General features: G+C 38.8%; 1 protein-coding gene across 1 annotated transcript; it reads right to left on the bottom strand.

Moving 5' to 3' along the window:
* Positions 1-3,340: 3,340 nt before the first annotated feature.
* On the bottom strand, positions 3,341-104,410 carry LOC140235252 (uncharacterized). The gene is made up of 15 exons (XM_072315286.1): positions 104,346-104,410; positions 93,624-94,399; positions 32,460-32,552; positions 20,419-20,535; positions 13,455-13,574; positions 11,499-11,633; positions 10,590-10,721; positions 9,868-10,035; positions 9,122-9,616; positions 8,439-8,570; positions 7,682-7,804; positions 6,529-6,708; positions 5,652-5,838; positions 4,543-4,787; positions 3,341-3,831 (listed from the first exon to the last, which is right to left on the bottom strand). The coding sequence occupies exons 1-15, from the start codon at positions 104,408-104,410 to the stop codon at positions 3,515-3,517; spliced, it is 3,285 nt and encodes a 1,094-aa protein (XP_072171387.1). The 3' UTR covers positions 3,341-3,514.
* Between the last annotated feature and the right edge of the window lie 9,559 nt (positions 104,411-113,969).

Here is a 113,969-nt window from a genome sequence, read left to right as displayed (position 1 = left end):
ATCGCGTACAGTTGTTGCTTTTGTTTTGTTTTCTTTAAGCACAAAACCAGACCAGGAAGTAAATTCACATTGCACAAAATGCATGCTTCGCGGACAAGTTGTGAACCGAAAACAGCAAGACACGTGTTGAACCTCAGGGAAAAGGGCGAAACATAATACAGTGTACAGATTAATTTTCACACAAACCCATTTTTTACACATCACCAAAATCGTGCTGTTATTTGTTTTGTGATGTTTGCCCATTCTGCTGTCACTGGCGATACTGCTGATATGTAGTACATCGTACCTAAATCATTATGTGTGTATTCATGCATTTTTTATTGAATCTCACTGAAAGCTACCCTTGTGGATGTAAGAGCTGATGCTTCGTAGAATTTGTTCTTTTCTCCGAGAGACAAAAATTAATCATCAGCAACTCTTTTTGGCCCCGAAGCAGGAAGGAATGCGGTCAGTGGATCTCTTTTAAACTGATAAAAGTGTCCATGCTGGAAGCAACTGGGAAATATGGCACACTGATTAGAATGATTATCATTGTCATTAGGAGTGATCTAATCGCTAAAGAAATGTATCCTTTTTGTAGGAGAAAAGTTCAGTCGTAGATGGCCACGCTGTGCAGCTGCAAGCTACAATACTGCTTCTTGACAAGATATTACGCACAGATTGATCAGTCAATAACAAAAAGAAAACATGATTTGTTTTTAAATCGTAAAAGTTATTTTATTTCCACGAATTCGATAAAATATGAATGATACACTGCTTTCCATTAAAAAAAAATGTCATTGGCACTGCTACGTCATGAACAATTTCCTAAAAGTTCTCCAGCTTGACATAACTCGACAAACAAGAGTAGACAAGTTATATTGCAAGTTACAAATAATATCATTCACCTTCCGAATAGAAATCCTTTCGACAAGAAAGTTAAGTTTATCATAAACGTCTAAACGTAAATAATTTGAGACCCGTCGCCATCTTATGAAAATTTGCCGAAGTACTAACATTTCATTTATTGGTTAATATTTATGATTTTACCACAACTCTCAGATTCCGAACTGTCGTATTATTTGAAATGTCCTGTGTTAATTTTGCGAAAACCTGACCTACGACACAATATGGTAAGGAGCTGGCGATTAGAAAAACACAGTTTGGGGAACCGGTTTTATAGTCTTTAATGCAGTCAACAGATAGGGGACTATGGATTCAGTTACTTTTTTTTTTTAAAGTGTCAAAAAAAAAAAGACCCACATCATGATAGCAACACATTCAAGAATCCCGTCCCTCCCCGGCACACTGTAATTATACATATTTGTGTATAATATCGCCGTTCTTTCGGGCACACGACGTTGATAATACTAACAAAAAATTATAAATGCAAAAACAGTTGAATCCATAAGTATGAAATTAACATATTTGAGATATAGGCTGCCGAGGAAAGGAAATGATAAAGATGGAGGTGATGATTTTAATCTCTTCAAAAATATCCCGTGTTTTGTAAGGAAAGCAGTTTATATGAAAAGACTTCATTTTCATTACTAGATAATAACCCCACTTTAAAAGTGAAAATCTGTTTTTGCAGATAAAATCTCCATACATAAATATTATATATATAATATAAAGGCCTATATAATCATTCTTGAACATGAATTAAGATTGATGTTAGTTAACATTTTCGATTTCTGATATTAATATACACAGTCATTCGGTTCTTTTCTTTTTCTCCAATTTCTCGGCTCTTGATATTTGCAACTTTATCACAGTAACGTAGTTGAGGGTCCTATTAATTATGAAAAACAATGGAAAGATCTCAAAACTGGGAACTTTTCATGATTTTCACTCCTATAAGCTAAGATAGTTTTAGATCTGTTTCATAAAGTGGTCCATAAAAAGAAAAATGAATTTGGTTTTTGTTTGAGATAAGGCCCTCAAGGTTATTTAGCAAAAGTGTTTAAAACGTAATGATTTTTAAGTGATCTGAAATATCTGATGCTCTAATTTCAACACTCCATAACTGTTGTTCCTGAATATAATCAATAAAGAACAACTGCTCGAAGTGTTGATAAGACATTACATGTTTGCTAAAATTCAATATTTACAAAATATTCATAAATGAGTATATATGCTGCAAGTTTCAAAAAATTCACAATCATTTAGAATTCTGCATCGCTCCAATCATCCATTCAACGTCATAAATCATTGTTGGATTTCCAAAATTTCATTGAGTTATAGCGTACAATATTTTGAAAATGGACAACTTCTTTTTTTTTATATGAAGTATCATGAAATAATAATTCATTATGCATCTTTCTTTTTTCACGCAATGTCTGAAATCTTACAATGTCCACAAACATTCTTATGGGCAATTCGTTAATGGCATTTCATAGGTTTGTACAGCACCATGATGAATAATCATAATAATATGCATGTAAAACAACGATAACACCAACAAAAATTATCTCCTTTTTAAAATCTTACTATACAGACTGAAGAGAGACACAGAACATTGTGTCAACAGATTCACCACATCGAAAGCAGTTCATTTTCACCACAAGCTGCAGCTGTTTAGGAAAATAATGCACCCTGGCATAAAGAAAAGAGGTGTCCACAGTGTAAACTTGGCGGAACATGGTGCAACAATCTTAATTCTCCCCGTAGATGGCGCCATCACTATTCACACAATTATAATAGAGGTACATACATCATTTTTGTCAGTTGGTGAATTCCCTTGCATGGCGTTCCTGCACGTTATGTGAAGATGCAATCACCAACAAATGGCACAGCTGTAGATTTGTGATTATTAAGAAGATAATTCAGGTAGTAATAAAAACATAGAATTCACTTCGTTACATATAGTTTATCATTTTTCGTCTTTAGTCCGTGTTACACAAGATGTCATCTTGAAGTCCATGCGTAGTATTGTGCCCTCTTCGCGCTCTTCATCTGGTGGTCCGAGACACGCTCTGCCGGCTACACGAACACGAGAGAATCATTCAAACGTCTCAACAATGTCTCGTCAAGGTACGAGAAGATGAATTCTGACTTTAGATGATGCAACATTATGTTAACCTTCCTGAGGATTATTATTCATACATGATTCTTGAAAGCAAAAATAACATCAGCTGAGACCGCATTTCATGACCAGCAGTGTTACATGATCTGATTAATAAAGAAGTCAGCCATGGTTTCTTGTAACATTCGTCACTGCGAAGGGCGAAGTCGGACGCGTGACATCCGATTCGTCGCGAACATACTGGCGTCTCTCTGAGCATCTGTGTGAAGCTCCCGGCGACTGAGTTGACTTTCAGCTGAGTGTTTCAAATTCAACAGGCTCTCCAAGTTCATGGCTGTGAATAAACTGTCTCCGTCTTTGTGAATGACGACATACTTATGTCATTTCAGATTTTAATCGAGGCCCGTATAGTACAAGGTCCGTCTACATTATGATTTGCCGCCTAGGCAGACGACGCGAAATAAATAAACACGACATGAAAAACACCAAACGTCTGCAATACTAGGAGGATCATACGGATGGGCGGGAATAATAAATACTGCTACTGCTGCTTCCTCGATTTCGAATAAACACACTGCTGGCGACCCCTCTCGACGGGTCATAGTTCGTGCTAATAACCTCGTACGTGTATTCCGCTGTTGGTCGTCTGCAAACCGGCTTACTACCGCTCCATCTCCCACAGGGCAAGCACGCCCTCTTTCGTTCTCCGACCAATTTGTAGCCTTCGGTACATTGGAATGACACTGTTCCTCCTATGCGGTAATCTGAAGAATTCAGCTCGGCATGTTTAGGAATTTCTGGCTCGTCACAGTGAGTGGTTCTCACGTCTGAATTACAAAGTAGTGTTGAATTAAAGATAAATAGATAGATAGATAGATAGATAGATAGATAGATAGATAGATAGATAGATAGATAGATTGATAGATATAGATAGATAGATAGATAGATAGATAGATAGATAGATAGACAGATAGAAAGAAAGAAAGATAGATAGATAGATAGATAGATAGATAGATGGATAGATAGATAGGCAGAGAGGTAGGTATAAAGTTAGATATATAGGATCAAGAGAGAAAGAGAGAAAATATTTAGTCGTTCACATCAACATTAAAGGTGGCAACAAACATAACTCAATGCTGTTACAACAATTATTAATTCCTCCATTTTGCTGTCGCTATTTTATTTCAAGGTTCCAACCATTTACAGTTCTAAAGTAGTAAAGGGCCCGTATTATCCTAATAGATGGCAGGTGTGTGTGTGTGTGTGTGTTTGTGTGTATTTCTCCCTCTCTATGGAAATACTCGTGGCTAATTCCACAGACTGCGTAGTGAAGCAACATTTACACATGCATAATGATGAAGACAACTTCAAAGGTGCAAATCTAAAGTTCACGCGTACTTCAAAAAGAGCTAAATGAATATCATCAATGAGATGTCTCATTTAAATTCTCCAAAGGGGCCTACCCTGACGAAAGAATATTTTGATATATATGGTAATTAGTTGGTGAGATTAGAGAGCTACAAGTTGAAAGAACTTACCCCTAACCACGATGACCACCTCTTCACACGGTACCGTCTCACCGGGATCGCTTGGTCGCACGATTTGTGTGTCGTAGCCGGCAGGGCAGTAAGACGGCCCGCCGGGCACGCCCTGCCGGAATTTCGGCTTCTTCGAGCAGGGTGACGAAATGCGAACCTGACCTTGCAACTTAAATTGGACACACGTGCTGCCGGTTTCGCCCGTGGTGCTCGTCGACGAATACGAGAAGTCGATGCCGTTCACCCTTATCGAAGAAAGCAGAATTTTGTTCGTTTTGCTTACAATGGTGCACGCGTTATCCATTTATTTCTTACTGGCTTTTACAGGTTCCATCTGCCAAATGAAATTAAATTCACTCTGCATCTATTCGTCTTTCTGAAAAATTAAAGGTAAAACAGCATACCAACACAGGTTTTTCTTGCAAGGAAGGTCTCACATTGCAGTTTGGCCTTTTCCATTCTTTTCACATAACAGCACTAATGGGATGAAAGTTGTAGCTGTCAAAACCTCTTTTGATGCTTTGTAACAGAGGCGCCCGCCGTGAACTCTGTCACTTCCTGTGAATGACCACAAGATGGCGCAATTCTTTTTTTTTTTTTCTGAAAAGCAACATGTACATGACATGTACCATCATTTCCGCAGGGCTCCCTCAGGGGAGTCTGTCTAGCTCGATCTGTCCCATGACTTTTAAAACTGCAGCTATAGTATTGATTGAAATAAATAAAATAAAAAAAAAAAATCAGATGTGGAAAACTGCTTTTATCGGTTAGGGAAAGATAATCATGGAATATGATGTATCACAACAAAATTAAGTCTTTAACCATTCCTTCTTTTTTGACTTGGGAGACTAATCCTGTATTGAATAATCATTCTGGTAACACATTGTTACCGATTTATTATTGCAGTGATCTCAGAGTACAGGCGGCAAGGGTGTGACAATGAATCATTCGGTTTGAAAAAGTCCAAGGTAATGGACGGAAGCCAGACAGCCAATTATATAAAAGTTGGTTGACGCTTTATTTTATCGTGATACATCCAAAAGTTTTGGGATATACCCGAAAACCTGACGCTGTAGAGGTTTATCAAAGGCAAAGTGGGGTATACTCACTCTACGGGGACGTAGCTAGCAACCCGATTACACTTCTTGTCGTAGCAGGTCCGTACAATGACGCACGAGGTCTCCGGCCATGGTTTCATGGCACTCCACCAGGTAAAATGGCGGGCCTGGAAACTCCACACGTAATCTCCAGTCCGAGTCTTCTTCACTCTGCCCACACCGTTCTGCTTCCAAACCCCTTTACACCAATGAGACACAAATCAATGAAAATTATCAGTGTGATCAAATCCGAGGGACGTTCCTTGTCACGCCGGTTTTACAACCATTTCAAGTACATAGTTTAAAAGACACATTTGTACGAAAACCTACAACTTTGAAGAGACATGATTATTACATAGCAAAAACAACAACAACAACATCAAAAAAAAAACAACAAAGAAAAACAAAACAAAAAACTAACAAACATTGTCTTATTAATATCTTCCATGATGGAATATGACATCATCTTACTGAACCACGATCCTATTCAAGCCCAGTTTTTAACCCGTTCTGTACGGGAACCTGGATCGCTGTGTATTAAGTCTATGGGCATTTCAGAATTCAGTATGGAACAGGTTAACTTGCTTAATGGTTCCCCGATTCCCCGTAATTTGTAGTAGTGTGTTTTTTTTTTTGTTTTTTTTTTGTTTTGTTGCTTTACGACGTATAGATAAATCCATCGTGAAATGGAACCCTTTTCGTAGTTCATTAACACACCACGTATCGTTTAGCGCTATTGGTTAGGGGGTTATTACATGGATTGTGCTTACAATTACTATTCAAAGCACATGTATAGACTGCTATCCGTAAGCTAGCTTGCTTATGATAGCGATATATATAAAGTCATATTGTTGACGAGATGTATGAGGGACGGAGTATAATTACGCACCGGTTTCTCTATCGAAGTACCAAGCTCCGAGTCGACTACCATGGCGAACTCCGGGAGGTCTCCTGTTGAGAGGGAACTCGGCCTCGAATGGGAGCATGACGTCGACGAGGTCGTGGTTTTCAGTATCGACCACGGTTACCTCGGCCATCGAGAACGCTTCGAGACCCGTTAGCTTCACCTCTGAAGTCGGAAAGAAAACATGAATTTTTAATGATCTCACCGTCGTGCCATAGGCAAGTAAATGTTATATATTTTATGGACCAACAACAGCGTTCGGCCTGATTGACTTACTCGTTATAACTCACAGCTCACAACTCTAGCAAATACTCATGAAGAGTTTGTTTGCAAAAACCGATAAGTCCATATTTGTCAAATGGAGATATTTGCGATTAAAGGTCAAGAAAAATAAAGAGAATAATAAGAAAATCTTTGCTTCTTTTGACCATAACTTAAAAAATATACCTGTATAGGTAGTGAGCAATATATCATTTAAAAGGTATTATTTTGTACTTTATGACAGAGATCGTACTTCAAAATCTTCAAAAATGGACTTATCGGTTTTTGCAAACAAACCCTTCTCATGCTTCATCGTTTATACATGTATTTATGAGCGTGTTCATTTCCCGCACGAAAGTCTAGAAAGACGAAACAGTAGCATACAATCAACAACTTAACGCTATCTACACTCTGAAGGATGGCATTTTGGTTAAAGTTCGTTATTCCGAAGGTTCGCCATTCCAAAGGTTCGTTATTCCGAAGGTTTGTTAATCCAAAAACGAAATAAGGTTCGTAATTTCGAAGGTTCTCGAGTATGCACCTTCTTTTCATTTTCGGATTGAAGAACCTTATTTTGTTTTTGGATCAAGAAACCTTCAAAATAATGAACATCACCCGCCATTTGAATGCAGCAGTCAACAGCATTCCGCTATTAGCAGTTTTAGTCAGCACAGTCACCTGACAGTAAGCAGGTAAGACAATAATAACCATTTTAAACATTCCGAAATCTACTATTACTCCCGAGGATTCTGTGATTAGTCAAGGAGTCTCTGCACTACGTCTCTATGGTGAGGTTCTAATCTAAAGATACGATTAAATCACAGAAGTCGGACATCAGCGGTTATGTTACCATGATTGCCACGGTTACCATGGTTACCTGAATTAGGGCCTTCTACTGCTCCGATGAGTTCCGGTACTTTACGTAGTTCTATTGGGTTACTCGTATTGACCCCGGTGAACTTAACCTCGAACATACTTTCTTCTGGTAGGTCCAACCCACCTGTAAGGAACCAGATGATGAAGGGTAGTGCAAGTGAAAACTTTTATTTTCCTTAATAGCGAGCTTTAGATCTGTATACCACGCGAACGCTAAAGCAACGCTAATTAAGCCAAAAATGGTGTTCTGCACATGCTCGGAGACCGCTGTTTTCATTGTCCAACCAGGGAGCCTGCGTCGGCTAAAGGTTCGCGTCGCAGATCTAAAGCTCGCTGATATAATTTTTGCAACCCTTAAACGGGGTACGTGTCAAAACTCTCATGATTGTAAAGCTTTCATGATCGCATGTGGTAGGAGAAAAAACAAAACAATAAGGAACAATACAACAACATTAAACCGTACTATCGGATTTCATGAAAAGTAGCTACTAGATACTACTGATGACTTTTAAGTGTTATGTTTTATGTTCACAATGAACAGTCGATGTTCTCGACATGTACCTCCACCTGCATTGATGATATACTGCAAAAGACTTTTTACACGACTTCGTTTCAGTAGTACTCTTGTGTTAACCACATCTCTATAAACGTACCTCTATATTGGATACAGGAGGAGTTGGTGTATGAGAGAGAGGTGTAGATATCTAAGCTTAGAATGGTATGCATTGAAAGCCGTTAATTTTGGTAAGAAGTCCTACCCGCTGGGATCTCGACGCTGTAAGGAAGACTACGTTCACCGGGCCAAAACTCGACCAGCCGATCCATACCAGACATCCAGGGAAATTCTTTTCTCAACGGGTGCTTGTTGACAGTAATCGGCAGGACGTTTTCTGTAAAGTGACCATGAAAACAAAAAATAGATATCATAATTAACGACTTCATTCATAATTATAAAGCGCAACAGTTCTTCAAACACGATTTATCTAGGTATAATGATGATTTGTTGGCTTGGTTTATTTTCTTAGATTTATCGTGTTTAGACATTCCGCATCAACAATTTAAAAAAAAAGAACGCATGCGCAAGCTTTGAGTGACAGTTTAAAACAGAATTTTGAAGAAACGGTGAGAAAACAAAAGCTATAAATATTCTCATATCATCCATTGTTTAATTGACAAACTGTAACTATAAACAATTCGCATAATCAAACAGGAAAAAAAAAAACGACGTAAAACCAATTATAGTTAAACCCATAACTATAGCAGATGCAGAACATACTGAATCCTGAATCTGATCTTGCATATTCTACTAATATTCTATCAAATCTTGACTACGTTGGATATTTACAGCAATCTGCGTGACATGATCTTCGTTTCGGTATCATTGCGTATGCAATCGGGTATCAAGGAAAGGCAATGTTGGCATGCCACACCCAAATCTTACTTTCTCCAGGCTGGAATCTGTACGAGGACGATGTCTCCAGATATCCCTTCTTACTGGCGACCACGATCACGGGCTCCTCCTCGGGGATGTTCAGCCAGACCTGACCGTCCGAGGTCGTCGTCGAGTTCATCTCCATGACCGGCCAGTCTGCGACGGTTGGTCTGATGACTCGTACTTGGACATCGGGCAGCAGGGCTTGCTGGGCCGAACCATCGAGGGTCAACACCGTCAGACCAGTTGGAACAGGAGTGGTGGGAGGTGAGGTGGGAATGGTAGTGGTCGGTATCGGCGTTGTGGTAGGTTCCGGTGTTGTGGTTGGCTCGGGTGTTGTGGTCGGTTCAGGTGTTGTTGTTGGTTCCGGCGTTGTTGTTGGTTCTGGTGTTGTTGTAGCCTCTTCCGTTGTTGTTGGGGCAGGCGTGGTTGTTGTCTGTGGCGTAGTTGTAGGTGGTGCGGTTGTCTCTATTGTAGTTGTTGGTGGCGGCGACGTTGGGTAAGCTGTAATATTTAATTGAGATAAAAGTCAATCTTTTGTGACAAAATATTGATTACTCCTGAAAGCAAACGCGTCGATAGCAAAATATTTAGCTTGCTGCTTTTTATATTCTACTTATTGTTTTAGAAAACATTTCCTTTAGTCTACATAAACCGAAAGCTTACTCAGTCTTGTCTTATAAAGGAAAACAATACAAAAACAGAGGAGACAATTAAGCTTGAGAATGTTGTAATGTATGTCGCAGAAAACTCACGCGTGCAGGTTCTGCCGTCACCAAAGTGATTCGGCGGGCAGGCTCCGCACTCGAACCGGTAGAGGACGCCACTCTGAGGAAAGATCATTGGCTGTGATCCGGGCAGGATGTTGAGGTCCGTGCACTCCACGCCTTCAAAACAAGGACTATCATCACAGGTGTGCGGATCTGAAGAAATGAACAAATCAGATAAGATCCTCTACATCTTTGTACTTTTACACAAAAGACCTAAACTTTATGAACAATTATGAATTCAGGTCAGGCAATTATTGTGATTCGTATTTGTTTACTAAAGAATCTGTCTGCAAGGAAATTTGTTAAGATTTCAGTATTCGTACGAGAAAGAGTCATTCTTCGTTATGACGTAACGGAGGCACATTTTATTTTCTTAGCACATTGTGTTGAACGATATTCTATAGAGATTCAGTTTATTGTAATGCGATATGGGTTGCCATAGTGGAGTTCATCGAAAATATGACATCTACCATAAACACGAAGTCACAAAAATATATGTCCTTGTTCTTAATTCAGGGACTTTAATTTATCATGTATATGTGGAAAGTGCTACGCATTATTACAGGTGTAAACCTATCTACCGTTGGTGCTTGCTCGGGTCCAACATAACCGTAAGTATTCTCTGTTATCAAACGGTTATTTTTAAACTATCACTGTAACCGTACAACAAAAGAATACAAAAACATGGATGACATTGATTATCTTACGTAGCCGAATGCACTGATTGCCATCCCCGATGAATCCCATGTTACAGGTACACTCGTAGTTTCCATTTCCAGTCAGCGAGCATGTGGCATGTCGGTGGCAGTCGTGGTGGCCGCTACTGCACACGTCTTCGGCTGAGATTGATGAAGATTCGATTCGACTCGATTCAATTCAATTCAATTCAATTCAATTCAATTCAATTCAATTCAATTCAATCCAATTCAATCCAATTCAATCCAATTCAATTCAATCCAGTTCAATTCAATTCAATTCAATCCAATTCAATTCAACTCAGTCCAATTCAATTCAATTCAATTCAATTCAATTCAATTCAATCCAATCCAATCCAATTCAATTCTAATCAATTCAATTCAATTCAATTCAATTCAATTCAATTCAATCCAATGTCGGTTTTATAGTAAAGACATCGAATAAGAGTCCAAAGACTAACTGATCAAATTGTCAAATGCAGACGTAGAAGGCGTGATTACTTTTTTTTTTGAAATTCAATGTTGTGTACCTATCAGCAATAGATTACTAGTGAGATCACATTTACGGTCATGCGCGTAATATCTGTCTACATTGAATATTCATCAGTTGTTGTTGTTATAAACATGAGAAAGACCTTGACAGGTGTAGGTTTTTTAGGGGAAAAAAGATTTGCAATGCGCTAGTCTATTATCAGTATTTTGGAAATTTGTCTACATAGTTTTCGTAATAATACAAATATGGAAGAACACAAGAAATGCTGATTATTTAATCAAATCAATAAATAGCCTTTCTATAACGAATGTCTTTTATTCAATGAAATTTTAAGTGATTTTATAAGAGACAGTGTGAACAGTACAGAATGATGTAATCAGTCACAAAACACTGCAGCCTGCATAGATTGGTTTGGCTAGGATACTCACGAACACACGTCAGTTTGCCGTTCACGTAGTTGAATCGGTAACCATGGTGACAGATACACATGAAATCTCCATACGTGTTCTTGCATCGTCTGCCTCGGCCACAAGATACCAAGCCTTCCTCGCATTCATTGATATCTGGAGGGAATATAAAACCGTGAACAGTGTAGGTCTAAAGTATCATTCTTCGGATCTTGTCGAATTTTTGGCGAAAACGACACTAGGAATCCATAATATACAGTGTACGCCGACTTCGTCATTGCCATTATACAGTGCACTCCCATTATAATGAACACGGTTATAACGAAATTCCGGTTTATACAACAAAGTAAAAATTCAGATCGCAACATTATCCGCTCTTTGTTTTTCATTGTTCATTTGTTCGTTATAACGAAATTTCGATATAAATAACGAAAGAAAACTGCCGGTCCCGAGGACTTCGTTATAACTGTAATCATTTTCCTCATCCTCCTCCTCCTTCTCCTTCTCCTCCTCTTCCTCCTCCTCCCGCACCTCCTCCTCTTCCTCCTCCTCCTCCTCCTCCTAATCCTAATCCTCACCATCATCAGTAACCTGTTAGGTTGCAATTTGAATTCATTGTTAAATCTCTCGGCAGCGCACATTCAGAAATGGTTTTTGTGATTTCTGCAATTTTTTTAGCCATTCTAGCATAAATTTTCGTTTGTTTTTCAAGTTTAACTGACATCTCCAATGTCTGCACCTGTGCAACTGCGAAGAACAAAAGCCGGGTCCAAAATAGTCTGGGCTGCATAGAATGAGAGGTTGTATAAACAGACCAGAGCTTGGCATATAAATCACCGACTTTGGGAGGTCAACAGCTGGTTCAAGCATGGGTAGGGTCCATGGTTCAAGCATGCTCAAAAAGTGAGATAAAACATGTCTCACCATCGAGAAAAAATGTTCCGTGGAACAGATCGTTCAGCTGACATTTTTGAAAAGAAATATGCAGAGGGCAAAATATGTTTGTTCCAGTTGTTTGTTGTTTTGGGGACGTTTGGAGTTCATCTATGTTTTCTTCCCTTCCAAATCCAAACTTTCTGACAAACAATGCACGTACTGTTCCATGTTGTCATGGAATAAGGTTCTGACACTAGAACATGACTTTGACGCTCAGAAGAAAAGGCAAGTGCGCCAACTATTAATCACAACATTAGGAGGGGGCTTACTATGGAAGAAAATGGATGGTCTATCCAAGGATGTTCTAGGCGGATTAATACCTCCTTGGTTTATCTGAATGTGTCGCTTGGGAACAATATAGATGATTGGAATGCTTAATCAGACATGGCCTTGTTCATCAACGCAGATGACGTTTATCACTGTCATACTTCCAAAAAAAAAAAGAAGAAGAAGAAGAAGAAGAAGACATTTCAAACACCGGAAAATATCGAAAACTAAAAAAAAAAAAAAAAAACCTAAAAAGAAATAATTAAAAAAAACTTAAAAAAAGTTCTTGTGACATTGAAGGTTTGCATTCTTTCTTATCTCTCCATCTCTTTCTCTATTTCTCTCTCTCTCTTTCTCTCTATCTCTTTCAAGACTATGGAAATAACTTGGCCCTTTTTGATGAAGAATGACATGGCCAATTGAAGCATTATCAAACCGTGGACATCAAACTAAACCGTATTAAGATATCTAGATAGCTTAGAATACCCTTCATCAAACAAAACGTTATCAGTTAAAACACTATTTAGGCCTACCTGTAATCTATGCCAACTGCATGTTAAGAATCCTTAGAATAGATGACATCATGTTGTCGGCATTAACTCATGATATCTCTCTGTATTGAATCTGCTGCAGTACATGGTACATACAACATCTTGAACGCAAAACGTTAATGGAAAGCAACGGTAGTATGTCAAGGGTGTGACAAAATAACTGCTAATCCCCCGTTCGACCTGTTCTCATCGTCACATGACTGGGTTTTCGAGATGTACGTACCCTCGCAGTTGTAACCATCGGCAGCAACTCGCATCCCTGCTGGACACAGACACCGTGTGTGGTAGTAATTGTGTCTCTGACAGCCATACACACACCTACTCCTGCTGCAGCGATGATCAGCTGTGTTAGAGGGTAAGAGAAAAAAAATCATCTTGGTCAGAATGTTATGTATCAGCCCTACAGGAAATGACACTTACTCGGAAGCGAGTGATTTAAGTGATAACGTATGCATTAAAAAGATGTCTTTACATTATTTTTGTCTGTGCATGTTGCGTGTATAATTTGATCCATTGTATTAATGGCTGATAGTTTATAACGTGAGTACATCAATCAGAGAAGATGTCATACAACCAAGCCTTTGGACGTTGAGTTCATCACCAAATCAATCATTGCAGAATAACTTGGGGCCTAACTTTGAGGTAGGCCCTAACTGATGATGATAACAAGGTGAATACTAGAGATTGTAATTTGTCATCACTGACAAATTAAGGTGATCCGATTTCTTTTTTAATCAATGATTCGAGTCGTGATAGTGCAAAGTCTCAGCTACAACATACTAAAATCTGAGAGAAATTCACCGAAGCATAAGTAAGATAGTGCTCGATAAAGAGAGTCATGTCAATTTTCACATCTAAAAAATTCCCTCCCATAGAGATAACACGTCATAGCGAAAATAGAAAATATGACCTTTGACCCCACTTTGCACAGACAAGATGGCATCTGAGCAAAAAGTGGTTATTTTATGAAATGATCCCTGTAACATGGTCTTTACGTGTGCAAAATATGGGAAAGATAGGACATGACTTATTCACCAAGATACAGGATGAAACATCTATGACCTTTGACCCTAATTTACATACCCAAGATGGCGTCTGATCAAGTCGTTGTTATTTTATGAAATAATGTTTGTGACATGAACTAAACATGTGCAAAATATGGTGGTGATAGGGTATGTTTTTCTTGAGTTATTGCACATAACGTTGCAAAAAGAAAGAAATATTTCAATACATCGAAGATAAACTTTAAATTCAAGTAACTTTTTTGACGTGATCCCGACATCGTATGAAAAAACGAAGGGCACATTTACGATAGCCCAAAGTCTCAGCTACAACATATTAAAATCTGGGAAAAATTCACCGAAGCATAAGTGAGCTAGTGCTCGAAAAAGATAGTCATGTCAATTTTCACTTCCAGAAAAACTGCTCTCCCATAGAGATAACACGTAAACTGGTCAAATTTTACAAGGATACTTTCAATCCATTTTTACGAGGTGATGACGTCATCCAATCAAAATCTTGTAATTATAAATATGAAAGAACATTAAATAAGCTACAACATACTGAAAGTTAGGTGAAACTCGGCAAAGGATAAGTGAGATACGCTCGAGTGAACTTGAATTTTGATGACGTCATTTTGAAAATTTACTTTTTTTACTTTTTTAAGAAATTTGATATCTTTTAATCATTTTTTCAGTATCGCCAACCCATGAAATGATATGTACAACTCATCAGCTTTCAAAATATGTAAAGAAAATGGGGGGTCACCGTCCATCCTGACGAGTAAAATCGGATTTAAATTTGGCGGTTTTTTGGCATTGTTGCACTGTATATCGCCATTGACGCGCGCGCGGAATTTCAACTTTGACGGGCCCGTATGACGTCATATTGAGTCGGATTGACTTGAAACTTGGTAGAAACATTCTTTGACATTTCAGACATCCGATACGGGTGAAAAGACGGGAAATTTCTATTGCATATGAGCTGTGCGTGCGTATATGCGCGCGCGCGTACGCGTCCGTCGATTTTTTCTGAAATACTCCAAATGACCTGAAACGTGTGCAAAACAATTTTGAGCTCGATTGGAGCATGTTAAAATTTCAACGCGCGCATACGCGCTCGTTTACTATGAACGTGACTAAATTTGATGAAATATATCAATAGAGCTTGACTTGAACTATATGATATGTAAATTTCATTGAGAAAATCCATTCCATTAATGAGATACGAATGTGAACGTGTTTTCAGATAATGACGTCATAGTGACGTCATGGTTGACTGATCACAGTGATACATTAGATCTGTCGTCCTTATGACGTGATACATATATGGTATCAGTTTAGAAGTGATAGGTGAATGACTTTTAGAGTTAACCGCTGCACAACATTTGAGGAGAAAGAAATAAAGAAGAAGAAGAAGAAGAAAGAATCCGTACAGATACAATAGGTGATCCGAGAGGATACTCGGATCACCTAATTAAGTATGACGACGCCACTTTGGATAAGATATTCAGTTCTAGGTGTCAAATGTAAGTTCAGATACAGCATGAATAGCGACAAGTTTTGACGATACACTCTAGGACTCGTAAGCAGAATATTGTCTAGTTTGATGAAAACCAATTTCCCGCATCCGGCTATTTTCAGTTCCAGCACGTGTGTCGTCTTCAGACACAGTCTTGTTATTAGGTGATCCGAGTATCCTCTCGGATCACCTATTGTATCTGTACGGATTCTTTCTTCTTCTTCTTCTTCTTTATTTCTTTCTCCTCAAATGTTGTGCAGAGGTTAACTCAAAAAGTCATTCACCTATCACTTCTAAACTGATACCATATATGTATCACGTCATAAGGACGACAGATCTAATGTATCACTGTGATCAGTCAACCATGACGTCACTATGACGTCATTATCTGAAAACACGTTCACATTCGTATCTCATTAATGAAATGGATTTTCTCAATGAAATTTACATATCATATAGTTCAAGTCAAGCTCTATTGATATATTTCATAAAATTTAGTCACGTTCATAGTAAACGAGCGCGTACGCGCGCGTTGAAATTTTAACATGCTCCAATCGAGCTCAAAATTGTTTTGCACCCGTTTCAGGTCATTTGGAGTATTTCAGAAAAAATCGACGGACGCGTACGCGCGCGCGCATATACGCACGCACAGCTCATATGCAATAGAAATTTCCCGTTTTTTCACACGTATCGGATGTCTGAAATGTCAAAGAATGTTTCTACCAAGTTTCAAGTCAATCCGACTCAATATGACGTCATACGGGCCCGTCAAAGTTGAAATTCCGCGCGCGCGTCAATGGCGATATACAGTGCAACAATGCCAAAAAACCGCCAATTTTAAATCCGATTTTACTCGTCAGGATAGACGGTGACCCCCCATTTTCTTTACATATTTTGAAAGCTGATGAGTTGTACATATCATTTCATGGGTTGGCGATACTGAAAAAATGATTAAAAGATATCAGATTTCTTAAAAAAGTAAAAAAAGTAAATTTTCAAAATGACGTCATCAAAATTCAAGTTCACTCGAGCGTATCTCACTTATCCTTTGCCGATTTTCACCTAACTTTCAGTATGTTGTAGCTTATCTAATGTTCTTTCATATTTATTATTACAAACTTTTGATTGGATGACGTCATCACCTCGTAAAAATGGATTGAAAGTATCCTTGTAAAATTTGACCAGTTTACGTGTTATCTCTATGGGAGAGCAGTTTTTCTGGAAGTGAAAATTGACATGACTATCTTTTTCGAGCACTAGCTCACTTATGCTTCGGTGAATTTTTCCCAGATTTTAATATGTTGTAGCTGAGACTTTGGGCTATCGTGAGTGTGCCCTTCGTTTTTTCATACGATGTCGGGATCACGTCAAAAAACTTACTTGAAATTAAAGTTTATCTTCGATGTATTGAAATATTTCTTTCTTTTTGCAACGTTATGTGCAATAACTCAAGAAAAACATACCCTATCACCACCATATTTTGCACATATTTAGTTCATGTCACGAACATTATTTCATAAAATAACAACGACTTGATCAGACGCCATCTTGGGTATGTAAATTAGGGTCAAAGGTCATAGATGTTTAATCCTGTATCTTGGTGAATACATGTCCTATCTTTCCCATATTTTGCACACGTAAAGACCATGTTACAGGGATCATTTCATAAAATAACCACTTTTTGCTCAGATGCCATCTTGTCTGTGCAAAGTGGGGTCAAAGGTCATATTTTCTATTTTCGCTATGACGTGTTATCTCTATGGGAGGGATTTTTTTTTTTTAGATGTGAAAATTGACATGACTCTCTTTATCGAGTACTATCTTACTTATGCTTCGGTGAATTTCTCTCAGATTTTAGTATGTTGTAGCTGAGACTTTGCACTATCACGATTCGAATCATTGATTAAAAAAGAAATCGGATCACCTTAATTTGTCAGTGATGACAAATTACAATCTCTAGTTTGATTTGCAAGTGATTGTCTACCCATCCCACGTGCCAGTGAGTAATCGCTGAGTTCATCGTGTCTATGCAAGGTTAAAGGTTATCTAAAGGTCTTCTATGCAGTTATTTACTTTTTATTTGATTGACCAGCATGTACTGTCACCGTTAACTTTTGGCAAGGGACCAGCGCGGAACGCGGAACATTTTGAACAGCGTTCCACCCGTCTCTCTGGTGCAGTGATCTCGCTGTCGCCATAAATCCCCGTAAACTCGCAGTCTTTCATCTGTCTTGCATTTGAGCAATTAGTAGTGAATAATCGTTTCATAGTTTGGATTCTTCTGTGAATGTTTTGAAAGAGCTTCACGTGATTATAGATGTTTTTAGCCATGTCAGAATGTTGGTATAATTGACACTCCATGGCGTACTAGTTGTCAAATGACGTCACTTTTTATGACGACATTTTCCAAATAGTATCTACTTTGTTTGTGAAAATGAAGTCACAACCCTACTTCTTACAGCCATGCTATGAAATGTTACACTTTTAACAAAGCAATTTTGACATCACATAGCAATTATTGTGACATCGCACCCTACTTGGTACGGTCGCTGTACGGTCGCTGTACGATCCCTCCACAACATAGCATCCACTCCATGTCTTCTTCCCTCACATTTCTTTTCTTTCGTTTAAATTTTTGATCCCAAATATACAAATATATATACTGTATACTCTGCCTAATTTCGAGTTTCTGGTTAAAATCCTCAGGGCGGTCTCGCCTCCCAAGTACCACTTCGGGGCTTCGCCCTTCTGTGAATATTACTATTTCGGAGACACCCCTGCCCATAGTTTTAACTAGAAACTCTCAAGGCTACCTATATTTTGTATGATAATTTGGAGTCGACAGAAATGGATTTCCTTGTACAAAAATGTATTCTATATTTCGCATCTGTCCAGCCTTTCTTCACAAGACATGGTAGATGACATTCAGATCATACCCTTCTGATTTCCCATTGCCTGGTCCGGTACAGCTGTTAGAAAGGATTAAGAGGAAAGGGAAATAAAGGGGGCTCGATTTCACGCCACATTAGAATGGACTGACCGAACCTGTATGAACCCCTCGGTGACTACCTCCGGCGCACCACGACCTTCCTGATCCCGCCTCGATGAATCAAACTACCATCGTGTGGAAACGACCACGATCTGAGGGAAATCTTGTGTCTGATTTTCATGCCATCACTTATTCCGCATCCTTAATACAGGGTGAATATTAAGTCGACTGCTCTATTTATCCCACTTGAAATAGAACCATTTAACCTCGTGGATGAATGGACAGTAAAAAGAGGGTGATCACCGGTGGTTGATACTATCATGGCAACCTTCCTTTAAATTGACATCAAGTTGACGAGAGCTCTCATAGAGTGCCCCTTCCCCGCCCTTTAACCAACGACGAGGGACGTTTGGCCTTACAAGCTGCGTGAGCAAATTGAGCAAGTAATTGTTTGTAACATCAAGGTTTTTACTTTTCTGGTGGAACATTACAGAATGGGATTGTAAAGAGAAATTTTACCCTTGTTCAGATTGATATCAAAATGTTTATGATATATGCATGCATCGTAATAGAAGTCAAAGCATTAACGTTTTGTTATTTTTTTAAAATACGGTGAATCACACATGGAATTATGATTTCAAATGCTTGTACGAAACAAAACCCCACGTCATTATGCAAATTGGAGGGGCAATGATGATTTCACTATATTATTCATAAAATTGAATTGAATTGAATTGAATAGAAATTTGTTGATTTTTTTTTTTTATAAATGCAAGTCGGTGTGAGACGTGTGAGGCCTTCAACGTTTACTTGATGGCATCTTTCACTTTCAACCTTTACGTTCTATATCTGCCTTTGCTTTTGACTAAAAATTCTAATGAAACATTCTCGCTCATCTTTGTCATTGTCTGTTTAGGTCTAGATATTTTAAAAAGACAAACTGGAGATTCATCTTGAAAGAAATGATGCTGGCACACGTACTGTGGTAATGCTACGATATTGTGGTGATGCTAAAATATTTGAATAGAAATCTTCTGACATCTGCTGTACCCTGTATCAACCTTCCTTGTCATGGACGTATCAACACGTAAATGGGTCGATTAAAACGTGCGTTCGTAATGCAAAGCAGATATCAACCAAGACACTTGTCAGGGCAGATTTTGGCGCACTTCCGCTCAATCGAGTTCAACCTTTCCGGGATAAAGCAGCCCTCAAATTTGACAGAAACTCGGAATCTGTGCCTTTATTTCCAGAAGGAAAGTACGAGAGTGAAATAAAGGCTAAGACTCATATGGAAAGTCTAAGAATAGAAGTATCCTTGCAAACCTGTCTGATAAAATCGTGCCGTAAACTTGCGGATTACATCGATCTATTTTAAAGTCCATTCAAACACCTAGATTAATCAAAATGTCGCTTTTTATAAATTAGCCGATACGACGTCATTGAAAATTCATACTGATCACATGATATTCTTCTGGGATAGTCATGAAGTATCGATGAATAAAAAAGGAGGAATTGGCATGTGCAAAGCATCCAATCAAAATTTGTCACAAAGGTGGTCCAAGCATAAATCTCCAGACAGCTTTCGAAAAAGAATTGACGACTGGTATCACTTTCCATATTTCGCACGGTGAAATGTATGCAAGGCAGACGAGTACGCCGTTGTTTCTATACGTACCTACACACGTTCTGTTGTTTTCTAGCAAAGTATATCCACTCTCGCAGTAACACCTGTAGCTGCCTGGTGTGTTCATACAGCGATGTTCGCACGGACGGAGGGCACACTCATTGACGTCTAAGGGCAGAGAATAAAACAAAACACATTGGGTGATAGCATAACAAAGGTACATTGTACAATCAATTACTGGGAACCAAACCATACAAAGAAAAAAAAAAGGACAACCTTTAAAATGAAATAATTATAACAATCAAAATAACTGTCACAGTAAAATAACATTAATGATAGTTACTGGGAATGATGACAATCTTAGTATTTCTTTTGTTGATAATGATGATGATAGTAATTCTGATGATCATGATAATAATGATGACGATGATGATGACAATAATGATAATAATAATAATGGTAACAATAATAATAATAATAATAATGATAATAATAATAATAATAATAATAATAATAATAATAATAATAATAATAATAATAATAATTAATATAATGTTTATTATATAACTGTAGTAATAATGTTAAGGTCAATAAAAAAATACAATAAATAAAAAATAATGATAAATAAAACTGAAAAAGTACTGTCGTTTTACAATGTCGGTTAATACTATAATTATTATGAGATTGTGGTTTCTACATTGTCTCATATTCTATTTCAATAAGATTGTGTTTGCCAAACAATTACATGAAACTGACAGGGCGGCTGTTAATGACAAAATAGCAAAACAAAATGAAACTTTGCATATGACCATAGATTGTGTAATCAAAATGAAGAAATTGACATTGTTGCATCCAAAGCCGTTTGCCGCTATCTCTAGAGTCTGGGTAAGTTCTGGCACGTTGCATGAAACTGAATTATGGGCCATGACTGGTTTGGTTAGGATAATGGCTACACATAAATCATCACCGGTGGAAGATGGGGGCCATCGCACGATGACGATCATGTACCAATGTGCCTCTTTTGTAAGCAAACATGATTCCAAACAGAGTCAAGATCAGACACCGGATAGTTCCCACGTCCTCCTTTCTTTCTTCTCCCAATAAACTCTGCTCTAGTAACGACTATTGAAAGGAAAAGAGAGAGCCTTATTGCCCACTCTGCTCTCTTCGATTCGAAAGAACTTGATACCACCGTAAACATTACTGTTAAAACTTTACATCTATCTTTTTCTTCTCTTTAAAGACACCATACCAAACCTGTAAGTTTAACTTGCATAGACACACATGTTGAAAATACATTGCATAAACCATAACCAACATGAAATCTATGCAGACAATTTTATTGTCTATCCATCTTTAAAATCAAGCGTGTCCAGTTTAAAATTGAGGCGTACTTTTCTTTAAACAAGGATTCATTCCAATCGAGCACACTTCCTTTAATAGTCATGTTAGTATAGGGCTGTTTGGTGTTATTTTTCAACGTTTTGTTTGGAAATCCTCCGTACGACAAATTGATGGGACTTGTGCTGGTCCATATTAATCACGGGTGGGAGACCTTTGAGGTCCTATAGTAAGCTTCGTCCTCTACCCATTCTTTCTTCACTACTGTATTTTTGATGACCGCAGTATAATACTGAGATATGAAAATGCTATATTATTGAAACACAGATCACAATAGCACCCTTTACGGGTTCCTTTTTTTTTCTGATGACAATGACAAAAGTCCGACAAATTTCCTGTTATGTTTCTGTGAGGGATACATCTGGGGGATATGCGTGACTGAAGGACATACATAGCTTAAAGGGGAAGGCTAGTAACTGATCAGTGGGAATCAGTGGAAATGCTGGGAGATGATTGTTCCAATCCTTATGGGATTCATTCAAGAGTTCATTGTATATCTATTGTTGTGTGAAAATGATTTGCTTCAGAATGGTCTCATATTCAAGTAATGTGCAGTTTAATGCTTCCAGGTAAGCGTCCCTGGTCAGTGACGGAGCATTAATCTGCACATTACTTGAATATGAGACCGTTCTGAAGCAAATCATTTTCACACAACAATAGATATACAATGAACTCTTGAATGAATCCCATAAGGATTGGAACAATCATCTCCCAGCATTTCCACTGATTCCCACTGATCAGTTACTAGCCTTCCCCTTTAACTACAAGCTGTGGATTTGAGAAACAAAATTCAGGGCCAAAATCTTGTTTGACACATCAATAACAGTGTGTTTGTCTTAATGTCACAGTCTTGAGACTATTTTTTCTCTCTATATTTGTATATAATTATATACAAATACGAGATTTTGAATGTCCCACATGTGCAAAAAGTATGTTCATTTTTTCTTCAATTTCATTCATTACGATATTTCTCAATGATAAAAAGAATACATCAATATGTTAATATAACAAACTAAAGAATACATAATATCTAGCTAAGATGCACAATACATTATTGCAGACATATACAACATGTTAGTTAATCTATGAAAATTTGGATCTGAGCATAAATACTAAAGAAATATAACGGAACCTACTTTAAAGGAAACTTTTTAGTCGTAGATCCCAGTATTGAACTGAGTAAAAAGATCGACATAAGGAACACGGATACAACATAGGACCAAAATATCGAAAACAGAAAAAGAAAGTTCCTGGATATAGCAGGTTCTTCTCAAATACAGATAATGAAAAAAAAAAAAAAAAACATACCGCAGAAGGATTAACAAACACTATAGCAATGTTGGCAATATAATGTAATAATTCAATGCGATTTGAACAATTAGAAAAAACTATACACCTGGGTTCTCAGAAAAGACGGAGAAGTCATAAACTGCATCAGATTATATGAGCACATGACATTTCCCAGCTTAATTCGATTCTGTGAACAATAATTCATAGGTGTCATATTTATGCCCTCGTAATGACACGTACCAGGGAGGTGGAGAAAGACCTCCCTGTACGTCACCGCTGCACCCGGGTGTCAGTCATGAAGAGGCAAGGGATCAATTAACTGTCATGAGGGGATCAAGGGTAAGCAACTGTCCTCCGTTACCATCAATAATGTTGATAGCAATGATGCTGAAAGTAGGTATAACAATTACAATCATTATCATCATCATTACTGGCGTTTTTCATCCATCATAAAAAAAGGAAACCGATTCCTCCTTCATGATTCCCATTAGAATGATAAATCCCTGCGTTTGATTTTAGGGTTTAAAAAAAACAAAAACAAAAAAAAACTTCACTGTAAACTAGTATGTAACCATCATTTACTAAATTGGATGTCTTGAAGTCATAGAAGCCGTCTTGTGTTTGAAAGTATTGGAAAGTAATTTGAAAATTAGGAAATCAGACCCCCCCCCCAAAAAAAAAAAAAGTGTTGAGTATCGTTTTGAAAAGGACCCCTCGAGAAACATGAACTTTTAATGTTTTCACCATAAAAAAACATGTAAAATAAAACATAGAATAGGATAACATTATACATTATTAATTTTGCGTCCTTCATTATGAAATCAACAGACGGTTTGATTTTGATATACTCATCTAGAGCTGCCTCCAATGAACAGGTGATTTTATTACGGAAGCTAGGTGACAACTAATGGGGAGCTACAGACTTTAATGCACACATAATGCAGACTTCCCCCTGTAATCGTACAGGCCATCTCCCTATAGATGACTCAAAAAAAATGCAAAAAAGAGGGTGTCTGTCAGGTTCATTAAGCAATTTATTTGATGTCTCTTATTTTGACGCCATCAAAGCTGTCAGCAGTCATTATATTCCTCTAACTGTCATAAAAATCAGAGTGGTCGTGTTCCATACTCTGACGTCATGCATTGTTATCGGCAAAAAGACTTCATTCTGCAAAAATTCTAGATGATCAAATTTCGTGGTAATAGGATAATGAGCCATAACCTGATTAAAAAAAAGTAACAATGATCTGCGGGCGGTTTTTTTTTTTTTTTTTTTTTTCATTCGTTGTACCCGCCGACTTGTACTTAACAATATTGTGTCTTCATTTTTTTTTTTCTAAGTAAGTTATTGAGACAGCTCAGTGACGACTCCATGACAGGTTAGAAGTGGGAAGAAAATTTAATCAGGAATAATAGACCACCAAATAATTATGTTTTTACCCTCCATACCGATATAATAATGCTCATATTTCTACAAAGGACACTGAAGGAACATTTAAGTAAACCGTGCATAGCGCGAATTCGCTGGTTTCCGTCGCTCTTTTTTATTTCATTTCATTTCATTTATTTCCACTTTCATAATTGGTTTACAAACTTTGCATTAAAAACAAACAGGCAGACAAGCAAACAAACAAAAATACATGGTGTCAAATATGATAGTGGCGGAATCATGGGAAGCACAAAGTAGGCTTATTGAAAATGATCCCTTAAGAAATATTGTGATGTAAATATATGTAATCATTTATAATCATTGGTTTGTAACTGAGTTGAAACAAACATGAATACAAAATACGATAAGATTTACAACTTGAATCAATAAAAAAAAAAACAGATACGTGAAGTTATGAAAATAGAGAAGAAAAGAAGAAAACTCCATATTTAACTATTCGTCAGCTTGTAACTTAATTGCATCAAAGAGATGTTGTTTATATAATCTTTTAAATTGTCTTACGGTCTTACTGATCCTGAAAATTATATTCAAATTATTCCATAAAATAGTACCTTTGTAAAATATTGATGACTGCGTACATGATGTGCGATTTAATGGGGGATGAATACTCTGAGCATTTCTGGTATTATAATCATGAATTGAACTATTGAGGGTAAAATAATCTGAGAATACATCAGGGAGAAAACTATTATTAAGTTTAAACATAAATATTGCAGACTCTAATGAAATTAGATCTTGAATGGGTAATATTTGAGTTTCTAAAAACAGAGGTAAACTGGGGGAAGCATATGTTGAATTGGTTATTAAACGCACTCCCCGTTTTTGTAATTTATGAATTCGATCAATATTCTTATTAAAAGTGAATCCCCATACAATATTGCAGTAATTAATATGTGGTGAAATCAATACATGGTATAACATTTTAAGGACATTCCTAGGAAGATACTGTAATTTATACAAAACCCCTATGTTTCTTGATATAATACTGGCTATGTAATCAATATGACAACTCCAAGATAATCTTTCATCTATAATTACTCCTAAAAATTTTGTGCTTACAACTCTATCTATTTTCATATTCTTAAAATACAATTGCAAATTGTGGTCTGTTATAATTCGCATACCAAATGAAATATAATGAGTTTTATCTATGTTCAAAATCAACTTATTGGCTTCCATCCAGTCACTAATATTACGCAATTGTCTATTAACAGTATCAAATAATTTAAATGGATCTGAGCCTTTACAAAATACACTGGTATCATCTGCAAATAAAACATATCTTAGATATTGAGTTGATAAAGGTAAATCATTAATATATATAAGAAAAAGAAGAGGGCCTAAAATCGATCCTTGTGGAACACCACAATTAATTGTTCTGATATCAGATTCAATTTTATTAACTACAGTTAACTGTTGACGATCTTTAAGATAACTACTTAAAAGTTTGAATTGGGGGCCACGTATACCATAGTAATATAATTTTTGTAATAAAATAGAATGATCTATAACATCAAAAGCCTTAGTAAGGTCAATAAATATTGTTACAGCATATTCTTTATTATCAATAGCATCATTTATTTTTTTCACAAGATCTAATATTGCTGTGGCTGTTGTATGACCCCTTCTAAATCCAAACTGACTTTTTATCAAAATACTTTGTTTATCTATAAACTCAATCAGTCTATTGAATATACATTTCTCTAATATCTTTGAAAATATAGTTAACACCGATATTGGTCTGTAATTATTAATGACATTACGGTTACCCTTTTTATGAATAGGCGTTACACGTGCAATTTTCATTTTTGATGGAAAAAAACCAACAGACATACAGTCATTGAAAAGAAAACTTAATGGTTCACATATAACAGAAACTGCAAACTTTATAACTTTTATATCTATACCATCTACACCTGAACATTTTAGTACTACAAACCTATTTAATTACTTTGGTTTCAACTTTTGATACGAGGAAACATTATTTGTACTTTCTGTGGATGCTTTAACAGTTTTGACTGGTGTGACATTTTCGACACAATTTTCAAACTTTTGGCTACCCCCCCCCCCACACACACACACACACAACTTTTAGAGTTAACATGATGAAACTTAATCGACCAATTTCAGGTGTCTTCACAATGCGACCTTGCAGAATTACCTCATGCCGGTGCATTCAGAAATTACCCATCTATTTTTGAATATCATAATTGATGTTACGTAATCAATCATACAGTGCTCATCAGTTTATGATATTAAGCTATGTAGCTCTTTATAGACTGTGCCCATGTCGGGGTATTATTTTGGGTCATTCGTAGAAATATTGCAGGCAATTAAGATAACTATTTAGTTTGCCCCCGAGATGAAGCAGTGAAAGAAGTGACTTACTTCTTGCGTCTTGTGTAATGATATTCCTTTTTTTTTTGGGGGGGGGGGGAGGAAGGGGGTGATTATTAGAATAATAAGACCACAGAAAAAAGTACAAGATATAGAGGAGTTAAACGTTCATTACGTCACTTTAAGCCGCTAGCTTCAGCTCAGGCAGTGGCTAGGCTAAGGACTGAACTTATAGAGTTTAAATCCCAGGCTAGTTCCTTCTTTTTTTCAGTCCGTAGAACAAGAGATCTTGCCTATATAGGGATGGGTGCTGTTCGTTATTCCGAAGGTTCGCTATTCCGAAGGGTCATTATTCCGAAGGGTCGTTAATCCGAAACACGCAATTCCCTATACCTAGAGGTTCGTTAATCCGAAAATGAAAAAGGGTTCGTTAATCCGAAAATTTGTGGCGTTATTCCGAAGGTTCGTTATTCCGAAGATTGGTTAATCCGAAAATGAAATTCGGAACAATGAACCTTCGGAATAACGAATCTTAGGAATAAAGAGCCTTCGGAATAACGAACCTTCGGAATAACGAGCTGTAACCATAGGGATAGTTGCAGCAAAAACATTTAAACTATACATTTGTCGTTGAGCAGCCATCTATTTGGCCTACCACTTATACACGCATCACAAGGAATTTTTTTAAAGAGAACAATTCGATATTAGCTGATATGACAATCCCACAAAAGTATGCTATAGGCCTACATGTAAATAGGTCTCACAGCATTTTAATTTCATGTGAGGCAAATCACTGACTTTTGCCAAAATTCAGTAATGCGTAAGGCTGAATAGAAGTAATGTCAATGCCCCATCAATCATAGATAAAGTTCTCACGAACCTTTCCCACTGAAATAATCTTCACCTTGTGAAAGGCCATGAATCACATTATGACCAATACAAACAAAAAGTCTAGATGGACTTGAATCTTTTTGAATGAGTTGCCTTGAACAAGGTAGATTCACCGACAAGAGAGAAGTGAGAGTTCGAACGATATTGAAGAGTTGGAGCTACTTACTACCTCGAGATTCCAGGGTAAAGCTTACATAATACCGTATTTCAATACGTCACGTGAAAGTATCATGATATGCATTTATTATATTGATGTGTTCTCTATGTACCAACGATGTAAGCATGAACATTTTCACGACAGGAGGTTTTTGACGTTTTATCTGATAAGAAGAAGGATCGCCTTGTTTTTTTTTTTTCCCCTTGAGAGTTTAATTTGTCGCTTGTGACAGTTCAGGAGATATCTCCTTTTTTTCACTTCACAAGTTATTATTAGGTCTATCATGACATTGCAAAATTTCTGTCTAGCTGGTCTTTATTTTTCAGGATTTGGTTTTTTAAAAAATGAAGAAAAAAAAAACAGACACGGAATAGGCGGGCGATGCTACGAGCCCCCTGTCTTATAACGTCTATTTTAAAAGTTGATCATGCCAGCCATGAGGCGTCAGAGCATGGCATCGGAATTCCGTCTCTCGAGGCATGCCAAACGTGAACTCTCCAAACCGGAAAGACCATGAAAATTAAGATCAGGTTTATGGCTAGGAATTATATCAAAGAGACGGCGAGAAAACTAAATCCTTGGCGAACACAGGACCCACCCAAGCTATGATCTTGAGAGTTTAGAGCCCCCATTCCCACCCCAACCCAAAGAAAAAAACAATCGGAAATACAAATCTCAAAGAGTAGAAAACAACTCTTATGGAGAGTTATGGAGACTCGGAGATCCTCAAGCATAATGTGGTAGAAAATTATAGTGAGACCCTGGAAGAAAAATATAATAGAAGTACTCAACTGTTGTTACTGTAGTTAATCATAATATTGATAATTACGACTTCTCGTTTTTGACCGTCAGTTGCAGCTGCCGCTGTCTGCGTCATAATGTAGGAGAGTTCTTCAGATAGACATAGGTTTTAATGTTTTATCAGTATCTTGATTTGTCGTTTCAATGCTAACCTTTCACACGCCTTTAAAAGCATTTCGAAAGTTGTACTTCTTTAAATGAGTAGCTCAGTTTTTGTGGATGTAAAAATACATAGTTTTCATCTCTCTGTAGAACGTATTGAATCAAACGTTGTTGTTATGTTTGAAACAACCGTGAGTCGATGTAGAAAACAGGATATAGACACATTCAAGAGGTGAACTAAGATCCATTGTTGACTGGAAACAATTTAATGCATTGAAGGATTCAATAGATTCCACGTAATGCTAAAGTGATGCGTGACAAGGCAGAAGGCCAGATAGGTTCCTATGTTTTTTCTTGTGATTCACATGACGCGTTAAGACGCAAAAATAAAGCGACAATCAATCACAGAAACACTCGGTTGCTGTTTGGCAACCACCTACACAAGTTTTTAGAAAAGAACCCAAGTTTAAGACGGAGTTATGAATGACAGCTTCTTAAGAAGAGAACATTCCATCACGCAGAGTTCCATATGGACGAGTTTCGCTCCACCATCATCGCATGAACTTCGGAAGATTACGATCCAAATCCATGGCCAATCCAGGTGCATTAATAAAGAATTGTATCTATTATCTCAGGTATCAAATGGCTGGTGTCAAGACTTGCCACCTACGAATATTTAAGGCTATAAGTGTCAGGCGTACGTGTTTGTTTGAGTGACTATCCAATGCATGAATTATTCCTGTTTATGCGATGATTTCTGAAAGGAAGAAGCCTGGTTTTTCGATGGGACCACGGCTATGAAATAAACCAAACCGTTTCATCGGACCTATATCCATTCGTAGCAGTAGTATAAAGGTGGCAATGATTATAATGATAAAAAGATCAATGATAACAATAATCGTTCTGATGATAATGTACTTAAAATAGTAATAACAGTAAATAATGGGGATTATATTAATACGCTCAATTATCAATAATTAATAAAATCAAGTTGTAATACAAAACTGCATTTTCCTGAGCTTTTTAGGCGTGTTCCTGCTCACGCCATCAGCAACAACAGCAACAATATTATCTAAAGTGCCTGAAAGGACAACAAAGTAACTGGGCCCAAAAAAGGGGGTCGGTTTCATTTATGGCACAATTATAATATCTTTGATTCGTGCGGTAGAAGAGCAGCACCCCACCTACGTTCAAACAGCTGTCCTGGCCGGGCGCGTGGCAGAGACATACTGCAGTAGAATAAAGTAATTTTCATCTATACATGTATAACCGATAACTTTGCTCAGGTGGCTATTGTAAATGATCGTGTGTCAGAAAGTTTTGTTCCACAATGGCATGCTCAAACCATAAATAACAACAAGGCTAATGTTAACTTTCTTTGTTCGTTTTATGAATATAAAAAGAAATCTCATAAAAACGATGGAATTCCATTATAGCAGTGCAACTGAAGCATAGGCAGTAGTTAGTGTAGTCATGTTTCAGCTGTCGTTTCTTTGACTGAAAAATCTCCTCACACAGTTAAATAGACTCACTCTGTGAGATATAAAGTTTTTAGTTCATAACCACGATGACAATTGACAGAAGAAAAATATTCATTTATTCATTGTTTCCATTATTTTCCAACAGAAACATATGAATGTATTAATGAATGTAGAAATTGAGTACATAGATTTCATCATAATACAAAATATAGGATAAGTTTACAGAAAAATTGTAAGTATACGAAAATGTTGGATATAAAGTGTCATACAAAATGATAAGAACAATGAAGCCAATACTCCGTACTGATGGAAATAAGAATAACACAAATGATACCTTAACATTTCAATTATTAATATAAAATAAGAAAGAAATACAAAAAGACTATGGCTAGGCGTCATTGTCCCATGTGAAAAAGGTTACAGCTCGTTATTCCGAAGGTTCGTTATTCCGAAGGCTCTTTACTCCGAAGATTCGTTATTCCGAAGGTTCATTGTTCCGAATTTCATTTTCGGATTAACGAATCTTCGGAATTACGAACCTTCGGAATAACGCCACAAATGTTCGGATTAACGAACCCTTTTTCATTTTCGGATTAACGAACCTCTAGGTATAGGGAATTTGCGTGTTTCGGATCAACGAACCTTCGGAATAACAAACCTTCGGAATAGCGAACCTTCGGAATAACGAACAGCACCCGTGAAAACAGTAGCAGGCATAGACATGATAGTAAGGCAAGTGAGCAAAGCCAATATGATACAGCCAACGGGTCAGTCAGGGTACATACAGATTTGCACAGATATAGGATTGTTTGTGTATGAAAAAAAAAAAGAATGGCTTATGTTATAGAAAAAAGGAAGATTTATATCGATAGGGTTTCATAAGTAAAGGAAAGTTGAGAGGCAATGATAAACTAAATCTCTGAATCCCTGATATATAAAATGCACTTGAGAGAGACGCAAAGTATTCTGGGAATGCAATTATCTGTCTCAGCTTGTAGAATCAGAAGTGAGCCAGGTCATGCCCACCGCACACCACCCCTTCACAAATCTCTAATGCCCATTTTGAAGAAAAGAAAGGGGAAATTGTTTAAAATGGCTGTGTTTTTGTACCCGGACTCACGATTTATGACAGCTCGCAGAAACGCCGAAGGATCCTAAACTTGGCACTTTATCATCCCCCTGGATTTGTAGTACTCACTTTTAGCAGTTAAGTATGGTCATGATGACTGACAAACAATGGGGCATTTATAAACATTGACTCAAGACTATCCGAATATCTGATTTTCGGTGATGACAGAGCTAAGAAAACGGGGCTTGCAGTCCGAGTTTGCAGGAATAAAAATGGATTTTAAGCAGAACAGGCAACTTCACAAACACTGGGATGCATGATTCCCACAATAAAGATTACACTATTTCTAAAATCAATGATGGTAAACGTAATGAAAATGGTGATCTGATAATGATGATAACAATAATAAGGATGAAAACAGTAGTTCTGATTAGTTAACGGATGTTGAAAATTATAGTATTGGAAATGCTAAAAATTAAGATGATTACTTTAACTAGTCCTGCTATACTACAATGCTGAACTGATATATTGCTAAAGGTGCAAATCACCATGATCATCATTATCATAAATGTTACGAAACTGTAAAATGTTATATACGGGATATATGGGTAGTACCGAGGACGTCATAGCCATTCATTGCCATGGGGATTGGTTCTAAACAACTTCAAGTAGCCCGAATCTGTAAACACAACGGTTGCTAATCATGCTCGAACAAGATTGTGACATAATCATCATTAAGTTCGGTAACTCTATTCTTAGACCTGAGTTTGCCAGGATTTTTTTTTGTGTTTAAAAACAAACAAACGACAGCAGCAACATCAATAAGAACAAATCCTGTCAAACATATGTGCTGAAGTCTGTCAATAACGGATTGATATTTTGGACAATGGAGCGCCCTCGCTCGGAATCATATCACTTGAAACATACTAGATGAATTAAACTCACGAGAGCATCGGAACAAAATGTGCTTTGATCATGGTTAAAATGGTGATTTTGCATGATTGTGTCAGTACTACAGTTACATAGTGCACTAATCAACAGTAGTTAAGTGTTTTATTTTGAGTGTTAGAGATTAACAAACGAATGAATAGATATATAAAACAAATAACTTACCTTTATCACAATAGCTTCCTCGATACCCTTTGGTGCACTGACAAGTGTTGGGGGCGATGCACTTTCCGTGTTTGCACGGCCGCTTACAAAGTGCTGTTGATAAAGATAAAAATATGTATTCTTGTCAGAATTTGGTGTAAGAGTAACAGAAACTACGAAATATACATAACAGTCATATTGTATGAAGTCATCAAAAAGTAATAAATCGGAAGGCATTTAAAAAAAAAAACAGCAAGTAAACAACAAAACGACTATTGAATAATGATTCTTTCGGGAAAAAAAGATCAGTCAGATTAAACGACATATCCATGTACATAATTATCAATAGAAGTTTTATTCACATGTCATAGTGTAATATTAAAAAAGAAGTCGTTTGGAAGTGGGGGGTGGGGCAGGGTGACATTTGTTACCCTATACTCATAGGCTTACTTCGATAGGAAGGAGCATCAGAATGAGTGGTAAATAAATGGCGCGTCTGTGCTTACACAAATTATGACATTTTTCCGATCAAACGTATACTGGTTGATCGACATACTTTCCTAAGAGTTATTTCGATTTCTGTTTCTGAGATCACGTGTCATTTTCCCACATTTCTGTTGAAAGTATTTTAGTTACATGGATGTAAGAATACAAACATGTAATGAATGCACTGCAGGGGTTGCCGCTGGAACAGCGTATGCTGATTATCAACACATCAAGAACCCTGGAAAACGTCCATCGAATACCATCTACGCAGAAACATTTTGGATCTTTTCAGAGCAGATCTTCACCCCCGGAATGATTCCGACAGCTTAATAATAAGTGTCTGCAAACTGTGCCGAAACAGGACGGTCTTACCAAAAGGAGCTTGTCAGTTTTGGTTAAAGGGGAAGAAACTGTGCAAACTCTCAAGGTGTGGGTGTCCAATCGGAGATCCCGAGACGCGATAAGCGCAATTGAGTCACGGCGCGCATCCGCGAATTCGTCTCGGCATCGTGCGTGGCGCCCTTCACCGACCTGTCACGGATGGTACCATGTTGCCACCGCCTACTCATGGACTCATGTTTCTCGCTTTGCGGTGACCGTCTCTAACCGCAGCAAAATACGCCATTGAGGTGATGACAACTCCAGAACATTATTTAAATCCTGCTTTCATCTCCACAGATGGAACCTTTCAACATAAACTGCTCTCAATCTGCTGTGTTACCAAAATATATTTGCTACTTATCAAAGAATTAAAGACGATGTGAACAGTTAATAGAGTTTTGGATATGATGAAAATAATATCTAGAGCATATAAATATGAGAATACCATTCGATAGAACAAACATGGACTGCAGCTAGAGAAAGAAAAAGATAGATAAATACACACAAAAAATAAGCAAACAAAACTTAATTCCAAGAATCATTATATTTTGTGTAATTGCATTCCCACCTGGGATGGTTTACAACGGTTAAACTGTCAGCTCAATTTGTAGTTTGCCTAAGAATTGCAAAACAAACAAACTGTAAAGTTAATGGTTTGTTCACGAGACTTGAATCACACGTGCTTTCATTATCTCGGGGCAATGACCTCTGGGACTCCAGCGAGCCATCAAAAAGTGTAGAAATCGAGAAGAGGAGAAACGATAAGGAAAACAATAACCAACATCACCTTGGAGATATGTCTACCTGGAATGAAAAGCGCCGAAGGAAATGTGAAATAGATTGGTAGTGACGGGGTCTAGAACACGAACCAACCTTTTGGGAAGATCTATAATCCAAGTTATGAGTCTGGTAACCGAACCCTAACCACTACCCTCAGCCACTCGACCCTTCTATTACAACAGGGTCACTCCCTCGTGAATTCACTGCCACATCTGATATATTCAACGAGCCAGACTACCTCACATGTGTGCTTCTCAAGATGAATTCAACAGCACGAATTTGATGAGGTCCCGTCACGAATGATGATTTTAGAAGAATAAAGGTTATACCCCCCCCCCCCTGCTTGGTGATCAGTACAGCAGGATTCAGAGGTTGTTATCACGGTTAGAGAGAGGTATCCAGTTTGACAATTATTCCCTTCACGACAGCAGCAGGGTGGCAGAAATAGAAAGGGCAAGAATAAAGTGTATCATGTAACCTCACAATATCAACCCTCTCACAAGCACCGTTTTGAAATCCTCATGACATTCTATGTAACCATGTTGTCGACGAGACTGAGATAGTTAATTTAACTCAGCACATTTCAAGCTCACGCCTTGCCAGTCAATAAAGGATAATACCGTAGCCGAATGTGTCAATTGCAGTTCGTTATTTGGAAGGTTCGTTACTCTGAAAGGAAATAAAGTTCATTATTCGGAGGGTTCGTTTATCCGAAGGTTCATTCCCAATCCGAAAATAAAGTTTATTATTCCGAAGGTTCGTTTTTCCGAAAGTTCAATCCGAAAATCCGAAAATGAAAAAGGGTCCGTTATTCCAAAGATTCGTTTGCACCCATCTTCTTTTGAATTTCAGATTAACGAAATCGTTTTTCATTTTTGGATTAAACGAACATCAAGGTGCAGGAAATGTGTGTGTTTCGGAATAACTAACCTTCGGAAAAACGAACCTTATTTCATTTTCGGGTTAACGGAAGCTTCAAAATAACGAACATCAGAAGTCTTATTTCATTGACTAAGATAGCATTTGATTATTTGGGCACAGATATCATGGACAAAGAAAAGAAACGTTCCTCAGAAAACTGAAGTGAGGTTATGGTGATTTGGAAGGGATCTGTAATCATTACGGTCCCAGATATCTTGTACTCGAACACGCAGCTAGAGTGAAGTTTTTCTTTTTCAAATTTGGCGTTATGTCACGTAAAGTCGGACACACGAATTTGCGTTTTTGCCCGTGCTTGAATAATATAGGCTTGAAAGACCTTCTTTCGTGATTTATCTGCTTATTACTTCAATCCAGTTGGTTCCATAAACGAAAAAGATGAATACATAAATGACATATCACGATCAGGTAATAATTATCAAATCCTGATCCTCCTTGAAGTTTGCCTGTTATTTTTTCGTACGTTCACAAAACTTCAAGAACATACTTTCAGATTGGTAACTATGGTAATGTGTGTTTCCCAAGTTGACTTAGGAGTGTGTATCCGTCACGCATTCACAGAATTTCGGCAGAACATCCCGAAACAATCAGAATTTATCATCAAACAAAAAGAATGATTCGATTTACGGCGTCCGATCATGGTTACGGCAGGGTCGAGGGTCAAAGTTCATCAGTCATTGCCATTAGTTGGCTCTAATTCATCTCAAAACCGCAAGTCACATTGCACACATTAAAAATAGCGACACACATGTTAGCCATATTTCTCACGATGTCTAGAGAACGTAATCCAAGCGAAGAAGAAGAAAAAAAGGGAAAAAAAAGGCAGGACAAGCTTCGTGCAAGGACAGACGGTATGTGTACATTACTGTGAGCTGAACTTCGCTGGGTCGGACCGTTCGTGGACGAAAAAAAAACAAAAAAAAACAACAACAACAACAACAACCAGATAAGCAGACTTACAGTCCTATGACTTTTATTTATCCCTGTCAGATAATGAAATAGAAGAGTGGCAACAACATCGAACATCATCTTTCCTAACTCTAAGGAAGTTCATATAGTTATTATCCTCTGTCTCAAACGCGTAATATAATGTTTTATTCGAGGGAGAGGACAGGTGTATTTTTCTTTTTCATTGGAAATAGGTTAAAGGTACTGTTTACCATCGGGAGCAGTGATTTAAATAATGATCGAGATATCATATTTGATGCATATACGTAGGTCAGTTGTATCACAAAACATCCTACCATGTAAAAATTTTGCAATAAAGCCTAAAATATTAGGAGATATCACTATTTTTTGCAATAAACCATAACTGTAGACAGTTTAGTCTAGAGACAGTTTTATTATACTGTTGTTTACTTTGTTGAATATACAAAATTTTTGTACATCTAACAACACTTAACATTAATCATACTGATTCAAATTCTTATATTGGTTTTTTCTATCCCTCACGAACATTTTAGAACTCTTTTGAAGCACTAAAGTTAGGTTTCCGTTTCATCTGCAAATGGTAAATTATGCCTTTAATAACGAATACATTACGACTTTTTACTTCGATCCTAGCATTGTTAGTGGGAGTCGATGATACGCGTTTCATTTGACGGCATGAGTAGTAATCAGATTTTGAAGTGAAATAAATGGTGGAAATTACATCGAACCCGGCTCAAACACTTGCATTGCACTTGTATAATAAGCAAACTTTCAACCGACTGTAAATGAAGAGCTCTTCGAGACACCAGGCGATAATTGTGCAAGGGAAGAAGTGGGATGATGTGATTCAATTTTGCCAAATTTCCCCTTCCAATAACCTAGTGTTGATAGGCAGTCTTTCCCCATCGTGTGCCTTCCAGACGATTTTGATCACTTCAAGAGATAATGATCTTCCTCGTCTCTTTATTTTCTGGAAGGGCTGCTTTCCTGAATTGTCATTTAAGATCAGGAATACAATAAAAAAAACACGCTTCTCAACTTCAGCCATCTTACGGCTCCTTGCTTCACAAACATCTTCATCACCATCAACCATCTTTAGTTTCGAGATTTTCTTTTCAAATATCCTGCAACTCTTCTATAACTCCATTACAACCCTTCCACAATCAGCTTACAACACGGCCGCTAAGAGACTGCTTACACCCATAATGCAGTATTGAACGGTTACAGTTCTTTATTTCGAAGGTTCGTTATTCCGAAGGTTCGTTAATTCGAAAATGAAATGAGGTTCCTTATTCCGAATGTTCGTTAATCCATAAGGTTCGTTATTCCGAAGATTCGTTAGTACGCACCTCCTGTTCACTTTCGGAATGAAGAACCTTCGAAATAACGAACCTTCGGAATAACGAACATCACTCGGAGTGAACTGACGAAGGACTGGACAATGGCCATAAAATGCCATGCCTTAGGTCCATGTCACGTAATTGCTGCTACCTGAGGGAGGGTCTACCAGGGACCTGCAATTTTTAGTAAGGAGTAACAAATAGCTGGGAAGTTACGAGCGTACGTTTGACCTCGAAAATTTCCTAAATCTTGCCCTTTTTGGCATAACGTTATCATAAATAATGATAATAATGAAATAGAAAAGACGGTATTGCTGGACAAAAATCATCATACTTGCATGTTATATCTCCAAAAATACAGGACGTTCATTTCCTTGAATCCCCCGGGACGGCACGCATGGTGATTTGTTAAAGCGTAGGCACAGGTAGGGTTTGAATTTGTGAATTCTTAACAATAATGAATAATTCGTGACAATACATCATCAGCTCAAATTTCCCTTCAGTACGTTTCATTCATCTCGTTACTTTTGTTAAAAAAACACACGATAAACTGAAAAGTGAATATTATTCTCAAAGCGTCCTCTATTTACAACTTGCAAACACATGGCGAAAGACTTGTAGTTGTCAAAGTCCTGATTCCTTTAAGGATACCATACATTCTGCCTCTCAGTCCATCTCGCTCGTTCCGTTCTGCATCGTAATGAGAGGAAGCAAGCTGTTTCTCCCGCCTTTCACCGACAGCACTGACAGGGGAAGCTTCCCCCTGCTCTCGTTCTTACAACCTTCTTACGAAGAGAAGTCACATCTTCACGGCAGGCAAGAATGTGATCTCTCCTCCCAGATTTTCTTTCCCTGTACTTCCTGAGCTAAAAATGTGGAACCAAGGCGGTTATAAATGCACGATGTAAAAATGAGCTCATCAATCTGGCTGATGAAAAAAAACAAAAAACAAAAAACAAGAACAAAAACAAAACAAAACAAAACAAAACAACGTTGATCGAATGTTTCTCGTCTGCACGGCTGTTTGGTGAATTTATCCAAAGAAGATACGATTTCAATGAAGGAAGGAGAAGAGAACATCAGGCGTGCTTGGAAAAGTTTCAGAAAGAGTTGTCGACTTTAATGATGACGCCTAGACTCGGGCATGTAAGCGGTAAAAGCGTATCCCGTATTGATTCACCCCTCGGAAACAGAAGCATCAGGATAAACTGTAACCAGTCATAGTACTGAAAAGGAAGATTGCCGTGTTTGATGGGAAATCACAATGATTTTTAACAGTTGGGAGACTCTAATCTAATACACACGAACTCTGACTAAGTACATCTCGAAATGTAAAAAATCGCACCGAAGAACAAAATCATATCAAAGGGGTTCTATTGTTATTGTTTTAATCATTTCTTCTTCTTTTTTAATGCGAGCACAAAAAGATAAAAGTTCTTACAGATGGAACTTATGGTACAGCAAAGTTTGGTAACACACACACGCGTGCACACACATAGATAGATAGATAGATAGAAAGACAGACAGGCAGATAGATAGATAGGTAGATAGATAGGTAGATAGATAGATAGATAGATAGATAGATAGATAGATAGATAGGTAGATAGATAGATAGATAGATAGGTAGGTAGATAGATAGATAGATAGATAGATAGGTAGGTAGATAGATAGACAGATAGATAGATGGATAGATAGATAGATAAATAAATAAATACATAGATAGATAGGTAGGTAGGTTGGTAGATAGATAGATAGGTAGGTAGATAGATTGATAAATAGATAGATAGATAGATAGATAGATAGATAGATAGATAGATAGATAGATAGGTAGATAGATAGATAAATAAGTAGATAGATAGATAGATAAATAGAGAGATAGAGAGATAGATAGATAGATAGATAGATAGATAGCTAAGTAGATAGATAGATAGATAGATAGATAGATAGATAGATAGATAGATAGATAGATAGATAGATTGATTGATACAATCTTACTCGTTTGCTGTGCAAGTATGTCAAAGAATTTTTTCTTTCATATCTTTTTTTTTTCCTATGGCATAATGTTAGACTAAGCACGTAGTCCAAGATAAATTGAATGTTAGTCACGCACGAGTCTTAGCGTCGAGGGAAACGACTGGGAAGGGTACGATTTCCGAGCTATTAAACATTTAATGAACCCTGTCGACGTATATTCAGATTACATGCCACATTTATCAACATTAATTCGCCGAAGTAATTGCTATAATACGGACTCTGTTAGTTTTTTTTTTCTATGCCTCCCTATATTTTTTCTGCTATTTCATTCTTTCTGGGGTATCTCTATCTCTTATCTATTTCTCTTCTCTTATTCACTCTAATTCTTCCGCACTGTGACTCCATTCATCCACGAATTCAACCATCAATATCCATGATATATCTGCCTTCGTATACTTCATATCTATCTATCTATCTATCTATCTATCTATCTATCTATCTATCTATCTATCTATCGTCCTATCTTTCAGCCATCTTCCCATTTATTCTTTTTCACAAGTCTTAAGCACATAATTTTATTCATGTCTCCTCCTTCGCTCTATCTATGCCTGATTTTAATTTTTCCAAGCACTTTTCATCTATCACAGTATATGTACATGTCTATCCCCTCTCTTTCTGTCTATCCACCTTTTCATCTTTCTATCTACGTGTTCATCTTCTAAAATATTTCTTGCTCTGTATCTTTCACTATTATTATGTTCGTCTCTCCCCGTCTTCCGTCGTTTACTCTAATTCTCCTTTTATCATACCAGTAAGCCCTTCTTGCCACATTTGCCTGCAAGTTGGTAATATCTTTCTTCCTGACTCATTTCGCTTGGTTTCTGACATCAACCTCATCCCTTAAACATGTCAAACATTAAGGTTAAAAGAACATATGGAGAAATTCCTCACCATAGGAGAGAATTAGCTCCCGGTCATGAGCGTGCTGGTGACCATTACGCTTGATCAGTTCGATATGAATCTGTATAATGATATCTCGTTATTATTTCGAGTTGTAGGCGGGTTGGGCGTTCGGGCCTTTCTTCCCGCGATGAGTTTTTGTCAGATCGTTTTTGACAGGCCAGCGGGCTGCTAAACACTGCCAAGAATTCGGGTTGATATACAATGACCAAATTTCCTGACCCACAAGTTGCTAAGTTTCGAAACATTCTTCGGTAAATTGGCAGCAGAGGCTGAGAACTTTGTCATGAAAGTTGTTGTAAGGTAGCCATGGAGATGCATTTATTTGATTTAATTTCTGCATGGATAGAACAAAAGTTATATGGTGTGTTTCATAGTAACATAATGTTTGGATGAAATGAAATCAGCAAAGCGACTAGGTACTCAAAATCTTGACTGTACGCAAAACATACTAGACAGCTTATAGCTCTCCACAACCTCTTGCTCCTTTGAAAATCAAATTGAAATGTCTTATCTTCATTTCGAAATAAAATAGCATGTGAATTTATTGGTTTATGCATCCAACAGATAATGTACCCTGCCGTCATCTAAATTGCTTACATATTGTCTTCATCCTCTACTTTTTTATATACCATTGACAGACACGCACAAGCGATTCAGCTTCTCCTTCTACTTGCAATCTGCATGCTGCTTTGCAGAGTGAAAACATACTTAATCATCCTATTCAGTAGAAGCATTCAAAGAAAGACATGGGGGTGCAGTAGTCATAGATGTTGACCAAATCCAGGAAAGGGTAAACTTTATGCCAGAGTTTTGCTGTTAACAAGTAGATATAAGGTAATGTGATATTAGTCATGTCACACTGCATCATTACTGTAAATCTCTGCAGAATAAGAGGTTCCACACATGCATTTACCCTGTATAGATCACTTACTCTCCCTCTACGGCCTGGAAAGGAAGAGATGCTTTAAACATGAGTAAGTTGGAATGTGTTGGTTTTGACAACGGCAGGAAGAATAACACACGTCAGGAAACTGAGGGACTGATTTGTGCACCCGTACGATCTCTTACGGTCATTTATTCGATTTAATACTAACATCCATTTCCCTTGTCTTCGTTATACCACATTTATGTCGCACTCATCCTCTTCTCCATTCACTCCCCTCTGCCTCTTTTGCTCTTTCTTTCTCTGTATATTCATAATCATATATTATCTTATACCTATCTATCTATTCTTCCGTCTATCTATCTCCCATCTCTTTACTTCCTTCTGTATACATACATGCATATAAATATACATTTATCTATATATCGATCTATTTCCATATATATCTCTATTCTCTCTTTGATTTGATTTATTTTCCATAACAATCAGAAATTGTATATAGTATAACAGTGAAACAAGATTACATAAATATTTACCAAAACATATCGACAATGCAGTTCCTCTTAAACTTATATGAACAATTATAGCTCCTCTTTAACTGGAAACAATGGTACAATAAATCATTATGGAGGGAAACCTAAAGAAATATAGCTCGTAGAGTATCGGTTATCCATGAGTGACGTAATGGCCAGAGGTAAGGGAAATGTACGTAGTGATAATTACTCCAATATTTCACCTTCTTATAAGTAACGTATCCTACATAGCACTGGAAGAAGCAATTCTCTTATCAGATTACTGCGGCTGTCTACCAGATGGGCATAACCCTCTCTAGACGTCTACCTATCCGTCCATGTTCCAATCATCTATCTACCCCCTTTTTGAATTCGTTTTCTTTTGATGGGATATCGGTTGGAAGTTCTGTCATAAAGTCATCTTCCACTGTTAGGAATCTTGGAGTGTGTTTTGACACGCATCTGAACATGGAAGCACACATCACAAATGTGTGTAAATCATCATACCATATGATATATAACCTTAGACGTATCAGGAAATATTTTGATGAGAACAGTATGAAAATGATTGTCCAAGCATGTATTGTTAGTAAATTGGATTATTGTAATGGGTTATTATATGGACTCCCTGATTCTCAAGTTGGGCGCCTGCAGCGAGTCCAAAACTCCTGTGCAAGGCTTATTTGTAACAAACCTAGGTTTTCAAGGATTACTCCTCTTCTGAAAGATTTACACTGGCTTCCGATTCGTAAACGAATATTGTTTAAGATTTTGTTGATTGTGTATAAGTCACTTATCGGTCAAGCCCCCAGTTACATATCCGAATTATTAGTGTTTAAATCTCATCGACATACTCATAATTTGCGCAGTTCTAAGGACACTCTTCTTTTACAGATTCCAACATGTAAAACAAAAGTAACATTGGGAGACAGAGCATTTGCCTGTGCAGCTCCCAAACTCTGGAATGATCTACCACTAGAAGTCCGGAAATCCCCAACAGTAGCAGTCTTTAAATCACGACTCAAAACACATCTCTTCTTTTAACTGTTCGTTATTATCAAGCACATCAGAAGCTTTTGCAGCGCAGAAGAATATATGTCTATAGGTTTTGCGCTTTATAAATTGATATTATTATTATTATTATTATTATATCGCTTTTCTAATGCGTCCCTTTTCTCAATCTGTCGATCTGTTCATCCATTAGTAAATTTCCATTCTCTGCCGATCTGTCAGTCCATCTCTATTTATTTTTCTTCCTCTGTCTATCCATCTATCTCCTTTCTCTCTCCATAACTCCCGATCTTCTTTCCCGCTGTTTCTGTTTCGTGTATCTCCCCCTGATGTTCTTACTCTATCGGACGTTGTCTAACTTAATCAGTATCTGTCGGAAATCAACCCCTCACGTGAAATTTGGAACATGCGTTAAGGCATGTGGTTCTACCCAAGAACCTCTCCAATGAACATAGATATGTTTGAGTGCATCAAGTATCACGTTTAAGACTTATTGTGTTCACATACTTTGTTTCCGTCAGGGCACCGTTTCATGAAAGTTGTCAGCCCTGACAAGTTGTCAGTTCCTGACAGTCACCATGGTAACAGTCAGTGACCAGAGCTTCTCAGCCAATCAAACCCAGGATTTTACCGAAGTTGTCAGGGCTGACAACTTTCATGATATGGTGCCTAGGATTACATCAACTCAGATACGAGGAACATTCTCATCCCGTTTATTCTTCTTATCCTTAACGAGCTCATAAAATAGTCCTACTTATACAGTAACATATCGGGCAACTTCTATCATTTGAAAGCTCTAGAGCTGTCTACCAAAACCGTTTTCTCGTTCTCTTTTTTCTTTCAGCACTGTTCATTCATCATCATGATAACTTTGATGAGCGAAATTATCCACGAAATACACTTTCTGGAAAGCGTGCGTCATTGGATTTGGTTTTTCACCTGAACATTGATTTGGACGTTGGAGAGCCTCGTGCATCAGTTGACCTACTTTTAAACCAGATCTGCGGAATTATGGTTTGTTTGGTCACGATAAACCATCATAGGCGATGAAAGAAGAGGAATTATGCACTTCTTGTGAAGTGCTAAAGAATGTTTATGATGATGCAAATGTTGAAATAGAGAAGGTTATCGGAAGACGCGACGAGAGCATACTTCAACATTTCCTCTTCCTGTGCTATAACTGCAAAAGGTCACTGCAATGTTGCCGTACAGAGCAATAAGCTGGTTTCACTCGATATTCACATTAATTCTTCTTCTTTTTTTTCAGTGGGTTCGTATCATCAAAACGTTGATAAATTTGTCACATTTTGCGAGAAAAAAAAAACAAGAAAGAGAGAATACAAAGTCTGGTACAGAGCTTTCATCACCTGGCTCTCAACAGATGAACGAAATGAACGCCGAGCGATTTTGTCGAGATGTTATCACATGGAGTGAGAGACAACCACGAGATGGGGTGAAAGAAACTTAGTCACAAGCGAATGATTGCCTGTAATTCGCATTATTAACACACATGTATGTCAAAGAACTATCATATCGAGTAGTTTATGAACGTGACCTATTTAAAGTGCCGTGATTCGTATTATGTACAGCACTAAATTGTACAGCACTAAATTGTGCTCCGGTTAGACCACACAGCGGAACAATTCACCAATCAAGCGTGGAGCTCAGTGTAGGTAGGGAGATGAGAGGACTCCCTGGTGTAGGTAGGACAGTGCATACACACATAATAACAGATGCTGCTACGACACTAAAGTCTCTGAAAACAGCCATCGTGTAAAGCTGATCCTGTAACGTCGATCTTGAAAACAGAACACACCAACAAATAGAAGGACAGATGAGCTAACCCTGCATTACTAAAATTGTTCTTGATTGAATAGGAAACTTGCGTTATAGAGGACAATATTAAAGCTATTATGTTCAGGTGCATGTATGAATCGTGAGAGAGACAGTTATTATTTAGATTTTATCATATCGTAATACCATTAACTGTGTAAGGTTCTATTATGGCACGGTTCACTTCAGGAGAAACCGTGGGTAGTACGTCTGCACGTACTACATCCAATTTCCATGAAAAGTTATTGTTACCACAGGATGTCAAGTGATGTATAAGAGCAACTTGTAATAATGTTTCTAAAATGAGACCAAATTGGAATGTGAGGGGGAAAAAAGATCTGAAATCATTTTCGTGGATATCGCTGATATTAACCGCCGTGCATGTGTGATTCTATCTTGTTCCATGAATAAAGAAAATTAAAGATATAATTGTTTACATGGGTTAAACCATATGAGATGGAATGGCAATAAGCGGACTAAATTACCACAATTTTCTATCATATTTTGCTAAGTCACCATAAGAGAGTGTGGTTATTTGTTCATGCATCGTGTATGAAATTCATTTTGGCACTATATAGCATAGACGCGTCTCTCAGTAGCGCACAGCAAAGTTGCTAATGGTAAATTCACCCATGCAGGGTTACTGTGATAAACTTTAAGCTCAGCTGAACTAATTACGTCGGTGGCAAAGCAAAGTGTTTTAATTGGTTTCATCTACAGTGTGAATAACATTTTAACAAGGGTGGTTTTCACGCTACGATTAGAATGAAAAAGGTCAGTCAAACTCAACAATAACAAAAACAATGAAGTATGTATATACTGTTCTATCACATTGCATTCATCAGTTCATGCAGCAATAAATAGATTCAAGTATGAGCTAGAATACTGAATTGAGAATGAAATTAAGTACAATTTAAAGATGACAACATGAGATACCAGGACAGTAAATGCTGGTGGCATCACACCTCAAATTATTCCATTTCATTTAGTTCATTTCAATAAACACTAGACATTACATACACATAGTAACACAAAAATCAAATGATTGTATAATTAGGCACCTATACCATGTATGTAATTATGTATACCTTGTATGTACATTGAATTCAATATAAAGAAACGGATCATGCTGCTATAATCAGTATTGTGTTTACTGTACAGAATCATCAGTTCAGATTACGTGTGGCAACTGACACAACTAACATGGGACCGTCAATACATAGGGACATTATCTACGCCAACGGATGAGGCATGGGAACGTCGCTGTTCTCAAGCGGACGCTTTCCACTAACATTCCCTTCAAACTGACATGTCCTCTACGTCATCAGGACAGGTTTTCATCGCTCACTGACAGCCAGGATACACGGCGGATTAAAGGCGACCAAACGTTGTTTCGCCATACAGGAAATATTTTGCTGCCATCTTTCGTTACAATTACCGACATCCTTAGCGAATCATGAGGTCAACAGGTAGGTGGCACGAATTCTTCTATTCCCCAGTGTGTAACGTTGGAGGCAACATTTTGCAAACTGCATGCATTGATGAATGTTTATACGCAGATGACGACGACCGTGAAATGCTCTGATCATGTTGTGATTTCCCATTATGACGAAATGCATATGCATGAATAGCGCATCACGTGATGGAGAGAAACACGGCGCCACCAACATGACCAAGGGCGATAGACGACAACAAAGAGTACAATTGTATAATGCATTACTAGTGATATACAAGAAACTGCTCTGCCAGTCAGCTGACGTCACAATGACAGCTTTTGGCAACAAACAGGTGTGTTGATGACCACCGTGTGGCTCAAATGGCCGATTGTGTCGTCAGATGCACGTCACGAGCTCGACACCCACGAGTCATAGAGTCACCGAAGCTATACGGTCCACGATCTACAGACATTAGGCAAATAAGGCTCATGAGCTCCACACTAGATAAACAAGGCCCACGAGCACACACTATGAAAGCTCGACATTACATCAGGGGGCTTAGTGGGGGAAGCGTCTAGGTCGTGGGCCTTAATTGCCTCGTTTCGAGCTCCCGAGTCTGTTTTACTTAGTCTCTTTCTAGTGGGCCTTTTTTGCTTGGTCTCTCGTTCTAGGGCTGTATGATTCGTAGGTGTCCAGCTCGTGGGATGACCCCTTGTCGTACTGTTCTCATCCCATGTCGTTCACTATACACATTTTGTCTGCTTTCCATTCCACTCTCGTTTGCATACTGTAGAAGTCGATTTTGTTTATCGTCACATCAAAATGAAACGACTAATTTTCGCATACACTGGCGTTGATGTTTTGGATTAACCATTACTGGGTACTTATGATAATCATGATTGCTTGTTGATGTTTTGGATTAACCATTACTGGGTACTTATGATAATCATGATTGCTTGTTTGAGTTATGGTTCGTTTTATCGTTGATGGGTCGCTACTGGGTGAAGAGCACACTGCACGTTTCACAACTTACAGAATTCTCCCTGTAACGATACCATCAGAAAAGCGTCATTTCACACTACGCCATACCGAGAGAACACAGCAGTGAAGACAAGACCGAAGTGTAAAAAATGATGTCGGGAAAAGATGGGGAACATGGCTTCGCTCCAAGCCGTGTCTACCCTAGTCGGAAGTCTTCATCAGCGTGATTGTGCTCCCCGAGTTTCCGCCCGCCTCGCGGGGAGGCAGAGGGTATCATCTCAAGCTGGACGCGCTTAGGAATCGACGGATTTCTTGGCAGAGATCGGAAAGGGATACGAAACAAAAACGTGTCCTTATCCTTGAAGACCGAAAATCTTCTCTGAAATTGAAAATTATTAATAATAATGAAAATAATGATGGAGAAGATTTGTCAAAGGACGCGCATTTTTTTTTTTTTTGTTTCATTTAAATTGAGTCCTCAGCTCAGCGGTGTGACTTCCCTCGTACCTGCGTAATGTCAAATCGAATGACAGGTTTATGTCCCGTCACAACGTTCTGGCATGTCCGCAAAAGACGACGGGGGGGGGGGGGGGAAGGTGGCATTTTGGACAAACGGAAACTATCAAATCGCATTTGGACACCATGGTCTCTTATAACAAAAAAAAAAAACAAAAAAAAAAACGAACAACGAAGAAAAAGGTAAAGGTTTGATAATATCGGACATACAAGAAGGAATTAACGGCATTATCGATGACAGATTGACATTATTTGGCAGAATAGTGATATGATTGCAACCATAACCGCAGACAAGAAGCAATGATAGAATTACCCTACAATTTCCCGTTAGTTTCTTCACAAAATTTAATGCGATAGGCATTGAGGGATACGTTAATTGAACACCGAACTAAAGCTAACCAATCATTGCGAATGATTACACCTCCCGAGCTTTAAGCTGTGGTTTGCTTTCTCCTTCCTTGTTGCTATCATTTTTGGCTTTATTCTACTTTGGGATCTGCGTGTTGTTTGTTTGTTTGTTTGTTTGTTTGTTTGTGTGTTTGTTTGTTTGTTTGTTGGTTGGTTTGTTGGTTGGTTGATTGATTGGTTGGTTGGTTGGTTGGTTAGTTAGTTGGTTTTTGGCGCCAGCGAAATTCGGTCTAACAATACATGTTGATATGAGTAAAATTTAAGTAAAATCATAGATATGTTAGCAGTTCCCGCTCCTTGGTTTTTATGACAATGTCCCATCGCTCTATTTTTTGTGTTAGCTATTCCATGTTGATGCATGTAAAACATCAGGCACTTTGAAAATGATGTTGATGAATGATCCCTGTTTGAAAAATTAGAGAACTATATTTATTATTCGTCTTAAAAAGCAAAAGAATTTCATAAACAAAAAAGTATAGTATCCCTGCTCAGCACAATGTCATAGCATGACGAATGAACTTGGGGGGAATTTGTGTCATGAAAATTAATTACCCGAAACCACAGGAGAACATCGCTCAATAGTATTTCGAACCATCTCTTTATAGCCCCACTAACTGCTAAGCACTCAAAAACGGACTGGATAAAACAAATATGTGCGCGCAAACGTTTCATGCACTTTCAAGGGAACTTTCAAGGGAATTCCATGCCGTGCAATAAACATCATGAATAAAAATGTCATCACAATATGATAAATTTGGGTGTCTTTGTTCTGAACTTTAGAGGTTTAACTTCTCCGCCTTTCACTGTGATAAAAGTAGTGTCGGCCTTTCATATCATTGCCTTTGCATTCAAAGTAGACCTGATACCTATATGAAGAGAGAGAGGGGGGGGGGGGAGGTGGGGCGGGAGGGCACAATAATTATTGAAAATGTGCGAGTGATCTGGCTACGTAAAATCAGAAACACATAATTATCAACGTTAAAGAAAACATGTTTACTTTGCAACACAAAAATACTGTTATTACTTGTACAGTGCTATCTGGGAGTGACGATAATTATTGCAATGTAACCACAAATAGCTTTAGAATACTATGGACGAGTTAACGAAGCAATAGTTTTGAACACAAACCACACACCAAGACCCATGCCCACAAACGCAAGCACGTTCGCATGAAATATACGCATTCAGTCACCACAACCAGGGAGGTGAGTGTCTCACCTCCCTGCCGCAACTGAAGAAAACATAAAAGTCATCTGAAAGGGGAGCACGCAGTAGTACCTTTTCATGAAAGTTGTCAGTCTTTGAAAATCACCATGGTAACAGTCAGTAACCAGAGCTTCTCAGCCAATCAAAACCAATGATTTGATTGGCATTGTCAGAGACTGACATGACTGACAACTTGCAAGTCAGGGCTGACAACTTTCATGAAACTTTGCCCTGATGAACACCAAACGTTATGCAATGTGTCTTACGTCATTAAACCACATGACTAACACCGTCTCTCTTCATGTCCTACCCATGATGCAACACACTTCCTGTCCAGAGGAAAGATCGACATAGGATGTTGCAGGTGAGGAGAATGAAATCATGTCACCGCATCAAGGATACCAAATTAATCGTGATAACAGCTGAGTGACATTTTCGGACAGTAAGTGAAACGGACAGATTTAACATCTCATTTTGCACACGTGACACTCGGTATTAAATCAGCAGACACTTTAATCACATCAGTTGTTCGATGTCCGTTGAATGAAATTAATGAAGATGGCTTTCTTTCCCATAGCCGTTCGTAAAAGAGATTTTGAGGTTGCACATCAATATGGCAAAGTTATCTCCTTGATTCTAGTTGGCTACTACATCCATGTTTGTGTATCGCATTGCTGTTATCAATAATCCAAAACCATGCATGAAATAATGATAAACGGAGAAAAGCTTTGGGTATGATTGTTTATAAACATGTATACATATAACATGTAATATCCCTGTCTATAAACGAACTTATCCTTTTTATTATTTCTCTTGAAGATAAAATAGTATTATCGCAAACTAACACTTATTGTTACAAATTGATGGAAACGTACACACAAAGAATTGACGACTGATATAAATGCACGAGAATGTTTGAGAAGAAGCTAGAAACAAGGCATCTTCACTTTTTACTCGCAGCAATTTCTTGTACCACGATCATATTCCCTGGAGGTTACTGTCCACTGAAAATATTAAGACGGACGAAATTGTGAACAAATACTCCATATCTTTTCATCATCTAAAACCAAACAAAACGATTTTTCTAAAATGTTCGCTTTAAGCTCAGTATGCTATTAGCCTTTCTCAAATGCCCTCGCACTTTTTTTCACATAGCGTCGGCAATCGCGAGAGTACGTCATCGCAGGTGACTTGATTCTGTCAAGCTTTAACAATGTTTACAATCCCCTGATTCCATCAGCTGAAATATATGCTTCACCGTAAAAGTCTTTGGCAAAGGCTACGAGGGGACACGATTTCTTTTCAGAGAGCACCAACAACATGACAACAGTTTTCATTTGCGCATCGAGGAGGGAGCCCTGTAGACCCCCAGGGGTGCAGGTAATCTGATGGAGACCAGTCAGTCAAGATTCTCACATTCCAATCGAACAGGTGAACGATAAGCCACCAGGATCCTCGGAGTGTGATCACAGGTATACCATGAGCCGTAGGGTGCGTTCACACTGTGATGTTCCTTCGCAATCGATTGGAATAATCATTCACATGAGGATTGTTTTGAGCTCTTGCTTTATATTACAATTGTCATCGTTTTCTCAGCATCAGATTAATACATATTCATTAAAAATAATCTAACCTCCTTCAGTCTCCCTCCTAATAACTTTGTGAACAGCATTATTTGGACGTTTGTTGTGCTGTTTGTGTGCTCGCTATTTGTGCTTTTATTAGATTCCTTGCATGACGGTTTCATGCATAGATCCTTTATTTTGAATTTTCACTTGATACAAAACTCGAGGATTTTACAATCATGCATGTTCTCCAAAGACAGATCTCCTGTTATTTATAGTCACTTGGCATAAGTCAGTTTTCACTGCGACATCTTCTGTATTGTATTCTGATTGATTTTTTGTACTGAATGTCACCAAATATATATGTTCGCATTCAGGTGATTAAAACGTTTTGGAGGTGCATCGCATCTGACAAATGAGATGGTTCTCTGTCTGCAGTCATCATTTACAGCTACAAAGAGGGTCTCCCCGAGTATTTGGAATTGTCATAAATATGTTCTAAGTGCCTGACTTCCAGAAAGTTAGAAGTTAATTTCAGGTGTTCGTTAATCAATGACTGCTCACATGCACGCGGGACCTATCTCTTTGATTTCTCAAATTGACAATAAATTGGAGCTGTATCCCTCTGGAAAATTTCGCATTCCACACTCATCTACTTCTTTTTCATCACTTAAATTAACTCTGTCACAGTGACCAATTTTGTCTAAAGCTAGAGCAAGTCTCAAATCCAATAACCCAGGTAACAAGGCATGCGTTTTCGTCACCCTTGAAATTCGCTGCTTTCCGTTCCAAGGGGTGAACGCTCGGCCGTTGCCAAGGGCAACAGACCTGGGGAGATGTCGTCATTGTCATCAGCCCGACCTCTCATCTAGCCGTCTTGTCATCGATTCCCCAAAGCGATTGTTGACGATGTCAACCGATACTTCGGGATAGTGTTACAATTCGCAATAAGGTATATATGGGTATCTCTGATGATAATATTTTGGAGGTTGTAGCTCCATGGCAATATTATGATGAAACATGAGCCAGATTCTACACAAATATGTTATCTTCCAGTTTTTAGTGTGGGCATACTTTTGAGAACGAGTGCTGAATATACAAGACTGGAAACAAATACGAACTTTGATTTATACTTTGCGATTTTCCCCCATGTCATTTTGCCAGCAGGTGTCAAATTTAGGTTTGATCAAACGTTTCTATTTGTAATGATAATTGATCAATTATTGGATGCAATTTTCATCAACAGTAGAATTTAGCAAGTACATGTACTATTAAGTGCTCATCCACAAAGACATGTAAAAAAAGGAAAGCTCATGACGATTACTAAGGATGATAGTACTTTCATTTCTTGCAGATTTAGTCAAAATCTTTATAATGGCACCAGTTTCACGTTTAGGTATCAGCTCAAGGTCAAGTATGGTCTTGACTGACCTCATAGGGTTCAGCACTGCTGTCTCGCACAGAGTCCTGTCTTCATTACCCGAGCATCATGATTAGTTTATCCAGGGAGGTGACTCCCTGGTTTATCTGTTTCAAGAAGGGTATAACGGTTTAAACGTCTTGCATGACTACTTGCATATACTCACAAGCACAAGTCGAACCCCTGATCTCTTGTTTATGAGTACAGAGTGGTATACCATACCACAGCTATTCCAAATTCCCTATCTGAGGCATTGTTGCCTAGTGAATAAGACTGGACTTTCAATCAGAGGTTCCGAGTTCAATTCCCATCAAGTGCTAACGTGCCTGAAAAAAAAAAAATGTTTTTACCTACAACGTCCATCTCGACCCTGGCTCAAAAGTGGGTACTTGGCAAAGCTAAAGGTAATGACAATGGCAGGACCATCTAGTACCAGTAGAGCAGTGGCAAGACTGAAAAAGCTACCCTGGAGAAAGAACATGAAGAAGGACATTATTCATTCATTATCATTATTGCAAAATACCAAGCCAAGAACAGCCGTCGCGACGCGTCGGTTCACCAAACCTTCTCAATGGCGTTTTATCACTCCCATCAAATGGTGCCCTATTACTTATCATGATATTCTTTATAATCGCCCCCCCCCCCCCCGCTCATACTTCGCAATCTGATTCGCCCTTATGCTCACGGAGGGGGAGGAGGGATGGCTGATCGAAGTCTCAGCATCCCGCTCAGAGTTGTCGACGCGGAGCTAAAATTACTAGATTATAAGAAATCGCTTCCCGCCTGGTGTGCCGAATTACACGTGATATGAACACATTTGAGCGATGAGCAATTGTCTCGCACTGATTAATAAAACTACGACTCTGCAAGAAGGAACAGGAGATTGAGGTAATTATCGCATTGATTCAGACTTATTACCTCTCTAATCGTACTCTACGCATGTGCAGACCAAACGACACTGATCATGTGCCCACACGCGACTTCAGTATAGCAATCAGACCTAAGTGTTTTTGCTACATAGCGAGAGTAAAATGAAACAGTTACCAACGGCGTGCAGAGCAATGTTACCATTCGATTTAATAATGATATTACAAATTTGTATTGATTTCATTGAATTATAGACCAGGATTATACATATATTTTTTTGTAGACTTCACACGCCATCATAATCAGATAGGGTGGGCGAGTACGTGCAAGAGCGTCATAGAAATCTCCTTACAGATGTTTGTTTGTTTGTTTGTTTGTTTGTTTGTTTGTTTGTTTGTTTGTTTGTTTGTTTGTTTTACGCCTGATGAACTAATCTTCGTACGGAGATGCGCAGCTAAACCTGCTTTCTGTGACTTATATTGCGATGTTTCCTTTCCTTTCGGTTCTCCTCTCTCAATAGAAATCACGATCCTCCTGATTTCCTCTATCCATCTCACTAAACATCTATCACTCTTCAAGATTTGCATCCAATATCCGCTTGGACTGAAACGCTGAAGCCAACGATCGTGGGCGACCAAAACTCTAACAGACCATGTCCCGCTGCTATGGAGTGTCTGCCTCCCCTCGTATCTGTTACATCCAACTAGTCCCTACCCCACCCCTTCCCACCCCTCCCCCTTTCCCTTCCCCACCTCAACATGTAGGTCATGGTCTATATGTTTGTTGCGATATAGGATAAGATGATCTCGAAAGATATCTCATTTTCTTTCTCTAGTGTATCTGTATTGTATATTTATTCACACTTTATTTTTCCATCTATCTACATTTCTATCTAGATCTATCTATCTATCTATCTATCTATCTATCTATCTATCTCTCTGTCTATCTATCTATCTATCTATCTGTCTGTCTATCTATATAGTATCTATCTATCTATCTATCTACCTCTCTGTCTATCTGTCTATCTTTCTATCAATTTATCTACTTTTCTTTCTCTATCTATTTTTCTATCTATCTATCTGTCTATCTATTTATCTATCTATCTATCTATCTATCTATCCATCTATCCATGTATCTATCTATCTTATTGTATCTCTTTGTTTTATTTTCCAGGCAGTTTGAGTACAATGCGAGCAGATAACCCCCACAATAATATTTGTATCCGTCTTCCCTCTAGACAAGATGAATTTCTTGAGACACATGGAGTATATCAGTTCTCTGGAATGATGATTGCAATGATGCAGTGGTATTTATGTTGACATTTCCTGTTTGTTTCACTGGGGCACTATTAACTATTTCCAAGAAAAGCAACTCCCGTTATAACGAAGTTCCCGGGAACAGCAGTTTTATTTCGTCATAACGGAGTATCGTTATAGCCGAATAAAACATAATTACATAGAGAAATAATTTCCTAACCTGATCTTTTTTAACTTCGCTGTAACAAGAGTTTCGTTATCACCGTGTTCGATTGTTATAATGGCAGTAGACTGTATTTTTGTTGTATACGCTATAGGTTCTTGCCAGAGAGTAGTTTACGCTGCTGAATGAAAGAATCAAATTGGAAAGAAGAAAACTTTCCCAAACATTGACAAACGTGTTCAAGAATCTCAGTAACTTTCTAGGATGTGCAACAGGTGTGGGTGGTGATAGAACTCGGTACAGTCCAGCTTAAACGAGGCAGAACGTCACCTTCTCCGAAGACAGAAACTACATCTAGCTGATCGCCAGGGTGATGACAGAACATAGTACCAGTCCACTTCAAACAGGGCGTAACTCCACTCCCTCGGAAGGAGACTTCGAAGGAGAGGGCAACAACCTCTCACATTTAGAGAGCTGAGCGGCTGGGTAAACGTAAACCGGATCCATGGTGGGGAGTGTGACATTTCCAAGCCTTGAGACAGATAAAGGATCTTGAAGTATCGCAAGACAGACTTTCTACTTGGAGCATTCCCCATATCTACCCTCTCATCTCTAAGTCTGTCTAGCATGACACCGCAAAGATACACCCCTTCATCATCGACTGTTTTGCTTGAATTCCGACCTCCTTGCTTGGGTGCAATATTCGGTCACATTTGTCCACACGTCCAGTCCAGGCATTTACTTCTTTTTTTTTTTTTTTTACAAAGTTTGCTAAATGTGAATCCTTACCAAGGCTATGGTTCATCCGCAGGCATTATTTACTTTGAATTCCATAGGTCTTGAACTTTTACTCGGAGGGACTCTGACCGAAGCTGAATGAAAAAACAAAACAAAAAAACAAACAGCTAAACTGTGCCAACATAATGAAACACAACAATTACTTTACATCGTAACATAGTTTTAATGTAGTTATGTGTAAACGTAGCTACGTTTAGCTCCCAAAATTTTGTTTTGTGATAGAGCAAATTATGAAAGATTAATCAGAAAGAGACGCTTCATAATGTAGAAACATTTTCCACAAAAATGTATTTGTTCGGTTTATCATTCCCATATTTCGGTGTCAAAAAAAGAAAATGTGTATGCAGAGAGAGAGAGAGAGAGAAAAGATACAAAGAGAGGAGAATGAGATATCTGGGGTCTTTTAAAACCCGTTGGTCAAAGAATACAACTTGACTTCTGCAACGCTTTTGAATGGGCTTAGTATACAGATTGCCCAAGTACTCGTATAGTCTCTTTCTTCCGCCCTATAACATTGTGTATATCTCTTGAAGATATTAACTTCTAGAAAGTGTAATGCTGTAACATTCCGTGTGTACACAATGAAGCCAGTGTACGTGCAGTGACAGGTACAGAGAAATGTGTGTGTGTGTGTGTGTGTGTGTGTGTGTGTGTGTCCTCTTTATGTTACATATCATTCGGTGTTTTGTCTCGGTATAGTGTACGTGAATCATGAATTCTCGTAAATAAGCTGATATCTGTGTAACGATTGACACTAAAATGTCTGAATTATATCTATCGGAATGAACACTTCACCTGGAATTGGGAAAAAAACAACACTGTCTTACAACGCTGACTGAAGTTTTTTATCTAGTATGATTGTATTATGTAATTTTGATGAAATAAAATCAGGTTTTACTGGGGAAAAAAGTGTGTGTGTACAACAATTGTAATGCTGTGCTCAGGAGAGCTTGTCCGAGGAGAGAGAGAGAGAGAGAAAAGTAGGGCATACGCACGACCCCTCCCAAGTTTGTGGTTTTTCTTCCTTCGGAGCGGGTTTCACGTCTGCTTTACACCTGGGGAACTTAATTGATCGATCAACAGCTCTGATTATCGATACCCACAGCACGTTTCATACGTTGTAACAGAAGGTCAGCCAACACAACGCACTTGAAGAGAGAGAAAGAGAGAGAAAAAAAGGAAAATGTCACAACCCTGGGTTGCCCGTTTGGGTTGATTTTTCGCGTGCCTGTTTCAACCTTGTCTGGGAAAGCCACGGGGTCAGACGATAGTGAGTGAATGTACGTTAAAGGGGCATTCCGGATGATTTTCATAATTTCACATCATGTAGTACATAAATCAACAGGTCCATGTACAGATTCGTGGAATTTATTGTGGTCCTTGAGAAGAGAAACCAATAAATTGAAAATCTTGAACAAATTACACTGAACAGTGCTGATGACATCAGAGCCTCATATATTTCAGAAATGTAACAGTGTAATTGCATTACAATACCGCTTGCTCGACAAGTTCACCTGTAAAAAATCTATGCATGCCTTCTTCTTTTGTTCTGCTTCCTTGAGCCCCAACTCATGCATTCTTATGGTGAGGCTGTCATGTCATCATCCTTGTTCGTTGCAATTTGTTATAAATTTTGAAAACATTCTCATTCCTTTCCCCAATCACTATAAATCCTGCAACTCTGTACTCAGTTTGATTTATATATAGTTGTTCAAATGTAAAAGTCTGAAAATCATCCGGAGGTCCCCTTTAATGACGTTCTTTATCTGTCGCAATGACTCTCAAAGCGGACCGAGCCGGCTCTTGACTCGTACCGTGCCCCGCCCGCCGCGGCCATGAACGAAAGGCATACCTGTCTCAAGGTAAAAACCGCAGACTCCATGAAAAAAGACAGAAATGATTTGATCATAATCTCCCACCCGACACATCCATAGAGACGAGGTGTGATAATACAAGGTGTATGTCATTTCTTCCTTATTCCAACTTTCTCCCTCTTTCTAAAAATGTATCGAATCAGGGAGATGGGAGCACTATGTTCTTGTCTGCTATTTCCCAGGTCGCATCATAAAAGTCACATGCTGCTCCATGCTACCATTACGAGCGGACGTTGACTTACTGTTATGTGAAACACTGTAGTGAGAATTTTTCAGTCTGATATGAGGAAATAGACCGTCCTCATTTCTTTATAACCAGGCACTACACATCCCATGAGAACTCACAAAAACTGATTCGCCTGATGGCCTAGAAAAAGAGTACAAAATATAATAGATACATGATTTGATATTTGATGTCTATTTTACTTTTTTTTCAGTATTTCTTTGGGAGAAATATATTTCTTCTAAAGTATGTAGGGCTAATATTCATGAGCTTGTCATCTATAGAATTCAGCACTGGTATTTTTTTTTTTTGTTGTTGTTGTTGAAAACTTCAGTAAAACTGTATTCTTCGGGTTTACTCTGTTAAATCCATTTCATTCTTTTACGCATGTGATGTATAGTATGAAAGTGTGCATGAAAAATCGTATATTATGCATGAGCTCTCGGAGTATGCCGAATTTCAGAAACTGATAATCTACAATTAGTTTGTTGTCATAATGGTATTAGTTTAAACTGTGAATCTCTTCTTTTATCATCTTGCCTTAACTGACAATAATGTCTGGCTATTGTTGGTTCTATAATGCACAGCCACAAGAAAAAAGAAACGAAATTATCTTTGTGACCGATATAACCTGCATCAGATGGTGTGTATGAGCTCATCGAGGATCATCAACATGATTGGATTATCAGTACTTTAGATTTGGAGTGTGATTTACAATAGGTCTAAAATCAAAGTCATGAAATCTAACATCTATTATTAGACATCAGTTAGTTTCATATAGTATCCTAATCCACTTCAAGAAAAAAAAAAGAATACAAAAGCTTTCCCAGTTATGTGGTCTGCTGCAAGTTTTCATATAGTCAGTTGGGAATGGCTAGTACAACAAATTGAATAATGTTCGGAAATGTGGTCCCAACAGAGATTGATTTTAAGGAAAACGAAGAATTCTAGAACAGCACTCCTTCCTTAATATCCGAATTTGCCAAGTAAGGGGATATGTGTATTTTCAGAATGCAAAAATTACGACAAATTGAAATATCGGATTTGGCATAGCACTTTTAAATATCGTCAGACTTTAGGCAGTGGCATGGATTTCGTGTTTTCAAGTTTAAAATCCTCGATAAGACATGAAGGGAAAATCACTCTCTAAAGCAGACGAAGAGAAAGCAATAAGCATAGAGGTAATGTTATTGTAACCAGGTTTTGGGTTACATCTCGCCAGGGAACTTGAACTATTGGGCGCTGTAGACCGAACGAATTAAACCCACATGTGCGAGACAAGGAAAGAGCAGAAATAGGGAACACATGTCGTTTCTTGAAAATGACCCCAGGAAAGTTTAGCTGTGACAGTTTGATCAGGTGCGGGTCAGTACGTGGAATTAGGTAGTCCAAACTCTGGACGCGTTTTCTTTATTTTTTAACTGGTTGGTCAATCCAACAATCTCTTCATCCCACGAACTGCGATGTCCGACATTGACCGTGATGTCCCAAAGATTCACCGCCTGCTACAGATGTGAATTGCTGCGCCATCAACGGCGGTAGTTAACGGCACGATGGCTTACGAGAAAAGCAGTCGGAGGTAGCTGGACTAGGGACTTAGGCCAGATCAACAAACTTGGCCCACATGTTGGTTATCAATACTGAAGCGACGGCATGTAAGCGGCCACGACTGTCACATGACAACCATCTCACGGTTGGCAATGGTTGCCACGATGATAAAGGGGGTGGCTAACTGATCAGTGGGAATCAATGGGAATGCTGGGGATGATTGTTCCAATCCTTTGTGGGATTCATTTGAGAGTACATTATATATTCTTGTGTGAAAATTATTTGCTTTAGAATGGTCTCATATTCAAGTAATTTTAATGTTAATGATCGCCTCGTCACTGTACAGGCATGCTAACCTGGAAACAGTAAACTGCACATTACTTGAATATGAGACCATTCTGAAGCAAATGATTTTCACGCAACAACAGCAGGATTGGAACAATCATCCCCAGCATTCCCACTGATTCCCACTGATCAGTTGCGAGACATCCCCTTTAAATAACGGAGGCAGAGGGTGCAAAGGGCGTGATGGGGGTGGGACGGTTATAATGAGAGGGCACTGAGAAAGCACGTTTAATTACCACAATCCTTTCGTTTATCCATTTTTATTTATTCTTCCCTATAAAGTTTAACTCTTTGCGTAACGTGCGCAATGCTTGGAGTAACATGATACGTTACTGCTACGCACTGTGACTTTTTTCTTTCACATCCAGGCATATTTGATTATGATTGCATAAGTATACACCATTAGCAGTTTATTTGTCTTAACTCCCGTAGTTGTGATGGTAATACCCATCAAATCAATGTCAAAAGTTTTAATGATAATGTAAACTATAGAAAGATAATAATGATGTTATGATGATGATAGTAACAATGTTAAATAATGATAGTACTTAATAATAATAATAATAATAATAATAATAATAATAATAATAATAATGATAATAATAATAATAATAATGATAATAATAATAATAATAATAATAATAATAATAATAATAATAATAATAATAATAATAATAATAATAATAATAATTATAACAATCGATGTATGGTTCTATCCTTGACTCACCCTAAGCGGCTTGTTATAATCAGCAATCAATGCTAATCTTTTATTGGGACATATCGTACCACAATACAGAAACGACGTTCAATGAGGTTGCATTTGAAGGAGAAATTAAATCCACCCGACCTCATTTCCCGAAAAGATCTCATTAAGTCGTAAAGAATCTTATTCCCCCTTTTATTCCCACGACAAAAGTCAGTGAGGACAATGTATGTTACGGTACTGCACATTACGACTGGCCTGAGATTCCCTAATCTATTAAATCTCTCTTTGCCGTCAACGTGTCCTAACCTCAGCCGCGCTACCGACGCAATTCCCTTGGTGCACGACGGTGAATCTTGAAATAGAACGTTTGTCATTCTCCGTTGTGAATGAAGAAAATTGGCGATCCATTAATATCCCCAAAGCGATTTGTTGCTTCAATTGAATTTACTTGAGCCACAAATAGGGCCATTGGCATTAATTTCCATTGACTCCACACACGGATCATAAAAAGGAAGAAATCTAGGTTGGTTGTTAAACACAATTGCATTAGCCTCATCCGCCAAGTAATTGAAATGAGAAGTGTATCTTCAAACATTCGCCAATATCTTATTCAAGAATGGGTATTTATTTTGAGAACCGGTGATTCACTTTGAGCAGCATAAAACCAACAATATTTTGTACCAGTTTATAGAACTGTTTCACTTTTGAATCCAAATTCAAATTAGATTTCCTTCCTTTGTGAGAATTATGAATGGGAAAGAAATAATGATTCTACAATGATAACGTTTCTGAAATCATACCAGGAAAGATAAACATTAACAATAGATTAAGTACAGCTGTTAAAAAAAAGAAGAAGATAGAAATAGAATACATGTTTTAATATATTTTAAGAGTTAACGTATCAAACGTACATTGGCAAAGCTTCGCTTTTTTGTCAGTAGAACTTGAAGGCAGTTACAAGAGAGATGACTCAACTGTTTCAGTGATGATAGGAGTCGTGTCTAGATGATGATTTGATGGAAATTAAAAGTGCTCGGCTATCAATTGATATTTTTTTCCTGATGTTGAGAACGCATAACAGGAGAAAATATTACGAAGTCATAGGAGATCGAGAAAGGCAGGGGGTGAGAGGAAGCGAAGAAAGGAGGCTGAGAGGGGAGGAGGGGGTGGAAGGAGATAAGGAAATAAGGAGGAACATGATATCTAATCCTAGCACCACAAATTTACCGCAAGGTGTAACAGCTAGCACCTTACTCCCATCACAGTTAACCACGTCCCCTCGAGCAGTGTATAATCAAATCATAACGCTCTCCATCCTTATTAAGTTCACTGCCTCGAATGTGCACCGCCAGCTACTTCGAGATTGCCATTTTTCAGTGCCAAGGTCGAAGATAATGATCACACATTTTTAGAAGTTTTGGTTTCGTTGGGGTGAAAAGGTCAGCTGAGAAGAGCGGTCCAAGTACTTCAACTGACCCCTGATCAAGATAAGATATGAAATTTGTACCTCGGCAATCAAAATTTCGGGCTGTTGGATTGTTGATGGAGGTGTAAATTCACCGGCTGGGTGTAATGAAAACCCAGATTGATACACAAAGTAGCTCACAGTAAAAACATGGCGCTACATTATAGCCCCATGGTAAAAACACGCCACTTTTTCAGTGTGAGCAGCGATTCCCTATACAGAAGCGGGAATCCTGACTACGATACACGGGCATGGCGTACCAATATTTCAGCAAGGAGACTCCGCATATACATTAGCCCATCACCCTCATATATCTATACAGAAATGAGACTCAAATCATTAAAAAAAAACCATCAATTTCAACAATATAAATATACATGATCATTAAATTTTTCAAAAAGTACAGAAAATAACTTACAATGTTTCATATCTTCCGTAGATAGAAGAGTTAGAAAAAGTAGTATGTGAAATTGTTTATTAGCCTATAGTGACATCTGTTAATAAATATTTTAATGTTCCGGCTAGTTTCATCTTTTCATTTCTTTTTAGTTTAGTCACACTACAATGTTCAGTGTCTTGAGCAACCAGTGGTCTTTCGTTCGATTCCTATAAGGGTACCTGGTTATTCGGTGTTGATACTAATGGTATGGTCCTTTGGGGGAAAAAAAAAAAGAATGTTTCTCTGAAATGCTTAATCCTGGATAGATCAAGACGTGATCACATCCCAACATCCTAACAAGTGTGGTTTTTCATTTAGTCGTGCTGTTTTATTTATACTATCTACACGTGGATGCACATTGTAGATTGTAGTGGTTAGTGTCCGTAAATTGTACAATTGTACAATTGCAATATGACAGCCATTGAATATTTTGGTCATAATCGTTTTTCCTCCGCCGTCAGGTGTCTTGCACCTGTGCCTAACTCTTTAACTCGAAGTTAACTTGAAGTCAGATGACGCAAACGTCTGGGCCCAGAAACGTGCATTAAAGGTCGCAGCTGATACTGCAATAAACCGCACCCCACTTATCGGGAGAGCACGCATTTGGCCACCGTAAAGATGAAGTGTTACAATAGGTACAAGTAGTGGTTGGAGTTTTGTTATCTATTGTGATATCTGATAGATGTTTCTCTACAGCGATGCAATAATTATGCATTCATTCACCGGTTCCCTAGTTTTTGTTTTCTGTTATAACCCCTAGCCATCATGCAGTCAGTTAAAGATAGGTGTGTATGGGGCAGATAACCTCTCTTGTTGTCAAGGAGAAAGTTGCTTGTTTTGGGGTTGCTCATATCTTTAGGTTTCACAGACAATGTTGCATTGTCCTGCGTGCGTCTTTCTCGAGAATATTATGTTTATATTTGTAATTTGTTCCAATGTTCAAGTTCTTGATCCAGTGGGTTTCCTCCGAAATAATTGCAACGAGTGATGCAAGAATTTGCCGTCAAGACAGATCAGGTAGCATGTTGTCACCATTCACAGGTGACAGCTAGTGAGGACGTAAGAATGAGTACTTGCACATGTGGCGGCCTCATCCAACATTCCCGCAAGTGTCGGCTTACAGCTCATCTTATGCCCGCGCTGTCATCTACTTCCCACGATCTTACACTCTACAATCACTCGCTTTGCCAATCATGATCTTTGCACTGCAAGAACGTAAGATGGTAACGCCCAATGCGGGCATCACCTCCCCGGAGTAGGTCCCATCTTCACGCGGGACCATAAAGCCACAAAAGAGGGAAAAGGAATCTTCCTGAAGCTGGCTCCTCATCAATTCCTGATAAGCACTTTAAGATCCCATCAGCGGGGTATCAATTAATCGAATAAGGATCATTCAGTCTTACTCAACCTTTGGCGGTGAGCGCTGCGTGGGAGCCACAGGATTTGGCAACTGTTCAACGATTCATTGTAGTCAGGAAAATCAAGAATGTCCCTACCTCGGCATGACCTAAAACTTCCTGAAGGTTCCAAAGTTTATAAATCCCCGCAAATTTCTGACTACACGATTGGATCCTAAAGCTTTACGTTGATACAAGCTTTCATAAAATTATGGGTCCGAAACAACCAGCAGTTTCCTGCTTCCATTCTCATAGAATTTTTCCTTTAAGGTTCGTATTTGTTTGTATCCAGGTCATCGTTTAGTTCCTTTGTAACTATATCATAGAGACATATACACTCGTTTTATTGTTCATTAAATATCTATGTTACATTTGATGTCGTTTGTCATTTAGCTACAGTCTTGACTGCATTATCTACCATGTCTACATACTAGTATTCTTTATATGACCGAGCTCATCACAGAGGCAAATAGAACCGATAGTCGTTGACAAATTAACATACACCAACTAAAACAAAGAAAGAAAGAAACATGTAGACCTCTCAATCATTCTGAATTTAGAGGAAAGAATCTCAATACTGACCATTCCCAACTCTTGTGTCAATACGAGTTTCCTATTTTTCTTGATAATTTTACTACTCACTCGTATGGTAACTGCTCTTTCTTTCCATTTTTTTGAGCCAAATCATCTTTTCTTTTCAGTCAGAAAGCGTAATTGGGAGGTCTGAACATGATGAACGAAGGATTACCGGAACTGGATGCTAACCTAAAGGCATGCTGGGATTTTCACCAAGTTATACCGAGGAGGAATCACTAGCCTGGAAAATGTTGGTAAATATTAAAATGGCAAATTTTCCATTGAAAAGGATGAAACTGTCTGGAGCGAAATATCTGTTCCGGAGAGGAGAAGCAATTTTCCTCACGCGAGCAACATTTATCGCCCTTGAAGTATTGCGTATCGTTATAACCTTTCACCTTTCACCTTTGAACCTCAAGGCGTCAAGGTCATCACGCTACCACTCGTTAACCAAACAAGTAATAATTCAAACTCGCAACAGACGCAACGACCGTTCAGAAGAACTCATTTAAAGTCCTCCGCAACAGTCGAATGTATGTGTTAGTGAATTTGTAGACGTATTTGTTACAGCATCGTTAAAGGAGACCAAACTTGAGGGCTTTTGAGAATTTGGAAAGAGGTCTAAAAATAAGGTCATTAGCATCTCTTCACACTACTTCCAACCTGTCATTTTGTCATAGTAGCATTGATCATGCATACACATTTCTGGACAAACGCATTGCTATGTGAGGTATAGAAACCTGTCAAGCAGACGCATGATGAAAAGCACGCTATGATGGACTCAAAGAAAACATATCTTCCAAAAAAAAAAAAAAAAACACCCGAAATGATGGAGATTCCATTTTAAGCCTAATGGAGTCATTATTTTGCAGCGAGTGACAAATGAGTGGATGAACTTTCGATGTCTTTTGGCGCCAGGGATCACCCAGGGATAGGGATTTAGATTTCACTTTTTGCGAGATAATTAGAAACCACACATGAAATATTAAAGAGCATACAATTCTAAGAGGAATTCAAGGTTTAATTGATGAAAATCGATTCTTAAATAGCTGATATACAAAAAAAGCAAAACAAAGTGGTAGTTAGAAAAGGTAGGTTCCACCTTTTACTAGGACCACTTTGTGTCGCTTTGTACTAGAATATCTCGGTCATTTCATAACCGATTTTCATCAAATAAACTTTGAATTCCCTTAGAATGCTCTTTAAAATTTCATAAGTAGTTTCTAATTATCTCGCAAAAAAAAAAAAAGTTAAAACCTGAATTTCCATCTCAGCAAAACTATACCATCCCTTTAAGCGGTGATTTTTCATGTCGACAGTATAAAGCCATAGGTGACACAAATACGCATCATTGGTAAGAGAAGGAGAACTGGGAGGAGACGTGGGTAAATCTATTAACAACCTTGCATCAGTATCTTCCTCACGGTTTATATTTGGCTGGCCAAAGTGTCTGGTATATTTGAGCTCAGCGTCACCATTGGAGTGAATGATGATAAACAAGGACCACTCCTCTTCTTGACTGAACTATCTATAGTCTTCCCCCGGAGTGCCACCAGATGTGACGACTGTTTTTGTGATCTCCACCCCTGGGATATTTTTCATTTGTCAGTTACAAGTTAATCGCTGAAGTTTACATTTTAATCTAAATCGTAATGTTCTCAGATTATACGCCGATGTCCTTTAGCAAGCAGTATCCTACGGTATTAAAAGAAAGATTACTTCGATGTTTGTATGTTTAAGCGTTTAAGTAATAGCGAATTTGTCCCTTGATTCTTAAAACCATAACGCCCAAATACGAGATGGTTTAAGTTTGGATACATTTGTTATGTTTGTTTCGTTGTTTCTCACACACACACACACACACACACACACACACACACACACACACACATACAAACATCACTTTTCCTCTCTCACTTCACATTATCTAAATATTTGCTTTGCTGTACAACGCTCAAAAATTCCTGTCCCATGTGGGCATCGGTTCAGGTCTTTTTTTTTTTATAATGGTCTGTGCTGTCTCATGTCGCGTCGCACGTATTATGGGAGACTTAAAATCACGACGAGGTTTACAAAGAAGTGGAAATCTCGCTAGCAGACTTCGTAAAACTTATGATGTACTCCTCCTAATTCATAGCGGACATGGGGAACGTGCATCGGGGCTTGGATTGAGAGCTCTGCCGACGATCTGGCATTCTCCAGCTTCCTCTGTCCGAAGGCCAACAAGAAAGATGTCCCAATCTCGCCGCAACCTTCGCATTTATTACCTCACTCTCATCGTCAGACACAAAGTTATAGTATGAAAATACACGAGACACTCCTTGTGTCACCTCAGGGTAAGCTGATCAGAAGCTTAAATACCGAATGAGGGTTGTACATGACATGAGAGGAAAAGCTGAATGAATAAATTTAGCTGATTGAAGTAGAAAGTAATGAATAAATATACACAATGATAATACTGAGGAATATGATACAAATGAAAATATGAAGAGTCTTATGATCATAATAACGATGATAGTAATCACAACATTTTTGTATTAACGATGATTATAAGTGCATGTCAGTGGAAACTCAGGACTATGGATACGTAAAATACAACCAAAACAGTTTTGAAATACCATCGCAACAAATACACGCACTATACTGAGAAAGAGATATGATGACTGGGTTAGTTCCAGAGAAGTCAAAAGTCAATTGTAGCAGTGTGCGATTACAATCATAATCATTAGTCAAACTGACAAGGCTGTGTCTTATTAATCAAAGAGTGTCGTTATTCATCCAAGCACGTCGGAATAGTTCAATGACGGTATGACATTAAACCCAAGAAGCAAATTCCTCCACCAGCGAATGTAGATCCGGAATTCCATCACGCTCCCGGCGTCTGGATTATGTTTCATTCGTCTTTATTGATACGCATGACAGGGGTTAACCAGCATTAAACTGTTTGATAATGAACTCCAACAGAGTATTTTGGGCCTTCTTTAAGCTGCCGAGATACGGTGAGCTTTGATAAAAACAACTGCTGGAATATATTTTTGGCTAAAATAACAAAGAAAGAAAACGCGTTGAGATGTTTAGTATACTAAACGGAAAGTCAGCAAAAGAATAAGCCGAAGAAACCATTGAGTTTTGCAAATAACCTCTCAGACTTAAAAATATGAAATTAATGATAAATCTCTCTTCCTTTTGTTTTGAAATGCGGAATTCATTGAATATTTCCTAGTGATTACAATAAAGATATGCTAATATTGGTATGGAATTTCTTTACTGAAGATTGACAAGGATTCTTGGAGGTCATTTAAGATTCAATTATGTGCAATTATTTTTTTTTCTGACGTCTATCTGAAGAGACATTTTTTTTTAAATCTCTTCCTCTCTTTTTGTCGATGGATATAGCAATGTACGACAACTACGTCCTAGAGCTTAATATGCTGCCAGAAACCCGGTGCCCTTTAAACCACGAGTTCACTCACTGGCACATTATACAGCACCATCCGTCAGTGTCTCCGAGATTTCTAGCGCCCAATTATTAGATCAAATTAGAGGATTTCGAGAAATGGGCTGCCTACTATTAGATGAAACCGCAATGCGATGGCTGAGGTACATGAACCATCCTTACATGGGAATGATGCGGTCGGTTCATTCCTCTTTCTTCGCACGCGAGAAATCTCAACGGATTTCTCCATCAATACTCTTGGTATTCTCGTCCCATTTTTACGGTTTAGAGACGGAATTGAACAGTAAGAGAAAAAAAAAACTGTTTGATGATACTGATAATAAATCTCAGAGGCTGGAAAGAAACTCTTTACTTATGAGGATTCCAATAAAATAACACTTGTTTTGTTGTTTTTTAACCAATCCAGGGGCGCATGAGGGCGGTCCAAGTCAGACAAGGAAAATGATACAACAGAGTAACAATGCCAGCACAGTATGCTTTATAAGAAACAGTGTTATGAATTTTCTGATCAAGGAAATTACTCGTTATTATATATTGTGGACGTCATTAACATTGCTGTCCACATAAGATATCACTTAATAAAATTATTGTCACTTGTTCATTTGTGATGACGGCATTCGGCATGAAAGATTTTGTTTCACAACATAGATACACTTTGCAGTTACATTGTAGTTATCTATCATGTAGTCACTACTGACTTTATTTCTTATGTGTTATCTACCCTCTTATGTGTAATCTACCTGTGAATGTAAATCTTTCTGTGAATGTAAATCTCAAAATGAATGTGCGCACACTCTGTGACTTTAACTCATGTTTCCACCTCCCTCTCCCGCTCTTCTATCTGCCCCTCCCCCCCCCCCCATTCTCCCCTGTCCTCTTCCTACTCTGCTAATGTTATCCCTATTGATATAGCTTCTTATATGTCTCTACATTTCTATGTATCAACATGCGTGCGCCTCGTATCTGTTAAAGGGTGTGTACAGTTCTGGTCGAGGTGAGGATTTAGCTTTTAACGTTTTGCGAGATATTCAGAAACCACTCTATGAGATGTCAAAGAGCATGCAGTTCTAAGGGGTATCAAAAGTTTATTCGATGAAAATCGGTTTTGAAATGGCTGAGATATCAAAAAACAAGGTGAAACAAAGAGTTCCTAATAAAGTTGTAGCATGTCGCCTTTTATTATTAACACTTTTTTGATATCTCAGCCATTTGAAAACCGATTTTCATCAAATAAACGTTGAATCCTTCTTAAAATTATATGCTCTTTCATATTTCATAAGAGGCTTTTCATTATCTCACTTAGGAATGTTCAAAACATCAATCCCCACCTCAACCAGTACTGTACAGTCCCTTTAAACTATTTATCTGTTTATGTAAATTGCCTTTGATATCCTATCGTAAACTGACTATTTCATTTTGTGCTCCTGGTAGGTCTTTTTATATACCAATAAGTAAATAGATAATGAAATAGATACATAAAAGAATAACAACATGAATGAATAAAGAATTAGTAATGAATTAATGAAATAAATAATCAATTGATCAATCAATTACTTAAAAAAATGCACAACTAGTCGTCAAGGAGATATAGTTTTCTTCTAGCGATGACAGAGTGATATTGACTCATCACTCAATCAATCTAAGCTAATCAAATCAAATCAAATCAGAGATTGGCGGTATTTGAGAGTTTGATAAGAGAGAAGTATACATGGTCGTAGATTTAAGTGATTTAGTTAACAAAATACCAGATTATACCCCGTCTTCATGACAGTTTTAAAGAGCTTCATACACTTCATGTCAAAGTAGGTTTGAGATATTGGCACTGTGTGTGCGAGCGTGGTCGAGTATTACCCTCCCACCCCCGTGCATGGTCCTAAAATGTATTAATCTCCATGTAACTCATCCTCCTCGAGTGGTGCGTACACAAGTGCTTCCAATGTATCGCCGGATTGATAACGTAGCACGACCCTGGGAGGGGCTTGTCTTTCAAATGTTGTCTTTCGAAAGTAAGTACTCGAACAAAGGTCGGCGGTGAGGACGGTCGTTACTCTCAAGCACAGAAAAGAGAGCATGGATAATGTCAACCACACCCGAGGGGTTTGGTTCTGTACAGAGAAGACATAAGAGACAAAAGATTGGAGGGAAAAGTAGAAACGCAAACATTCTTCGTAACAAGAGACCGCAAGAGGAAAGTGTTAGTCTGGCACAAAATGTAGCGCCTTAGGAGCGAAATAGGAAAGGGAACATTCACGTTTAGAGGAAACTTTTGACGGGAAAGAATTGGAAAGAATCCAAATGTTGATGTTGAGAAATATTTTACAAGATCATATTTGGTATAAAGCATTGTAGGCCAGAATAGTTAGTTTAATGTGCGCATGATATTAGGCATACTGAATCCCGACGCATCTCAATCAGATATTTGACATTTTGTAAAGTCAGTTTGGAAAAAAAAAAATCAGTTGTACTGCCCCTCCTAAAGGCCCTATTAGGGGACACTGATATTCTCCGTGATGGGTCACAAGCTACTGAAAACTGCAACCCTCAAATGAACTGGATCACACCTCTATTGTCTGCATATGGTAACGTTCACTGGAGGATGATGTACGTCTGTAAATACTTTACCTATGATTCAGCCGGCATTTCTGCACAAGTACTTGTTCTTACTTATGGCATTAAGCCATGAATACTCTCACGTCTTTCGCGCAAGAGATTATGTTCTCTTTTATCTGTCTTTTATTGCGCCTTACAACACACACGATTCGGGACCGACTGATAGTGAATGTCAGTAAGGAATTTGGGCCTGGCGCGGGCTTTGAGCCAGATCAAGATAGTATCTAAAGATGAAGACATAACCAACTTTATTTTGTCTCTTCCACCTGACAAAACAATGTATGTCATGATCTTATTTAGAGACGCTCTGTTTTTATTGCATGACATCGCGATCTTGAAGCTCACATAAATCATCATTAAGGAGGAAATTGCTACAGCTAAATACCATGTCGAAGTGGAATAGATTTGAGATTAAACATATGTTGTCAAGGAGTGGTTCAAGTGTTTATCCTATCCTGAAACAGTATATTATATATAATAATATATGCAAATATATGATATAGCTTCCTTGTCATAATCTTCAGCTAAATCTTACATAATCAATGAGATTAATAGAACAATCAAGTAATGCAATTCCCATCGCATCTCCTTGGCATTTAATTCTGTAAATAGTATACATTTCTTCATGTTATCCAAATGTTCCTAATAATGACATTACACATGACGATATATAAATCAAGGATAGTAAACGGTTTTAGAATTTAAAAAAAAAAAAAAAAAAAAAAGATCAGTTCCCGATGAATGAAAATCAATCTCTATTACACCTTGCTTTCATCAGAAATGGTTCGGCGATGATGAGCAGCATGGAAAAGTAGCAAATAAAAAAAAAAAAGAGTGAGATCAATCAAACAAATAAAATACTAATTAGGAAGTATAGGAGGGACCCATATTTACATTACCGTATAATTTCGGAAGCTATTAGTTGGTGTGTAACAACCAATGACTGTTGAGGACGCACTACATAGGCAATGTGATACAAGTCACAAGTGCAATTACCTGCTCAGGTAACACTGGGTATAAAGTAGTCTAAGTGAGGAAAAGAGTCATACTTCTCTCGGAAACGTCTCCAGCTCTTGATTGGTTTATGAATGGTCATTGTGCTAACCAAAGCCGGAAGCGATTGAGAGGAAACGGAAGAGAGTTAAGTATCTCCGTTTTATTACGTCATCACAATTCACGAAACCTTAATTTACCCTATCTAAACAAAATCTGGCCAATAAGATCGCTACTCCAAATATGGCTTTATATCTTAATGACCGACATTTCCAAGGCTCTCGGTTGCCTCGGGTCATACCCTATCGAGAAAGAGAGTTGCTACATTTTTAGACACTATCCTTGCTAATTGCAAAGAGGACGAGGCTCAGTCCAGTCTTTGCTCGGGTGAATAACCTGTCCGATCTCTTAGAAAAGGAATTGTCAATTTCTAAGAGGATATGGGAGGGGTACACGTGGGCGGGACATCACTGAAAGGAGGGGTGGGGTAGACGCAAGGATGTGTATGCATACAGCATTTCATTTGTTCATAGAATGGTAGGCTGAACATCTAAACATCTCTTTTAGTTGCTCCATTGCACTTAACGCTTAAAGTCAATATATTGAACAGGAGCTTCGATATAGGAACTTCCGTTCAAATCTCATCTTTGTATCCAAAAGTTATGTATTAATCTCGATGTTTACAATATCTCACAAGCGAGTGCTACTGCTATTTATCCTATTAATATGTCCTATGTAAGATATCTTCATTAATTTTCCTTTTTATGCTTTAGTTTTCTGTTCCACGACCGCCCCCATTCCCCCCATGTTAGTTAGACATACACAGGATGGTCAGAGAACAAGGGAAAACATTACCATACGGGGTACTACGGCTGTAATTTCTGACAGTTTGACCGGAAATTGTTGTTATTTTGACATCGGGGAGAGACCAATGTGTGACAAATCAGAAATTGCAACTGGAAGTGGGGAATTTGGTCTCCCAAACGTTGTTAGGCCAAAGTAAGGCATAACTGTGATATGGTTAACGGATGAGCTTGGGAGATTTCATTTTCCTCCCCGACATGAGTATTGATTAATTGGCGCTGGCATTCCTAATTGACCTCCTTCTCTGGTCAGTGAAGATTAAGAGCAAGATGCCTATGAAGGAGATGGGCGATCAGGTGGTATAGACTCTGTATGCATTTCCATCTCTCGGTCGTGGTCATACGGAGTGTCCTATATGTGTCGTGACACATTTGTCCAGCAGCTATAATGAATTTTGATATGTAGCATGGAGCATCAACATGAATGCAGTCGTTGTCAGGTTGTCGCACGCTAACCCCGTAATAATTGCTGAATACGACTCATATTTTCATCCTTCCGCCAAGGCAAAAATACGACTTTAATGACATAAAAAAAAAGCATACGTTTTCATATGTTCGTGATGAAATTACGAAGTCACAACTCACGGATTACATCTCTTATCTTGCTTGACATAGGCATTACCGTTGTGGAAATAATTCATCTAAATTATCAGCCGCCATCCTTCCTTGGGAAAGGCTTCTTTTAAATCAAGCCAGGACGTGTTAAAAGGGTTATCACTTTCTGCACCCAGGCAAGCATTCATGACAGTGAACAGAAATCCTTTCGCTCTGACACTGTATGCAGATATACAAGATGTTGACACTCGATCGAAAAAATTTGAGAAATGACAGTTTTTTTTTTTTGTTTTTTTTTTGAGATATATTTATTTCCAAAATTTGATGTCTGGTAAGACGAAGACAGCAAACAACAGACGTCTGTAATAGCTTTACCTCAGGTGTATATTGCTATGACTTAACGTTATTCCCTCGCTTGAAGTGAACTCGAGCAATATCTACATACATTGTAGATGCTACATTGTAATACTATTACTGCTACAACAACTACTACTGCTTCTACTACTCCTACTACCACTACTACTACTACTACTACTACTACTACTACTACTACTACTACTACTACTACTACTACTACTACTACTACTCATAAATATAGTACTATAATAAAAAGAGTATCATCATTTTGTTATTGCTATTATTATCATTTTCATTTCTGCTACTATTACTATCGTTATCGCTATCATTATTATTATCATCCTGAAGTATCCTCATTATTATTACATGTACTAAGATCTTCATTGCGAAATGAATACCAGTAGGATACGTGTCTTATTTTCACATCTGGACTTTACACCGTGTTCACTCAAATCGTGGTCACAAATTCTCGAATATTCCTCAGTACGAAACGAATCGTCATAATTGGAGGATACGCTAAACAACGCTGATAGTTGGTTAATTCTCGAAGGTATTTCACCACTTTTAATGTTTAGCAATATTTTTACGGAACAAGGATTGGATTTTTGGGTGGAAATAAGAGAGAAATACATCAATGAATATGTTATCATGGTAATAAATCTATATTTAGTTGATGCAGGAAGGATTTGCGTGGCTTTGACAGGCGTTGGTGCATGTCGCACTTCAGTGAAAATTTTGATCCAGCGAATGGCTGCCCTGGAGTTTCCTTTGCTGGGTCAGTTGTGCGATCAGGCGCTCGTGCGGGGGAGCCGAGTTCTCCTTCGGCGGCAAACCGCGGAAGCAGGGTTCAATGAGATCGAAGAAATGCACCGGTAATCGCAGTCATCAGGAGAGATGTTATCTTCTTCCAGATGCAGAGGTTGCCCTGCCCATGTCTCTCCCCCTTTCTCTCCCTTTCTTTCTCTCTCTCCCTCTTTCTAACCCCCCCCCCATCTCTCTCTCTCTCTCTCTCTCTCTCTGATAACGTTTAAGCGCATGCAAGTTTGTGTCTCAAAATCATATAATGATTAGGACATACTTCATAGCGAACATCTGTAATATAAAACAATCTAGGTCTTGATATCTCTTTGCAAGAATAGGGGGAAAAGCAAGACTGCTTCATCTGACAGCATAATGGACAGTGTTAGAATAAAAATTTTAATGCGTAAAACAAACAAACAAAGAAGAACAGACAAACGATGTGGTTTAAGAATTACCTCTTTTTGTTGAGCAGCATCAAAAAGATTGAGAGATTTCATTGGAATAATGTCGCATTTACATCACTGCTGCCTTCGGGGTTTTTTTTTATGTGTGTGTGTGCGTGTGTTTGTTGACCACTTGGGGTCATGTCATGGTCAGTATGTGAATGACCACGAGGGAGTGCCATATGACCACTACGTAAGAGCCCGCCCATCAAAGCGTCAGACAGACTTTAGGAAAGAACATCTTTTACGCTGACTTTGCATACAAGGGGAATTTGGCTCGCTGGTGTGATTTTTGGTACACGTTTACTGACTTCTTCTTAAAGTGAACTAACAAGAAGTAAATCAGGCACGTTTTGTGTTTTTTTTTTCTTGGAGAATACTAGATGGCGGTGAGGGATCCATGGGGGGGGGGGGGGTAAGGGTTTACCCGCCCCCTTCTGCTGCCAAGTGAAAAATCGATGGGGGGGGGGGGGGCTTGTCAGCCGATTTGACGAGAGAATTATCATTGGGTCCTACCCTCCCCCTTAGCAAAAAGCAGGATCCGCCCCTGGATAGTGTAATAATTCAGTTTGACACGATCTACGGTAGACATTAAAAAACTCGACTGCTTAGACGTCCTTAGTGTATGTTTAATAGGCCCAACTTAGTCTCGCAACAAGATGATTCCCTGTAACGATTGTCTTATCTCGATCACGCAACGTTTGAATTATAAGCTACTTTATTCGCGACACAGACGATAAAGGCGTAGTACAAAATATAGTCAAGCAAAGGCGCTTGTATACTATATACCTTGTAATTTCCTCGTCCTAAAGTCTGTTTAGGAGTTATGAAATCATCCACTTTTGTTTAGTTCAGATATTTGTGATTAAAGCTGCTAAAAACAAAGAAATAATAAGAAAAAAATTATTATGGGACATTCTTAATCTAACTTCCTGAATATTCCTTGTTACGTTACAAGTGAGGTATTACTGGAAAGGATTTTTTTTTTCTGTATCTGGTGATTAACTAACTTTGAGATGTTTAAAAATGGCGCTTAGCTCATTTTGCAATAAAACTCCTCATATCCATTCAGGTAATTTTTTTTCCTTTTCTTTCCTTTCTGTCTGCTGCGTCTTTGGTTCCACTTTCAGAAAGGAGTACCACAGCGTCGATCATATCATCTTTAGTAATCACAGAGACATCGATCTCTCATGACGTCATAACCTCCGATTTATGAAAACTATGCTTGTTTGTTTATCACCACTACAGAACATAAAACTTTGCCTTTTCCCAGTCTTTTAAAGTAATTGTTCATACTCTATCAATACCACACGTGACCATTGTAAAAAACAGAAACTGCTGCCCTGAACTGGCGGGTTTTTCGCATAAATGACGGAAATATCCTTCATTGACCTTTGTGGTTAAAGACTTCAACGCCTCAAATTTGCCGTCTAATCCAATGTGAATGGCCTTTAGGTTTGTTGTGGGCGTAGAACAAAATACTCAGCAACGAGGGAAACATCCATGTCACTCCTTGTCGCTCGATATGAATTGACACTTGTCATTGAAAGAACGTTTTCTTCTTCGCTTTTTTTTTTTTGTCCAAAACTTTGCCAAAGTTTGGTGGCGAGTTTTGGGTCAGGAGTGGACGATACCAAGCTGGAACGGGGGTTTGGGAAGGGTGAGGTGGTGACTTTTTCTTTCATGGCAGCAGATGTTTGATAAATTAAAGGATGGAATTTCACCTGATGTGATGACGTCATTGACTGAACTGATTTGGAGAATTAATTTCCCACACGAAGCAGAAACGCGTCGGTAACCTTCGGATCTGTTCGATGATGAATGCAAGACAACGCAGCAACATGAAATGCTTCAATAGTGTCACATTTTTGCTGCGCTAAAAACGATCAAAATGTCTCTCTCTAGTTGGTTTGTTGTTGTCGTTGTTGTTGTTGTCGTTGTTGTTTTTGTGGTTGTTCTTTTTGTAGATATCTTTGGACAAGTCAGTGAATGAAGGTAGGTAGAGAACAATGCACTCTGACATATATGGAGGTCCCGTATGTGAGAGAGTCACAAATTATGCACGTTAAAGATCCCGCTTCATTCATTCATCGCAAAGAGCAGAGTGTATAACCTGGTGAAGTAGTCCCGCCTCACGTTTAAATGAACAATACACTGTATGTAAGACCAGTCAGTGAAACTGCATATTGGTTATCCAGGCATCTTCTCGAATGAAAAATGAAAGAAACAAATAAACACACGATCAAACAAATAATATGCATCTGCCGTCTCTGTCTGTTTCGTTGTCAACGAACACAAGTCTATCCAGTCTGTAAGGCAGTTATGTTATCGTCCCTGTTTCCCATAATATTCCCTACAGTTACGTATCAAAAACAGAGTGTCGAGTTTAACCCTTTATGTGTTTTGAGTGCTGATTGGCTGAGACACACTCAATCGTCATGTACACACCATCCACAGTTCCTGGCACGGAAAGGGATTACTCGCCCGTCTGAAGCAATCTGCATGGTGGCGCCCTGCACATAGTCCATACGCACTAGCGGGAAACCGTGTTTTAGCGATGATGCTCTTTCGTTGAAATAACTCTGAGCTCCTTTCTAAATCGAAATTCAACTTGTGCGTAAAGTCCTTGTCTGCGACAATATGAGAGGAAGTTAGGTACAACATACAAAGAATAACAATATGATGCACCTTGCGTAACCTCTTCTTACACCTTCATTCGAGAGTTTGTACAGAGAGAAAGAGCTATTATGTATACGTTTTCTTGGAGGTCGCAACATTGTTTCGCTACTTTAATATTCAAAAGAGCAATCCGCCCTTTCATCAAGGTACCTTAAAACTGTGTATTCCCAAATAGCCCCATTGTTGTAAAGTTAAAACTACAAGTTTAGACTTACGTCTTTGATAATATTCTAATACGTGCACGTGGTTTTGCACGCATGTTAGCGAATATCATTTGTCGTCACTTCAACCCCTTCTAATGGCAAGACGTGATGTAAGTTGAAGGCCCTACAGCGATGCCCGAGGATACATCACCTGTAACCATGTGTCATTATGACTGTGGTGGGTCCATCTATTGACAAGGAGGTGAAAGGGGCTATTTAGGTAACTACATCATGCATTTTCAGGCTTTTATGTCGAAAAGCGAGCGAGAATCCACCCCATTCATTCCCATGTTTACCTCAACGAATGACACGCCATTTACAGTTCTTGAAAGCATGTTGATACAATTGAACAATTCCCAAGTATGCTGCGAGTGTGTAATATCGTATGTTCGGCCCCATGCTCTTTTTGCCCTTTACTTGTTACGTAAAAACATGTTTGTGCATGAGCAATCAGTGCATAATATTCCACACATGTGTGGCCTCCCCAAGATGGTGGTGCCAAAGAATGATACAATTCCACAGACACTTGAGACTCGTTTGAGAAGGTGTTTACTATCCTCCCCGTAGACTCCTATCGTCCACTCAGGCATCACGCCATGGCTTTTCAAAACTCGGTATCAAACTGACCAAACATTTTCCGCAACTGGGGAGGTTTGGCGTACCTTACATTGTATACCGGCGTCGCGGCTCACCACCGTTTTTATATTTTCGCCGCAAATGTATGTTGCGACCTTAAAAATACATAGTTAGAATTTGATGGTTACGACGATCTAATCACGCTAATGGTAATGACGATAATTCTACCATTAATCCACCTAAACACATATTTATGACTGGTTATAGCATTTTCCAGCGCATTAATAATTTCGAAACTCAAAGAACTGGCTACGATTGGCGAGTTTAAAAACATGCAAATAATGAAAGCAATGCGCAGACAGGTACACAGCTAGTGCTTTTAAACATATACCTGGCTACACTTACCATTACCCTCGGATAGGACATAAAATGGAGGTCCCGTGTATGAGAGAGTAACAACTCATGCACGTAAAAGATCCCGCTTCATTCATTCATAGCAAAGAGCAGGGTGTTTAACCCGGTGAAGTGGTCCCACCTCACACCCAACTGGACCCCATGGAAGACCAGCTTAACGTAGCTGAATATGGGCTATCCAGCCATCTTCTCAGATGGAAAATGAATCAATCAATCTTTTCGGTGCGGTGTACATACATGACTATCAACTGATCATAGTAAAAAAATAAAAATAAAAATAAAAATAAAGAAATGAATGAATATATAAATAGAACCGATCTATTTCACCCCCGATAACATTTTTTCCGAGAGCAATAGACAAGAAAGACGAGAAATTCGTTTTTAATCAATACGTATTTTCTCTTTAAATCCTGAAAAAGAATACTGAAGCTTGCGTCAGCTGCAAGCCAAACCATGCTCTAATCGCACACGAACCAACAAGACGGATGGTCATCCCTATTTGTGCGAAGCTGTCGAAATTGTTTGGGAACGTTGTACCTGGAATTTGTCACTGAACAAAAGCCGAAATTTCGAAATAGCCAGGCAAAACCAGGGCCATTGTATACAACCTGTTGCAGAAAAAAAAAAATGTCCGATTAAGGTCGTGTTTTAGAAGTGATATGAGAGAAATATTGTTCGCTTGTAAGCGCTATTCACCCGACGGTTGACAGTTTGTATACCTAAATTCCCAAGCCACCTGCATCAATTCTTCTGCCCAACAATTTCAATGGCATTGAATGGCATGCATGCTGAGGTTGGAATCGAAAGAAAATTAAAGGATAAGGACAAATTTGAATGTAAAACTCTTGATTTGTTAACAAGATAGTATTCAAAATTCTGAGAAAGGGCAGCTAGCGCATACCCGTCTGCCTCATTATTCGAGGTATTTCGAATGATGTAGGAAAGAAGAAGAAGAAGAAGAAGAAGAAGAAAGAAAGAAAGAAAGAAAGAAAGAAAGAAAGAAAGAAAGAAAGATGTGTCATGCTTTGCTCTTTTTAACGTGTGACGAATATTAAGAACGGATCAATGGATGTATTGCGTAACCGGTCAGTTTTAGCCTTGTCTCTGATGGTACAGAAATATGAATACAGTCAAACCTGCCTTAGCGGCCACCTGTCTATCTCCCTATTAGGCTGGCCACTATAAACAGGTTTGACTGAAATTTAAATGAATACAAGATCTAGGCTACCCGGTGTTTGCTGTTTAATAAAAAAGAGACTGATTTGATATGTCCCACACATCAAGCATTGTCAAGAATGAAGTCAAACAAATACGAGAGATTTGTAAAATTTCAGATGAGACAATACTCACGGCGGGTCGAGTTTACGACCAGTAGAAAGTCAGTGAGTCACCCGATATAGCTCTCAACGGGCAGATAACGAACACTATACAATACATAGTTCCATGTTGACACGTGACTTTGGAAACAGACACAGAGATATGATTTCGAGAGTATTTAACTAAGGTGGTACCACTTCCGTATGTCACCGACAGAGATATGTCCTCTGTCAATAAGTTTTTTTTTCTTCTTTTTTTTTTTTACAAAATCAATAAGTTGTTTACAGTTTCGCCACAAGATGTAACGTGTAAGTCAGCCGAACGAAGTAGGCCTACATGTATTATGTTTGTTAATTACTACTGTTGTATGTAGGCCTACATTTTATACACTTTACTCACAAACAGGAGACTTCACTTTTAAACAAAACAGGGTCAAACAAAACAACAAAGCGAAGCAGATTTTGAGGAGCTTTTCACAGCTAGGACTCGTGTGCCAGGGTAGAAATCGAACCCATGACTTGTCACATTTTAGAGTCGAGAGCAGTCTGCATCATACCACTGTACCACTGTTCACCACTGCTCCTACACCTGTAGTTACGTACGTGAATTTAACCGGTTCCATATTGAATTCTGAAATACCAATAGACTGTGATACGCAGGCCACATTTTCCCACACGGAACGGGTTAATAAACATGGTGAAGTATGAAGTGCAAATCGTCTGCCACCGCGCAAAGCTGTACATAATGAGTAGGAGAGTGTAAAAACGTTCTTCCGGCCAAGCTCTCACTTTTTCTCTTCTTCTTCTTCTTCTTCTTCTTCTTCTTCTTCTTCTTCTTCTTCCTTTTCCTCCTCCTCCTCCTCCTTCTCCTTCTCCTCCTCATCTTCTTCTTTTTCTCAGCAGAATCTACACCAGAGCCTTTGCGCTCCCTATCGAAGGCAAGGTTGATTCTCAAGTGCGCTCTTTCTCCAGGGAGCTATGAGCGGAGATGGAGTGACATAAAACGAGTAATGATCGTCTGCTTGCAAACGATAACAAGCAAACGAAGAAGTGCCACAAGTGACCGTGTCGAAAGAAGCAGTCTTTTCCCTCCTTGCTCTACTAGTCATGTAACACTCCCCATCTCATGTCACTAAACCTTTTGCTAGGGAGATTGGGAACTAATAATAAAAGGGGTCATGGGTTTAAAAATGAGGACTGATGTTATGTCCTGATGGCGTTTCTATTCAGTACGTTTGAATTTTTTGTTAGAATGATAGTCCGGTGTCTTGAAAAATTCAACTTTCCTCTAAGAACACAAATAAAGAGTTATTAAAGACATATTAAATGTTACTAATAGTTGTAGCAGAGTATCTTAATGTATACAAATTTTATAAACAAACTGACAACAATGACAATACGATCTTCCTTGATAAACGCTGATAAAGGACAGTTATTTGCCCGATCTTGTCCTGTCTAGCAACAACTAATGAATGCAATTGGTTAGACTCACGTTAAAGGTCAACAAAAGCAACAGATCGCGTGAATATTGCAGATTACGATTAGGTGACGATGATCACCTGAGAGAAATAACCGAAGATCACGACGTAGGTCTTACTTTAAACCTCCCTGACTGAAAAAAAAAATAATAATAATAATCGTGTGGTCATGCATTGGTTGTTGCGACATTGGGCAAGCCTAAAGTGAGTCTCATTCATTTGAAGGTTTCCAGTATTCAGGAACAATTTTTAAGTTTCTATTATAAAGGCATGCGTGCAGTTTGATTATAACGTGAGTAAACTGATCTACAGCTCACTATGTGGTGCAGATCGAATAACGGGCAGTGCATAAAGTCTCGAGAGACATTTTTCTATGTCCTGAATTGCTGAGATTCCTACGATCGCCTTGATCCTGAAACATTGTCGAATGTGAAGACAGAAGACTAAATCCCTGGGAGGCTTCCACGTGAATAACACGGCTTTCAAGCATTCCCTCATGTACATGTAGAAATTTGTTGAAGAGATTTGTTCACATAGGAAGCTTTCAATGGATGCAGGCAAAACCAAGAATGACTGTAGAGTGGCTGAATGGATATGTATGTGCTTTTGCGCGCGCGTCCGTTTGCGCGCTCGTCCGTTTGTGGGAGAAGAGCTCGTAATAAACATATGACAGGAATTTTCACCAACCTGATTAGATTCACTTTGTCTTGATCCTGGACGGCGTAATGTTTATGCTCTCAGAGGCACCTAGATAGTCGCTTACTGTTTGCTAAACTCCGTGATTTACTTCGAGTCAGGGTCATCGTGGAGTGCGTCAACCCCCTCGATGCCGGCGGCGAAAGATCAGTCGATGTCCTCCACATTCCCGGTGGATTTAAGACGAGCGAAAGATGAATCTTGGGACTCGTAGCTTCCTTGATGCAGTCATAATGGGGTGCCTCGTACTTTGCTTCAAACGCCCACAAGACATGTATCATGATGTTCCTTCGCGCTTGATCTAATAGAGTCATGATTGATTTCGTTCATGCAAAAAAAAAAAAAAGTAAATTAAGTTTCTTTTTCTCTAATGCTCCTGTCAATGAATACAGATATTTTGAAGCTTATGGCAGCGATGTCCAAGCCCTTCATCTAACGAATCATTCGAAATTATTATACTAACGCAGTTACTTGGCATTTTAACGAAGTCATTCAATTCAAGATGTATAGGGCCGATGCATAATGATATTTGAAGTATAAAATGTGTATGATTATAACATCCAGTCTTACATTCTTTAATACTGACGGTGCTGCTTACAAACACGGGGAAACAACATTTAGAATAAACGTATTCCTAAGCAAAAATTACAATAAAGAATCTTCCCATTTAGTGTGCAACACATGAAAAGGTTACATTCAGACTTACAATGTGCATTTTGAAAGAGGAGGCGGCCTATCACATAAGAAATATTTGATAACCAGAACTCTTCTTACCCACAGATTTGCTGCAGAGATTTCCGAATTTCCGCCATCGCGGGAAAAATGATAGGGCGTACTGTTTCTTTTGATACACTGCAGAGACAAGGTACGCCTTTTGTCATGAAATGCAAATAGAATGATTCGTGAACTAAGCCTTACAGGAAATTTACATTGACGTGTCTGTTTAAAATACGTGAGAAAATGCATGAAAAGAGAGATAACACAATAAAAATAGCGTCCACTCCTACTCCCCAGGTGTCCAAAAGGTGAAAGAAAGGTCACATATTTTGGTTCGTATACACACCTACGAGATCAATAAATTCATTCCATGTATTGCAATGACTAAAACTCATATGATTCTAAACTGACTTGGCATTTCCTTTAATTTCTATGTTGCTGTTGGTGTGCGGGGTGCTGTTCGTTATTCCGAAGGTTCGTTATTCCGAAGATTCGTTATTCCGAAGGGTCGTTAATCCGAAACACACAAATTCCCTATACCTAGAGGTTCGTTAATCCGAAAATGAAAAAGGGTTCGTTGATCCGAACATTTGTGGCGTTATTCCGAATGTTCGTCATTCCGAAGATTCGTTATTCCGATGATTCGTTAATCCGAATATGAAATTCGGAACAATGAACCTTCGGAATAACGAATCTTCGGACTAAAGAGCCTTCGGAATAACGAACCTTCGGAATAACGAGCTGTAACCGGTGTGCGTGCCTATGGTTAGTGTTGTTGTTGATGTTTTGCGCTTGACGATTAGCCTTGGGGTAGACATCTGAAATAAAATGTACACAGTATGTCAGAAGCTTATCATCATGCGCTCTACATAGTGATCGAGTTTTTATTCCTTTGAATCAACTCAATAACATGGTACTAAAAGTGTCATTACATTAGAGGTCGTATTCTCTTCATGTAGGTGATGTTTACTGTCATTTAAATTCTTTAGTAACCAGAGAATCAAGGGAGGAGATGATACACCTCATTCATTGTCCATTGTTCTGTAATTGTCCCCATTTGGTGTGATAGCAATTCAACCCGAGCCGTCAGGTAGAGCCGTACATTGTTATGATCGTCTGCTAAATTGGCGCGTCTCTTGCGAGGTATCGTTTCCAGCCAAAGCAAATTATCTAGCGAGATCCCTGCCAGAAGCTTTGGGGAGGGAAGGTATAGCGTTGCGAGAAGTCTTCATTTTTCAGCACCAATTACCCCTATTTGGGGCATGCTGGTTAGCAATTATGGACAAAAGCGGGCAAAATGTTCACCCGAAACAGCAGGCGCCATTGTCTATACGTGTGAAGAGCTCGCAGAAAAGGCGCCAAATTTAGACTTTCGGCAAATCGATGGCATATACGTACCAATCACAAAAGAGGGAGAAAAAATCCATGCAACCAAGGAGTTTCAACAGGGCAACTGTGTAACTGAGCTCCTTTTAGTGCGTATAATGTGTTCGAATTATATCGAATTACCTCTGGTATTGCAAAACGAGTTCCCACCGTTCACGGCAAAGGAGATATCTAAAGTGGTATCATATTTAAAGAGGTAAAAGTAATCATTTCTTGCTTCTACTAACACATACATGTACTGTAACTCTAAACCGTTTTTATCCGCATTTTCCGTTCGATCTCATAGTGCACTGTGCTAGGAAAATTGACATTACATGTTTCGTTCATGCACAATAGAAAGTATATTCCATTTTAAAGGGAAATTGTAATTGTCAGGTACATCTCCGGAGGTGAAAAGAAACTCCGTATGAGCGAACAAGGTTCCTGGCAACAAACCTCATCTGTCAGCGAGTCTTCGAGGCGGATCGGAACGGTGTATTGCTCGCCGCTCCCATCCCGCAGGATTTAGCTAACAACTCTGGTCTTTTCTCGCCAAAGCTATACAAATAACACGAGAATGGGAACACATATAAACACATCTGCATTGGGTCGAGTAGCGAATAACGACAGTAGCTGAACGTCTTCATATGATATCCATATTTATACTAACCTTTTCCCCAGTTAAATATGTACTGGTACGAGTATGGAGGAGTTCTTTCTTTTGACCGCATCCGCTCCTTGTTTTTCTTTCATGCCACGTATGTTCTTATATTTTCACGAAAACAATAACTTTAGCAAAATGATAGAAGTCCTATTCTAGACATCAACAAAATGCTGTCCATGACAGAAATTCAACTCTCTAAAAATACTTTTCTCTCCTAATAACGCTAGAATACTTTACCTGCAGAATCAATGTGTCAGTCGCAGTTTCTCTCACTGGATATTTTGATAGTGCTTTTCCATTGTACTTCTCAAGTTTGTTCAACAACTGGAGCTTTAGTTCATACCATAAAAATTATGAGTCACACTCTCCCTTCTAGAAACTATAGGGCTTAGGAAAGCGACATGGAAAATGGGATACCTTATTACTGGAGGGATTACCATGAAGGCAAATGCATTATGATGTGAATGTGCCAAGAAAATATCTTGTTTAAACCATTTGTGTTCTTCAAATAAAACCTTTAGACCCATGAACGGAAAGCTGAGTCTTGTCCTTAGCCGAGTTTTGGCGCCATATTTGAAACTGCAATTGAAATACTTCAGGGAGCAAAGACCTCGTTTAAACTTCTGCTGGTTTTCGTCGGATTTCTCTTGATTTCTTTTCCTTCCTATTCAGGAGAAGACAAACAATCATAATTTGGCTAAATTGTTTTCACGGCTCCTCATATTGAAAAAGGAAATATTTTGTTCTCGTCTAGGTCACCCTAGAGTAGACGCAGTCCCAGCAACAAAAGAAGTCGGAAGGTCGTCTAGAGCGCCTGAGATGGCATACCGTTAGGCAAATGGCGACTAGTGAGCAGAGATAGGATTTTGCTTGAAATCAAAATCTCGATACAGAGCCATAATAAAATGCACGATTACTGCAGTCTTGCCGTTTTACTGTTCATTGTGACCTCTTGATCCCAAAAAACATTGGACTGACAGTTCAACCCTCGAAGGGTCGGGAATTTTCTCTTTCCGCCGAGTATAAAATGGTGGAAAGACAGGTGCGCACGTCTTCGCGTGTGTCTTTCTTTGCAAGCTATGTGTTGTCAGTCACGCACAAGCGATAAAGTACCCCACCTTAGATCAAAAAGATCCAAGCAAGAATGCAGTGAAAAATAGAAACATATAGACTAGCAACTTTGTTCTCTCTTGACCGAATGACTGAATGCAAAGACTGAAACATCAACTCACTTTCATCATTCAGACTGCTAGAATAACTGGTTTTGCTAAAGAGAGAGAGAGAGAGACAGACAGACAGACAGAGCGATATATAAACACAAACAACTCATAAGTATGTGATAATAGATCAATATTGCTGCTTGAGAAAATGAAACAACTTTCTACTCACAAACCATGAATCCATTCAAGCATCCAGGTCAATAGATAAACCTACGTTTAAGATGAGTGAACTAGATTACTATGGAACTAATCACTATGGATGGCTATAAGCAATAATCACTTAAACGAAGAAACAGAACACTTCAATTATGTTTTCTTTTCTCAAACGAATAGGGGTCTTTGTAAAATGAACAGGAGGTAGATTTTGTGTAATTCCTGATGCATAACAGTTCATCAATATGCACACCGTACCAGTACAATTTGGACGCATAGCACCCATTTTGGGTTGATATCTCTTCAAGCAATGTCTATGGTAGTCTCACCCTCTGCATCAATCAGTATTGTATTTGTATATTTTTAATTTCAAACAAGTATGCCTAGGTCTTGTATTGAATACACCTTTGTACACTGTGTTATTTTGTTGATTTAGTGTCTGGCTACTATGTCATTTATACAATGCTTCTAAATTTCATATTGCATCAATTGATAAACATTGACAGTGATCAACTACGAGAGGAAAAAGGCGTTTTTTGCTTAAAAAAATGAAATTTTAGAAATAATTTTGCGCCATTTTTTTTAAAGGAGATGGTTTCCCCAATTCCTGATTCTACCAAACATGACCAAGGTGGTGTGATACCTCCTTCAATCGAATCCTGATTGCCTAACATACATATTACAGAGACTCATGGTTGCCATGTCTAGCCGCCTAGCCCGAACTTTCTCAGATGGTCAAAGACAGGCTCCTCTGCACAAAGACGCACTGAAAAGTTGCCAACGTTAGCATCAAAATCAAGTGAAGACCAAATACCAGCTGTCCTGGTAGCGGTGATTGACCAAAACGGAATGGATTTCACTTTCGCCATACATTATCATGTCAAGGCGGTATTCTGGAATCTTAATGGACCAGAGCGGGTAACATCAATCAGAGAGGACCGGCGGAGGATGCGGAGTACACCTGAGCAGCTGGTAGCGGAGTGGTGGTATAAAGGGGTGGCAGGTTGGGTTACGAGGGTTCTAGACATCCCGACCTGAATGTGTACTCTCGATATTTACTTACCCCATTTTTGTCATTATTAGGAGGATTGGAATGGGGAGAAATGTTGGCAAATGGGTAACACAGGACCCATGTTCGGCCACCGGTGATTTTTCAAACGAGGAGATTGCGACATTCATAAAATGAGTGCAGGGAATATTTACAGAGGGCTTACCTCTTTATTTATATTCCAAGAGGGAAGCCGCTTATTCAGCTCCTGATGTCTAATGTGCATTCTTGGTTTGGAGTGTAACCACATAGCAGCGTTTGAATCGTACAACTGTATTTCCCCTAAGGTGATGGATTGCTTGGATGCGGTAATTGAATCGTTGACACTGTTCAACCTGCCCGGGCATTCATAAATCATTGTTTGTTACTAGCTTTGTCAACCAGTCGATCTTTGTTATTTCTGTCCCTTCAACATTTTTTGGCGTTTGATGGTCCCGCCAATAACCTGTTTTTCGCAGTCAACAAGGTTCATGAGCGGGTAGCTGTCTAAATGATGAAGACATCTTAAATTCTTCACATACTGCATATCATTCACACGGAAACAATGAATAACGGTACGTTGAATATTATAGTTTGTTTTAATCGTGCTGACATAGCTGGCAAATTTGACACTGTAAAAACCTGTCATTTTCTTCAGCTTGTATCCGTTCCTATTTTTACACCTCAGTGACAAAGATTCTATAATGCTTGGAAACAGGTCATCGGTAACGCCGCAAAGTGGTTAAACGACAGCTGAAATTTGAACATTACCCATACGGACAATCATTTTTTCCCGATTGCCACAAAATGGACTAATGTGTTATTGTTTTTTGTCATACTGACAATATTATTGTACCACTACCAATAAATTATATTACATTCCTAGAATCAATGCATTACATTCAACGAATATGGCACCATAGCAGTACAATAATCCCTTAAATACGGTGTATCTCGATTCACCAAAGTCAGGTACATTCAGCCCTGTCAAGATTCCTGTGATACTTAATTTTATTCTTCGGGGTGTCAGTGCATCATTTTTGTCTGTTGGCCGGCCGCATCCTAATTGCTTGTCACTGAGTAAGGACTCAAAAACATTCCGTAAATTTTCAGACTCAGGGCCAATCGATCCATCAATCCAGCTTTCTTTGAATTGGGAGAAACGACAAACAACGCAAAGTTCTGGTGTAAATTGGTCAAGGACGAAAAACTATGGAAAATAGGAAAATAACGCGCGAAAGCGACGGACAGGACGGAAATAATTGTCAAAAGAGACAGACCATTAATCTATCTCCAACATTAGCCATAATACCTATCAAATTGAAGAATTACACAGAAAATCACGCCTCGTCGCATGCTAAACATAATTATAATGCCGCTAGCTCTCCTGAGGCTGTCAGATTGATAGAGTGGTGTGTTACTAAACAACGTGTACAATCCGTCATGCCAATTGTCGGGTGATCTTGTCTGCGCTGAACCACGAACGCCCGATGGAAAGAAATGGAAAGAACCGATACATCGTCATCTCCTGGTGGCAAATGGTTACAAATATCTACGAGTGTCCAGCGACAGAACTCGTCCAAAGACAACGATCATGATGACCAAAAATGGTCTCACCGGTGAACATTCTTTTTTCTTCTTTTCTTCACCGTGCTTTACTTTGCTTTTACCTCTAGAGTTGAGCCGCGCCTTTCGAAACCAAGTAAAACACTTTAGTTTCAGTCTACATTTCTGACCTGCTGTGAAGACATCGGCACGTTATACACATATAAAATTTGCAGCACCTCACTTTCCTGCGGGGGTAGGGTGAACAGAGATCGGGAGGGCTGATACATATGACGGTATTAAAGCCCGAGCGAGATGAGTTGACAAGTGAACCTCGAACCTTGTATAGCTGGAAGACAGGATACCATGGAAATAATCATTTCCTTCTTCTTTCTGAGATTATCCATTGATAATGTTCATATCACTTTGATAAAGGTGTACTGGTCACTTGCGCATTTTTTTTTAACTCGGAGAATGGCGTTTAGCGCTTAAACAACAATTCTTTAGTGTGTTGCGCTATATCAGCAAAGCATTTCAGTCCAAGAAAATACACTTTTATTTGGAGGGTTGAGGGTTTCTCTCCCGATTTTTAGCCCTCACATCGGGAAAGGCAGATTTCGCCCTCCTCTCTTTTATTCGTTTCATTCTCAAGGGCCTGTCCGATCCATCGAGCGTGGGCCCGGCCCAGGACAGAAACAGGAACAAGCCTGGAAGTTCGGAAGGCCCAAAACTCGAGACCTATACAAAATCAGACCCGTCATTCTACGGATGAATCTTTGAGCTCTAACACAGCGCGTTCCAGCCCACGTCCATGATGGCTGATCCTACTTCCTTGCTGCTGATTACTTTCGAACTTGTCACTTAATCCTTTGATGAGCGATCGCTGCTGAAATTATGTTAGCAGTGCATTGAAACAGAATGAATCGGTTTGCCAAACAAGCATTGTGTCTTTTCAGCCTTTACGTGCCTTCGAATTGGGAATATCCTGCTTAATTATGATTACGACATACTACATTCTTCTTCTAGCGTATTATTACATGCATGCCTCCTTTAAATGTGGGCTTTCACAGTCACTCATACAATCTACGAACATAATGTAAACATCAGTTCTTTCCTACATAAACATCACGGCACCTGCACTATTTACCAAGACTATTTCGAAACACGTTTCAATGTTGACACCAATCACATTAACAATCGTGCCTCTGCTGTTCATGGATGTGGGCTCAATTCACAGACGATTTCATTGAAGGCTTTTTTTTTACACCAGTGCTCATGGGCGCGCAACACTCAATTGCTGTGGAAGGCAAATAATAGTAAAGAGATTTATTGTTCAGCTCTACGCTTGCAAATAACTTAATCAGAATTAGTACCAATTAATCTTTAATTTTAACTCGTCGTGCCGACGTTCTGATAGGATGAAGAATAAATTGGATGTTTTTGTTTTTCAAAGCTTCATATACGACATTTCATCATTGCTATGCATTTAGCACATCTTACGTGCAAGACAGTGTAAATTTAATCATGCGTTGTTCGAAATCTTGAATGTATCTTTCATGTCTAATCTGTTCCTTCATCTACAAAAATGACAATTTCACCGACAAATTAATTATCCGATTTTAAAGAAGGGAGATTTCAAAATATGGTTAATTTAACCAAAAAGCAATAACCACGATATTGATGCCTGTAGCCGGATTACAGCCATTTTGCCTCCCAATTACCCGTCGGACACACCGTCTCTCTAGCTTCCTCTATGGGGACTACTGCCACCAGTGGATAAAGCTTCATTGCATTACAGCCATCTCCTCTCGAATGGAGGAGGAGCTCCTTCTTGAAAAGGGGTCAGAACTGAAAATAAACCTCCGTAGGTTCAGGCCTATTGCGTCTTTAAAATGATATATCGCAAAACTTTACGGTGAGTGGTAATGCTGCTGTAAAGGTTTGTATTATAGATATACATGAATGATATGGATATAACTTATTTCTAAAATCATTCTCTTTTTTATCATTATTTTTGTTCTATTTCTTTTCTAAAACTTTGTGTGCACTCCTTGAAAACGAGATCGTAAGGTGGTTGTACTTTGAATTATTTCTTTCTCTTTTGAAGCTAAGGTTTTCATAAAGTAATGAAGTTATGTTACAGTCTTTTGTTATAGCGTGGATTGGAACCAGGCGCGTGTGCGTAACACACACAGAAAAAAAAATCAAACTTGGGATTGATGTATAGGGCCTATCTCTTGATAAGATCAAAGGCAAACGAATAAATTGTAGATAGATATAAGGGAGAAATTAATATGACTCTCGCAAATCTTCACTGACTGATTTTAGTAGCGAGTCACAGACGTCTAAAAACAGCAAATTGCTGGCACAACTAATAAACAATTTTCCATCATAATACTGCAACCCACTGATTGGCATACAATTCATAACCAGATCACTGCAAACGGAATTACTATCAAAATAATCATAAACAGGTTACTGCAAATATGAGCATTGATTCGTTTGACCCGTTTGACCGCTTCGGTCACTTTAGAGAACACAACTCAACTAACCGCCCTTATACATCTTGACAGAAGAATTGCATCTTGTTTGCCCCAAGATTGTTCGGAAAATAAACACGTGGATCGTAAAACATCAAAAGTTCTTTCTTGCATTTTTTGATTTCTTCAATATGACGTACACGTCATTTTGGACACTTGCCATGCTTTGTTAACCGATGTCACTGTGCATCAGTCTTTACAAGGATAACACCAAACAGCAAATTTGGAGGATGAGGTTTAAATGACAACAACTCCGTAGTATACACCCCTGAGCATGTCAACGAAGAACGATCCTCGATTCTCGAAAACCTGTTCTCTCGTCTGCAACTATGAATTCCGCTGGAATTTTTGATGACCACGGTGATACGTGATGTTAAAAAGTGAACGGAAGAAGAAGGTCATTGATTGGCTCTGTTCGTCTTTACATTAGTTCGTTCACCTTTGCCCGCAGTGTCCTCAGCGAATGAATTGTCACAACATTTGCTATGATTCTTTCGTCAACGTCAAGCAACATGACTGTATAACGTTACCATAGCTTTCCCTCCTTCCTCATGATGCTTTTGACTGCCTGTCCTACTGTGGGTCACGCCATTTCCACGGCAGTCAAATTCAAAAGTAACACTTCTATACTGCTTCCGGTCTTGCCAGAAGGAAGCCTTCTTTGCAATTAGCTTGCGCTATGTTGAGGGTTTTCGAAAAAGCTAATCGAGTTTCAAGGATGCCGACAACTGCTTGACAATGAACATTAGATGAACAGGATAATGGGAGTGCGCTTGTGAAGAAAGTTTCAATTATGACGTCATCGTGCACATTTCTAAGTCATCTATCAACATCTAACATGACTCCACTCCTGCTGAGAAGTTAATTTCCCGTGCAGCTCTCTCCACGGCTTTAGCTACGTACGGGACTGAAGAAGACCAGACCACGTCTTTAACACCCATTTTGTTGGTGGTGATGAAAGTTGTTCGGATCTTCCTACTCTCAGTCCTGTCCATTCAGGTTCTTGCAACGTCTCTTTCTGCCTACATACATACTCTCATCATCAACATCCAGAGCTTAAGTAATATCTTCTGAACCTACGGATAAATTGCTGCCTATGTTGATATCATTACTGAAGATAACATAGCGTAGTGAACCCTGATTCGTACTGAACGTAGTGGACTATAATAATAAGAAATCACCTCCTACTTATAAGCATGTGTATCTATGATTCTTACTTTTCACATTAAATTCGTTATCTTTCTTTCATTTCAAATAATATTTTCATCTGATAAAAGTGTCAAAGTTTCACGAATATTAACTCTGTGCATTTCATTTGTCTCCTATTTGAAATACCCTGTCGTCTAGGAGGTCCAGAACTCTATTCTAACAGTACTGTTTTCATATTTAGGTTTCTAGAGTTATAAAAGCGATGCTGCAATGTTTAACCGAAATCATACTGACAAAAATTTAACAAGAATATTAGCAGGGCTCTACAACGAGAGATTATGTAGGTCCTACAACCAGATTACTAAATAGGCCTACGTCATGGCAAAAAAAAAAAAAACACACAACCAAAACAGGCGAATGTCAAATGGCGAATGCTAACGTAGGCCACTGTTGCTCTTATCAACACATCTTACATAATCGTTTCCTTACTCAGTTTTGGTCCCCGCCCATTCCCTATTCTTTGTGGATGTTGGTTAACAAAGGTTCGACAAGATTTTCCCTCTGACCCACCTCTACCAGTACCGACGGATTCTAGGAAGCTGCATGATCTCTCAGAGTGACATATCTTATTTGTTAATATCAGGGATCACAAAAAGTCCTCGCGCATTTCTGACTTGACCACGAGTAAATATGAGATCAAACTTCTGATCACACGGTCCTTTGGATATGCAGGTTATTTGTCACTTTGCGTCTGGCAGGAAGAAAGCCTTGCCCAAAACACACGGAACCGTTACTTCAACGTCATGAGAAATAACATTGTCCGATCGAATCAGTGCAAACGACACGGTTTGACATGAAAAACACTTATTTGGTCATCATTAGCCCATTAGAAAAAGCTTTATTTAAAAGATGACATTGCAGATGACAGGTAACTCCATATCAACACCGAAGACGATGTCTGTCTATCATTCTGTGTGGTCAACTCTCTCAAAATATGTCATCTCATCTTTCGCCGACAATCATAGACAGATGATACCTTACAGAGGATTTCTTTCAGTGGATAATTACTTGCCCGTGACCGTGTAGTCTCAGGAAGCAGACTTTCTTCTATAAACGGAACGCAAGGTCATCCCAAAATACAAGGTGACCTAGAAAGTTATAGAAATTCCCTTGCAAACCATAGGTAAGATGTATTTCTTTAATTAATTACGCATAAAGACAACAAATAAAAAGGGTAACAGCTTGCCATCATAAACTGCTTTGATTTAATAAACTGATGTGTTGAAATAAGTAAATTTAACAATTTCGATGTTGAAATATTTAAAGAGCTAGTGTTCAAAACTATTTGACGTTTGCTGTGCATGCAACAGGCAATGTTTCAAGCAACTGTCATTCCCTTTAACTCACTACCTCGCTGTATATCACAGATTGATCCTGCATTAGTTTTATCAGTAAGTGATAACCTACGCGATCCGCCTCCTACTTTTAGGTCCATCGACATCTTCAAACGTCAGACTAAAACGTTCTGAAGTTGATATTAGAAATTCGAGCGAGCCAGTCACGTGCGTGGTCAGGTAATCGCATAAAGAGGGCGTGACCGAAAGACCTTGTAATGAGACCCAGAGCTGTGGTGTCAACTTCAATTTCGGATCGCATTCGATGGACCTATCCTATCGAGCTGAGGGATGGCCCACTCACCAAGATGTATAACCACTGTGTAGTGAGGACATTGTGGCATAGTGGATAAGACTCCCGACTCCCGATCGGAGGACTGAGTTCGAATCCCGCCCAGTGCTTACGTCCGTGGACAAGATGTTTTTACTCAGTATGTCCCTCTCGACCCAGGAGTATAAATGGTTACCTGGCAACGCTAGGGTAATGATGACAGCAGGGCCCTCTGGTAGAGCAGTGGCAACACTGACGAGGCTACCCTGGGTAAACAAGACCTTGTTATTATATTATTTTACCCATAGAGCAACCACAACAGAATGCCATTCGTGTTAATCGACGCGAGGAATCAAAATGTTCGGCAGCAGACACAGGTCAGTATTTACGACATTCCATCTAGTTGAAGTGGCATCTGATTATGTTAGGCCAAAATTAGTCGAGGAAATGAAAATAGGAAATGCGAGGGGCTACTTACGTTCGCAGGAATATGTCCAGGGTTGAGATGGGTTGACTATCCGTTTCCAGCCGGAACAACATTCGGCAGGGTAGTATCCAACATATCTACAAACTCCACGGGTCCTGGTGCGGGGGATGGTACCTCTCGTAGGGTACCTCCGGCCAGAACTTGACACATGAGTCTGCGAATACGACACACCACGATGATGAGTTCTCGTGTTATACGGTGACCTGACAGGGGTACGCGATTGTGTCAAGTGGTTCCTACCACGGGTATTCCCTTGTGGGTATATTCTGCTGTTAACTCGGACGCTTGTTGATGACCTGACCGGGGTGTGGGCCTGGGTCCTACCAGTGTTTGTCACCTGTGGTCGAAACACTACCGGGATCTGGCGCTGAGTTTGACCCCCTGTTGGGACACGCCCTCCTGGATGCGTCCTCACCAGGGTTGGTCTTCCATTAGGCTGGTTCCTAACATGAACCTGTGGACTTAGAACGACGCCAATTTGTCCCGTTGGTCTTGATACCACACCCCCTTGAGACTGTGGTCTCGGTCCGATAACACCTGTCGTTTGTCTTCCCCTGATGGGAATCTGCCCCCCTGGCACCACATACGTCCGTGACCCTGTGATGGTGGGTCTCCGAATCCCGTTGGTAATCACAACCTGAGATCTTGACCCTCCAGTCCTTGGCAATGAGTTATGTGCACTTGGGGCTGAATTTCTGTTCTGTCCACTGAGTGCTCCTTTTATGTCCGGATATTTAGTATCCAACGGGGCATGTATCTGCGTCCCTCTGGAGAAAGGAATAAAATTGAAAAAAAAAGGATTAAGTATTTTTTCTGTGTTTTGCCAAAGAACATGCTTTGTATCAAAACTGAATTCTCTGTCTACTTCTCTTAAATGTATAACCCTCCAAATGGTGATAAGAAAATCCGTTTGACAGCAGCGAATACGACACTATCAATGACTTGCTTTCGTGCGGAGAGTATACATTGCGTACTGTAGACTTGTTATTTCAACGCTGAAGTCTCGCGTGATCTTTTTATGTTAAATTTTGTACAAATTATGATGAAAATACAAAAGAGGAAATTTAGAATATGTAACAAAGAACAAAAAAGTAAGTTATAACTATAAGGATTATTAGATATCGTGTACTCAAGTAGGATACAAAAAAAAATAAAATTGGTAAGTTGTGTATGAATAATTTCGCTTATCATGAATTTGATTTAATGACAGAATAATGGTCAGATATGAAATTTTGAAGCAAGCTTTAAAGCACGTGTTCCGATTCCTACAAAGTCGACACGCACACACACACACAGACACACACACACGCGCACACACACACGCACACATACAGAGAGAGAGAGAGAGAGAGAGAGAGGGAGAAAGAAAGAGCAAAATGATAGTCGTGTATTCAAACTTCTCTCCAGAATGAAGAACCAAAGACTTTCAGACGCCCACTGCGGAATGAAGAGGCCTTGTAATCACGGACTAAATTTAGCAAAGATGCAGCAAAATCCACCTGTCAGGTATCGGACGACGCGGATCTCCTATACCGTCTATCCCTCGGGACAAGGTCGCCAGGCAGTCGGAGGAAATTTCAAATTTAAATCGAAGGTGCTCATGAATATCTTGTGTAGGTGTGACATCGCAGTTGTGGGAACTGATGCTAATTTTTCGGTAAATTCTACAGCCTCACGAAACATGGCTGCCATTATAGCAATTCCCTATTGATAAGGTCCCAACCCATCTTTTTCCTCGACAAAGTTGTCCAACTAGTCAAACTGTAATCATTAACAGAGGGAAGGATGGTCAGTTGGTTTCCTTTAGCTTCATATAATTTCTTTGGTTTTACGGAACTATTCGTAAGGAGACCCATGGTAAAAAGATATGGCCCTTCATTTTTTCGTTTAATTTCGATTCTATGATGTCATTTGCCGTCTTGCGTATTCATTCATTTGCGTCGTAAGTGGTGATGAGGTCGAAATATAAGCATGTCTTTACCATGCTCACTGACTTTAGGCTCGGAGGCTCCAACAAAATATTTGTAAAGACATTGGCTATAGCCGCGGCATAAAGTGTATATCTACGCATACAGATTGATTGATGTAAGGGCCATAAGCCTAATTGATCCATGTAAGACTAATTCAACACTAAGTCTTGAAAACACATTAGATCCAACAATTCAAGATAACAGTCAATACATTAAGATCCAACTCGTTATAAATCAAGGCCACACTTCCAGTTCAACGGTTAATAATAAGAGTCAACTTGAAACATGTCACAGGATTTGGAGAGACGACATTCAAGAGAGTGTGCTACTCCGTTTAACCCTTCAAAGTTTTCATTTACCCTTAAATACAATACAGTAAGCCTTTGTATTGGCAGAGTTAATATGCGGATGCACAACACTTCATGTCGGTACGCTGCGCGTAGAGAGCGTGGTTATCGTCACTGAATTTCATAATAACGTGCTTTTCATATTTGAGATATCACGTACGACACAGCCCTATGTATAACAGCCCGAAGAATATTTTCTGAGCTTGTTATTCTCTCATGGAATATTTTAAATCATAGTTTAATATGACAGACATGTCATGATGACATTCCATCCCTTCTTTCTACAAATAAACACACTTTATCGGACGATCGAGATAGATGTTAAGAGACATTTAAACCGTCTGGAAACTGTTCCGTGCGATAAACACTACAACCGTATGACATTCTTTTCATTCCTGTATTTCAAGAGGTACTACTGAGTAGGCGGACATATCTTTAACTCAAAGACTAAAAAGAAAGTGAATGATAACTTCTTTGCATCAAGATTTGTCTTATCTTTTCAATAAAACAAACATATTTTCTATCTAATATCCCCTGTACGCTATTATACGAGCGTGACAGTGACGTTTTCAAAATGAGAGACCTTCCAAGCTCCCAAGTTTTGTAGTCATGTTTGAGAGTTTAGTTGACCATAGTATTATCATTATCCTCACTTCACCTGGTAATAGTTTGGAACACCTTCTGAGACAAAACATGTGGTTTCAATGCTAAAATTCCCTAATATCCTGTCACATATAGTGATTGTACAACATCCTGTCTGCAGACGGGGTCAAAATAACACCTTTCCCTTTAGCCTCTGTCATGATTCCATGCTAACCAGACATCTAAGAATAACAGTGAGCATGAATGGATGATTTGACGTGAAAATGTAGGAAGCTGTGGGTCACTAATGCGTGTTTTTCACAGGATTTCCAGGTATTAGATTTGAAAGCAGGGTAAATACTTCCCCAAAGCCATGGCGATATGGCGGGACTGCGATACCTGTCGCATTGGATACACCTGTGCATGTGGGCGGAGCCATACTTCAATCGTTATACTGCAAGATCACAGGAAGGAAACATTACCTTAACAGGGTTGTTTCATTCTCTTCTCCAATATGAATGGTGCGGGATTTACACGTCGTATTCTTAAATCAAATAAACAATTAGCTTACGATACGCAGACACCACGTCGATATTACTTAGCGTGCTTACTTGTCCTCCTAACAGTCCCCATCTCCATAGCAACCGGATTCGCGCCACGCAGCTACGCCATTTCTCTTGACTGACAATTTGTGTTTCAACATTTCATTTTTTAGCGCGTAAACAGGACGTCTGCCAAATCGTTGGGCCCAAAGTTCAGTCTAAACAAAGAGCTCGTAGAGCAAACCATTGCATGACATTCTTCATGCATTCTTTTCAGGATGATTGACGTCGTTGACATGAACTCGGAAATCTTTCTCATTGTGTAACCATGGAGATCCACAATCGTTGACATTTTATCACGTCTGGGAATTAACAAAATGATAGTCCACGAATCCCACGCAATGTCAATGTAAGCTGACAAAGTAGAAATAAAAACATAATATTTATACAACTGAAAAACGCCAACAAATGCTTATCAAAGTCACAGAGGATCAGCAGTTTCAGCTTGAGTATGTGGAACAAGTATGAGAAGTAGTTTGGTCATCTGCGAATGGAATATCAAGGGGTCACATGAGGGCCAACATGAGATTTTACCACAATCTAAGAAAATTTCTGATAAACTTGTTGCAATATGATTAAGGAAAGCGATGAGGGTATAAGCGAAATTATTGAAACAAGCATTGTAAAATTAAGTGAATTGTATAAATATTGTAAGAAACAGAGAGAGAGAGAGGGGGGGGGGGGAGTGAGAGGGGGGAAGTGCGAACAAGAAAATTCCCCAGTCATTCGTCATCGAACACGATATTTACCAACGACTTGACAATAATCGTGCCGTCGTTTCTGTCTCTCCTTTTGCGCGCGCTAAACACATAGGTCTTATGCATAATGATATTTTCAATGAATTTATGTGATTGTTTAAGCATTACAAATATTTGTCTCTCAGAATGTGCAAAGGCAAAATTAAAGGGTGTGTACAGTTCTGGTCGAGGTGAGTATTTAGCTTTTAACGTTTTGCGAGATATTCAGAAACCACTCTATGAGATGTCAAAAAGCATGCCGTTCTAAGGGGTATCAAAAGTTTATTCGATGAAAATCGGTTTTGAAATGGCTGAGATATCCAAAAATAAGGTGAAACAAAGAGATCCTAATAAAGTTGTGGCATGTCGCCTTTTATTATTAAATTTTTTTTTTTGATATCTCAGCCATTTCAAAACCAATTTTCATCAAAATAAACGTTGAATCCTTAAAATTACATGCTCTTTCATATTTCATAAGAGGCTTTTCATTATCTCACTTAGGAATGTTCAAAACATGAATCCCCACCTCAACCAGTACTGTACAGTCCCTTTAAGTTTACACACCTGAAAATTCCTTTAGAGTAACTAGGGATTTAAAGTATTCAACCAAATATATTTTGTATTTCTATTTAGTCAAAAATGTAGGGCATACACATGTGCATATATTTGCCTTTTGATTCTTTCCTGTATATTTTTTCTACATTCGGGAATTATTCGCTTATGTGTAGGAGACCTTATGCTTTTAAGATCAGGTAGAAGACAAAACCACTCAGGACAAGTATGCATGTACTTTTTGACCTAAGAAGAGTACTCCAAAGGCCAACGTGCTACATATCGGTCAACAAAAACGCGCTCTGTGATTCACTCTTTCGTTTTACACCAGAGTTTGAGGATGTGACCACAGCGCCTCCAGTCTGTGTCAGTTTGAGACGAAAAGTGGCGCGTGGCAGCTGGACACGTCAAGGGCTCGCTAGCCTGGCCTTATCCAGAATGATGGACTGGGATCTGTGACAAACTTTGACACGCCATGAGATGAATTGTGCCAGACGAAGCCAAACAGCCAGACCGGAAAAAATAAGGTCTTCTAAAGAAATATGCAATCGTGTAAAAATTGGAATCATCAAGGACGGAGAATTCCGAACCTCAGGGCGGCATAATATTCACGTGTAAGTGGCCGAGAAAAGCATAAGTCATGGTAAATATTTTCCCAGTAATAGACAGGTTTGAGGTGTTGTTGCATAGGTAAGCAAGAAAGGATGTTATAATCACTTTCAACTGCTATCAATGAAGATCCATAGTAACCAAGAATATCAACCACCCCGCATTATAAGTTAACCCTTCTTTAACACGAGACTCAAAGAGGCAATATGAAAGGGAAGACGTCAGCTTTGTGGTTAAGTGGGTATACCAAAGTCTTCTGTGGAGATGTGAGAGATTTGTCTGTGGTCATGGTTGCATGTTCTACCAGAGTATCTATGTCAGATCTCCTGACATCATTCTGCATCAAGTATAGCATGAGTGCGCCCCCTGAGTTTTGAAATCGAAGGGGGCAACCGTCACTCCTGATTGGTTCTCCTCTTCTGATTCTTGGCAGTGAGGGAAAAGTATACATGCGTTGCATCTCGCATTAGGATTGGTAAATATACCAGTGTTTGCGAGATCATGGAGCTACTATGGCGAGATTCCGATTATTTGCCAATATCTGCTGTTCTTAGCTGTTCTTGAGCTCCAAGGGTAATGCTTAAAAGTCAGCGATATTCTGCAAGAGGAATAAGGCACAATGGGGCTTAGTTTGCAAATGCTTTGATGACAAGTAGTATTGAGTATAGGCGGGTGGATTGTGGTTTGAGGCTTAGCCCAATGAAACACGGACTATTATTTGTCTTGATGTGACATTCCGATGTCAAACAAACCTGTGGCTCACATCGATTTCAGTCATGTCTCTCGCTCGAACAGTCTATTTTGTCACACAACTTGACTGCTGACGTCATGCATCATTCATGATGCGAATGCTGGTGAACCCCTCCCCCGGGGAAGAAGGATAATGGCGCCTGTAACCCTCGGGGTGGTTCCCCGAAGTTTGATTTAATCTGACTGGCATTCCTCAAGCCTCAGAGAGTCCAGCCTTCCTCGTAAGGAACGATGTTAGCATGAGGAGGGAAGGATCACGACACTAGTAAACTTGGCATGAACATTCTCTTTCCTTCTCTTCATCTATCCTCCTCTCTCTCTCTCTCTCTCTCTCTCTCTCCCTACAAACACCCACAACACACAGACACGCAACCACACACACACACAAACACAAACACGCAGTGTGCTGTTAAATAAAAAAAAATAATTTCGATGCATTTCGAGTTATTAGTTCACTACTGCAGAATGAGATAGCTCTGAATTCATTGAATTAAAAAATGAATAAAACCCAATTGATGTATTTGTTTTTAGTTAATTGTTATTATAATTATTATTTTTGTTATTATTATTATCATTATTATTATTATTATTATTATTATTATTATTATTATTATTATTATTATTATCATCATCATCATCATCATCATCATTATTATCATTATTATTGTGGTTATTATCATCATCATCACCATATTGATCTAACACGCTTTTGTTTGTTGTTGTGTTTTTTTTTTGTCATGATATTGGCTTTGTATTTGAATCAGAAAAAAAAATTGTATGGGAACAAGATAAAAAGAAGAAAACCCCAATGAAAAATCTTTATGACTAAACATGTAGTTCATCTTATTCGTCACTCATCCTCAAAACTGGTCATTTCGTGAATCAGCCATGCATGCGATGAATTCTCAAATCTCTTGGCACTGTACCTATACCACCTGTGGAGGTCATCACAAAAGTGACGTATATTCGTCACTTATCTCCATGACAACGAGTAATATCAGCGCGGATAGGTAGTGTATCAGAGATTTTGTTTTGCCCTGATTTGAAGCACATAAGACTCAGACTATTAAGTGCAGTGTGTGCGCGAATCATGAAATTGAACTACAATATAATCATCTTTACACTTTAGTTTTGAAAAGGGCCTATTCTCATTTTTTTTTCAGGTTTGGATAATGTTATTATTCACCATACTACAGTGATGAGATCTTTCCATGCATTGCCAGATAAGATCAAGGATTTATCAGGGAGGGGAGGGGGGGGGGGAGCGGCGAAATAACACCCGATCATACAGCAATGAAAATCCAAACAAGAAAAGGAAGTAGCAAATGTTACAAAAGAAGAAGATGCATAGAATAGTTGTCATAGATAGATTGGATCATTTGATACACTCGTGCGATCCTATCAATGTTCCCATCTCCAGCTTGTCCCGGTCCCGGAAATCAGTTACTGTCCCGAAGCAGAGTGCTGACATTCTGAGATGCTCGGGCATCCGACTCGTTTTCATGACATTTCCACAATTAGTCAGTCCCACGCAAGGACTTTCTCATCACCAGGCAGCAGCAGTTTTCTTCCTTTTCACTCCTCGAATCTCTCTCTTTCTCTCTTTCTTTTCTTTCCCATTCTTTCTTTCTGTTTCTCTTTCTCTTTCTTTCTTTCTTCTACTTCTCCTTCTGCTATTTCTCTCTCTCTCTCTCTCTCTCTCTCTCTCTCTCTTTCTTTTTTCCTTTCTTCCTGTTTTCCTTTCATTTAGACTTTATTCCTTCCCTGCTTTCTTTTCCTTCTAATTTCCTTCCTTCTTTCTTTGTACGATATGAACCGGGCTTTTCGGACAGTGTGCCCCCAAATTCTGTCTTTTATACGGTCGGTGAACCTTGGAGGAATACAAACGGCTTCCAGATCGTTTTCTCGCACACCAAGCACAGAATAAGTGAAGATCTAAATCCACTTTCCATTTTTCAGGGGTTTCTTGTGAGATTTGCAAGGAGGGTATACAGAACCCGCAAAATATACAACGCACACCTTTATCCTATACAACTCAGTCAGAGAAAAAGCAAGATTGACGCCACTATTACAAACCATGCCATTCATATTGCTTCTTGTTTGTCGGTTCAGTCAATTCTCATTGGACGAAGACAAGTGATAAGGCCCCGATAATATTAGACTCCAAGACAAAGACTGCGCGCAGAGAGCTATAGGCAGACTTGATTAGTGCAACACGTACACTGGCTAAATATTTAGTTATATATCTAATTGATACAAATAAAATGATATTACACTAAACTGAACATCTGCACATCAAATTGCGAAGTTTAAATGTACACGTAAACGTGTAAATGAAAGACTTGAGAATTCGTTTCTACTATTTGTTTTGTTTTGTTTGATCTGTCTTGGTATGGTATGGTTTGGTTCTATCGGTGTACGAGGGCAGAAAGTTCAGGTTCATGCGTGCCACCAGCCAAACTATTGTAAGCCACCCTGGAACTTTTAACACCTCCTTCGTTTTGAGCTCGCATTCTAACCCCACCTGTTCGGGCGCAGCGCGTTTTCACTTGACACCATTCAGGTGTGTCGATTAATCATCCAAGCTACGCAAGTTCATTTTTCATTGTTGGTCGCCCAAGCAGTTCTATGGGAATGGAAAACCACGACTTTTAATCGCCCAGGGGCAGAACTACGTTTATAAAGGAGGAAAGACACAAATTTATGTGTTACATGTAGGTGACTGAGGGGAGGATGTGTGTGTACGTATGTTTGTATAATATTGGGATACGTTTATGTTACGGGAGGATGGTTAGCCTACTTCCTTTACGGGACACATCAGATATCTGAGAATGTTGGAAGACGAAACTGGCTGGAACTGGTTGTCTTGGTGATTCTTTTTTTTTATAGTAGTAGTAATAGTAAAAGTAGAAGGGTTTATAGTAGCGGTAGAAATAGTAGTAGTAGTGCACAACATAGTAGTAGCAGCAGCAAATCGCGGAAGTATATATTAGCAGCGGAAGTGATAACGTCGAAGTTGTAGTAGTCATGCAGTAATAAGGATATATGATGTAGCAGTCACATGTTGTCCTGAAGTATTAAATATGTGATTACAAGCTGCTCAACGTGAATTCTCTCTAAATCATAAAGTAGGCCTACACACATCAATGGCATCGTGGATGGATACTGGTCTGTGATCAGCATCCAGCTAAGACGGGAACAGGCAGACCCCCTTTGTGCTGTAATGTCCCCAGCTGAGAAAAAAATGATATGGCAAATGTATCCACGTATTTCGTCCCATATGTCACTAAATTGGCTACCTACAGCTACGGGCAGTTCTCGAAAGGTAAATGAAATATTCATGCTCACCGGGGCTTCTCGTAGTGTGTGTAAATTTGTCTACAAGACAAGTATGTTACGAGATGGGTAGGGCCTAGAAGCGAAGCTTCGGGGATCGAGACAAAAGTTACTGAAAAACAGGTAAATATACATGGAAGCGACTTTGAACTCTATAGATAGTGACCCAAACACTTCGAAGAGAATCTCAGGAATACAAACATTTGGTATTTGTGCAAACCGAAATTTATTTCAGTCCTTCATTCTGAATGGCAGTGCGTAGTCCGACCCATCGGCTTGACTGGGATCATTGAGAATAGATAGCAGAGAGGAGTAGAATACCGCTTTTGAAAATGCCGAGAAAACGCCCATAGCAGCGGTATCCACTGACTGCGTTCATGTGTACAGCAGAGAGGCATGGTGTAACGTATTTAGCAAGAAGCACGCGATGGCGTGGCATCACTTTGGTCTCACGAACGGATCATTTTGACATCATGTGTAAATTCATGGCTCCTCTTCACACTTACGCTTAACAAGCTTGCTTTTAAGTAGTTTCCATCATATTTCTTCTGCATTTATACCTTAGAGTCAAACTTTCATAGATTGACCACAGTGTTGTATATGTTTGCAATGCTGTAATGTTTATCCTAGCTGGATATCATACATCATTTCATTTTGCTATAGTTGATGAATTTTTATTGAAAATATGAAAATATATTGAAATTGAAATCAAAATTGAAATGTATCACTTTAGGCAAGTCATAGTAATAGAGATACGGATTCCTATATTACACAAGGTGCTAATGGGGGAAAATCTTGCCGAATGGAAAAGTTAGAAATCGCCTGATATGAACTTTAGCAAGTGTTGATTTGGATAAACAAAATAGTGTCTCGGATAGCAATCATGAAATTACCTAAATCATGATGTGCACTGTTGCTGACATCATTTTATCAAGTCATAACTTTCGTGGGGAAATTGTTTTTCTTATCAAAATCATAGCTTGACAACATCAATACTGAAGTGCTTCATAAGGACAGAAAATAAATGAAAGTATAATTCTACAACACTGGGCTAGCATAAGTACATTATTTAGACACTACTTTTGTTTTCATTCAAATCAATTCTTGGGTAAATAGAAAATGTTCAGGAGTTACCACAGCAACTCAGCATAATCATGCATCAATGATAATTGAAGCTCCTATGATTTATCTAACATCTTTAGAGATGATGTTTGCATTGTATACGTACCTTGATGCCACCAGGGTAAAACACCAGACATTACACAAAGTCCGGAAAATAAGTGATAATTCCATTTTTACGAGAGCTGCTCCTCACCAGTTAGAGCGTCACAAGAGCAATATCAACTAAACGATACTCTCCAATCTGGTCTTGCTGCATTCACCAACGCCCCAGCTTTGAGGCCTTGTTGGTAATAGAAGACAGAGATTCCTCGAGAGATGAGAACAAGGGTTCCTATTTGGCGGGAGATGGCATTAACATTGAGGACGGACGTCTGCCGATCTCGTGCGGGAAGTTATCCGCCAAACTTTGTTGACAGGCCTTTCCGACACTGTCACTGATTCTTTTTCTTTCCTCCACAGGCCCACAACTAGAAACTATGCCCAGAGTAACGCCAACATCGTTTTCACTTTCGGTACTTGAGATATGCCTCCATGTCTTTAACTGCCAGGGAAATCAATTAGAAACCGGATTCCATCTACTGATGTCAGTTGCATCCACCTGCAACTAGACCAATTAAGTCCACAATGAGGTGTATTCGCTTGGTGGTTTATTCCAATGGTATGTCCGCTTGACAGCTCCGTTGATACCAATGCACTGGTAGACGAGGTGGGCGAAGATTGAACAGGATTCTCCTTCCTGAAAGTCTACGCGATTTCTAGAAGTATAGACAGTGAGATGAATAACACTCCCAAGCACGTAAGAAAGAGAAAAATTCAAACAAGGTCGTACTCTTTGATCCACAATGCAATAATCCGACAAGAAATATTTCCGAAAGTGTCAGAGGAAAAAAGTTAAGAAAATATATATGCGACCTTAATTTTCGAAGGTAACAGAAGTAGCACTCTTGCATGAGAGGAGTTGCGTCTCCTTTGAGCACGAGTGTTAAACTAAACTGGACCGCTGGATCGCATTCTCGGTGACAAGGAATCAAAGTTCGTTGGCGTGCGAACGGTCCAGCCAAACATGAAGTGAGGAACGGGCTCCGACTGCAAGGAGAATGTGATGACGTCACCCAATTATTGGCCAATCACTGCCCTTGCAAATGTTGTCCTCTACAAAAACTTCTCGTAAACTATTTCTCCCCCATCCGCGCGCAACATAACATCACGCAATGTTTCTGTCTTGAAGAAAACAGAAACGAAGGAAATGAAACAGAGGGAGAGAGGAAGACGTGAAATAAAGAGTATAAAAAGTCGATAGACGGATGGATTAGATTATGAAGCTACAATACAGCCATAGACATAGAAAGATGTGTGTACGTGTGTATTGTCTGTGTCCGTAAAGAGAAAAGACTTGCAGTATATAAATATGGCCACCTTGAACTGACTGTTCGCGCTGCTTAACTAAACATTGGCCTGGCGATTTGAAGGTTTTATTCAGAAGAAATGAACCGCGTTCATCTAAACCGTATGAAGCACGGGTTGTGTAGAGTATTTCTGGTCACAACTCGGAGGTCACGGTGTATCTGACAACTTAGCTTGTCTCGTGGCAATTTGGAACAGCGAAGTAAAGTCTCCCTAAATCAGAGAGCGGACAGCACCTTACCTGGACCTCCGATGCACTATTTGCGATACACCATGGTAATAAGGCCAGTGTTTGAACGGAGACATCGGCAACTATTACCGATTCAATTTAATACATGTCCCCTGCTATGTCGCATATCGCACATAATGCTAGTTAACATGACAACAAATCATCAGCCGATCCTCACCCCTGATAATCATCTCTTGCACTACAACGTATTTGGCGACATGATGTCATTATGTACATGTCTACTTCACGACTTCAAATTCTTGTTGAATAAAAACATTTTATAAGAATGGTGTAAAGAGAGATTTGTCCTTGAAAGTAAGGGATTTGTCCTTGAAAGTAAGTCTTGCTGATCATTGTTTGAAAGACTGAAGACAGCAAATATAATAACTTGATTTATGATCAATTTTATTATGCAGTTTGTACATACCCTCTGTTCTTTCCTCTGTACTATTTTTCATCGAGCTTCTCTCGAAGTTTTGAAAACCTTTGAACGTTAACATAATTGTACTTTAACAGGTTCACGTAGTGTACATACATTACAATGGTGTTTCATGAATTTCGTATTCATAGCTTGCACTTGGTCTCGGCATTTTGCCATTATTTCATGTTGCTATTGAATTGACATACTCATCTAAACATGTCACACCAATAGCATCAAAGAAAATGAGAAAGAGGGGGAAGGTGGGGGGGGGGGGGGGGGGCAACTTTTAAGGAGAATGCCCCGAGGTGGAAAGCAGTCACACAATAAGACAGCAACAAACAAACACGATTTCTTCCATGGAACTATTATAGAGCTGGAGTGGGCTCGACTTCAAAGGCCTTTTCATCGGTGCTCACTCGCCGTCTTCCGCCTGAATCGCAGCGGTGCGGACTGCCATTGGCGGCGATGTCAATTATCATTTTCCAGCTCATCGCTGATGTAGGCAGCCACTCTAGTGCGGACAGAAAGAACGATATTTGCGGTGTGTAATTGAACCAAACTCGCTCCATTGTGAATCGAATATTTGAGGTGTTTGAGATATATCATCGATATCATATCAAAACGTGCCTAAATCTCTGGGATTTTTTTTTCAAAGGAAACGTGAAATCCTTTGTGGGATTACACGGCATCACAGTGAAAATGGTGCTGGAATATTATGACACGATTCCCATGGTTGATGTTATCCCAAACCAACCTAGCTGTAAATATTTCTTACAACAGTTTCTTTCCTTCTCATATCATTTTTTTTTTCTTTTTTGCCCAGATGAAATTCTGGGGGACATTACTTTTCATACTGATGACCGATTAGACTTGTATTTATGTTATCACGAGAAATTCTTTACTCTGTTATGTTTCAAAGAGAGGAGGTGTGGTTATAATTACATCACTTTCATTATGTGCGTAGCATTATTTTGATAACTCTACAGGTAGCACTTAGCTATAGTTCTTATACTTTCAAAATATAGCCCCGGGTGCCTTGGCCAAGAAGGGAACTCAATTCATTATTCGCACATTCGACATTCGCATTGGTAGTGTCTTGATATGTTTTACTACCATCAAAGAGAAGCAGATTTTAGCTGTGTGTATGGGGGGTGTAAGGAATATGTGCGATATGTGTTATATAATTCATGGATTATGATGTTGGGGTTGTCTGTAAAAAGTAAGGTGTTTCACAATTTGTGGTTATACCTTTTGCAGCAATTGACTCTTCCATAGTTTTCTCGGTATGCACACAAATACATTTATTTTTCCCCTCTTTGCACGTTCAACACATGATGCGAGTCTGTGTTGTGATGTATGTTTAGTTCCCTGTATTTTTTGAGTATTCATTTGATGTTTCATATGTAATGTAATTTGTTATTTATCTGTTGTCAATATGTGTTTATGAATGTGTAACAAACTCACATTCCCATGCCATGTTTTTATACATTATTTGAACAATGAAGAAATGAAAATAAAATGAAAATGAAATGTTCTTTAACTTCCCCTCTCAAATGAGCTCTCTTCACTCTATCACTTCCGTGGGCAACATGCTCATATTCTATACGTTAAATTCAATTCAATTCAGTTGAATTTAGTATGATTTAGGATGGGGTGCTTCGGAGGGTTAATTATCCATGGTTTGATCATCGGTGTTAATTTCAAACCAAAGTGTGGAGTTCAGCATTCGAGATATCTCTTGAAAGTGTTTATTTGGTGGTCTTTGTATATTTGGGCATCTAAACACACACACACTAGAATACAAGCAGATCACTAGCAGTGAAGATATTTCTGCCACTGAAAATACGTTGCGATGTATTTACTGGGTCGAGACCGCCTCGACAATGGCGTCAACTGTGTGCTGGTTTAAGACACTCCAAATGGAGACAAGAAAACCACCACCACTAATTGCAAAATATCGGCCTTACTTTGAGGGATTATCTCCAGCGGACAGCTTCTGTTGCGTGACCTGTCTCTTGCAGTAAGTGTTAAGTCCAGTTCCAAGACGTAAGATTATCCAGCAAAATCGACAATTAAAGGGCCGGTGTAGCTTGAGTATTTCTTTTTTAAATGTTTTGGTTGTGAATTTATCGTTATTTATTTATCATTATCGAAATATCTGTGATAACCACGCTTTGGAATCAACCGTATATATAGTTGAACGAATCAAGAATTGTTTGAAAAAAAAAGGAAAAATATTCACACAAATGATGAAAAGCGGGACCAAAATTGACGGCCATCTGTTTGTTTGTTTGTTTGTTTTGTTATCTTATTTCTTTTGTTTTAGATATGTAGCATTTTGTTGTTGGCATGTTGACGTAATTCTGTTGAGTGGTCAACATCGCAGTTATATGTATCACTTTGTTGTATTCTGAAACTGTAAGTACTATTCATGGTGCAGTGCTTTGGCATGTTGACGTACAATGTAATTCTGTTGAGCGGTGACACTATAATACTCTCTCTACTTTGGATCCCGCTATTTTTAAAACAACTACAAGCGATAAAAGTACCAAAACCTAATGCCTTTTTAGTTATTAAGTGATGTCAACACAAAAACATGTTTGTGTGTAAGTTCTCTGTCTTTCGTCGAATACCTAGGAATTTGAAAGATTTACAGTTTTGTAGATTTTAGACCACAGAAACATTAAGAGGATGAAATAGGTTAGGTATGTGACAGACAGATTGAGCAGACTGCTGAGGGGGATTTAGTTGCTTGTTGGACACTTCCTACCTCTACCAGCCACGAGGAACTCTCACTCCTAAACTTGTCACGCAACCCTACTCTCTGTCTGTATGTCTCTCTCTCCCTCCCCCTCTCTCTTTATCCCCCTCTCTTTCTTTCTATCTGTATGTATGTGCCTGTATTTTCTCTCTTTTTTGCGCTTATATCTCTCTGTCTGCTTCCCCTTCTCCCCAGACTCTTTTCTTCTCTCTATCTCTCTCTATCCATCCATCCATCTATCTATCTGACTATCTATCTATCTATCTATCCATCTATCTATCTATCTATCTATCTATCTATTTCTCTCTCATAGTTTTTTTTTTTTAATAAAATCTGGGACCAACAGACTAATAGACAAACAAACCACAAACATTTCACTTTCTGTATTCCTTAATCATTGTCCATCAATTCCAAGCGTCCTTTTTCTATTTTTCTTTCAAGTTTTTATTTAAGTTGAATATTTCCATTTCAAAATGTAAAACTGTATAATGTAGTCTATGTTATTTTCTTTATATGTCCCTCTGCGTCTCAGAATAGACCACTAGACCAATATCGCATTACAAGCGCTGTACTTATTATGCTTGTAATCATGAATGTATCAAGTTTTCTTTTGCCTTCCCTCAGGGAGGTGGGAGAGAAAATTTCTCTTTTACATCCTGCTTCTTACAGTTATATCAATTTCAGAACTGTCTTTTATTTTTAATACTATTTGTCTACCAATCGATTCTTCTATCAACCTGTAGTATCTTGTATTTGTTTCTTTTTTTTTCACTTTCTATCCCCACTTTGTTTCTCTTCACCTAACCCTTTCCCACCAATCATTCACTTTCTTTACATTCTTCTCTTTTTTCACCACTCTTCATTTACGCGTTCATAATTAGTTTTCTTATGATTACGTTCATTCAGTAAATTTTCAATGTATGTATATGCTGTCTACTCTCTATCTGTTGCATCCGAACCGTCTTCGGTGAGTATTCCCTCTACCTTTATAGAGCAAGAACACTGGTTTGTTTTCTTCACCTGTCATGCCAACTACGAAATATTTTATTCCTCGAAGACGAGAATTGAGACGGTTTACTGACTGCAATTATAATCTAAATCTCTTAAAAACAAGTAAAATCTGGGTTGTCTGAGACAGAGAGTGATCCCTTCCCACCTTATTGAAAAAGAAAAAGATAACAAAATGAGTAATTAACCAAAAGCTTACCTGAACCAGGCATGTCTCAAACAACGGAAGATGCTGGCCCGGAAGAGAGTGGGGTTAGCCGAAGTTCTTTTTATGGCTAAAGTTGTCTGCTGCAGACGAACTGTTTCTATGGCAACCAGCTTTCGGCAATTATTTTCTCTACGTGTTGATAATTACCAGAAGTTGAGACAGGAATCTAATTGTATTTAATGACGGGTTAGACTGAACGCAGGTCTAAGCAAACCATTCTACATGGTGGAAATTTAATTACACCTGACCTCACTGAGAAAAGACGGTAAAAGGTAAACTCGTACATAAAACTAACGGCATTTGTAGAGGATGGCGGAATTGTTTATTGACTATAAAGTTCGTGTTTCCGTTTGTGGTAAAAACGTATAAAATTTGAGAAAAGATATTACGTAGACTGATGAGCCTTTTCTCAATTCAGAGGTCAGTGTTCTTTTATATTGTACTGTTTCAGTGCTGTCATTGTTGAAATATTCACTATAAACAATGATTATTCATGTCCAATAAAATGTATTTAATCTGAACCTCAATGACGGTTATATCCAGATATTACTGTACCAGGTCATATGATTTAAGGGACACAATGTAGCAACAAATTGGATTATTTCTCGTAAAATTTGTGGAGGGTGGGATTTTGATCAAGATACGCTTAATAGTTGCACTGCATAGTATGACAAGAAGTAAAAAATAAAAAAAAGAGAAAAGAAAGAAGATACGGAAGAGGAGCCAAGAGACAGAATAGAAGAAAACAAACAGAACGCCCTCAACGCCCTTCTCATTCTCATCAGACGTTATGTATTTTTGAGGGTCCCATATCGTACAAGCTTGGCTTTTTAGTGGGACCCTCCATTTCCATTCCCATCCTTGTACTATGTATATGTATATACCTTTAGATTATGTTGTTACTCATGATCACATGTATTTTGTTAATGTACGTTTTTGAAATTATTACAAATATGTTTTGTTCATGCATTGTATATAATTTTCCCTGTTTATTTAATGGAAATGAAAATAAATTTGAATTGAATTGAAACAGAAAAAAAATGAAAACAGATAAAAACTATTTGTTTGTTTATTTTCCATCTGAGAAGATGGCTGGATAGCCCATATTCAGCTACGTTAAGCTGGTCTTCCATGGGGTCCAGTTGGATGTGAGGTGGGACCACTTCATCGGGTTAAACACCCTGCTCTTTGCAATGAATGACTGAAGCGGGATCTTTTACGTGCATGAGTTGTTACTCTCTCATACACGGGACCTCCATTTTATGTCCTATCCGAGGGACAGAGTGTTTTGCCTCTTACTAGAGGGGACGGTATGCTTACACACAACATTGCTCAGTCCACACTCAGGTTTAAACCCGGGCCCTTAGGATCGTGAGGCAGACGCGCTACCGACTGAGCCAACTCACTGCCCATAAAAACTATGAAGAGGAAGAAAAACAAAAAAGAAGATCGGGGGAAAGAGTAGAATGATAAGAACACGAAGGCTGGACAGTATAAAACCATACGACAATTCACGATTCATCTGATTGCGCAAAATATATTTTTAGAAACTGTGATGTGTCACTATTCTAGCCAGCATTTCTTGATACTGTACCTTAGTGACCTGGTTAGGATGACTCTTGGAAGCCATTAAAGTTAAGGCCAAGACCTCAGTCTCCAGTGATAGAGACAACCGATGATGAAGTGAGGAGCCTGAGCTTTCGAATGATCCCAAAGAGTGCACAACCTCCAGTCATGTGATAAATGACACATGCGAAATGTGAGATCATCCTCCATTACTGCATTGAAATGAAAGAGAATACAGGTTTTGATCTCTTCTTCGAATTTTCTTCGAGTGCTGAAGGTCTTCTCTTGAGATATAATGACTCTTCATTTATCAAACTGATGACATGATGAATATGCGTTGATCGAATTTTCTGGCATATGTGCACAATTAAAGCCTAAGTGAAATCAGTAGTAGCTTTTTGTACTTAAAATTACTGATCTATGCTGATGTCTTTCAGCGTTGCTTGGTTGGATCAAGGGGGGGGGGGGGCTCTTCCACCTCCCTGGTTGGATAGGAAGTACTGTCTTTCAGCAGGAGAATCTGCTATACTGGTCAAGTCACGACACAAACTCATATTTGAGCTCTTTTTATATATTTCCTTGTGTGGAGCGCAATTCCATAAGAAGGGGTCATCCTACGAGCTAGACGCCCACGAGTCGTACTGCCCACAAGCTTAACATGGAAATAAGGTCCGCGGGTCATACGCTCACGAGTCATACAACCCCCGTATCACACAGCCCAGGAGCTAGACATTAAGTAAAACGAACCAACGAGCTAGACCCATGCACGGTAAAACAGGCCTACGAGCTAGACCCAGATTAATAAGATCCACGAGATCAACACTAGGCAAAAGAGGTCTACGAGTTCAACACTACGTAAATTAAGACCAATGATGTAATGTCGAGCTCGTGGGCCTTTTTTTTTTTGTGTGTGTGTGTGTCCAGGGTTTAGCTCGTGGGCCTTATTTGCCAATGAGTGCTCGTGGACCGTATAGCTCATGAACCTATTTTACTTGATGTCGAGCTCGATGGCCTTGTTTACGTGATATCCAGCTCGTGGGCTATATGACTAGTGGGCTATATGACTCGTGGGTGTTGAGTTCATGAAGCGCACCCGATAAGAATCATGAGACGATAGCCTCGCCTGTTGGCACAATTGAACTGACCCATTGGATGATGTCAACTGGGATATGTCATGCAATACAGCTATTGGTGTTACCGTTGGATAGAGAGGCTATCCAAGTTGCGTGTAGATGTGTTTCTCCTGCGACAATTGGTCTGAAATATCTGCATGCTGATGAGCCAAACATAAATTCTACCCACAAGCATAAATCTTACCGTAATCCTAATCCTCATACCAAACTAAACCTAAAACCCTTGGAGAAAATAAAACCAGAACAATTGTGGCAGGATCAAATGTCGTGTTACCTTTCTCCCTATACGTGTCATGTAATTGTGAGTGCATAAAAGTGAAGCTCGTTCCATCATCCTAACTTCAGCTGCGAAGCAGCACAGACCACTCTACATCATTGCGGAATCGTTATATATATTATAATTTTGCAATTTTATGATTTCATAATGTGTTTCATATGCAAAGTGGTCAACTATAGAATATCGCTGGTTGCAACATAGCGTCAGGTTTTGTTTACAAGTAATTTCTAAGATGTAAATGAGTCACTGAATTAGATATAGGCCCTACTCTCATAGGAATGTCCAGAACTGTGTTTACTAACCCTGTCATTACGATAAAACGGTGTATAACATTTCCCTATAGATAGTGTGAAGTTCCTCGTATAAATTATAACTTGTAATTAAAGAAATCCGTGATCAAGAAATAAAACAGGCCAGCCTAAATGATGATGTAGACGTTGGTTTCAATTAGACGCTGCCAGAGAATGTCACAACAATATAGACTGCTTCCTGACAAAATTTAGCATCCTCACGATCAATAAAAGCTCGCGTGACTTGGGGTAAAAAACAAGATGTATTGGAGAAATAGGACGTCTTAAAAAGACGTCAAAATGTGACTTGAAGCATAAGGTAACGACCAAAACTTCACAACTAATTAAGCGGGAGTACATCATCGAAGTCAGCTTCTTTGTTAGATTTTAAATTCCTGCTTGAATTTTCACATCTCTTCCTGAAATTGAAGCA

This window comes from Diadema setosum, chromosome 11, assembly GCF_964275005.1.
Source record: "Diadema setosum chromosome 11, eeDiaSeto1, whole genome shotgun sequence".
In the NCBI taxonomy this organism is placed as follows: domain Eukaryota; kingdom Metazoa; phylum Echinodermata; class Echinoidea; order Diadematoida; family Diadematidae; genus Diadema; species Diadema setosum.
The sequence above is the reverse complement of the archived record's forward strand: the minus strand, read 5'-3'. Positions and strand labels throughout refer to the sequence as shown.

What these genes read in the sequence shown, in the direction of transcription:
- LOC140235252 (XM_072315286.1), bottom strand. Translation starts at nt 104,410, where the DNA reads ATGGAATTATCACTTATTTTCCGGACTTTGTGTAATGTCTGGTGTTTT. An exon ending in CTGGACATATTCCTGCGAAC is followed by an intron (nt 32,553 to 93,623) that starts GTAAGTAGCCCC and finishes CTTTATCAACAG; the next exon opens with CACTTTGTAAGCGGCCGTGC. An exon ending in CGGCAAACTGACGTGTGTTC is followed by an intron (nt 10,722 to 11,498) that starts GTGAGTATCCTA and finishes CATCAATCTCAG; the next exon opens with CCGAAGACGTGTGCAGTAGC.